Source organism: Zosterops lateralis (genome assembly GCF_965231275.1).
Source record: "Zosterops lateralis genome assembly, chromosome: 2".
Taxonomy (NCBI): Eukaryota; Metazoa; Chordata; class Aves; order Passeriformes; family Zosteropidae; genus Zosterops; species Zosterops lateralis.
In genome coordinates this window covers 99,876,848-100,021,026 of record NC_139763.1, presented here as the reverse complement: position 1 = coordinate 100,021,026, position 144,179 = coordinate 99,876,848, and the positions used below count along the sequence as shown (strand labels likewise).

The window sequence follows — 144,179 nt, the reverse complement described above, 5'->3', positions numbered from 1 at the left end:
GACCTTGTTTATCAATCACCAGAAAGAATAAATATTTGATCCAAAAAGCACTTGTTTGGCCTTAACCCTGTAGTTTGACATAATAAATCTTTGTAATGCATCCTGAGTAAACTACCCAGGATATCTGGGATACACACACAGGAACTCCCTGTAACCTTACTAAACGTTTTAAATCCTTATTTCTGATTGACTACATCTAAATGGCATTTTACCTAGCTGAAAGAACAAATTTAATTTTGCTACTGAAGACTTACATCCTTACACTTTTGAAGTTCTCCACTATACTATGGGCCATACAGATAAATCGTAGTGGAGAACCATAGTGTTGTTCTTTTTTTTTTTTTTTTTTCCTACAAAATGTGCAAACACAAACACCAGGCATGCCTTTGCCCCCTAACAAAAGACAAACAGGAATAAAAATCCTGTCTTCACCCCTGTGGAAGTGGAGGAGAGCTGCCTGTTATCCAGGGCTGGGGAGCTGTGTACCTACATGTCACCCCTTGCTCTGCCCCAGACCTCCTGGGTGGCCTGGGAGACACACTTTTCATTCAAGCTGACAAATCAGTGTAGGAGTGGATGCCCCTTACTAGACAATCAGCTTTTCATCAGTTCACAGAGTCTCTGTTTCAGCGGGTGTGAAATAAGAGCTCACAGCACTGCTGGGCTGACAAGCCCTGTGAGACCAAACTCCTGAAATAGCCTGAGGTACTGCCTGCAACACAGGCTGTAACCTAATGCACAAAAAGCCCCACTCGACCATGAACTGCCTTTTCAGGGCCACCACGCTGTGCTTGAGGAGCCCAGCTGCCACCTACCACTGCTTGAGCAGAGTGCTAAGCCTGGACTTTTTCCTGTGCCTGGACTTGCCTTCTGTTATGGAATACAGGAAAAGTTGCAATCTCGGGTGGACACCAAAAGGTTACGGAGTTGTCATTGCTCCAAGTCAACTCTTGCCCCATCTGCTTCCCTAGCATCTGTTCCCATAGCAGTTCCTGACTCCCCCCAGTGAAGGAAATTGATCTGATGCACACTGTTGGTACGGAAAGGATAGGAAAGGAGGAAGCAAAATTGGCACTGTATTAAGCTTGTAAGTATTTTGCAGGCCCTGTTGACAAATCTGTTCTGCACAGGGCACAAATCATTGGCAATGATGAAATTTTTACCTACCCCTGAGATCACTGTGCAAGTGCCAAGAATGATTTTCACTTTTCTGGTTCCTGGACAGGAGAGCAGATATAAGTGACTGCACTGGGAGAACACTCATCTAAAGTCATTTGTGAATACAGTCATATGTGACTTCCTAAAGAACTTGAGACATTTTGATTAGGTCTAACATCCTCACACCTTAACAGATGCCACGAGTATGTCACTAGGGAAAAAAAGCAGTAATGTAGGGATGTACATGAACAACAATGAAGGGCAGGGTGGAAAATGTAGGAAAGAAGCAACTAATTTATTTGGAATGGATATTAGGGTAATAGGGAATAATTTGAAATATAGAATTAGACAACTTGATTGCAGTCACGAGACAGATCATGTTTTACGAAGGTGAACTTACAAATGCCGACATGGATAATAGTGTCAAGACTGCGATGAAAATGACTAGAAAGAGCAAAAAAACCCCGAGGCCCCACACTTCAGTTTTGCTCACCAGAGTAAATATAATATCCTTGCACTTGCTAGAAAACTGTGGTGAGTGGGATCCTAGTGATGCCTTTGTAAAGCCGGGGGATCAGCTGGGATATTTGGAGCAGTAGGCGGCGGCAGCAGCAGAGTTCAAACATCTGAATAAATACTTCTTTCTTACAAGTCTGCTAAAGATCTATACCTGTAACTCCCCAAATTGTCATTAAATAATTCAGTCTTTCCTTTCAATACTGAACCAGGAGTACAGGCACAGCATTTTAATTAATGCCTCAATTATCATTTAAATGTTTGCCCATCAAGTTCAATAAAGATCAAGCAGCTGAATTTTGAGACAAGTGGCTGTGTCATCAATGATCTCCCAAGTGGTGACTTATTTGAAGGTTAGAAATTCATGCAGGTGGTTTTCAAAAAGCAGTTAATCAGTATAAATTCTTTGGCTGCAGACCCTGCCCCTGTGACAATTCATTTGACCTTAATGGACTAGGATGTATTTCACACATCACAAGAACAGATATCTCAAGCTGCAGTCACGAGCTTCAGAGAGGTCATATCTCTAAAAATATATTCTATCACACAATTGTACTGCAGAAAATTAGCAAGTGATTCACCAAAATAACTACATCAGCTACTGAAATAAAGATGTAGAAAGGTGTGCAGGTGCAACCAGCTACAAATTCAAATAAATGTTCTAGTGGCTAGAAATCTGCTTCTCAAAACAAACAGTCTTAGATTTGCCTGGTCTCCTTGCAATCATCAGTCATCAGCCTATTTCATGAAACGTTTATTTCTAATCTCTGGAAGGGAAGGAAAACAGCAATGAAAAATCCCCAAACTTATCACACCTTTTTGAACAAAGACACAATATTTTTGCTTCTATCTCTGGGATGCCTACAGTGTCTCCTACTTGCAGAAATGTGTGAGTTTTCCTCCAGTTTAGGAAGTCATAGGGACTTTGAAGATGAAGAGAGGCGGAGTTTAGGTCTTGAGTGTCACAAGCAAGATACATAAGGGATTCTTCCCAGAAAGCAGGCACATTATTTGTAAGTCAAGTTAGTACTGGAACACCAATGCCAAGATATTTCCAAAGGTTGCTTGGAACTGAAAACTAAAACTATCATCTGTTGTCTTCATCCCACAACAAATACCCCTATAACAGCGACAGTTCAGTGAGCAAACACAGTTAAACTTCCCAGAATAATTATCAGTGGGGAGAGAGAAAGAGAGAACCAAAATCTTTGGTCAGTCCCTAACATTGGATTGCTGGAGGTCAAAGGGCCAACAAGGACAAAAAGCTGAGCAGACCAAGCATACCCAGCTGATCCCAGCACACACCAAGGCAGGACACCTCTCACAGCCCTCCTGGTTTGATGCAATCCCTGAGGAGACATAAAGGATTCACAGCTGAAGGGAAGGGATCCTCTGCCAATTGAAGGCACACAAGTAAACAATCTTGATTAGTGCCTCTGTAACCTTGTATTTAATGTTTGCTTGCTACCCTGTCTCTTGCAAGTTATGTATTGCCTCAGATTTCAAATCATTGGCAAAATGGTAGAAATATCCAGCACAGCTAAATCAGGAAAAAATCATCACTATGAACTCACAAACGACCTCCCACTGACAGGCTGAGGTATACCAGTAAGCAAACCAGTCTGAATTTATCCATTTTTTGGTAACACCTTGTATGATCTAACTAGGGTATTTTTGTTTTGGAGTATTTATGCAAAGCCAAAAATTAGATGTCATATGGCATTTGTAGCCAAATGTCTCAGAGAAATGCAAGGGAACTGTATCAACTCAATTTCTTTTGTTCATCAGATATGTAATCCCACAAAACAATGAAACTAATTTTGCCAAGGCCATCAAATCATGATGCAGATTTACCATGATAGTTTTAGTCCAAGCTTTGTGGACAGAATTCTAAATTAACTATTTCATTAAACTGTTCAGCTGATGAACTAGCTAATCTACAGCTCCTATTCACTATTTTGCATTTATTTACTATCACAAGATTTACCTGTTTTAGGCAGAGATTTGTTTAGCTGTCTGCAAGCAATTAAATTTATTAGAAGCTTCTGTCATAGGCTTTTTCCCCTGAATTTTGCCAATTACAAAAGAGGCTTTAAGACAGCAATCAAAATCCAGATTAACATGGCTAAGAATATACTTTGTGCTAACAAAATTGAACTAAAACAGCTTGGCACCACCTGCAATAAGGATGTGAAATCAGGCTACACAAATAGTTGCTTTCTCAGATTGGTTGCTAACTTAACTTTTTTTTGCCCTAATTAGAAGAATTATACCTTTGTCTTTAAAAAAGTCCAATAAATTGAGAAAAGTAGGTGCTGAAACCAGCTGCCATGTTTCCATGCTGATGGTTTGAACCCACACAATGCAACTGAGATTCCACAAGCATTAGTCACCAAAGACAGGACAGGGAAGAGATTGATGCCTGATGCCCTTTCTCCCCTCTCCAGTCAGGTTTCAGAGGACTCAGTGGGGAAACACGGGTGGCATTTTGCAGCTGAGGACATGCATTGAGGTGTCCCCATCACGAGGGAACTGCAGCTGTCAGTCAATCCTCACACATGTTCACAGCACCCTGATTCATTGGCTCTGCCTCCTCCTTTCCCAAAGCTCTGAGCTGGGAGGGAACTCTTTTGCTACCCCAGTGCTCTGTTGCACTGTCTGATGTGATTTCTAGGACACTCAGTTAGGGATGAATAACCTCTGAACTAGATGGAGGACCATGAGGTGCCAGCTTGTGGCACATCTCCAGCTCAGGCAATCACCAGCTGGCGTAGGTGAGTACAGGAGAGGAGAGGAAGCTTTCCCAAGGTGAAAAGCAGCACATCAATGCTTTCAAGAACTCCTCGCAGAGAAGTCTGTACTTTTTTTTTTTTTTTTAGGGGGGGGGGTGGTGGTGGTGTTTTTTTTTTTTTGTGGTTTTTTTTTTTTTTTTTTTTTTTTTCAGTGATATGAGTTGTAAACCCATGAGTCAAATATTTCATGTCAAGGTTGTAATTGAATCAGAGCCATTGTGAGATGTCCTGTCTCACTTTTCATGCAGCATTTTTCTTTCCTACTGTTGTTTCTACTGTCGTCTGAGCACTGGGAGCCAGCCTTACAACAGGAAAAATGTAACTTCCCCACCTCTCACTGCATAGAAATAATTTTGCCTTCCCTCATCCCCATGCTTGGTGCTTATTCAAGATGTCCCATTTTTAGGCAGGGAGGACTGCAGAGGTGGTGGAAATGTACAGTGCTATAGTTAGGAGGGAAGGGGTATAGGCAGGACAAGCTAACCCCAATTAGACAAATATCTGGGCATCACAACCCCTAATGTCATCTTAGATGGCACTTGAAAATTAGATAACATAATCGTGGGAAGAAAACACAGTGAGACATTCTTTCTATCTTCCCTGTGCTACTTTTCACCCCTCAGCCTACCCCTCAAAAATGCTCTTGCTGGGACAGAAATGCCACAAAGAGGCTTCCTGAAACCCAAATCAATCTGCACTCCTAGGCAGGGCACCCTTTGGGTGCAGCCTGGCTGCTGTGGCTTATGAAAAGGTCTCTGCATGGCATCCTCTCACCACTTATATTTTGCCTCTGGGTCACTAAGCCTGTTACCTCCTTGTAATAATGCAGGAGTAGGTATGCAAACTATCCACCACCTCTTCAGCAAGAGAACAGCCTTATCTGCTGCATTTGCCCTAAGGACAGACAGCACAGTTTCAGTCCTGCCCAGGAGAAGATATTTCCATCCCATCCTGGTATCAACTGTGAGACATTTTTACCATCACAGTTCAGGGTTCAGGCCTTAAACGTTCTTTAAAGAAGGAAGATAAACAGTGCAGCATCCACATCTGCTGTGCTGTGTAATTCAGCTGCTGTATGAATAGCTGTGTTTGGGAATTGAACCCAGCACCAGGAAGACTGAGCTCCTATGGAACTTTTAGCACAGAGAACTGATATTTTGGGATAACAGGTACTGAGATCCCAAAAGAAAAGGCAAAGTGCAGACCTGCCAGCCCACCTGCTCATTAGGAACTGCTTTTTAACAGAAAGCTGATGCCATGAAAATCTCACCCTAAATCAGAAGGAAAATAACTAACTTGATTAGGCACTTACACATACTAAGGGTGAATACTGATCTTTGGCTTACTGCATCCTCCCTGTATTACTGAAATTTCTTTGGTCCTCTGCTTTTTATAGTTGAATGTTGCACTGATCCAAAGCTCTGCCACCAGCACTTTTCCTCCAGTAGAGCTCAAAATATTTGATCAAAAGGGTGTGTTTCCAGCATTCTTGTTTCAAGTGAAACAGGCAGAAGGAAGGGATTAAATCCCGATCTCTGCAGATCAGCAGCCAACTGGAAAGAGGTCTCTGGGTCACTCAACTCTGCCCCAACACTACAAGGAGGCCAACCCAGCACTGCTTCAGCCCCCTGGCTGGAAGAAGAGCCCTCTGTCCATCTGTCTCCCTGTCTGTCCTCAGGCCTCTGCTGGGCAGGGGCTGCCCCACGGGCTGCAGTGAAGTCCTTTCCAAGGCTCCCACCAACCTCAGCCATCAGCAGCAGCCCACAGTTGAAAAAGCCAAATACCAGTCCTCAGAAGCAATATCTTCTAAAGGGTAGAAAGAACAGATGTCTGTGTGCTACAGTTCTAAAATAAATATCAAGTCCATTGCTTCTGTTGCCTGGCACTCTGGTTGTGATTTCAGTTTCCCCACAAAGAGAGCGGCGAAGCAAAGCACAGATGGGGAAATATTAGTTAAACCATAAAAAAATAAAAAACCTACTGACTTTTTTTTTTTTTTTTTTTTTTTTTTTTTTTTTTTTTTTTTTTCTGCAAAAGAAAACAGCATTTCTAGGAAATGCAAATTTCAAATGGAGTGGCAGATCAGATTTGTAATTAAGATTTTAAAGGATGCAAAGTCATGGCAGCAATCCTTATGGCTTCTGCAAGAGTAATTATCTTTTTAAAAAATCAATATTTATCTTTACATTTATTAAATATAAGGTACATTCTACAATAAGGGTTAAAATCTTTTCTTCCTTTTCTAAAAGTATTTATTACATTGCAGAATCACTCTTATGAAATCTAAAAAAAGATTGATTTTTTAATTCTATTTTAAGTGATACAAGCTATTTTCCAAGAGTGCTTAAGAGTAAAAATAGGATTTTACCTGGCATTTTTTAAAAAATTATTTCCTTTTTAACCCGAGAGTAAGTTCCCCAAAATACACAGTCTTCAAGGGAGTCTATGCATTTTAATCTTCTGAACATATATACAGTCACATATAAAAGGTTTAAAGGCACACCCCACAGTGTTAGCAATAATAACAAAAATCTTCTTTGGTCTGGAGAAAAGGATTGGATGGTCTTATACAAAGCTCAAACCACAGAAGAAGCTGAGAGGCAAATTCTAAAGGAAAAATAAAACAGGGAAAGCAGCAATACACTGGCAAAAATCAGCATTAGTAAGTTTGACCAAGGCTGCTATTTTTTACATCCTACCAACCCCTTGCAGGACCCAGACCTCTAGTTCTGCTGCTTGTACATGGAAAGAGTATATTTTACAGTTTCTGTTACCCTTTACCTCACAGGACAAGAAATTCCCAGCAAAACAAAGGAATTTTAAAATAACATGACTGCAGCCTCAAAGAACAATAATAATCAATAAACCCAACAGTCAAATAAAAGGCTAGGAGTGGAAATAGAAAAAAGAAAAATTAGGACCTAAAAAGAAAATAAAATTAATGTCAGCAGATGTATCAGAACATGGAAGAAGTTTGTCATTATTTGTCAATAAGAGGCAGTGAGTGCAAACTGAAATACAGAGGATTATACCTGAACAGAAAAAATAAAATCACTTTACAGTGAGGGTAATCAAACACTGGAACATGATGCCCAGAGAAGCTGTGGCATCTCTATCCTTGGAGTCCCAGTCCTGGACAATCTGCTCTGGCTGACCCCCCTTGAGCAGGGGAGTGAACCTAAATGGTCTCTAGAGGAACCTTCCAACCTCATCCTTTTGCTGTGTGATTTCATCTAATAGGCAAAACCCTGTCCCAGAGGCAGCACTTTTTCCAGGCTGCCTGCCTTAGTCCAGCCTGGTCCAAACAAGAGACATCTCCTGCTTCCAAAGCTCATTTGATCCACACGACTCCACCCCACCCCTTGAGAAGGCAGCAAAGGAAAGTAATTTTTTTCTCTCAGGTTGTTTAGTGAGGTCCTAGGCTGACTGCCAAAACACTTTTTTTTTTTTTTCTGAGAGCAAACCAAACAGATTTGTAACACTAACCCTTCCCTGGTTATTGTCTGGGGCAATGAGCTTTAAAGTCATCAATGTGATGTTAAGTTTATGCATTAAGTCTTTGCTCCTATTCTGTGAGGTTGCTCAGGAGATGATTTACTACCATTAAATGTGTCTTTGTTAAAGGCTTTTCACATCACTCCTTAAAAACTTAGCTGGGGATAAAAACAGACCACAGAAGTCAAGAAGCAATTAGTCTTTTTCTGCTCAGTTGAGCTAGTTCTGGAACACTGTCTAACTTGTCATGTTTTCCTTCCACAAGAAATAAAATTAAAAAAATAAAAAAAATAAGTGAAATGAATCAATCTAAAGGTGAAGATAGATCCTGCACACCAAGTTTAACTGTTAAAGATCAGACAGTAGCAGAATATTTTGTATGCAGATTTGCTTCAAAAACTGCTCTCTATCTAAACATGTCCCTGATAACCTAGAGAAATCAACTGATAACATTGACTGTCTCAGTGGGAAAAAAATAATGAAAAGAAAACAAAATGTACCGCTTCTAATAATTAAATATCAAAGCCTACAAAGTCACGCAAGGTGTCTCTTGTCAGATGTCTGGGAAAGAAAATTTTGGTCCTTTAAATCTTGCTTCTTTTTCTGAAAAATAATTTAATGTGTATGATTTCAAAACACACATTAATGCTCTTACTGCAAATTTATTTCTACAAGTATGAATCAGCAGCAGAAAGGCAGCTCAAGAGACTTTAAGGGTAGGAGCTGAAGGCAATGACAGCCCAGCATGTACTTATGAATGGGAGCAGTAGAAATCAAAGCCTTTGCCTTCTGCTTCATGGCTTGATTGACTTGGCAATTACACAGGCCATTGCTCTGATCTGCTACAAACTTTCTCTCACAGCATCAAGTCTCATTTTTTAAGGGCTTATGTTCCTGATCAGATTTCTTTTTCAATAAGTATCCCTTTAAATCAAGCAATGCTTGACATATAGTAGAGTAAGGTAGAAGCAAAGAAAGAGAAATTATGCAGGAGCAAATTATAAGTGTCCAAGAACAAATCAGCAGTATTTGTTCACCTGGAAGAAAATCATATTAAACACTTGCTATATACCAGAACATCACAGAAGGACACATTGCTGTGTTTTATCAAGGTATTGCATCCTTTTAAAAATCAAAGCCATTGACTTTTTGTTGTTCACAAAGTCAACAGCCACACAAAGGCCACTGCTTTGGATTTAAAAGCCAGTGAATCACTTTGACTTGCTCTATACATAGTCTAGTCTTTGTCTTGCCATCTCTTGGATCACTATGGCTCCTTTCAAGCTACATATTCTGTACAGGACTTGGAGGTCACACATTCAAATGACTATGCTGCAAGTGAAAAAAGATATGCACAGGCTTTAGCAGCCCAGGTTTTAAAAAGAGTGTAGAAATAGATTTTTATTCCCCTTGTAGCAGTAAGGAAAAAAATTGTTTCTGAGATTCTCCAGTAAGAATTTGCTACAGAAATACTCCAACATTCTGTGATTGTCTACAAAGGAACACACATTTATTAATCAATCATACTCCTTCACAGAGAAAATGAGTGCCAAAGGCTGACGTGCCTATCGACAAATGAAACAACAGCAGCCCCAGGAATAGATAACTTTCATCTTCCCTTGTGGTCCATGTTGAAGCAATTAGACACTAATGCTTTCTAATGGTACCCACAATCTATATCCTGCTCTTGCATGCTTTGACAGCTTGGGATTGGCAGAGTTGAATTTTTTTCCTCATTGAGTGAATAAGAAAGGTTTTAACTTCTATGAATGAGATGCATACTCTTGTTTTAAAGAATAGAGTAGGATTTAAATTCTGCTCTCAAACAGAAGAAAAATTAGACACTACACTTTTCCAATTCCACCAAGAAACGAGGAAAGATACTTCTCCTTTCTAATGAAGTGAAAGAAATTACTTTGAGCAGCTCATGAGCTAGACCAGGGATCTGTGTCCTGATTAGCCATTGGCTGCATCAGTCTGGATATGATTTTTGAGGCCAGATCCATCGTGTTCTGCTCTGGTGCTGCTAGATCCAGGGTGACCTCTTCAGCCTCTGGTGGCCACAGCACTCACACAGCACTGGTGAGGACAGGGCAGGGCTGGACTACAAACAAGGCTTAGTTTGCAGTCCCTTATGTCCCTCTTCTCTGTATTCTGTCTGCTTTGTTAACCATTGTACAAAACAAGCAAGTTGGGCAAGAAGGAGGAGCAGCCTTGACCCTTGATTAGAACCAAACCAAAACATGCACATGTCCCAAGCCAGAAACAGCCCCTGCTGACTCAAAGCTTGAGACAGTCAGTTCTTTCCTGAGAAGGCTGGAGACTGGCAGAGACACAGGGATGAAGACACAAACCCTGGCCCTACATTTCCAGTCTCTCTGGCCCAGGAGCTCTCACAGCCAATTGTGCCCAGCCATGGCTGCTGCAGCAGCTGTGAGGCACAGCAGCATCAGCTTTTGTCACACATCTATCCCTGTACTTTTTTATCCATAACCATGTCCTGGAGTTGGCTTCTCAAAATCAGTGGTGTTTTAGGCAGCATCAGGGGAGAAGCAGAGGAAGAGCTAGCCTCAGAAAAAGAAAGAAGATGAGAAGATACAAGGCTACTGTGGGATAACAGATACCACTAAAAGTCTTACTGTCTTGTAATTCTTGTTTGATGGCTTTGGGAAGCCCACCCATTTCACTGTAGGATCATCACACCTTAGTGGAGATGACTTTTTCCAGCTGAGATGGGCAGTCTAGCCATGGAAACACATTTTCTGCTCTGCTGTCACACAAGCCACCACTGATATCACTCTGAGCACATGGTTTGTTCTGCTTCCAAAATATTCCCAACTGCCTGTCATTTCACACTCTCCTGCCTTCATCTTCCTCATCCTCCCTATTATTTCTTTTTCATCTGACAGCTTGTCTTCTCCTTCTTCTTTATAGAAGTACAACCAAATTGCATAAGCCTGTTGCATAAATCCCAACTGCACACTCCCCAAGATGCCTGTCATGATGCCTTGTTTCTGGTATTCTGTTCCTCACCACTCCCCATCCGCCCCCAACCCCTAATGTTCTCCAGCTCTCTAAGTCTTCAGGCAAGAGCTATCTTACTATCAATTTTTTTCCCCCTGGTATAATGTCAAAGGCCAACTACCTTGCCAGGTTATTAACAGCAATTATTGCAATTACTAATTCATGAGGAATTATTTTGCAACTAAATTAAATATCTAAAGTAAGGGCAAGTACATGTGATGAATACCCAAGAGCTGTCAAATCCTTGCAATTAGTACCCTGTTCAGAGCTAAAGGAAAAGCCTCTGAAGCATCACTGAATTACAGATTTTTTAAATTTCTTTTTTACTATATTTCATTGTGGAGTTGGAGGGAGGATAAATCACAAAAAAATGACAAACTGCAAGGCTTCTAGGTGCATTCATTTCCTGAAATCTTAAACTTCAAAAAACTTATTGCATATTTACTGACCACATTAGAAAACAGCAGTAAATTTTCATTTCCCTTTTGGTCAATTTGTGTAAAAAAATTCAAAGCAATAAAACCAGACAACTCTGCTGCAATCAATGCTACTTCATTTTTTCCATCTTCTGTTCCCTTCACCATGTTTAAAGCAAAAAAATAAAAAGGCTTTCAGCCAAAGCTTCAGTATTGTGCCTGACCATGAGGGACAAACTTCTTTTATCAGCAATGTATTGACAAGTAGTATTATTCTATTTCCCCTGCTGGAGAATGGAGTGAAAGCAGTGTATTCTGATGAACTGCATGGAGCCTCTAAACCAGCCAGGCAGTGGGATCAAAACAAGAAGTCATGACTCTCCATCTTATGGCATTTGCTCAAAACCACACTTTTTCTCTCCTCCACAGAGGACTTTGTAAGAACCTGTTTCAGAGGTTGGTCTTTGCTGAAGATGGAGCAAGACAAGTGAATTGTGCAACAAGGAAGCTCCATGGGCAAAGTCATTTGTGTGAAGCAACCTCCACTCCCCTGTTTGATGGCTATGGCTGTGGAGCTGCACCAGATGGGATGGAAATTTCCCCCCTGGGATCAGAGACATTTGTTCCTCAGGCGCCCGTGCCAGCACAGAGGAAGCTGTGCCAAGGGATGACACCGCAGGCATTTGATTCTAGCTGCAGCATTTGTGTCCAGTGCAGGCTGCATTTCTTTACTGTCCTGTAAGGACTGCTTCAGCACCACTGCAAGGGTTTGCAAATTAGGCAAATATTTCCTGTTAAAGGTTGTCTTGGTTTTCACCCCCATCTCTCTGAGCTTGCTTAGCAATCTTTCTACATGGAAGATGAAATCATAAAATATTTAGTTAGAAGAGACCCATAAGGATCACCGAGTGCATTTGATATCCCCAATTGATGGATTCAAATCAGTTGATACGTTCATTGGTATACAAAATGTTAAATGGGAAATTAAAAATACTTAAATGATTTTCAGCCTGCAGGGAACACCTCTGGCTAGGCAGTGTTGGCTGGATTTGGGAAACCCACACTAGAAATAAATTAAACAAGTGTATTCAGTTAAAAGCAATCCTAAAAGCAAAGCTTTTATAATTAAGATACTATAAAAGAGACCCAAATCCTTCAGAGATATCAGAAATGCTTAGAACTCCAGGGCTGTTTGTCTGCAGTCAATTCTCAGTAGAGAATTTCCCTTTGGGCATTGTCTGCTCATAAAAGGAATATCCATTCCATCAGAACTTTTTGCCATTTGCTGAGCTTTGACAGGCTGGAGAATGATGTCCCCCACAGAGTCAAACCATGTGTAAGAACAAAGCCCATATGGCTGTGTTGCATTGTTCTCCTCTCTCTCATCTCTCTCAACAGATAATTCCTAAGCACAAATTTGCAAAGACTTTTAAGCTATAACGCATCACTAACCAGAGAGAAATCCAGTAAAACTTGCCGCCTCCAGCCTTACTTAAAGTTCCTCAAAGAGCATATTGATACCTGGACTCAAAAGACATCTTTTAGGTCACAGCTTTTTAAGGAAAACTTGGCCTTCTGCAAAAATTACTATGTTCCATCTCATGCTTTGCACCTGGTTATTATTCAAGCTGTAGCTTGTTAGCATGAGGACTTCCCACAGGCTTTTGTGGCCTGATAAAGCTCCCACTATGCATTATGGCCTTCACATTAGAGCTGCATAATACTATTAATAACAGAACATGGAAGGGCAATTTACTGACGAATGACTGTAATTTAATACACACAATCCACTAACAACGCTTTAAGAGAAAAATACATTATATATAACAGAGAAATATCATATCATGCTTTAAGAAGGGACTGAAGGCAGCAAGGCAGAGATAACAATACCTATTAATTATAGCTATTCCAGACAGTCTCTTTGCTGGCTTGTTTCTAATATTCATTAATGTAGACTCCACAGCCATGCCACTGCATGGGACTTTTGCAGAGGCTTTGCTGACTTTATCATTAGCAAGCTTTACCAAAGTCCATCCTGAACCTCCTGTGCTGCAGATTATCCTGTCCATCAAGGAAAAAAAACCCTATATATTGCAATACCTTTTTAAGCATTTGAAGACTACTATTGTGTGCCCTGTCAGTCTATTATTTGGGATGGTTTTGAGTGCCCACGTGTTTTGCAGACCTTGCCCTCTCAGTTTCCTCCTCAAGGCTCCTTCTGACTGATCCTTCTCTTCCTGAAAGTGTGATGTTAAAATCTGGATATAGCAACTTTGTTGCAGAGTGAGAGGAGAGATGATCTGCCAGCCAAAAACTTCATGGATAATACTTCTTGTTCCCTGCATCGACTGTTGCACCTTCATTGCAGTTAGTAAAAGTGAAGACACAACAGGCCTGCATAACCTGAAATCAGATCTTGCACTATAAATTAAATTTAAAATCTCTTAGCCTCACACTTGAAAAGGACTTTCAATATTTTGGCAAGCTGATTCATTAATGCTATCTCGTTGTGTTGGAAAGAGATGACTTCCAACAGTGAAGACTTCCCAAATGTTTTTTCCACGGGTTGTCATGCTGTTAAGATGGAGTTCTAAGATGTATGTCTGATCTCTGTTCAGCAACTTTTTTCAAAGGAAATCCTTGTTTTCAAGGATATTTCTGATCAAACATATCCCCGAAGATCTGCAAGAATCATGACTATTGCTTATTTGGCATCTTTAACTCAAAAAATGAGGTGGGAAGGAGGAGCAGACGCAGAGGTGCTAAGCTAAGTGGATTCTCTTACAACACAAGAGTATAAGTGGAGGCACAGGAACTGGACTGCAGATAACCAAACTACCAGAAGAAATCAATCACAAAAAACGGACACAAAGCAAAACAGATACCTCACATGATCCAGCACCTCAGAAAAAGACCAGGAGGTAAAAATACCTCAGAGCTGCTTCCATAAAGAACAATGAAAGTGCTTCTGTTTATCTATTCCCACCCACCCCTAGTTACAGTTTCCTCGGGTTTCTTGGAGAATCTGCTGCTAAAATCAAACAGATGACATAGTTTCACGGTGATTACAGTGGCACAGTGTGCCAGTTTCCCCTCTGTCCCTGCACTGACGTGCCCAGTAACTGTCATCTCTTGGAATTTAGAGCCAAGGGTCATCCACAGAGTGGAACACACTTCATTTCATGGCTTTCAAAATATCATTAGGACATGATCACTCATCATTTCCAAATAAATCAATCATACCTCCAAGGCTGGAGACTTAATGCCATATTTTATGCTTAACCACCTCCCTCTAAAACAGACACTCTCCAACAAACTGTCTGCAGGAGGAATATATATCTATGTCAGACCAGATTCCAAGTAGTTCCGCTAAATTCATTAATTCCTATTAAATTTACTTTATTTTTTATAAGTGTTTCTCCATCATGTTAAACACCTTCCCTTTCCTCAAATTCCTTACACAGATCACCATGACCCAAAGCTCTAAGATATAACCCCCCAAATGATTATGAGAATATATATTGGCTTTTCTCTTCTGAGTAGTGGCATGGTTTTTGTTTTGTGGTTTCTTATGTTTCTTCCCATCATTCATCTCAGCTGGGTACAGAAGAATCATTTAATGTCTACCCTACAAATTCTAACAAATCTGTGAATTATTCATGCAGTGGAGGAGACCAAATTACCACCCACCTGCACCTGCGGATGCCAAGGGATTAATAACGATTTATAAACTCACTTTTCTCTTAAACTGCATTCCTGTGGCACCAAACAACACACTTGATCAGCAGCACTGTCAACCTGGGACAGAGAAACAGATGCATCACTGGAAGGCAAAAGTTCTTTTTTGGATTAAAGATAATTCATGAGGAGGAGACACTGTAGATCACCTCACCTCAGACTTTGAGGTCAACATCTCATTTCATAGGGGAAGAGCAGCATGCACTTACGCCACATCTTCAACCTGTATCAGGGGAAAAACAAACAGATAAAAACCACAACCCCTGTGTTGTGGAGCTCAGTGTACAGTAAAAGGAAATCAATATTTTCCTTTTTTTTTGTTACCAGTCAGTGAAACAGGTCTGTCTGACCCTCTTCCACACACACTGAACAAAGATTTTTGCTGTTCAGCTCAAAAACATACCAGCTCCTGCTGCTAGATCAGATCAATTCCCTTGTGCCTGCTTTGTAAGCAAAGAGGAAAATCTTGTATTCTAGGAGCCCTCCTGCTTCAAGAATGGAGCCTGAAGTGCTGTCTCTGTTGTGGTGGTGGAGCTCAGGTCTCTTCAGCAGGCAGGGTGCTGCACAATGCAGAGCTCTGTCACAGCACAAGGGTCTCTGCCAGGTTTTGTACCAACCACTGTCGATTGCCCCAGGAATGCCATGGAGTATTTGATCCAGAGCTGCTTCCTTTTGCACATTCAACACACCAGGTTGTCCCCATCCTTCCTGGGGACACTGGCATCTCCCATCCTGGGAGAAGTGATGCTCCTGAGGTCTCCCTGCCCTGCCCCAAGCTTAGGGAATGTCACTGCAGCCAAGAGGGGCTCTCAGCTCTGCGAGACACACCCAGCTGAGACCTTGGAGCTGCTGCACCAGTCCCTCGTCCTCCCTCTCCTCTGCCCTTGTGCTAAGGGCCTCTGGCTGCAGAGGATACCCTGGGACAGGCCCAGGGACACTGCCTGGAGCCCTCCTGCCCTCAGCCTGCCCCATGGCCTGAAGACAGGCCACCAAGGGTCACCACAAATGCTGCAAGGGCAGATCTTGGGCACGGGATGCCTGCCCACTGCCCCACTCAAGAGTGACCACTGACACCCCCAGCTGAGCCTCCCAGGCCAGCACAACTCATGGATCATCCCAGCTCCTCCTCCTCCCATGCCGTGGAAGATCCACATGAGATTTCTGCGCTATTTCCCTTGTTCATTTGTCTCCCCACTTGGCAGCGTGCTCCCAGCTGGCTGCTGTTCCTCCAGTGCTGCCACCCTTCAGGGAAAGCCTGGAGCTGGGAACACCACTGCACTGCTGCATGGCTCCTCTTGCTGGAAACGTGGACAAGTTTTTCCTGAAGCTTAACACAGAAAATGCAAATTAGGACAAATCGAATCATTTAGCAATTTTTGCCTTAAATTTGTTTCAAAAGAAACTTAAATTATTAAGCACACGGAAAAAAAGGTTTCTTCCTCCTTGTTACCATTAGTGGGAAAAAAAAAGTCTTAATTTCAGTTTAATTTTTTTTTAAATGCTAAGATTTTTAGAGAGATAATATGAAATATCTTTTTTTTAACTACTAGCAGCAAGAAAATATCCAAGCATGCAAGTTACAGTCCCAGATTTACATTTCCCACTTACCTCAAACTCATTGTCAGTAGTCTGCAGTTGCAGTCTGCAGTTGTTCACTTTTGCCATGTTTGGGGATTGGGAGTTGGTTTTTGCTTGGGGGGGGGGGTGAGTGTGTTTTGGAGTTTTTTGGCTTCTTATTTATAAGGTTTCTACCCTATGGATAAAACACTCCTCAAATTCACGATGAGATATTTGAGAATAAAAGGAATAATTAGCTTCCAAACATTTGCAGGCTAAACAAGCAACATTTCACCATCTATAGCTTTAAGTAACAACTGTCAGTTAGGTGTCTCAGTAAAAGTCAGTAAAGCTCTAAAGCATAAAAGAATCTTTTCCAAGAAGTCTAAGGCCTTCTGTTATATTCAAACACGTCAGGCTTTGATTGCTGATTAGGAATAGTTAAAATATGTAGCTATAAATTATTTGACATAATCTTTTATTAAGTAATTTCAGATACCAGCATCAGGTAAAGACACATAAGTATGACCTAAATCACTCTAAAACATGGCTACTGGAAGCTATTTACAAACAGTGCTTTTATGTGAAAGATGCCTGCTCTGGAGCTGGGATATTTCTCAAGGAGGTCAGAATCTGCATGGACAGTGCTGGATCGAATCTCCTTCACATCTTCTTACTGCCTTATTACAGTTTTGCACCTAATCAGTCAGCTGCCTTTGCCTAAATTTGTGTCTGGTTCTAGTTGACGTCAACTTCATGTCAACTCCCAATTCTATCACATGGCTGAAATTGCCCATCTGGAAAAAAACCCAAAAAATTTAGCAAGACTATCCTAGGAACATCCAGTGCTTCCCCTCCCTGCAAATGAAGCCAATCAACTGTGAGCTAAACTAAGAGCAGGAATTGGCATGAACAACCAAGCTATCTCAGCTGAACATTTTTTTCCCATCATCATGTCCCTGCTTTACCTAATGCAGGAAAATTCTTTCAGACAGCTGTGGGTTTTTTCTTTTTTTTTTTTTTTTTTTTTTTTTTGGCTTCTTTTATACATCACCAGGAACACTTCCCACTGGCTTTCGCAGGAGATTGCTAAAATAACATAAGTAATACAGCACAAGTATTCTATCATTAGTCATTGGGAAGAGGATCATTCTGGCTTTGTCTGCTTCTCTCTGTGATTTCTTTCACTGCATCAGTACAGTCCTTTGTTCTCTGTGAACACACTCATCATTCTTCAATCCTTGTAGTACCCATGTGACAAGTTATTACACTCCAAGTGTTATTATGGGCAAAAGGGGAAACGCCTCATTTGGGAAGCCAGGAATTCTATGTTAGACTAATTAAAATCTTAACAGCCTAACTAAAATACAATAAACTGTTATTACAGTGCAGTTGCAGCGACACTAAACTTGGGAATCCCAATTATTTAAACAACACAATGCACAGCTCAGTAGTGCAAAGATCTCTATACAGGAGTATTCCCTGATGTTCTGCTCAGCCCCCCCTTATCCTGCCCCTCTGGCTCTCAAGTGTGACATAAGTCATCCTCAAAGCTCAGCTCATGGGGAAGGACAGGGGAGCAGGGTTGAAACACTTTGTTAGCATTCCCAGTCCTTTGCTAGAAGGATGTTCATGATGGGGTTTCTTCCTCTCCTTTGCTGAGAATTATGCCATCAATGGCTTCTTGCTTCTCCCTCCAGGGCCCCCATTTGTGTAACTTAATACATTTTCTAGGACAGTTCTAAACTTAAATATTTCTTCACTATGTGCAACTTGCTATTATATCCAGATTTGCTATACGTGAGAAACTCTCTCCATAAATTGAACACCTCTTCCTTTTCTTTTTCTTACAACTAAAACTGGCTTTGCCAAGCTCTACAGTTTTTGTACTGAGCATGGTTGGGCTGTCAATAGCCTTAGGGCTTCCAGTGTCATCCTTTGCTCCCTCCATTGTCACTCCATGTCTCTACTCCTTTACACCACATCCTCTGATGCTTTGGTGGCCTCTACTGTCATACCACACCTACATTATCCCATGTTAATTTATGCTATGGTAATAAGTGTTAAATTCTAATAACTGCTTCTTATAATTGCCTATACAAAATTAAGCTAATTCCACATGCTTATACAAAATTGAGCAAGAGCAAAACAAATTAATTAATAGCTTCCTTGTCATTAAAAAATATTAAAGAAATGTCGCTGCTAAACAAAATAGATTTAAAGCACTAGGATGGCTAAGACAAAATCAGGAAGAGCCTAACAGGAATCAGTCCTGAGGCCTTACAAAGGAACAGGTTACAGGGCAATAATGACCAAGATACCCCACTCATCCCAAAGCATCCTGACTCAGGTCTCAGTGTCCTGGAGCTTTGTACACAGCTGCAGCTCCTGAAAGGTAGAGTGAACTTGCCTGTGTTGCTTCCAGTCCCATACAGCCAATTACATCCCTTCATAGGCAAAGAAAATGCTTGGGAGGTAACTAAAAAAAAGGATTTAGGGAGAGACACTCCAAAATCCAGTCATGCAGATTCAGCTGTAAACTGATGCAAATGCATCAGGTTCTTTAACTTGCAGCCTTTGCTCCACATGGTCATTGGGTTTGCTTTGGCTGCTATGAGTATGGATCAGGCTGACAGGGATGGAGATCATGACGTGAGCAGCTGGAAAGGTGGATATCCTGCATCTCCTCCACAGCATGTGGACTACAAACAGGTCAGTCATACATGTGCTCCTGCCTGTGCAACTATTACACCTGTTAGTCAGCCAGTTATGCTTTTTCTTTTCTGCTGGATACAAGATCTTTAATGTTTGTTGATGTGTTTGTAATTTGTACTCATTGTGATGAGGTTTGATCCACATAAGTTGTCATCTGGTTGTGGTCTCACTTTACACAAGTTTGGCACGAAGTTTTAGTCAATGTCATCAGTTCTGCTGAAATATGAGAAATGAGAAAATAAACTGCAGCCTTAAGAGGGCACAAAACAAGCCCATGTCACTTGTCACGCATCCCCTCAATGTCTATCTTCGAGTAGGTGGGAGGGGAAGCTGCTGGTCTACTTCCCCCTCCTGAATACCTGAGCAAGATCTAAAGTCTGGAAAGTACTTGCCAATTTTCTTCTCATTTGCCTACACTAAGCAGCTTTCACAGAAACTAATTATAGTGGATCTTAATCTATAAGGCTGTGAAAAAGTCAAGTCCGGACAGAATAAACCAAATGAAATAGATTTTTTAAAAGTATAATGTAGTTTAGAGAAGCAGATGTTACCACCTTCTGGCAGAGAAAAAAAAGCCACATTTTCAGGCAAAACAGCATCTTAATCCATATTAAGAGCCTGCACAGTGGAATACTTGTGGAAATCCAGAAAAGTCCAATTTGTGAAAGCAAGTAATTGCCTACAGCTCTCTTTTGAGATGTAGAAAAAAAGAAGAAAGCCACTGAAGAACACATCCTTCTATGCTCAGCAGTGTCTGCAATCTTACATCCTCATTATGCCAGGCACCACACAGAGAGCAGCTTGTAGAAGACTGAAGACTGTGAGGAGATCTTCTACTGTTACATATATTCACAAAACCAGAATGGTTGCTCTGCTTTGAGCTAAACCTATTCACCTTAATCCAATTTATACTTAAATAAAGCTGTCCTCATTCAAGCTTCCATGTCACACAGTCCAACTGTATTTTCATAGAATGTTAAGGTGGGAATGAGACTCTTGAGATCCTTTAATTCAACCCCTGCTCAGGCAGGGTCAGCTGGAGTGGGTTGCAGAGGACTGTGTCCAGTCAGGCTTTTAATATCTCCAATAACAGTGACTCCAAAACATCTCTGGACCACCCACACAGTAAAACAGTGGTTTCTGATGGAATTTTCTGTTTCATTTGTGCCCAATTCTTGTCCTGCCACCAAGTACCATTGAGGATAGTCTGCCTCTGTCTTCTTTATTCCCTATCAGATACTTATACACATTGATGAGATCTTCCCAGGTTTTCTCTTCTGGCTGGTAAGTCAAAGCTCTTTCACAGCCTTGTCTCATGTGAAAAAAGCTCTGACCCCTTAGTCATCTCTGTGGCCTTTATCTGAACTCTCTCCAGTATGTCCCTGTCTCTTCTATTGGCCCAGCTCTGGACACTCTCTCTCTCTCTCTCTAGGTGCAGCTTTGCCAGTGCTGGGCAGAGGAGGAGCACCCTGCTGTCCACCTGGATTCCCAGATCCTTGTCTGCAGGGCTGCCCTCCAGCATGGTCTGTGATTAGAGCCCACAAACTCACGTGTGTGCGGGAGACACAATCCTCATTTCTTGCAGAGTCCACTCATGTCCAGAAGATGGGCCAATGTCACACTGGGATTCATTCATTTTCCTTGAGATATTTGGTACAATTTACTTTCCTCCAAAGAATGGCAAGGAGCAGTTGGAAATCTGTTCGACTCAACTAAAAATGACTGATCCTCTCTTCAAACACTTCCCATAGTCTTCTGTATAAACTACCCTTTCCAGGGACTCAGAGAACACCTGGCTGTCCACATGCCTGCTTTACATGCACTAATGTGAGTTCTTGATCCAGATGCTGAGAAAATGCCTTGAAATTGCCAACAGCAATTGAAACCACCTACAGTCTCAGCCTGGGAACCCTCAAAGGGCTGCATTTAAGCAAGAAAACTTCCTTGGTTGGTATGGCATTGTGTCCACACTGTGTTTATTTCCTGTGCTTCAGACTCAGAAGCAGCACCAGGCTGAAAACATCCATTGCTGACAAAGGACAAAAAAGCAGGATTAGTCACATTTGGGCATCTGCTTCCATCCCTTCTTAAACCTTGAGAGCCTTTGAGTACTTGCTGAGCTGTTTTTCCTTTCATTTTTATACAAGTCATAGTGATTCACAGAGGTGGCAGAGGAAAATAATGAAGGAAACACACATGTTGCAATACTAAAAAAGACATATTAGTGTAAACAGCCCAGCTGGAAAATGCAAACAACAGAGACATTATGAAACAGTTTGATCTTAAGTTTCCAGTTGAGCTATGTGGATCCTCCCACACACTCACCCTCCAGGACTGTTTGGAACTAATTTGCAATCCACCACATGCCATGAGGGCCTGAGTCCATGTTGCATGACCCATGTGCACAAAACTCAACAGCAATCCTTTTTTTCATTTTATCCAAGAGAAAAATCTGTGCTTTCTCTGCTTACTGGTTGTGCTGAGCTGGAGACAAACAAGGTGGAACATTTTAGAGCAGCTTCCTGCTAATGAGCTAACATTTCCAAAGTGGGCTCAAACAGATGCAGCTATAAAAGTACTGTAATTCCAATTCATTGGCCTCTAGTAGAAATGAAGCAATGAATAAGACAGCTGCTTAAGAGTGATCCAAGAAAGAAAATTATGATTAACGTCTGTCTTATTGCCTTAATATCTTCCTTTTCTCATTATACGAGGCAACACGTGTGTTTAACGTAGCATTCAAAGAAAATATTTCATTACTCATATTTCTTCAATCTACAAAGCTAAATATCATCTACATCAAACAAACATGTTCCTAACCTACTCAACCACGTGGATATGCAATGAGCATTTTTCCTCTCCCTTCAGCATAGCTCTAGTGTTGCAATGATCACACTTTCCACACCCAAGCCCTTCAAACCTTCATATGACGTCCAAAGAAATTCCTGCATGATCTAAACTGAATTTGTAAAATTTGCCATCATTCCTCATCCCTCTTAAAAAAATCAGTTGTTTGATCAACATGCCAGGAAATAGCTACAATAAACCATCGACCCACTTGGCACGTAACTAGTGGGCTGAGCAAGGAAACCTCCCACTGCCTTAGTGCCGAGGGATGTGCTTCACTGCTGCTTACAGTAACAGGCAGCAATTTTTCAATACATCAGCCATGACCTGTGCTGGGGCCACAGGCTCTTCAGGGAATTAGCTCTGCCTTTCAGGAGCAGCAAGCTCCAAGCACCAGCCAGCTCATGGCACTCCATAACCTCTGGAGCTCTGCAGGCACACAAGTCAAGCTCCCGTGCAGCAGCCAGTGCACAGACACACTCCTTCTGGAGACAGGCTCACTTCTGCCTTCTCATTCATTTTGGGATCCTACCCAAATTCTTCAGCTCCTACAGCTGAGGGAAGAAAAGCACAGAAATGCCACTCTCCAGCAGTAGAAATAGAGGCTGGAATTCAGGCAACTCCCATTCTTTAAATGAAGCAGAGAGGGATGCAATCCTTTCTTCTTAAAGAATAGCTGCTGCTATTCTTCTTAAAGAATAGCCACTTATTTTGGCTTATTTTCTGAAGGCAGAGAGGCTTCTCTGAGCCCTCTGAGACAAGCTGCACACACCCTGGGCCCCTGCTAGATAGTCTGAGTTAACACATGCTCACAGCAAAGCTTTTTGTGCAGCCACATATTCATTTCCCTTACACCCATATAAGCAAAAATGTGAGGCCACTGTTTGGAAACATTTTTACTTTCCAAGACAGTTTCAGATATAAACTCTAAAAGAGAACATTATGGTATTTTACCAAGTGTTTTAATATTTTCTCTCCTGTACTGGCATCAAAGGCATCACTTGGATACACACAAGCCCTTCACTTAAATTACCAGCAGATAAAGCAAAGTGAAGAGATGCAGCACTTTTCCACATATAGATTCCCCTAATGTTTGGACAGGTTGGTAAATACTAGTTTTGTTATGGGAAGCTGTATGTCTGCACGTTCTAGCCTCTTACACCCGCAAACATGTCATTATCACCATTATTATCAGTTAGAGTCTTTCCAGGCTCTCCTTCTCCTCTATATTTAGCAGATGGACCAGCAGCTCACCTGCTTCTCTTCTTTTAACCAAGTTACATTTGTATTTTGTTTCTTCCAGGGTTCTTGCTTGATTTTTTGCAGATGCCATTCCTTTATTCTTCTATCCCTAGAGGCTTTTGGGTGGTGTGTGACAGATCCATCCACAGACTCCATCACCTCCCTGTGCCCCACGAGGGCTGACTGAGACATCTCTGTCCCTGGGCCACGTCCTCTGCTCCTATAGAGAGCTGCTGTCCACAAGCAGTTCCCCTTCTGAACACCTAAACACAGACAAGGCCAACGAGTCCTCCTACAACCTGCTCAGGGCTCTACACCATGATATTCCATGATATGTGCTCTGAGATTGAAAAGTCCCAGGAAGAGGCCTTCAATGCCCACTTCTACAAGTGGAAAAAGTGAAATAGAAAAGGGAAAGGGGAATCCAATAACAGATTTTGAGGACTCCAATCTGATCATCTGAAGCAAAAATTAAACTTCATGTGCAATAAGCACCTTGGGACCAATATTTGAGTTAGAATTTTCTGAGTTATTTGTCAGATCAATCCCTGTAAGAAACAACAGGTTTTTAGTGACATTTTTGTATTGCAAACAATTTTTTTTATATTCCCCCACGTATTCCAACAGCTGTGCTAGCAGTGCCCTTGGTAATAGACTTCAGACTCTCCAGTTTGTTTGTATCTGCTATATTTAGATTTGTTGTTCAAACCTCTTGATCTGAGTATTGGCATGACTCATCAATTGTTGGCAGCATATTATTATAACTAATCAGCATCTTACAATTAGAGACAATGGCTTCTGAATACAATTGTTGACTGAAATCCTTTTTGAGCCCATCAGCAGTGGCCATTAGAGAAAAAGCTTTACCATTTCTAATTTTGTGTTATTGATCCAAAAACGCTAGAGATAAAACACTGCTGGAAAACTTCCTGGAGATTATGTCAATACATACTGAGTATTAATACAATAACTTTTAAGAAGCCAGACACAATGATTCATCCCTTGTAACACATGCCTGGGCTTTGCAACTACCTTTTACGATTTTCTTATCCTTATTTACACTAACTGAAAATCTTACCTTTCTCCCAAAATATTAATTTTAAGTTTTTACAGGAAAATCTATTCCAGCCTGAGCAACAGTTTTCCAAGCAGTTTCTTTAAGTGTCCAGATCTAATAGACTTTACAACCATGCAGGCAACTACATGTATGAGTTCCATGACTGGCATCTTTGGCAAGTTCCCCTGTGCTGTGATTTTCTCTTGATCCAGCTTCACAACAGAGATCAATCCGTCCCTGGATTTTATTGCCTGTGGAATGTCTCCTCAGAATGGCCTCCGAGGAGATTGGAGTGACACTCTACACTGGTGAAAGCCGTGGTGTTTGGGGAGGGGCAGCAACCTCCAGCTTTGGGTCTGCTCTGGAGCCAGGTTAGCCAGGAAACCCTGCCTTCTTTTAGGGACAGCACACGGCTTGTTGGCTGCTGAGTGGCATCCAAGAGGCAATATTCCAGGTTCCAGCCCTGTTTAACCTATAATTTGGCAAGGCAAATCATTATCTGGCACACCAAAAAGGTTGCTGACTCCAGGTAAAAGCTATTTTAAAATGTTTTTATGCTAGAATACTTTTTTTCTCTTTTCCATTTCTGCCAGGGAATAATTTAATTCAAAGAAAAATATATCGCCCTACTATCTTTCCAGAAGAATTCAAATGGGGATTACACCAGTATTTTCACAAATAAATCTTTGTTTGCAAGCCCAGCATAACAGCAGTACCTTCAGAGTGCCAGTGAAGTTTAATTGATGGCATCACCCTCCCCAACAAGGCAGGAAATGTTCAAAAAACCCTGTAGAAATTCTGTGAAATCTAATTTTTCAACAGCTCATTTTCAACCGCATTGATTATTAATTATTTTAGCTCATACTCGAACAGAATTTGCTGTTTGCCAGCTCACATTGTATTAAGTTCCTCTACAAGCATTCCTGGCACCCTGTGACACCATGACAAGCCAGGGCTACCTGCACATTTCACAACAGTGTCTGTCTGCAGATCAGCCTCCCCAGGCCAGTGTCCTGAGCACACGAGTTTTAAATGCTGTCACTCATCAGTCATGCTCAAATGATAGCACAAAACCAGCAAGAACACAGAGCTTGGTGCCTTTTCTTCCCCCTCACCTCTTCAAATGATGTGATTTAAGCTCTGCTTTTACTCCAGTCCTTGGTGGTGGAACACAACTCAGCAGGAGGGTGATGAAAAAAGGTGCAGATCAAATCTGGACCTACCCTGCTGCAAAACACAGGAGCACAGATTATGACACATTACTCAGGAGATCATCTTCCCAAGGGCCTGACATTCCAGCACCACTCCTGTGAGAGTCTGAACATCTTATTTGAGACACTCAACAGCCTCTGGGACACATCTATACACTATGGAAAATTTGTTCCTCCTTCCCACATGTTGAGTTAGGGAAAGGAAACAGAATGGACATGCTTGATGTGCAGGGAAAATACACCACATTAGTCTGCACAAGTGGCAGATTCTAGAACCCACACTTGGGCTATTAAGATAGGGTTTAAAAGAGCTAATAAAAAACCACCCAAGATGACACTAAATGGATCTATTTCACATCCTAAAAAAACAGGAAAGTAAGCAGGGTCAGAGTTCAGTCCAAAAATTATTGGAACAGTCTCACAGTGACAGAATACTGGACAGCAGGATTCGCAACAGAAGCATCAATTTTATCCTGAAAGGCTTTCCTGTTACTCATTCACCAGAACTATCAGCCAGATCCCAAGCCATAATTTCAAGTGTGACATCAAATTGAGTTTTCATATGTTGGACTTTATCTTCTTGGCTTTTCCATGCAGCCCTCACAACCACATCATGAGGACAGTGACACACACATATTTATCAATTCCTCAGCCTTTTGCAGGATCCAACAATTGTACAGTTGTTATTTCAATTCTGAGCCCAAACCCATCACTTCTCCATACTCTATTTTTCTCTTCCTTTTCTCCTGAGTTCCAAAGGAGATGGGAGGAAGGAAGCCCTCCTCTTCCAAAACATCCTCTTTCCAAGGAAGGCTAAACTGGATGTGGGCAGCCTGAGCAGTTCCTCAGACTGAACAGTTTCCTTGATGCATACATGATAGCACAGGATTTCAAATGAGCAACTAAGTGCTGGAAGTGAATAAATAATTCAGTAGGAGACATGGCAAGTGTGCCATTCACTAAGATTAACTTTCTTATGAAAGTAAAGGTTTTCACTGGAGAAGATGTCTTGGAGGACAGATTTTCTACCAACCAGTGATTTGTGCAAGGATTGCATTCGTTAACTTGTATTTTAGAGCTGTTGACAAAAGTGGCTCTTTAATGTGTCTGGCTGCATGTTCACATTTCTAAAATGCTACACTGCTGCCATGAGCACCACTCAGGGGGTTCATCATTTCTTGTACAACATGAGCCACATACCAGGTTGCCTTGAGCTCAGAGATCATTCTGCTAAGAGTAAGGAGAGATAATAGCTGTTACAGATTCAAGCCTAAACAAATCAATTTAGGAGATTTGTTTCCTTGGTAAGGAAGGAGATTTTAAATCAAACTTTTACAGGTAGCAACCTTATGTTCAAACCTAACATCTGTGCATCAGAGAACATCACCTCATGATGTTACTGGCCTCTAAAGAACTGTTCTGTAATTTCCAGTAAGCTTTAATATTTTCATGGGGAATAAATTTCAGCCACTGACCCAGGCTGAACTTTTCTGCTACTGACCCCTGTGAGAAAATGCAATAGAACATCTGAAAGAGTTCAGAACTGCATATAGAAAATTTTTCTTCCTATTTTCACCTGTCTGTGCATTGTGCAGTCTCTTCTGACTGCACTTGATACAAGGCATTGCAGATCCTGGCCAGATTCTCACCTTGGGAACAGCAATATGAACCCAAATTTTGTATTAATGAAGTTGGTTTACTTTGAGAAACTGCTCCACTTTTAGCCCTCTAAAGAATTACCAAAGTATGGAGTATTTAAAATTTCTAGCTGAGATAGATTAAGTTCTGAAAGTCTACATAGATTAATGTGCTCAAGATCCTCCTCTATCTCTTTCTTTCAGTAATTACTGGTCACCCTGGAAGAAACATTTTGAGGGCCGGTAATTCCAATCAGGTTAATTAATTTGTGTCTGGTCTCTATCAAGAAGCAGCAATAAAGTCTCTGGATTTACACTACTGAAATGATTTTACACATTATATCTTTTCACTTTTAGGTGAATATAAGGTGTTAAATTTTAGTGCTTAGAGCTCTCAGACTGAACACGCCTAATCCATCCAAACAGGAGGCTACTGCCAAAGGGGTGGTCTGGCTACCCAAATGTGCCTCTTGCTGCCTCAATATTTGCACTGTTTCCCATTGACTGGATTGCAAACCTTTGATCTAGCCAGAAAAATAACATCTCCCTCAACCACCCATGATTAGATTGGAGTGAACTCAGCTGTCGGTTTCCTGACCAGCAGACAAGAAGAATATTGGATTTGATGTCCAGTGCAAGGAAGCAGCTGGGGGGCTGGTACAGCCTCTTTCAAAAATCAGTCACTACACAGCTGAGTTTAAACTACTGTTCCATGTTGTGGAGAGGCAGTGGAGGGAGTGGGTAGAAGCAGGAGGATGGACAAATCTTGGTGAGCTGCTTAGTACAGGGAGAGATGAACCTGCTTGGTGAAAATGTGTCTCACAGGTTGGTCTTTACTGGAGGTGCAGGAGGGCAAGTAAACTGAGCAACCAGAAAGCGTCGTGGCCAAAGCTGTTCTTGCTCAACTCCACAGTTCCTTTGCCCTAAGCAATTTAAATGAAATAAAAAGACTGGAGGATACACCTACACCTTGAGTATTAATTACCATGGAGTAGACCACAATTGCACTTTATATGTCAGAAAATTTAAATTAGAAGAAACTCCTGCATTATTTTTAAAATGAAAAAATAGCAACTTCTATATCACGCAGTCAAGTGAAATGGGGTATTTTCTCATAATTATGCAGATTTTTGAAACAAGACAGATATTCTAGTAGGTGAACATCCAGAACTGAGAAACCATCACTTGATCACTGAGACAAATATCCCAGTGTTTCATATTCCCACTCCACCTAAGTACCTTTATCTTCTGCACTGAAAAAGCTTTTTTTGCCCTTCATGAAAAGGGCTGAGGAGAGGTCGATTATAACTGAATTAAAGATGATACTTGACAATGAAAATTATGTCAAGAACCAAAAGAAATCACCTGTTAACAGGGAAAAGAAACCCCACTACAGCTGTACCTTAACATCTTAATGACTTTACCTGTTCCTCTAAAGAATTTCTTTCTGCTAATACAAAGTAACCCAGGACTCTCTTCAGCTTTTCTTGCCTGCTGGTACAAATGTACTCTGTGCAGACAACAGTCTTTGGAAAACATAAATAATAGGAGGCAAGATCTAAACATTCTTGAGGACTTCCAGTGCCTGAGGAACATTTTTATGAGCCTGCTGTCTGCTTGAACTTCTTTGAGGCAGGGCGTGACACAGGAGAGAAGAGGGTAGGTCTTCAGGAGATCACTGTGGTCTGCAGCAAGGCAGTGATGAACTCATTTCAGCCTCTGGAACTCAGTGTGATGCAAACCCTTCAGTCTTATCAGGCAAGACAACTGCAGTGACTGTTACCTGCCTTTGTTACTGCTTTATCACATGGCACTGTATGACTTTTGAATTCAGCCTTTCTATCGCTGTTCTCTATAAGGAGCTCACCTAGGGCATCTAATTCCCAGCTTTGAATCCAACAGTGCTGTTCTGGCAGCACAAAGGCTGTATTAGCCTCTAGGTAAGTGCTTTCCAACATGACCTTGGTTGGAACTCCTATTTATTTATTTCACAGTCAATAGAAACACTTTATTCTACCAAATCAGTTTAGTACAGGTCCAACTTTAGCTTCCTCCTTCCTCTAATCTATGCATATCCATTTCTATGCTAATTTGACTTTTCACTGTTCCTTAACCACAAGCAGCAGACTCTCATAAATTTCTTGTTCTCTTATTTACTCGGCTGCATTCAAATGTCGTCTTGTGACCAGAATACTCTCAAAGTGTTTCAATGATTACTAGTTTTTCCATTCGTTTACAAGAACTACCCTTCCCAGAGTTATTCCAGGAAGGGATACATTAATGTATGAGCTCATTGCTACAGAGGATAAGGAAGAGGAATCCTGTGCAAATGCACTTCCCTTCAGCCCTACCGCAATAACTGGGCAAAATGAGCAGACATGAGAAAGGCATCTACTGTTTTTTTTAATGTAAAAACATTTTTCTATAAGTAAGATGATCTCCAAGTAGGGAGGTCTGCTACAAATGCCTGTTCTCTTACCTTTCTTCACTACAAATGGACTAGTTTTCCAAGCAGTGGCATGACAGTTGTCCTGAGACAGCACCATTTACCTCACCAGCTTAAACCATTGGTTAATCCAGCCCAGTAACTTCACTGTAACAACACCCAGCTCCTCCTGCTGCAGAACAGAATGGGTTTGCCACCTGATGTCAGCCAGTCCTCATGCATTCCCTCCTGGGCTCACAGCTGCAGCCTTGCAGTGAATACACAGCAGCCCTGCCCTCCCGGCTGAACGTACTCCCCCCAAAATCAATAATCAAGGCACAGAGGTGTTAGTCAGGAGGACACCCTCCTCCCTGCATTCCAAGGTCACCCTTCTCCATGTGCCTATACCCAACACTCAACCCAGCTCCCCTCCTTGCCCAGCCAGGCAGCCCCTAATTGCAGCAGGGGGGCAGGAAACCCAGCCAAGCTCCCTCATTAGTGCACTGCTTTACTACTTAGAGCCACCAGAGAACTGGGACAGGCCAGCATTGTTTGCAATGGCACACGCAGCTGGAGCTCAGACAGACCTCATTAGGCATTGACAAATCCACCTTTAGAGCTGAAAGTGAGGCTCAAACACCAAAGTAGCTGCAGAAATGCATCTTCAGACACTGGGGAAATTCTCAATTTACCCAGCATTTTAAAGAGCCTTACAAGCATGCCATGGCACTGTGAAGGATTTTTTTGTGGACTTTTTGATTAGTTGAAACTTTCTTTATTATTCAGTAAAAGGTCCAGATGTTGGTTTTCCAGATTCTGCCACTGTAATTGCAGACTGGCATTGCTTACTGAGGTGCAGGAGTTGACATGCAAGGGATATAACCAGACCAGGACAAGTACAACATGTGCCACTTTAGATTTATATCCAGAAAGGACTCATCCCTGCATTCTTCCAAAAAAGCCTCAGTCTTTGCTTCAGAGGCATTTCTGAACATTAGGTAAAGAAATGCTCTCTGCCCTTTTCTGTGGTGGCTGAGGAGCCTGCATGTTCTGAGCTGCAGAGTACACCGAAAGGGCATCCCAGCTCCCATCTGACACACCAGCCCATTGCTGTTTGTGGCATCTTTCAGTTTCCTCTTCCCACAGCCATTGCAAAGGCAGGTTCCCTCCCATGCTTAACCTGCTTTCCTTACACAATTAAAAATTCCTTTTCAAATTGCAAGAAACTTGATATTTTACCTCTTGTACCATTTGTTTGACATTCTTAATGTGCCCTTGATATGAGACTGATCAATGTCTTCATGCTAGGAAGATTTAAAATAACACTTCCATTTAAACCTGTTACATTCTGCTCCTTAATAATGCTCTTCCGCAAGCAGTTTAGGACAGCAGAGACAAGGCTAAGGACTTTCCTAGACAAAACCAAAATGGGTAAGCAAGAAAAAAAGAGAGAGAGAACAGTTATGTAGAAATTTCATGGCAATCAGAAAGTTCCTTGCATCAGAGTATCATGTTTTTACCAATAATAAAATGTCAAAGAAAGGAAAAAAAGAGAAGTATCTTCAGTTTGTGTTCCAAATGTGCATAAAAGAACATTTTCTTCATTTTCCTAACCCCACATCTGTAGAAAAGAAGGCAGAAATCAGATGTATCTATTCACTCATAACTAGCTGAGCATCCACATTCTTGGTTACACATCCATCAGTGCCTAAATTTTCATATCATAGTTGATTAGCCAGCACTACATTATGTTGAAGGAAATACTGCTTCCCTGAAAATGGCTATTTGAATTTAATGGTAACTGTTTAATATCCCAGGGGTATTATCACTATTGCAGTCAGATTTTTGCAATTAATTAGTTCATCGTCTGCCCTTGATGATGAGGAGGTGCTTCTCCATGGCAACATCGATTTGTGAAGTTTAGTTTCAGAAAGAGAAGCCCACAAACCCTCAGATTTCAGCTACACCAGCAGCGAGAGCACTCAGGCTGCAAATCCTATGAGACAGGAGCTGCTTATCCAACTTGTGCTGTGCTTCAGTGCTTGGCAGCCTGAGCACTGCCCAGTGCCTCACTGTCCCTTTGCTAGGGGCTTGCAGCTCATTAGTGTTGACTCATTATTTCAGACATGTGAGAAAGCCAGCCAGCAGGAAGGGAAAGAACATATTGGGTTCCATCCTCATCTAAGCAGCTGAGCTGCTGGGGAAGGGCCATTTATTTCTTGCTCCTTTATAAGAGGACTTGTTTTAAAATGTTCCCATTGTTTGGCTTGACCACGCCCCTGCCATCTAATACTTTGCAGTAAGAATAAGAAATAGCACCAAGACTTTAGACTGTTTTCTATGTTGGAAGATCCTAAGACAGTCTGTTCTGTATTTAGTGAAACACACTCAAGACCTCTAATAACTTTTCCAGCACTTAAATCCTCTGAGTTGCAGAACAATAGAGGCTTAGCAGACATCAAAGCTGTCACAAAGCATTAAACTCACATAGCAAAATGAGACAGAATTACCATGACTTTACCTGGGTTGTAAGGGTTATTGATGTTGAAAAAGTCAAAAGTTGCAAATACTTTCTCATTACTTCAGTAAATTGGAGACCTACTGCTATTTTCCAAGAAGACACAAAACCTCATGAGAATTAATAAATAATATGAGAATACATACTATGAAGTCAAAAAAGCCAATCCCAAATTTTCATTTTCCATACAACTCCATTGTATGTGGTTGCTAAACTTCAGGACTCATAATGGCTGCTCTGTTCTAGCCTGGCTCTGAACATCCCCTAATGAAGATTTTCTGTTTTGAAAAATTAACTGGAGCAGAGACAAAAGCTTTGATTTCTGCCCACCAAGTAGCTTAATGAGGATGGTTAAATTCTCTTGCCTGTATAGCAAACACCCCATTATTTGTACAAAATAACAGATCCCCACCAGAAGAAACCTTCCCAAGAGTGCTCCTTGCAGCTTGTCTCCTGCCCCTGCCAGGGGGAGCCATAGGAACCTCACAGTTCCTGGAAGCCCTGGCTTACCCCTGGATCTTCACTGGATGTACCTCTACTGTGAAAAATGCTGGGGGTGGGGAGGGTAATTTAGACACCCTGTCCACTGTTAGCAGCAGGGCCTTCTGAGTTAAACAACACTGTTTCAGACCCTGCTGCTTGCTCTTGAAGAAGAGTCTCTTCCAAAGACACCATTGCTGTTAGAACCCCAGCTTCCCATCCCCACTGCAGGTGAACAAAGTATCTGTATAGAACTATATATAAATAAAGATCTATTCCAAACACAAAACCATGCAGGCTTTAAAAGCAGCACAAATCACTGAGTAAGCCCCTGGCAGCAGGTGCCTTGCAGGCCACAGAAGAATGTTGGGTGGGGGCAAACAGGCAATGCCAGTTCCAGCTATGCCTGGCTGAAAGTGCTGTAGTGAACCAGGAGATTACCAGGCAGAGACAGGAGGAAGTCCCAGAGAGCTCACAGCACTAATTGGCAGGATTTCAAGTGCACTACAACTCTGCTCTGCAGGACTTCCTGGCCACTCTGATGGAATTAATTTCATCCTAATGCCTCATTGTTCATATTATGTATCCTCCTCCTCCTCTAAATATAGCATTTCAAATAATTAAAGCCAGGTTAATTACTCTGTCAGCCACTGGGAACACTTACAATGCCACCACATGTGGCAAAGGAACCCCATGCAGTTAAAAAACCTCATACTGTTTTCTGTGTGTCTGGATGAGGGAAAAAATCCCCCACCTCCTTCTGCATTTTAATAAATACTACTAACTAAAGCATGGATGTGACATTTGATAAAGCTATGCATGAGATTTGATGGGGTATGAGATTTAAAAATCAAAGTTACAAATGCTAACAACAAAACAGGCCAGCCAAAGGCTCGGGAACTCTTTGTCTTTTAGGGGGTTACATGCAATAGTTTGGCATTGCCAGCTGAGAGATGAACTTCCTTAACCCCAGCCCCATGAAGGGCAAGGGAGAAATACAGCTGCTGGCTACAGAGACAGTAACACCAGGAAGGAAGAATTCAAGCTGAAGACAATTCGTTGTAAGAGAAAATAGTATGGATTTACCAAATACACCTGTAAGCTGGAAATCAGGATGTCCCAGCCAGCTGAGCCATCACATTTTTAAACAGCCTTCCACAAAACAACAGCTTTACACATGAAGTAATGCCAGACAGTGAGAGTGAATATATGAGCGACTGGAAGTGACAGTGGAGAAGCTTACTTTCACACCCTGAGATATCCTCCTAGTCTTAGTTTTAAGTTCATAAGTACTCCATATGTCCCAGCAGATTTACTGGGACATTTTTCACATACTCACCTCCCCCAGACACCAATGTCTCAGAGCTCAAGCATTTAGCAACAGGGAAGCAGTTCACTCTCTAGGCTTTTGATCTACCCATCATCTAAACCAGAGAGATGAAAGCATTTCTGCTCTCTGGGAAGCACAGCCACTACTGCCTTAGGATTTCTACAGATAAAATATCTGGAACCACACAAAAATTTCAAAGTCACAGTAAGCACTTGGAAGGCTAGAGAGGTACATAGTGCAACATCTGTTACACCCAAAGCAACAAGTAGCCTGCGTTCTCTCTGGTTTCTTTTATAGCTTGGGCAATTCAGCAGCCATGCTTTCATTTGCTGCTGTCAGTTCAAACAGCATTTGTTCCCAGGTTCATAAATGTTACCTAAGTGAGTTTCCAACAGAAGCCTGCTTGGATGTTTAACTAGCAATCTAAAACTAATCCTCGTCCCTCTTTCCCTGTTCATCACATCATTCAGAAGCTTGTTTGCACTGTCACTTTCAGGCAGCCTTAGTAAAGTCTGGGAACAGCCATCTTCCACTGCTAGCATTACAATTGGGATGAACCTGTCTCCTTAGACTGAGCCACTCACCCAAAGTAGCAAACTGCACCATTTACTCTTTCCTTGCTGGTCAAAACTGTTTTCAGAAACTGCAGAATGGATCAACAGTTAAGAAAAAAATAAAAAGCACAGTTTAAAATTCTACACTTTTGTAGTGGACCATTCCTCCCCCTTGACATAATTATTTATGAAGCCAAATAATAAACTGTTCCCTAACTCCATCATTCTGCTTTCATAGGTTGTTTCCTGGGACTTGGGGTGTGTATATACCATATTGCTATTTGTTTTTTAACTAGACTTTGCACACACAGAGAGGTACATCAGTCTTTCATCTGAGAAACAGTGAACCATGTCCTTTTCCACCCATAACTCTTGGACTTCCTTTTCCATAAACCCTGAATCTGGGTGTTGCAGCGATTTTGAGAGCAAAACCCAGTGGTGACTTAACCTAAACCAGATTATATCCAAGTTCTGCTAATAGGGAGGGATACGTACAGGACAGCAGAATTCACTGGATCAGGCTGCTTTGCCTTTCAAGTACCTCCGCCTTTCAGATCTGAGTACAATAATCAGGAAGATTCAGGGATAGTACTGTGAAAGCAGATTTGATTGTACAAGAAGTTTAATAAGCCCTGCAAGTTAGAGACAGCTTCCTGAACACTGGGAGAAGTTGGTTAAAATGTCTAAGTTACAAATTAATTACCCAATATGTGTGAGAAAGGTAAAAGACTAGATATACTCTTCAATGCATATATTTACTAGAAGTTATCCCTGTTATGAAGCCACATGTTGCAATAAGCCAAGCTATGTGATCACTTGCTAAAGTGATTCTGTCCTTACAACAGAATTATGAAGAAATAGGGGCAATAAATGACATCATTGCTCCTTTTTCTATCTAAAAATAATGATTTATTTTTATTGCTTTGAAAGACAATATTTTTTATTGTATTGAAATACAATACAAGTTTCCAGAGCAGGTCTCTGGAGATACTTGAATAATATTAAAACACCAAAGGAGACCAAGCTTGTAGTGCAGCTACACTTACCACAACTGCTGGGTTGCTGATAATCTTTGATTCATTACCATGGCAGCAAAGAGTGAACCATGCCCCTACAGTGTGACAAGTAAACCACAAACCCACAGTGTGACCAAACACACAGAGAAAACTTTCCCCTTGTAAGAGAGTCAACACTTTTATCAATGCTGAAGTTCAGTGACCACTTCCCATCAAAACTATTATGCACAGCACACATGTATCAAACCAGGCAGGATTCAGTTCCTCAGTTACAGAAGCTCAAGTTGATCCATACAATAAAAAATGCAGGAAGTGGGAAAGCACAGGGCAAGTGTTGGCTTCTCCAGGAAAACATCTGTGTGCACGGGTGAACTCCACCTTGCAGCAGCGTGCCCTGGTCAGCAGGCCAAAGGAAAAGGCCAGTCCCACTCTCTGTTTGTGAAGCCCCTTGAGGAGCACTTTGTCTGTCTCAGCCCTTCCAATACAAGACAGAAATTGGAAAGTCTTTTAGTGACTATGGGTGACAAAAAATCCCAGACTTCCAAAATGAAGCAAGCATACAGTTGAACTAAAGTAGGACACTTTTTTTTTCCGAAAACCTTCTCCTCATTTGTAAATTCACACCATCAGTTCAGTCTTGGGAGGCTATTCTGGCACCATATATGATTCTATCTGAGAAAAGCATCCCACTGGTTTCTCCTGTGTTGGCTAAGATTATACTTTAAGCAGTTCCTTAAGCAGTCAGGGCATCTTTAGTCATTTGGAACTGCAAGCAACTGCAAAAGCAGTAGTGCCTTAATTGCACTCACATTCCATATGGTTTAGCTTCAAAGGCACAGGAGCTGCCTGCCAGGACTGACAACTCATCCTGGTGTTCAGCAGCGACGTGTGGGGTGCACAGGGCACATTCAGTGTGGCTCCAACTGGTGACACACTAACTGAAATCACCTGCTAAGCCATCAGCCTCAGGCAGAGCCACTGTGCTGTCTCACAGCTTCTATACCTGTGACAGACCACACCAAGAAGCACATTTCTGGGCACAGAGTCCCTTACAGTACCATTTGCAGCTGCTGAAGGTGTCTCATTCTGATGTAAAAGGATTTTCTTTCCTCAGTTCACTCTTGCATCCCAAGGTGCACTCACACAAATAAGGAGAAGTAGCATTATCAACAAATATGTAATTAAAGAGAGATCTATTATCTGGCCAGACTGTAGCTTTCATTTACCAGAAAAACAAAAACAAAAAAACAACATGGAAAATTTCAGAAAAAAACCCCTTAAGTATCAGGAAATATTATAGTGGAATTATTTTCTGAGGCACAGTTATTAAGGGCTAAGACATGAGAGATGGAGGATAATGATGAAGCACAAACTTGATACAGCACAGAAATAAACCTAAAACTTACTTGTGTTGCAGGACATTTTTTTCCTGGTAATCTGATATGCAGAATTTGCAGAGGACTGCAAAATGCAACTTGGTTTTGCTTCACAATAAAACCATGCATCTTCAGATTTCACAAAGGCTGAACACAAGGGTAGGGTTTTTTTTTAAAAAAAATTCAATATGAGCTCAAAATAGAATTTCATCTATTTTTTTTTCCAAGGTTTGCAATTTGGCAAACGAAGAAGTGTTTCAGTTTCATCTAAGCGACTTCACTGTACATACAGTGCTCTCTAAAATAGGAAAAAGCAGGAAAACACTATGTTTCAAAAAAGAAAATTCACTTGAAGGGGCACAGCAGCATTGCATCATGAGGGTCACATCATTTTCTATTCCCCTGTATCTTCCAGCTGACTGCACAAACGTTAAGCTGCACAATAATTACTCCAGGCAATCACAGACCTAATGAGGGCAGGAGCACTGACCACCTACCTGGCAGTAACCACCAGCTTCCTTTGGTAACCAACTGTATAGGCCTAAGGGAAAGCACAATCACTTTGTCCTGACATTTATTGTTTTAATTGAAGACACATAAAACCTATTATAGGCAGCCCCATGTGTTCACTGAACATATTTTGTGAACAAGAAGCATTTCAATAACAGCAGAGCAATTCATAGAGGGAAACACACAAAACGGTACCTTTGATACTTTTTATCTAAACAAAAGACTTAAGTTTGGGCACTTGCCCAAGGCAGGGGAGATCCAAACAGCAGGACAAGCAGCTCACTTGTATTAATGTACCAATGGCTCAGAGTTAAGCACATTTTGCACCTAAGTTGAACTCCACCCTTACCCCTTCACCAGCCGGCTGCAAATGGTGACTTTCTGGAATTTCAGCTTTAGGAAGAGCTGGCCTTGCTAGCCTGAGTCTGTATAAATATCCAAAATGCTTCAGTCTTCTGCATTTACAAAACCAGTGTGTGCTTATCCTGATATTTGAGCCAAACATGCATGGGAAAAAAAAAAAAAAAAGTCAGAGACACAACATTATTCTTTTACTTCATTTATAGGAACATTCAGTTTTGAAGACAGTTATTTGACAGTTTTCAAAGTATTTAAGAACATTTCTAATGAAGAGAGCCTGATTATATTTTAGTTATTTCCTGTTGCTAATCAGGGTGAGATACAAGCTCTTAATACAAGGAAAGCTATCTTGAGATAGAGAGAGTGCTATCCAGATGCACAGTAGTCCTCAACAATCACTATTCCCTTCAGCCTTATTTGTTTAGTGCTCCAGTAGACAGGTGGGACTTCAGTGGCTGCTCTTAAAATGGTCTTTTGGCACTTGGGTGGTAGCATGCACCAGCATCCAGTTTGGTAATTTTTTTTATTTTTTTTTTTAATGAGGGTTTTCTTTTTCCACCCTTCTTTTCAGTTTCATCTTCAAAAATGTCAGGTGTTTAAGTCTAAATTAACTGCAATTCAAAACAAATACATGCGCTAAATGCACAGATGTACACAAAATAAAAAGCTCAGTAAAAAGACTTCAGATTCGAAGTCACAAAGAGAAGGGGACAGGTTAATCAAAAGCCTCAAATAGAGGGGTCTTGTTTAGAACTTATTAATTATGTCAGTCAAGCATGGGCAACAATGACCTTGTATTTCAAAATTAAATTTCTGTCTCCAAGTAAACAAAGCAATACTTAGTTAAATGCAGAGGAACAGCAAGCCTGTCTCAGTAAAAGGAAGTAGTAAATAGGCTCCAGAAGAAATATGAAAGATTTCCTAGAGAATTCCAAAATTCCAGTTATAAAAGCCTGCAAACATTTGCTGTTGGAATGTGCTATTATTGATACAATTAAACTTGTAAGAAATGCCAAGATGGACTTTGTGACAGAGAACAGACTGTTTCTTGAACTGCATCAATCAACATGGATCTCTTCATATACATATTGTGTGTAGGAAGCTTACGAGAATTTTCTTTTGCTTATTTCCCTGAATCTCAAAAAAAAAAAAAAAAAAAAAAAAAAAAAAGGAAAAAAGCTTTGGCATCTTTCATCTTTATAGCTTGGCACATAATGATAAGTGCTCAGCTTGTCTGACTTTCCTCTAAACTATCAGTGAGCTCCCATATAAACTGCTTAAGCATAGCCCTTAACGAGCTCATTTCAGATTCAACTTTACTTGCATATCACCTCAGTGGGTTTTTCCCCCCCCTCTTTACTGAATTCTGCTCAGGAACTAGAAGACATGAATTGTATGTGATCAAATTGAGATGCCATCTGTCTATGAACATTATGCTGTGAGCTGTAATCAAACATTGCCAGCAGAAAAAAAGCACTACCACCTCTATGACTCCGTGGGGTTTCCTAAGGAAGCTCTTCCTTTTAAGGCACGTCAGGACTGTTTCAGACAGTACTTGTCAAATGGTGCTGGAGAAGGTCCAAAGCGGCTCCAAACATTTCAGGGCATCTTTTAGCCTACTACCACATAATCATAACATGGTCTGCCGTAGTTTGTCTAAGTCACCATCTCAGAAGCTCACCAGCATCAGCTCCTTTAACTCTAGAACATTAGGAATTAAAAAACCAAAAATCCTTGAAATATTGCTAAAAGTGTCAGCAGAGGGGATGGGGCAAGGGGAGGCAGAAAGCAGTCCAGAGTTAAATCCAAGTGCTGGTGTCAAGAGAAGCTGAATTGCAGTAGAAGCCCTTCTGCCATAGTTGCCAGGCAGCCTCACAGAGGGACAGTGGGAGGGAAAGCCAAAGGTGCAGGGAGTATGTTCATCCGCAGCTTTGCCTTTAGACACAAAAGGCTGATGGCTTTTCCAAGCAAAGGCTTGCAGAGCTCTGAATCATCTTCTGTATTCTGGTACTCTTGCAAAAGGAAGACTTATCTGAAAGCTGAAGCTTCCATTACAAGAGAAGCCAATGCCACTACTTGCTGTGGTTATTGAGTCGTAGTTGAAGTTGTTTTCTACTTTCAGCTGACACTTTGTATTTTGGGGTGTTGGCAGCAGTTTATTCCACCCCCCCCCCCCCCAGCATTCTTTAAAAGAATGGATTTTCTTCAGTAAAAAGGCTAAGTTATTTCCCAATACAGTAACTCAAACTACTTACTGTATAATCAATGCTTTTAGATACAAGTATCCACTGAGCATTTTATTTCACATAGCTACCCATGGGGTCAATTACACTTGCTGCACAAATCATGCACTTGAGTGTGATCAGTGACACTAGAAATTCAATTATCTTTGGCTTTCTAGATGAATCTTTGGATGGACTAGGGCACAGCTATGTAGCTAATTAATCTGTAAAATCCCATACAAATCCCATGTTAAGCAGATGGTGAAACTTGGATGTGATTTCATAGTAACACATTTGAAAGTGACAATTCTAAATTTCTCACTTTGTCTCTGAACTGGCTTTGGGATAACCTACTATAACTTGCAACAATCAACTAAGTAGCATCAACATCCAAATTAACCAGATTCTTCCTGCTATTAGGACACATCCAAAACTGAGGAGCTTTTTAGACAGTGGTTACCTTTCATTCATTTAAAATTGTTTCAGAAAACAGAGTCACTGCTTTGACGGAGAATAATATTTTTCTGTTTGTGTGCTGATTCCTAGCCCTACTATTTACATTATTATTCTATATTATGCTTTATTATCACCAGCTATCCTGTCTCAAGAAGGCAACAGGCAAGTAGTCTAAATGTCACCTTTCTGTATATGCAGGAATTGTTTCCTCCAAGCTCCATGCTTTCCTTTTTTCTTGCTTATTCTACATCATGTATCACCTGAAAGGTGATTCAACCATCTGCAATGTCACATCATCTTCATTTGTCCAGCTATAACAAGAATACCTGATGTTAACAGGTTTCCCATTTTCCACTTTGAAAATTTCTTGGAGACACACCACATCCTTTAAGCTGTTACAGAACATGAAAGAGGAGAAAAAGAATTCAGTAACACTGAATCTCAACCATTTCCATATAGAGTTGAAAATTAATTAACACTGTCTCAAGAAGCCAGAGCAGAAAGGTAAGAGACAAATATGGAACAAAATAGAATCTACTCTCCATCTTGGAACTGCATTAGGCATTTTCTTGTTAATAAAGCCCTAACTAGGTGTATTAATGAGAAATAATTTAGTCAAGACTATAAAAAGAATGGAAGTCAAAGAGAAGAGACTGCTACTTCTTGTAGCTGGAAAAAAGAGAAATATGAGATGATTGAACAAAGAAAACCCTAAGGACATAGAAGGAGCAAAGGTGTAGGGAAAGGACAGGAGACAGACAACCTGCCAAATTAACAGAAAAGAGCAGGCTTTTTTAAGATGCCTGACAACTTTTCAGTGTGAAATCCTCAATGGAACTGAATGAAACACACTGTGAAAGAACTGAGGAAAGAAGAACTTGCAAGCTCTGGTTTATACCATTGAGTATACAAAGTCAGAGGACACCAGGGGTTTTGCTGACTGATCAAGTAACAATCCCACAGTGAGAGATTCTGAAAAACCATTTCTGTCCACACAAATCTTGGGAACGGCCACACCAATTCTAGAAAATTAGAGACCAGTGAATTTTGTTATATGCAGTAGATACATCTGTGCCATATGACTTAAGGTGTGAAGCCGATCCAGGAAGAATTCAGGGTAAGGGGAAGTATAAAGCAGATGGCTTGACTTTTTAGTTAAAACTAGTGGGACTTTTAAAGACCAATCTTTTAGTAGCCAGTTTTAAAACGTCTTGAAGAACCAACACAAAACGCATCCAAACAGGTGAGGTGTTTTACCTTGCCCAACATTTGGGTTTTTTGCCACTAATGCAGGGTCATTAGCAGTATTTATGGCCACAGGAAATTGATCCAGGTGATGAAAGTAAGCAACACACTGCGATGTCACAAGCCTTACTAACAAAGCACTGCACTCTGAAACAGTGTGCTCCTTCCTCTTAAGCCTTTTGTCCATTTGCTTAGCCTAGCTGGATAAACCAATCTATATTTGATGCTATTCATCAATCTGAATTTTAAAGCTAATACAGAGACATTTTATTAGCCCATAGCCATTTCTCTCACCTCAATTCACATCAAAGAAAAAACAAAAGAACTTTGTTAGTTGTGGGATTAAAGTCAGGCTCTTTCAGTTTTCATGCTTAATAGGAGCAATCACATCAGTGGGTTGAAGTTTGATATTAAAAGAGCTAGGCTAGTCAAATGTAAGATAGAAATCCAACTGTTCTACTTGACAACAAATTAAGCTTTTGCCACAAATAGTGCCTGAAAGCAATTATTCCCAAATTATGATGGCAGCTCAGAAAAGTTATGTATATCTCTAAATTCTTTTTCTTGTGAGTACAGAACAATATGGTGACAGTAGGGACCACACCTGGACAACTGTCTGCCTCTCCACTGACCAGCCAGGAGGCAACTGGCAGGGCTGAAGCCTCTTCTGGATATACAACTGCTGCACTGCACACAATCTCCTACTGCACACAGCCATACAGCAGCAGGAAATGGAAAACTCAGTTTTCTAGAGTTTGCTACAAACTAAACTGGGTAAACAACATTGGCTCAAAATATTTCACTGTCAAGGAATGGAGCTATTCAGGCACAGAATATCTGAAGTCATACAGAGGACTATAAGACTTCTTAATAGGACAGGCAAGATGAGGTTTCAGGGAAACTGAACCTGCAGGCACACCCTCCTAGGAATAGGATCTAATGTGGCAACACTATTAGAAGCAACAATATAGAGACCAAAGACAGTAATAAACAAATAAAATATAACATTTGGAAAAGGACAAAGAAAAAAAAAAAAAAAGACGGTGGAATCTTTTATAGCATATCTTAAACTTCTTCCTCTGACAATCAGTATTAGAGAAGTTATTTCCTGTAAATCTCTGTTAGATAATAAGTCTAATTTAACCTAGTACATTTCAGATTGGAATTTAATAAATCTGTGGCTAAACTCAGTCAAATTGGAATGATGTTTTAATATATTTAGCACACTCCATGCATTCTGTGTGTAGCCCTGCAGAGAAATGCAAATTTATCTCAGTTGATGAGGAAGCTGGAGTCTGCTTGATTTCCAACTTGGTCTCAAAATAGTGAGATAAATTCCAATTTACAGTCTTGATTACTAGTCCCACAAAGGGGTAGAAGAGTGACAGTTACACTTGTGACTTTTAAATACAATTTATTTTCTAGTGACAATTGAAGGATCTAGATTTAGATATAACAAAATCAAAACTAGGATCACAAAACAAGTATAGAAAAAATTTCACTGTGGGGCTGTCAGTGCAGATTACAATGCCTAAAACATCCTACTTGGGTTTCTCACACTGAATAATTAGTACTAAGTTTCACAATGTATTTTTTGTGTATTTTCAATATAATTCAGCTAAAGGTATTAAGTTATTCACCGTGGACCATGTCATACCTTTTAATAAATACAGAAATATCACATCTTTACCTTCTGTCAGAAAGTCAAATCTCCCAATACTCTGGACATGTACCACAGGTGGACAAAAAAACCCCAGGCCACCACCCACAGGGCAGTCAAGCAGCAAACTACAGACATTTCTTTTTTCACCTGGAGTTTTACCCATCCTCATCAGCAACCTCTGAAGTGGCCCAAGTTGTCAAAATAATTTAGTCTGCTCTGCAACCACTTGTTGGTACAGCACTCACATAGACTTCATACAATACATGGTTCATATAGAGTAGTTTCAGGTCTGTGGCATTAAAAAGTTACTGTAATAAATTTTAATCACCTATATAACAACATAGAACCTGAACTTGCATCCCTCAGAGGACAAAAGAGCAGTAACATTGCCAGAAAGAAGACAAAGTTAACAACGCAGAAGGTGAAAGGTTTCCCTTCGCTCCTCATGAATTATCACACATTTTTATTGTGCTTTCCTTGAGCTCAATACACAATACATTAGACCATTTGTGACTGAACAGTGGGAATCCTTTTATAATATCTTGTTAAATGTTTCCTTACTTTTGTAGTACAATTTCTTAGTTTTCATTTGTACTGTATCGACAATAATTTTGGACATACTCCAAACATTACATCTTACACATTTTATAATTAGACTACCTTGTAGAATTTAGAGATACTTGGGGAGAGGACAATTTACATTTACCAGTGCTAGAGATGTGAATTAGTAATCTTCCCCTACTTCCTTCACCAGTGATTCTGGGTGTTCACTTCACCTTTTGCTGGATTTTCACACAGTATTGTATGCTTTCTGTTATGTAAGACAAAAGTTAAAAGGATTTCAAGCATGCAACCACAATATCCCAAAATGGTACTGTTAGGAGAAACAATTGCTCTGCATATACAACCACAGAAGAAACATACCACCAAAAAAGTGGATGCCTTTTACCAGACTTCGCATTTTAAGCAATCTTAAATCTAAACAACAGAAGAAAATTTTATATTTTGAATATTTTTATTCCAATCAAATTACAAATACAAGCATTTGAAAATGTACAAAAATAAAAAAGGATATTTTCTACATTTAAAAAAGGCAGCTCAAACTTTCTTTCTATATATGTACAGTCCTTTAGATGAGAAAGCCTAATCAGCAGACATTTATTGTGCTCTCTTCTGAGCATTCTATGCCAAATCCCCTCCCCCAAATCCAGCCACACTTAAAACTAAAAGCAACAATTCAAAAACTTAGTACACTAAATGTCCCTGAACAGATTACAAAGAAACCATTTCTCACAGGTAATAAATCTGAAGGTGATAATGTATTTCCCTAATGACTTTAGGGTAAGCTACATCCTGATGGGTAGTTTGCAAATCAAGTGTTCTGTAGTTTGTTGATATGTAACTTGGACAACACAGTCGGATTAAATTTTTATTTTTAAGCTATTTTTACAGATTAAAAAAACAATTATAGCTTTGTTGATAGCATTCTTCCTTCCCCCAAAGTTTTAACTCTTCCAAAATAAAAAAAAGTATCTGCAAATAATTATAAAAAGCAGTAGAAGAGGTCTGAATCCAAAATAATTGTTTTTTGCAAAAGGGATTGAAATGATCACCTGCTCAATACCACATTGTACTAATGAATGCAGAGGAAGCACTGCTACCGTGAGAGTTTTGAACCATTCTATTATGTCTATTCAAATATTTTTGGTATCAAGTTTTGCTCAGTAATATTGATTAAAATATCTTAAGTGGTATAGTTCATCTCAATGTTCTGTCATTCATTTGGCCAAGACACTGTTTTCTGTTAATGTTCTGACAGCTGGTGCTTTTTGAAGCTGCAGTAGTGTTAAGGATAGGTGAGGCAATGCTCATGTAAAGACGTGGCTACCTAAACTAACATTACAGAAAAACATTTCTGAGGGACACAAGCCCTTCTTTAGGTCTCAAATACAGCAGGAAACTTTAAAATTCAAAACAGTTGCTCAATTTACATGAATGTGTCCAGTTCCTAAGAGAAAAGCCAGGTGACAATGCTTCAAAGCTAGCTCCCAAGAAGCAAGTTCTGTCCAGCCTTCCTTTTTGTCATTCCTTCAGTTGCCAACTTCAACCACATCATTTAACAGAAAGCTGCTTAGCAAGAGAACAGCTAATACCAACTTCTACAGAGGCCAGAATACAGGCACCCAAGCCATAATCTTCTAGCTGCTACCTGTAACAAGCTAGCAGCATTTAATTTACCTGGCCTATTGTGGACAGGGATCTCATTAAGTTGTGCTGTGATGGAGATGAATGCAGGTTGAATACAGGTTTAACAATGGCCCCCTGTCTGCAGCACACTCACCTATGCTAGCTTTCAATTCTACTACTTCTGCAGCTTCATTCTTGCCTCTAAAAAAAAATCCAAGCATCTGCAGAGAAACAAACTAATACCCCAGAAGTAATGTTCAGTTCTGTACAACAGGTAGTTCAGCATGACACAACCATTCTTTACATTTTGTCTTTCACATCATCTGACCAAAAATCATAATTCTGTACTTATATGCACATGTACTTAGAGAATACTCAAGACTTTTAAGTTTCTCTGGCAAATTTTAGACACACCCATTTTTTTTCTACTGTCTTAAAATATTTTAAGATTGTCCTATGATCTCATTTCAGTACTAACCCATTACATACATATTTTTTACTTGCTAAAGATTTACTTCTTAATTCACAGGAAAAGTTACTTTTCTAGAAAGATCTTGAGCACATTTTTTAAGCATTACCACAGACACACAAAGATTCATGTGGGATACTGTTAGCACTGATAACAATCAGGACATTCTCTAGTTAGTTCACACTACTGGTTAAGATTAAAGGACAGTGCTGACAAGCATTTGAAGTAGACTGAATCTCTTCTTTTCTTGCTAAGACATAAGAACACACCACAGGCAGTTTTGCTGCAAACTGAGAAAAAGCCAAGGAATGTATTTATTACCAAGGAAAAGAAACTCTGCAGCATCTAAAATAGAAGTCATACTTGGGAAAACAGCTAAATAGCAATTTAAGGGTAAGATGTAGCTTCACAAAAGACACTTACAGAAAGTTCTGTCTGCCTAGTCATCTATCTCCTTCAAATAAGTTTCATGTAGACCTAACTGTAAAACCAAAGCCAGCAGCAGGCAAAACCAAGAAACAATAAAAAGCTTTTGATGTAAGGCAATTGCTTCACTTTTAAAAAGGGGGGAAGAGAAACAGTGTAGTTTATGGACCAGCCAGTCAGTATTTGGGAGGTAGTCTAGTTGTTCATTTGAGAGAGGTAGAGCTGGTTGAGAAATCAATAGCTAAGGCCAGTCAAAATCATATCCCAAGTTTTCTAAGATGGAAAAAATGTCTCAGCCTGAGACTGCTAATGTCACAAGGGATTCAGTTGTCTGGCTCATATTCATTCACTTTTACATGGGTAAGGTTATTGTAAAATTTCCAGAGAGAATGGTCCCAGAGATAGCCAGTGAAAAAGCTTAACTACATTTTGGCATGTGTCAACCAATTAATACAGGTTATACATCTTATGACTGTGAAGGTTTATAAAGCTAAGTGGCTCTCCTCATTTGGCAGATTGGTATTACTACAAAAACACAGATATACCAAAGACTAGAGGCAAGTCTCAAATTCCATATGGTTTACCTATATAAAATTCTCCATACAATTTCTTCAAACATGGAAAAAACCCCAATTATTTTAGAGATGAAAGAAAACAAGACATGAGGGTCACCAGTAATAAAACCCTTGTTAAGGACATCTGAGTACAGAATCATACATAATGCTCCCTTGGATTGATGTAGACTCTTCCAGGTCCTGAGTTTTGTGGATATCTGTGGCTCCAATTTTTGTAGTAAGTTTGCTGATAAACAGGATACATAGGCTGAAGACCCTCTTGTTCCTGTGGCTCTTCAGCCTCACAAGTAAGTTGCCTTCCATTCACAGCTTTCTAAACACACACAAGAAGTAATAAGTTTCATAGTTCATGTATAGAACCTGCAATTCCTATTCTTCATAAAGCTTTAAGCAAAATCAAAGATATATGATCTCCAAGACAATCCTATGAATAAAGAAAGGACCTTAAACTTCCACTAACAGAGTTAAACTCAAATGTTCGTTTCAAATGAAGTTGGACTCTAAAGCTCAATAAATCTAACGAGGAAATCAACAACTACAAAAATGTCTGTCAACACTCCTCTGCTTTATGTTACTCACCAAGAAATGAAAGCTGGAGTGTTTAAGTATTTAAATTAGTCAGCAAACTACTATAGGATATTAAAAGGTACTGCCACTTTTCACTTAACCCACACAATCCAACAGTTATTGACCAAGATGAACAAATATTTCTTTGTGAACACTGACATTATAAGTTTATTTTATGGAATAAGATTAAATCAAAGCTTCGATCAGGAATTCAAGCCATCTTATATTTACCATGTGCTGCACGTTCTCAGCATCTCTCTCTCTGTACTGGCTCTGCAAAGCAAAATTTTCTTTCTGAAAGAAGAAAAGTTAGAAGGGAAAAAAAGTCAAGATTCAACACTGCAGAACATTTTGGCTCATACAAAAAACACCAGTCATTCCAAAATACACTCTGCCTTAGGACGTGCCTTAACCGATTGTCATTTAGAATCTTTCTTACAATCCAATGGCCAGTGGGAAAAAGATGAGAATCAGTCAGGGTAACCTGTTCCAGCCGCGTTCCCTCTCCCAATATCTTGTTTCCCTCCCAGTCTCCTGTGTACACCCCAAGCCCACCTGCTGGCAGGGCAGCACAAGAAGAAGAATACGTCCCCATGCTGTCCAGCAGTAAAAAAACATCCTTGAGTTATCAACACTATTTTCAGCACAAATCCCAAACACAGACCCATACCACCAGCTACTGCAAAGAAAATTAGCTCCATCCCAGGCAAACTGTCAACTGTAAAGAGATGAGGTTCAACATCATCTAAGGAATCTGGAGGTGAACAATTTCATGGGACCTGATGAGATACATTTGCAACTTCTGGAGGCACTTTCATAGGAAGTGACTAACCCACTGTCCACCCTATTAGAAGTAGTGCCAGGTCCATGGTTCCCACTGGATGGGAAAGTGGAAATAGAACTCCCATGTCTAAAAATGGAAGTAAAGACAACCTGAGGAACTACAGGTCAGTCACACTTCAGTGCCCAGCAAGATGAAGGAGCAGATTCTCCTGGAAACTATGCTAAGGTATATGGAAAATAAGGAGGTTGTTGGTGACTGTCAACATGGTTTCACTAAGGGCAGATTGAGCCTGACAAATTCAGTGGCTATCTATGACAGGATCATAGTGTTGGTGGAAAAAGGAAGAGCAACTGATGTCACCTACCTGGACTTGTGCAAAGCATTTGATGCTGTATCACATGACATCCTTGTCTCTAAACTGAGGAGACATGGATTTGATGAGTGGACCACTCAGTGGATAACAAACTGACCAGATGGTCACGCTCAGAGATGCCTCATCAGTGGCTCAAAGTCCAATCAAGGACAGTGACAAGCATCATTCCTCAGGGGTCCGTGTCAGGACCAGCACTGTTTAACATCTTTTTGGCAATGTGACAGTGGGATCAAAGCACCCTCAGTGAGTTGCCAATGACACCAAGCTGTGTGGTGTGGTGACATGCTGGAGGCCAAGGGATGCCCTCCAGAGGGACCATGGCAGACTTGAGAGGTGGCTCTGTGTGAACCTTGTGAAATTCAACAAGGCCAAGAGCAAAGTTCTGCACCTGGGCTGGGGCAAAGAAGTGATTGAGAGCAGCCATGAGGAGAAGGACTTGGCATGTTGGTGGATGAGAAGTTACTTCATGCAGAAGCATTGAAATCTCTCTTCTTTCAAATTTATTTTTTTTTCTTCACCGTTATGATAGAAAAACTTCATTTGAGAAATGGGCTGTTTCCAAACATCCAGTTAATCACCAACTGCCTGAGTTAATGGGCAATCTGAATGACACCAAGTAATGCCATCTAAGAATTATGATTTAGGGTACAGTTTTGTACTGTGGTTTCATCACTCCTAATTAACTTCTTCCTTTATGCCACACTTAGTATAGGACCATAATAGGCTAAAGCAACATCTTTGCACAATTGTTTGTATTTTTTGTTTTGCAGTTCTTCTTTTCCCAGCAGTTTCACAGTGGTAGCAACAACACAAAGAAGCTACATTGCTGATCTTTGTGCAGAACTCACTCTAAAACAAGTATTTATACAGGTAGGTAACATTTGCAGTGGTCATACATCCATAGACATGCATACTCTTACCTTTAAGAATTATTTTGAAGAGAACCCAGTCTCAGTAATATTTCATTCTTTCTTACTTTCGCCACCTTCCCCTTAACCTTTTACTTTTCCACATTTGTTTAGTTAAATTTTGAAGCAATTTTGAGTTAAGTTTTAATATGACCCCCAAATGCATTGTATAATTACTTTAAAAATCATCTAGTATTTCCTAACCTTTTCCACTCCTCCAACAGCTATTTTTCACCATCTTCACAGGCCTATTTTTCCAATGTTAGTTTGTAAAATTTTTTATCTTGTAATTCCATTTCCAAGTCTACCCTCCTGCCCTTAAAGTCACTGTGCTTTTGCTTCTTGAGTCCTAAAATGCAGTCTGCATTTCTGAGAATATGTGATTTACCACTTAGCAGGCAGCATTGCTCTTTCATACCTGAACTAAGAGCATGAGTTCATCATATAAGGAGGCAAAACATACATGGGGAACAAGAACAGTCCCATCTCCACCAAGAGCTAGTGTTCTTTAAACAAAAAACAACAATTAAAAAAAACATCTGCTTGCTTGAGAAATTCTACCAACAATTCTACCACTGCCACAGTGGATGTGGACATGATTTAGAGACATGCTGGAAACCAGAATAGCAAATTCCAGTTGGTTATTCAATTAAAACTGTAAGTCAAAGGAAATCATCTCACATGGCATGAAAAGGCAACACCTTTGCTAAATAATGAAACTATACATTTTACAGCCATGGAGCAAGTGACAGCCAAAATCATTGGATTCTGTCAAACAAAGCTGGTGCTGAGCTACATAGTCTGTGTCTTCCTGCACAGAAACAATCTGGGGTTCTAACAGAAGTTTGCACTGCTTTACTATTACATTTTGCAAAGTTTCATAAAACCTCAGTTTTACTCTAAGAATTGTCTTTCTCGAACAGTTCTTCAAAAGCCTAAAATCAATTATCTCACCAAAAACTTCATCTTACCTTTTCTGATCCTTTCCAATTTAGAAATTCCATTACAAAGGCACCCACTAACAAAAAAAAGCTTGTGCATCATTCTAATCCCTATCTGGTAATTTTTTTTTTCCTATTGCAAGATCCTTTATCAATACAGATGATTTTATTGATGCACATTTTGTGCTCCCTTCCATTCAATCTTGTTTGTCTAAACCGTTCTTTGGTTTAAGGTAAATGATAACAATAGTGCTTCCTTTTTCATCAAGGGAGATATTCCCACCTGTATGAAAAGCATTAGGAAAAGAACTAGAAGAGTACAATCCATAAATGAATCTAGTATTTTACTAAGTTTATGTAAAGGTAAATATTATATCTAGTATTATACTAGATTTAAGTGGCTGGTGTTTCCAAATTTGATTCATAAACATCATCATTTGGTAAATGGTATTTGATGCTTTTAATGGCACTAAGACAACCTCACCTTTTTCTTTCCTGTTTTGCTCAGTAATACAAATATTAGAGTTAAAGTGCTTTGCTTGGCTAAATAAGTGAGGCATTCTTCCAAGCTGCAAATCTAAAGTCAGTTTTCTCATGGCCAGACATACCTACTGGGCTGCATTTCCCTTATCTACTTACTCCTGTTGCTACAGAACACCCTTGTTCAATTCTGAATCCTTCAACCACTCTGAATGTTGCACTGCATGGTGCAAAACATGTTTTTTCTCTTTCCTTCAGAAGCACCTGCCAAGGCAATAATAACTTCAGTTCTTTCGCATTGTCAAAGTCTGCCCATCTCAAGCATGTTTAGAGGAAAGTAAAGAAATTTTTACTTCTTAGCAATGTATTGTTTGAAACAGTAAAGCTAACACTAATGATTCCAAAGACTGCCAGAATTAGTGCACCCTCTCACAGTCCTTTTTAAAATATTATGCAAGAGAAAAATTCCTCTTTAAGCCACTGGAATTCTTCCATTGCTCAACTTCTTCCTGATTCACCTCAAAAACCACATTGCCAAGCAGAGATTCCTCTCACCAAGGACGTAACCTTCAGGCTGCTCACCACTCCTTCACAGTACATAGAATATAAAAAAAAGCTATAATGTAACTTTTTTCCATATTCCCACATTTTGGACTTTTGCCTCACTCTTTTAGGGCCATAAGTGAACCAGTTTATTTCAGTTCTGCAGTGATTCACATGAATACATGAATTGGTATCTGCAAATACCAGTACAGAGAAATTATGAGTACTCAGTCACATAGTACTTGTACATGCTGGTAGCTCATTATTAACACTAGCACATAAATGATAATGTATATTTAAAATAAACTGAAAGTTTCCAAGTCTCAACAAGTATCCATGAAAGACGCTATCCAGGGTCTATCCAGTACTATCACAGGTCCAAAACATTTTCCTTCATTTTAATACCATCACCTGCTGATTCAGATATGCATAAAATTAGTTAAATACTGATTGCTGGGATACAAACAGAAGAATTTCAGCATCATCAGTGATCATCTTGAATACTTTACAAGATAAAAAAAAAGCTACTATCCACAATTTGAACAATAACAGCACAGATGATTGACAAACTTGCACATTATTTTTTAACAACTTACCAGAATCAGCCTAAATTGAATAAATCCACTTTCAATTCTGTTATTGTGAATATGCATTTAAATTCACTCTTCTATACTTTGCACCTTTGTGCAGCATATCATTTCCATTCAGACTGAGCTGATGATCTACTGTGGTTGACACAGCAGTGACATTTCCCCTACTTGTTGTTTTCAGGACTCCAGAAATTTACATCTGTACTACTCAGTGAGAGCCTCACCTGGCATCTCATTCTGGATAGGCAAGGCAGGAATTGGAACATCAGGTAGTACAGCGGTGGGTACAGACATTTAGTCACACAGGACAAGACATCCTGACAGGCTGCTAACTTGTTTCTTTTGCCTCTTTACAGCTATCCAAATGTTGGCTTGTTACACCAAAACAATGCAACCAGTCACTTCTTGGCTAAAGGCAGTATTTTGACATTTATTGCTGTTGGATAAAATTAAGCTCTTGCCTCAAGCATAACAGAGTACATACTGATTAGAGGCAGCATCAGCTAGGAAGACAGCCTCCAGCTCCAGGTCTTTTCAGTTCTACAGTTCCACAGAGAGAAAAAGACAGGTACACTAACAGTGTTAAGCTAATATTACATTTCTTAAATAAAGCCTAGTTAACACCTAATCTGAAGAGGAATCTTTCTCCTCTCAAAACAACTTAAAACTCTGTTTATACAACTTGAGGAAAACAAATATTCAATTCAGTCTCTTTACAGTTTTTTCTCTATTTACAAAATACATTTTTATTAAACGTTTAATTAAACGTTCCAACTACAGTCAGTTTCAGCCTAAGTTCTTTAATACCCATTAACAGAAGCCTTGGTAAGCACAACCTAGGAAAAATTCAAAGACAGCAAAGTTCTGAAGAGGAAAGCAATAAGGTACAAATTCTCTTATGTCTACCTCCTTTATAAGCTGCTCTGTAAAGGAGAAATAATTGCATTTCCTAATGTTGTCATTTTGCCATCTAGCAGCACCTACAGATGCATAAATACCACAATTGACCATATCTCTTGATTCTATAAGCAAAAGAATATTTTTCAAATACTTTAAGCAGGAATATTAGCAGAAGAATGATTCATCAAAAATTGCAGTTGTTGAGTACTGTAGTAACAGAAGAATCATCTATGATGCCCAACATGAGCACAGAAAAGCACTGGTTCTTTTGTGTCATCTTTGGTGCTATACCACCTTTAAGGTAAGAAGATAAAAACCCATTATTCTTTATGCCAACAAAGTGTTTTCTACCTTCACAATGTTATAATCAAGCTGCTCCTAAAGGCAGCAATGGATCTCAGAATAGTTTCCTACTTCACTCAGCAACAATATACACAAGTATTACCCATTGTAACATTTACGACATAAGGAAACCTTTTATCAGCAACTGATATTTGGTGAGCTTTAGTAACCATCCTTCACAAAGAAAATCTACAAGAATATTCTCAAGGTTATGAAAAACTCCCATCAAAATCCTTTGTAAAGGTATGTGAAGATTTTTTTCCCCCTCTATGAGAAAGGACTTTTATAGGTCCTTAAAGCTGCAAAGATAGACCTCAGTATTGGAAAAAATGTATTTCTTATAAACAAATGATTGTTTTAATTAGCTCAGTGTTATAATTCAGCACATCAGTGGTTAGAATCACATTATTTATGGTATGTACTGAGGATGGAGCAAAATTTTTATTAAAAAAGAATTACAATCTAATTCTTACAAATACTCATAGATGATGGAAGATTTCTTCAAGGTAAGCAGAAATCTAAAAGATCTGACTAATTAATTTAATATAAACACACACACACAACACTTTAGGGGCCAAGGCCAGGATATATAACTGACTGGTTTATTATATGAAGTGTAATAATCCATGATATTAGCTTAAGCCATCTTTCAAGAACAGATCTCCTCTATAATGCCTAGTGCAAGAGAAGCCTGAATTTACCTGGAGTTTTCCAAGCAGTCCAGTCCACCTCAAAACCATGCTGTAAGGAAGTGTGTAGCCCTACCCCTCCTTGCTCCCCACTTATTCAAACTGTTTCATTTGCTAGAATCAGCTTTCCAGTGTGACCTCTACGAGCCTGTTTGATCAGACTACAACCCACACAAACACTAAATGCTAGTAAAGAAGTTTTTTGCCTATTGCTGTCTTGCTTGGACAGCATTACTTTAGATGACAAGAAGCTATCCCTGAAAGCACACTAAAAATGCAACTGTTAGTCACAAAATTGGTATGGGTCTTTTGCTGCTGGTAAATGCAAGAAAAAAAGATAAAATTAGAAGTTACATAATTTAAAGTATTTAAAAGTGATTTAGTGATCTTCAATGAGAATCAAACTTTGGTAAATTAGCTGTGTCAAAGCCCAAATTCCAATCTATCCCCACCCCTCAAACATTAATAACTCAAATGAATGGCAGTTGTTACTAAGAAGGGAGCTGATGATAAGTTTAACTTTCTAAGTTTACCAAGCATAATTTTCCCCCTTATGAAGACTGCTTTATAAAGCTATGTATATTCTCTCACCACAGGATTTCAACTATAGGTTTTTCTAATTCAAAAAGAATCATGTCAGTCAAAGGCTGTTAGAAATACAAGATGATCTGTCTACCAGTTTCCTGACCTCTAAGGATGACTTTAACATTATAGATAAGAGATTAGAATATCACATATGTAGGGAAACAGCTTGGTTGTGAAACCATTGAAAGGCTCCAATATATTACCAGGAAAGCAAAATCAGACCAAATTAACATGATAAAGCAAAGCTAATACTTTTCTTAAGTCAATTTAAGATGCATATAAACACTTACTCACCTGAAGCATAGCTTCTTTCTGTGGTACTGTCAGTGTTCTCTCCTCAAATGAGGCTGGTTTGTGAGTGGGTGGAAGATCAATCCTGCAGTGAAGAGGGAATGAAATATGACACATCATGTTTGTGAAGTCCAATTGAGTGGTCAGATATTAAATACCAAATCACTTAGCACTTAGTACTCAGGGACAAACACCTTTCAGTCAGCAATGACTCAGATGTGATATACTGTAATGGACCGTGTCTACCACTGCCTATTATTCAGCCACACATTTTTTGCAGAAAAGCACCACCCAGAATCTGTTATTTATTGCATCCTGCTTTAAGCAGACTGAATGTCCCCCCACACACTCCAACCAAGGAGGATTAGACACTACTGGTATCTAACATAGTTTTTAAGTTATGAGACACAGCTTGAACAACATTTTTAACTATAGCTTTTCCTTAAAAACCTTTGCGAAAGCCTTCCTCTTCCTAGCAATTCTTACATGCAAGGCTTTTTCTATTTTAACTTTCTCAGTGAAAGCAAATGGTTATAAAAACTTAAAGGTGTACGATTCATATAAATATGCTTCAGATACAGAATTTAAGAGAAACGAAAAAGAAAGAGCATTTCAAACCGTGTTAGAAGTTGCTCAAAAGAAGACTTTTGACTCATCTAGCTCAATGCAAATGAGGAAACTTATTTTATGCTAAAGGCTCCAAGTTATTTTACTCTCTTTCTCAATAACTACATATACAAACATGAACAACATTCCTCATTCGTTTTAAGTGTTAACTGTATATGGGACGTAAAAAGACTCATATTTACAAATATTCTAAGCCCTTATCACTTTTTTATGCATGTTCCAAACAGGATCTAGACATCATCCACTTTAACTGACAACATATTTTCAGATGTTTTTGTTTCCTTCTTTTTTGTTTGATCACGTTGAATAAAGTAAACTGCGTGTCTGTGCCAAAGACTTGAAGAAACAACAAACATTCCAGAAAGCACAACAAGTCAGTAATTTCTAAGCACGTATCTGTGGGAGCTTGCTTAATTTTATACAAGCATTTCAGGATTAATTTTAGGTCTAACTTGCAAGTTAGACCCGCAGTTACAAACTAGCGGTCACTGGCATCAGCCAAGAGAGAACTCTTCTTTGCCCTCCAGTTAAACCCATGAGTAGTTTTCTTTCAAAAAACCTCAAACTTATCAAGAGATAAAGCATTATATTACTTCTGAAGTAACTCTTACCCCCTTCATTTCTTTTTCAGAAATGCAAGTGTGATTTCACATTTGTCTACTCTAAAAATTGAGCCCTGAAATTACAAAAGCTGAATAGCTGCTAAATTAAGTCAGACACTTAAATTCCCGTTTAGAACAAATGCTTCTGGCATATCACTTTCAATTGAATAAAAAAAAAGTCCAATGCATACTCACACTTTGTCAAGATAGGCTGGCCTTTTCTTCCTTGGGGTCAGCAGCACTGTCACAAAGATGGTAATGATAAAAAGAGCAAGGACTGCTCCAATCACAGCCCCTGCTACAGCAACAGAAGATGTCTGCTTAAAGGGCACATCTGCAATGTGACAGCATAGATTACAACTTTAAGGAGTTCATATACTTTCAATACTCAGATAAGCTACTTCAGTGTTGTTCTGAGAAATGCTTCTTCCTTCCACTGCCAAAGAAAAAATCCCTGTCCTGCACTAGTGCTTTTGCAGTATTGCCTTAACTTGCCCAACTGAAAAACGGGGGGAATTGAGAGTTCATGGAATCAAAACCTGATGCCAAAAATTCCAGGGACTACTTTTAATAAGTACTAACAGCATGATTTCATTCTCAATTTCAAGGTATGATGACATTACAAAACATATGGTTTGCACTTACATAAGCTAACAAGGTGTTAATTCAAAAACCTGTGCAACTATGGTTTATTGACAATCTTTCTTTAAAGACACTTAAGTCTGCAGAAAGCAAAAAAGAAAAGCATAAAAGCAGGGTATAAAACCTCCATATACTACTAGGAGCAATGAATACATGAACAAACACTATATACTTGGCTTACACTTATCAAAGCAAACCCTAAGACCACCTATCATCTTTACAACTTCACACTTCAAGCTACAAGAAAGTAATTTTCATAAATTCTAATAAGGGGAGAGAAAAAGCTATGTTTTTCTCCTTTTAAAGCATTTTTCTTTTGGCCTACGCATTGTCAAATCCAATGCTGAACAACTCTCATACTGCATTAACACACTTTTCAGTCTTTAAAGGCCACTCCTATCACTATGCTTAGATATCAATTTTTAAGTCTCAGAACTGAAAAATCTGCTAACATACTTTAAATCATCAGTGCCTCAAACTTGCACCAACAGGCTCATCAAAAAGTTTCACAATTGGAATAATTCATGTCAGCTGCACTAAACACTTACCTACAAAATTTAGGCAGCACATATTAAATAATGCTCTGATTTACACTAATTACTGAATCAGAAAATTTAACAGCCCAAAAATCAAAAATTAGCACAGTTCCATACCCGTAATGTATTTCTAAAGCAGTCTACTTCAGCTATTAGCCAAATGCAACACAACCATTCTCTATTTAATCTCTTACCAAAAGAAATTTTGAGAGCCTCTTCAGCTGTTTGTTCTATTCACAGATATAAACCCTGAAAGTGCAATGATTTATCAATTCCTCAGATTTCTAATGTTGTTCTGCCTTTATGCTAGAAAGCTGAGCAAAATCCCACAATTAAAAAAAACCCCAAAATACAACACTTGACCTGCACTCTAATAAAGCAATTCCTGTCCCCTCACTCATTATCAAAGATCTGACATGAATATTCCCCTGGGATCACATTCACAAAGTATATTTAAGTAAATTGAAGACTGAAATAAGCTCTTTTTTTGGTGTGATTTTCTTAATGTTAAAGAATAAAGTCCTAGAGTAACTTGCAGAAGTTACTTTGCTCCTTAAGATGAATGCAATACGCCATCTTTAGTTTATGTAACAGCTTTCCTGGCATAAGCTCCATGTGTCCATCAGATACTATAAATTATCCTAGCTTTGGCTGGGATAGAGTTAATTTCTTCTCAGGAGTTGGTAGAGTAGTTTGGATTCAGCGTGAGAATAATGCTGATAACCCACCCATGTTTTGGTTTTTGCTGAGTCATGTTTATCCTAAGTCAAGGACTTTTATTTTGTGTGTGTGTTTCATGCTCTGTCGGTAAGAAAATGCACAAAAGAAAACTGGGAGAGAATAGAGTTGGGACAAGTGACCTGAACGGCCAAAGGGATATTCCACACCACAGAACACCACGCCAAGTATATGAACTGAAATTACCCAGAAAGAAGTATTGTGCATCACTTCCTTGTTTTTCCCCTCCTTTCATTATCCATTACTATTATTATTATATTTTGCTTTGTTTTCTTAGACTGTTGAACTGTTCCTATCTTGACCTACAAGTTCTACTTTTGATTCTCCTCCCCATTCCACCATGGTGGGAGGAGAGAGGTGTGAGGGAAGTCAGCAGTTGTGTGGTGCTTAGCTGCAAGATGAGCTTAAACAATGACACAGGTATAATTCATATTTTTTTCCTGAAGAATGGGCACATGAATCAGTGGAAAGGTCACCTAACCACTGCATTTTAACTAGCTTAACCTCAGTTTACACTGGGTATCCTCTTATTTAAGAGAGAAAGTCTCAACTAAGAGACATTCTTAGGTCCAGAATTCTTGGAGATGCTTTGGTCTTGTGATTACATCAGAAGAGTTTCTTGACTGTTTCATCCTAACTTCATGGTGCCTTTTCTTCTAGTAAATGATGCTATAATGTTAAAACATCATAAAGTATTATACTTTTAATCAAAGTCCACCCACTCAGTCTCATTTTGGCTGAGATGACAAACACACATTTGCTTTTGAACACCAGGAAAAATAATAATATCCCAGCACAGTGACACGCACGAATTTAAGTGCAATTACCACAGGGCACACTTAATTTGATTTTTTTTAATTGCTTTGGCAAAACATCAGTCTAACCAGCCAAATTATCTTAAGCCCAGACCACCATGCCAAGCTGAACAAACCAGAGAGCATCTAAGACGTACGGTGGCACCTACAAAGCATTTTAACCACCAGATGGTCATAAATAGGTGGGAATTATTTAACTCCAAGAGATACGGTTAAGGCAAACAAAGACAATAGAATGAAAAAACAAGTCTATTTTTAAGTCTGCAATTCCTAATTAGTTTATCAGCTGTGCTTGAAATGAAATGTTTTGGATAGCAACCACTCCATTTATCATTCTCCTTATCTTCTTAAAAGAGTTTCTGAACACTTGTTTTATAAGCTTAGGATCTCCAAGGGGAAATACTAAACAGCCCATCTCAAGCAGCTTAAATACTTTTGTTCATTCTACCCAGTCTCTGGGTTTATTGTGCTTTTCCATCTCCAATTTTTATGAACATACCTGTGAAACATTTTTGAACACTACCTATGTTCCAGAATGTAAGAAAAAGTTTATTCACACAACAGCCATTTGTACGTACAATCAAATCTTTTTACAGTAGACATAATGTACAAAACATTGCAATGCGCGTAAGCCCTATCCCTATCAATAACTTCAACTCCAGAACATTTCAACTTCTCAACTCATAGGAATTAAATATATATATATATATTTTAAAAATCAAAGCAAAAAATCCACAGAGACAAAAGCAAGATATCCCATGTGGAAAACTGGTTTATGGTTATGTTTATCTCCAAGTAACACCATCTTTTAAAGATGATATATCAAGTTTTTATTTGAAGAGAGGTATAATCTCTTTATTCCAGAGATAATTTGGATCAGAACCCTCTGCTAGAAATTTCACTCCTCGTCTTGTGTTTTCATTCAAACTACAGATAACCACAAGATCACTTGCTCTTGTTTTTGAGACTTTGGTCAATCATGTATCAGTACTCCATTAATCCAAACCCAAACTTAAGTTGTTTAGGGATGTTTTTCCATTTGAATTTCAAATAAAGCTGTTGTCTTAATCTTTTTTAAAGACATGCAGTCATATGCAATCACAGTGTATTGTCTACAACGCTCAATACAACTATTTTTGTGAAGCTCTAAATGCTGTAAGCTACCAAACATCATGAGGATAGGAAAGAACTTCCAGCATCCATGCTCATGAAGCTGCTGTAATTATGCAGCCTATTTCACGTCAATGGTAGCAGAGACTTTTCCCTTTTCAGGTTTCAAATACTAATAAGCCTTATCAGCTTCAATTTCCTCAAGCTAAACACTTAAAAATGGCACTTCAAAAGATTTACTATTCTACTTACGAATTTATGGTTTTTCTGCAATTCATCTAAAATTATTTCATTCCTCCTCACATAAGCAGCAGATTTAATTTGGTGAATCTGCTCGAGACAAAGTAGAACTATTTCACGTCAGACAATATTTCCTATGTATAATGGATATGATGTCATTTTAAAGAACGTGAAAAATCCGTATGGATTATTTGCAGGGAAAACAAATCCACTGCGGTACAGAGACTGCACAAATCATCTGAATTCCTGTTTCATAACTCTTTAGTTGCACTATCGAAGAGTGCATTTTTCAATACGTGAAGTAGCAGCGCAAGTGTCCACTTCCCTACTAATAATCTGAAACTCTGGTTACCCTCTTCAAAGCAGGCATTGTAACTTAGTTGGAAGCAGCGTAAAACCGCTGTTTTAATTTCTGGTCATAGAAACTCTAATGCTTTTTGGCACCTGGGAAAATAAGCACATTCACATTAGCCTCCAGCTTCGGAACATATATGGGTGTTTTCTCCTTAGTTGTGTCCAATTAACCAGCTTTTAAATTCAATGGTAAGATTCCCACAAAGCCTCCAGAACAGGTCTCAAAAATCGCACCCTGTGTACCTGCAAAGAGCATCTTGTATGCATAAATGAGTTTTGACATCCTGCCAATTACAGGCCTAACAAAACACCTTACTGTATGTATATATACAGACACTAGAATAAGCTTTAGAAATCAATGACTATAAAAAAATAACTTTTCATCTTATTCAAATACAAGCCTCTGACCTGTTTACAATTACTCCTCAAAATGTTGTTCATAAGTTAGTTTCAGTGCAATGACTTAACTTCTAAGTATATAGTTACAAGAAGGCTCATTAAAATGCTAAGAGGTATTCATTTTTATGCAGAAAAAACCCTAGAAAATAAAGCTTTAATTCTGCTGTAACTCATTTTAATTGGTAAGGTATTTGCTATATAGAAGCATTAAGTTTACCATGGATGGTACGCAGATTGGAGTAACTCAAACCCCCCAAAGATTATATTTGATCATTGCCTCGGGTAAACTTATTTTTAAATCAGAGAGCCAAAATAGCCACTTTTTATTCTTAAACGATATTGAATGGCAACTTCAATTTAGCCTTTTCTTTTTTTTTTTAACTCTGACATAGACCAATATAAGCACTCTGCATTAAAACTCAAACCTTAAACAGTAGTACAGCATTGGGAAAAAAAAAAAAAAAAAAGCAGCTCAAATACATTTTCCCCAGATTCAGTATTTCCATTGTGTCAAGTCACAATATAAAAACTTTCAAAAAAAAAAGTTTCAAAAAGTTTATTCCTCCTCTTGTGTAAGTATAAACAATCTGAAAGTGACCAGCCAATGAAGTGAACTGCAGGTACAAGTTTAGTTTTCAGTGGTTTCTACACATACCACTCCCTCCGCGATATTACCGCACCATCTAAGTGAGAAACAAAGTCATCATCCTCATAAAATTCATCATGCATAAAACCCATTCCAAATGTTCCACCTTCATGGTAATCCATTGGTCTTTCATAACGGTCCTGGTACCTGTTAGTATTGTCTACATTGTTCAACTCAGGTTTTCCAGAGTCTTCTAAATAATCTTTAGATATTAAGTTCATTGGGTGCTTTGTTTCTTTTTTTATACTGCCAGGGTAAGAACCCAGCTCATCTGACTGAAGAACATCTATTTGGGACTCTTTTTGCATATCTGACGGTGGAATGTAGCTCTTAGCAAAGTAGTCACCACGGAACGTCTTCCTTCTCTTATAGACGACAACTCCGACCAGAGAACCAAGAAGTAACAGTAAGAAAACCCCACCCACCACACAACCGACGACGATACCCCAAGCGTCGTCCTGCTTTGTTGGCAAGGTTGATGTTGGGAAATTTATTATTTTAGGCTCTGTTGCTAAACCTGTGGTGCCATCAGTCGAAGGATGCCAGGGAACCGTGGGCAGTCGAGTGGTAGTAGTAGGAGGATCTAATGGAAAGAGCAGAGAAGTAGACAAGACACAGAAAAGGCACAGAATGTCAATGCGAGCTAAATCAGTTAGGGTTTATAAGAAAGCAAAGTTGATGGGTATGTTCTACAAGAATAGTTTTTCATTCTCAAGTTCATGGCACTATAAAAGTCTTAAATTACACATGGTTCTGAGTTAAGCTGCAGCAGGACACGGTATGGGGAGCAAACAAAATAAAAATAACCTTCAGGTAGACAATTTGCCCTCCTCAAAGTAAGGAGATGGAGTTTTCCCACTCAGATGGAAGAATTATTCATCATTATTTTCCTCCTGTTTACCTGTTCATCATTATTTACCTCCTCCAAGGAGGGAAAACCCAAGCGGTCCTCTAACTTTCCATCCAGCCAGAAGGAGTTCTGGATCAAATTAATTGATTATGCCACAGTCAATTATTCCACATTAAATGCCCCCTTCAGAAATAATTCAGAGCACTGAATATAAGAATGAAAAACTATGAGTTGTGTGCTCAGTCATGTGAACTACTGATTTTTAAGCTATTCTCTCCAAAAACATTTGTTTCATTAATAAAACTTACTCAGCCTCACCTTGGGATTAGTGAAAGAAGCATAGTTAAAAATGGCATGTATTAATCTCAAAGTAACATTTATGTTGAGCAAGGAGCCTTCAGGTTTTTAAAATAATAAAAAAATGAAACATTTGAACCAAAAATTGTTTCTATGCATTTCTTCTATAAGCCATTTGATCCTTCATGCACAAAGAAATTTCCATATTCATTCCTCAATATAAAATATAAACTGATTTCATGTCAGGTTATGAATGCAAACAAGAGACTGCCAGATACCAAGCTTCTCCAGCATGCAGCTTTTTCCTTTGTTCTTTAGGTCTACTGGAGATGTATGCATCTGTATTGCAGACAAGGTTCCAAGTGATGGGCTGATGACACAGATTATACCAGTCAATCTCAATATTACATACAACTCCACTTCTTATTTCTATGCCACGCTGAAAAGAAATTACTTTTTGCCTTGCCCAATGCAAGCTAATTATTTTAAATATCAAAAAAGCAATTCTAAACATGTTATTACAGCTTGAACCTTTCAGAGAGAATATTACATGGACAGCCAAGTAGCTCATTATATCATGTTATTTAGTTAAATGCCCATAAGCAAGATCCATGAAAGCAGTACTACCACCGCATCAGAGGCACCCTAAATTTACCACCACAAAGAGTAAACCAGATAGAACTAGAGCTGTGAAGCTTTGACAAATCACAATTAAATAGCCATAAATATGATTTTTAGTCTCACTACTCAGAGACAGACATACAATTTTCTCATACTAGACAGAATTATCACATTTGTCATGATTACTACACACCTTGCTGCTAAATGCAACATTTTAAGCATGACATAAGTAAATTTCTGAAGGGCATAATTATATTCTTTAACTATGTAAAAAGCGATGGTTTGTTAGGGAACTATACATAAATGGAATTAATTTGACAGAAAAAAGGAAACTGAACAAGAAAGATGCACTACTAAAATGAATAGGAGGAATTCAGATTATGATTTTAGTAAAAATTGATTTAAAGCAGGTTTGATAATTCAACAAAGAAGTAGAGATTAAAGAATCCAAGTTTACCAGGGTTCTATGTCCCACACATCCTACGTCATGAAGTTCAAATCCCTCTTCCTTGAAAAGGTATTTGCTTTAGACAAAAGATTTGCAATCTTAAAACAATTTCAATCAGTACCAGCAAAATCCTTCCAGACTATATATACTTGTTTGGTTTTAATTACCTAGCTTTGTAAGTTTTTTGCCTCTGATACTGAGGTCCTAAGACCTATCCCTCCATATCCACAAGTATGCAGTATTTGCATCCTGGCACATTTAACCATTGCATATGTGAAATGAGCACAGTGGCAATTACAATCTAATTAATATATCAGAAAAATCAATGTTTTACAAAGAGTTTTTCCTTCAAAACTTCCCATTCATCCACCAGTTGTCAGATTGTTCAGCTGCATTACCAACAAGCCCTAATTAACATACTAAATCAATTGCAAACACAGGAACAATTAAGCCATTTTTAATATGTATTCCTGCAATATATAACCATGATACCTCTAAGGTTTGTTTATTTTGGTACCTTGTTTAAGAATGACAAAATTAAAGTGGTCTCTTCTTGTTTATGAGGCCAATTACAACTAAGATTATATGAGCTCACTTCTGATGTCACCCAGAGCTTTCTAAATTTAAAACTTTTTTTTTTTTTTACTTCCTGTACCAAGCAAGTTTCCCAAATAAAGAATAACTTTAATATGAGGAATAGCAAAGTTTTATGTCTACCTCATATTTTGCTTGCAAATCACATCTCAAATGCCATCACCAAATCAAGAAAATGCTATTCTTATGTGTGGCTAGAAAAGACAATGTTACTTAATTTCAGCAAGTTCTTTAACTATAATATTTCACATAATCACTGATACATATTTGAGCTGTTAATGCTTTCCACAAAACATTGAGAGTATCATTTAGATTTTGTTTCCTGTGGCACTACTCAAAAGCAACAATTTTCTACTGATGACTTCCTTTAACATTTTACTTCAGACCCCATGTTTAACAGCTCTTGTCTCTTTCACTGATGTAGGCTTCTGTTGTCACACAAAGCATAACATATTAAAATATTCATGTGGGTCAGGGAGCTGAAAGTAGTAGAAATTCTGGAAAATATTTGGGTTTAGTTTAAACACATTCTGATCTCAGTTTTTGTCTCTTATTATGTTCTGGGCCCTGTTCAAATCCTTATTACACGCACCTTGTAATAATGATGAGGACAAGCAAAGATCCCAACAAAATTTCTTCTACTTTTACATAGCTACCACCCCCATTAAAGTAAGAGATATAATTGAAGAAAGCAAGCCCCAATTTTCTGGTATGAACACAGCAAGTCAATTGGCTCCTTCAATACACAAAGAAGGCAAGTTTTCCTAGTTGGTTTCAAAGCCTTTGACACAGTCTTCTGCCAATAAAAGCAAGACTTGCTCTTGACTTCAAATGAAGCTCTGATACCACCTCAAATTAAAGGACCATGGTCCCTGTGCACTGAGTAGTTCACACTCAGTTATTTTCGAGATGTTTCCCATCAAAGTCAGAACCAACTTTCAACAATGTCAGCTTAATAGTTTTATTTTTCCCTTGAATGACTGTTCTTGATGTAGGTTTCTCAGCTCTTGCAATACCAACAACTTATCTTGGGCAGGAGAGTTTCTACCTTTAAGTTTAGTACAGGCATCCAACTAACATGACATTCCAAACACTACATCTCCCTGCTTCCTCAATCCTCCTGCAGTAGCACATCCCTCAAATGTCTGGGACTCACCTCTGCTTCTGCTGCCAATTCAAGGCCAACAATAAGCCAAGTGTCAGAGAGATGAAAGTAGAAACAGATGGATGAATCATCCCTAAAAAACCAGACCACTATCTTCACAGTCTTAGGTTTAAGTCCTGCCTAGGTATTATCAGCTTATCATTGTAAAAAAATCAACTAGAGAACACAATATTCTGAAACCATAAACCATTTTGGATATAGCCCACTGTGAAGTATTTGAGAGGTAAAGTGACCACCTCTACAACAGGTAAGATAATTCAATACTGGTACAATTTCCTTAGGTTAAAATTTGTTATTTAAGCATTACAGAAACAAAGTTCTGGAATGAAAGGTTCCTTGGAGAGTTTTTGTGTGTTAATATGGACAGTCAAAGTCTGTCTGGTTCCAAAAGCCACAACAGAGTGGCCAAAAATAATTCTCCTATTGGAAAAAAAATGATCCCGCACTATTCAAGATGCAAATGTCCCCTTTTCTTGCCTCCTACAAGACAAGGACCTGCTATCAATTCCTTCTAATCCAAAAGTGAGTTGGCTTCACACAAATTACAAGATCTCTCTCTGCACATGCCATTTTATTGAATGGCAAGTACCTGCCTGTGTATGTATTACTTGTATTTTTGTACAGATATAGACTTATTATTGTGTGTTAACTTGCTGTTCTTGCTAGATTATCCTTAGATGTTAAGTACTTAAAAATTAAATAATTCTGTGCTGTGGGGTCTTAAAAATTGGCTCTTTCTTTCAACTGCTGAAAGCTTATGTAGCAACTCGTTTATGACAGCAGGGAAAGTCAGCTTTCCATGGAAGACTCAATGTATGAGAGAAACCAATTTGGAAATTTATCATTCTTTTTTTCTCCAGCCATTGCTACTCTAATATCAAGTTATAGGTGAGGACACTGCATAAGCCTCTCCCCACAATGTCTTGCCTACAAAGGTTCCACACTGGAGTGCAACATTTTTCTAGGATTATTTTCAGTGTGTGTTCCCCCACCTCTATTTTGGCAGCATAATACTAGATGGTACCAACAATTTCTCTCATCAATCATCCACTTTCAAAGTTCAGTGTTTTTCTGTGGTTTCTAGCTGGGAATTTCATGCACCAAATAAAAGATTTTGGGGTTTTTTTTGGGACACAAGAAAAACTTATTATTAACATAACTTGCAGCATGGAAGAATATTCAGCAAGACCACTGAAAATTCAAAGCCTGCTAGACCAGGGAGCAAAAGCAACTGCCCTGCTAAAGAGCAGTTTGTCAACATCCCTTGCAATACGTAATTTGGAAAATAAAAGAGTGCCTGTATTCACAAGGCGCTCTCAGAACAGAGGTTTATATATGAGGCAGCAAAACCTAAAACAAACGACCAGCCTTTGCTATGTTAATCCACACAATGTCCACTCTACAAGGTGACCCTGTACTTACAAAATACACCTTCCTGGGACTGCTGCCTAACAAAGGCTGGCTTTACTTTTAACAAAAGTAATCTTTTTCCAAAGGGTGTCATGACAGAGGAAGTATGTTCCTACCTTAATGCAAGTCTCACAGGTCACCTCTCCCTTGCAAGGGGAGAAAGGGAAAGCCTCAGTAAACACATGAAGGTGAAGGAACACAGAGCCAAGAAAACAAAGTTCAATTCCTTGTGTAAGAAAACTGAGTAAATCAATATTGTACGAGGAAGTGCTTTATGTATCAAGCTGACAGCTTGTTTTGGAAAACTGTTACTTCAGTACTTGAACTCCATGAGGATTGTGACTTGCTTTTGCTGGACAGCTATGGAAGAAATTTAATTTTACATCATCAAATTAATAAAAATAACAAAGATAGCTGTGCCTTTAGAATAAATAGAATAAAAAAATCTAAATAAAAAGAAGTAGCAGGCTTCAAACACCATTTGAGTATTTTTCTATTCCTATAAACATGTAGAATCTCCTGAAACTGAAAGCTGAATTTACCATTTAGTTCCTGTCAACTACTCCTCTTTCATTTCTGCATTTCACTTCAAGAATATTAATAAAGTTTAGGAGCACTTATTAAAAATATAGCTTTGACTTTTTAAACAATGAATATCAGGACCAAAACAATTTTTTTGCTCAGATTACATTTCAAACCTACAACACATTTCAACTTAATAGGTACTTGTTTCTAACAGTTAAAAATCTCAACAACTATGAGCATGGTGACTGTTCAGAAACATTAACTTCTTAAGTCCTTTTTGACAGCTCCATAATTAAAATCTGAAAGATGGTGTGATCATACAGTTTCATCCATTAACTTCCAAGTTTCACTTCACATTTTATGCCAAGTTTTATACAGTGGCTAAGAGCAAAGATAGACAAATAAGCTAATTGACTATTTCAGCTTATTTCTCTACAGTACATCACTGCCATGTTTACCATTAATAGATAACCTGGTGAGTTATGCCAAATATTAAAGGTGCTAAGTGGATTGATTATTAGTCACTTGCCCATCCTGCATCATTTAAGGGCATTTCAGTCATTTAAGAATAACTTTTCAGAGTGATCGGTTCCTTAAGAATTACAATGAAATGTGCTTAGTATTTGTTTCTGAAAACAATACAGGTGTTACACTAATAATTGCTTTACCTCTCCCATTTTTATCAAGTCTCCTAAATACAAAAAGTTTATACACAGTGCTTTTAATCATTTTGTCAGTGTGATCAACATAACACTTTAAAAGACTGAAATTTACTGTCAGCTAAAACCTTTATTGTTACTGGTGTGCCTAACTGGCAGAACATGACCCTGTACGATTCTGCACTAAGTGAGGCTCAGTTTTGTCCCCTCCCTGAAAATAGCTAAGGTTTGCTAATTGCAGTTAAATTGCCACAGTCCAACAAAGTTGCTGAGCACAGCTGAAAAGCAGCACACATGTAAACAGTGCCCATCAGTTCACAGCAAAGGCCAACTGCTGCAGCTTAACTCTCTCTGCACTGAGCTGGTTTAAACTCTAACACTTGCTTTAGGCTAGAATGTAAACCATCACCACTGCCCAACTAGCCTGTATGCCCACCCTGCTCTTCAAAAACTTGATTCATTTTAGGAAATATTACCTATGATTTCCTAGTCAGCCTGTTTTAGTCTGTTAGTTGAAAACACAATTTGAATGACAGCCTTTAATTTTCATGCATGACAGCCATGGTAAAAAGCATGAGGTCTATTTACAGCACATGATATTCACAGAACCAGCAACTTTAACAGTGAACTTGAAAAAAACTCCCCACTTCTTAGAGTTATAACAGGGCTGAGAACAGAGCTATAAACTGCATTGCTATTTTTTGAGCAAGTATATTTGTAAGTTATATTCTAGTCATACATTTCACCCTATTTAATGATAATGTTCCAATTTTTTGAATTGATATTTCTTACAATGTGTCAGTTTTTGTAATTGTTTTGAGACTGCTATGCAGCCATGAAATCTTCTCCATAGAAGCAGCATTAGAACCAAAACATCTAAAAGTAACTCTCACAGAAATAAATTTCATAACAATTGGCAGCACTTGAAATCTTTTAAATTATATAAAATTCTAGCTATTAAGTAGTTTACAAGTAATACAACTGTTTCAAACTATTTATAATTTTCTAGTTAACTAGCTCATTGATTAGACAGTTAATTAGAACTTACTAGCTTTCCACAGTGGCCTAGAGTGTAGTTATATCATTGACTGCAACATTATCATTCATTATAAAGATGCAGACAACTGTCAAAAGTGAACTCTGACTGATGTGGTTTCAAATATCTTGTACTTAAAGCTTTAGTCTTAAATTCTCATTCTCATTTTAACTCTTAAGTGTTCATACGGAGTTTTAACAAAGAAATCATCTATGTTTGTATCCATCATCTCTGTATCCTCTAACAGGCCAACACGTGCTCTGACACTTAATTTACTTACCGAAATAACTAATGTCAAGAACTTACTGAAAAGTAGCAATACAATACAACAGAATTAAGTTTTATTTTTCATATTGATTATCTTCCTTAAAAAACCCTATAATACTAGCATTTATTGATCAAGCTAGAAATTAAACTAATTTACTTAATCCCTTATGGAAATCTTAACAGCTTTTCCACACTTGTGCAGAAGTATTCCCACTTACTGTAAGTCATGCTGCTCTTTCACAAAAAAGGTGTCACAGTAAAACATTAATTACATTGTGTTAATGATACAACAGCAGTAGTGCTACACAGACACAAAATTTGCTACATGATACTAAGCAGACCAGCAAGAGTTCTGCATGAGGTATTTAATTTGATGATTACTGGGTATCTGCACCCCGAGAAAATGAAACAAGTAACTGGTGTAAAATACACACATCCAGAATATAACCCTAACATCCTTAAAATAGAACATCTTCAGCTTTTCTAAATGTAGTTGCTCCCATTCCACCAACATCTGTTTTCTCAACTTATTACAGACAAGGTACTTTATTGCAGTCAACATGTCTTGTCAAACACAGGTTAACACTTCAAAAAACCTCATTATTTTAACTACCAAGAGAAAATAACTATCTCAGAAGCACCTTAACCTTAACAATTTCCACTATATGTTGCTATTCAAGAGTCAGTTAATCCCAAACTGTGCTGTAGCTTGTAAATCCACACTTTAAACATCTTTTCACACAAAAAGCATATATATTTCATGCAGCAACTGGCTCTTCAGTTTGCTAATTCAATCACTGACAAAGAAGAAGTTCCAAGTTAACATACTGTCTTTGCTAAGAAGTAAGACTTACCTAATATGTAGATAGTCTTCTGATCACTTCTCACACCAAGGGCATTAGTCACCTTACAGACATAAGTCCCAGTGTAGTTATAAGTCAAAGGACTGCTGAACTGCAGAGTGTTGTTAACAGCCAACAATCCTTCAGGCCACTGTCCATCTAACCTAAAGGAATAGTTATATTTCAAATATATATATTTACATATATATACAAGTTGAAACAGAAGTAGGTTAAAATAATATTGCCAATAATCTATAAAATTAATTTTTCACTGTGCTCTGACACTTCCAGTGGGCTTTCCTTTGATATTCTCAGCGTACACCTGAAGGCTGACGTAGTATTTAATTTCTGGGCCAAATCCTATAAATGTCAGATCTGCTGGAACTAGCAAGCTCTCTTTAGTCAACACTACTACAGCTTAGAAAACAGCATCTCAAAAGAACTTGACAATCAAAGCTCTGAAAACTAACAATCTAACTAAGAAGCACTTCTGCTGTCAGGATTAGCTGCCTGCTCATTTGCATCCAGTAAATATTTCTGTTCATACATGCTTAATTTTGACTAGAACTTCTGAGCAAGAATTCAAGCAGTTTCTCCTCTCCTGAGCTGCTGTTTCTCATCTCCTATCACTTTTCTGTCTAAATTACAGCACCAAAATGGAATGTGGTATTTGGTGATACACTTGGGTAAACAACAGGTTAAAAAAAATACTTTTTATCAACTGGCTTTTCTAAGTCTATCATTTCCCTGTACAATTCTGCCTGAGATTGCAGTAACAACTGTGTAAACACAAGAGGAAAAGGGAAAAGGGCAAAGGCCCTGGAACTATTCTAAGAGAGCTCCCAACTGCCCATTAAACACCTGTGACATTTCATGCCATTGAAATCCATTTTGATTTATCTAAGTACCTATTAACAGCTCAGCAGGCCTAAATCAATTAAAAAATTCAAACTATATCACTAGGTGACAGTATCTTGAAAGCATTTAGCAAGCATGATTTTTTAAGTAGTACTGAACAAAAAGGCACCTATCACTTTAAAACAGGAACTCAAAGGAAAAGAACCAAACATTTCACAGTTAACACTAAATGTAATCTTCAAAAAATGTGCTTCAAGACAACATTCCTACTCCTTTGCTGTGATTATTACCAAGAATTGCTTCAGTCACAAAGTCAGCAGGCATATAATTCATAATTCATAGTACCAAATGTATTTATTTAAAAGAAACATTATAAAACAGATAATTGATTTGAAAGCTTAATTCTGATAAAATTCTCATACATGCAACACTTAAAAATATTACTAACCAGGAAAACATCACTATCTCAGTAAATACAATGTCCTCTTGGAATCCAAGGGATACAGTTGGTTGGTAAGGTAATTCTACAACTTACTGTAATCTGACACCAGCCAAACAGCACAGTTCAACACAATACTTCTCATTTCTCCAAGCTCAAGCTACCCTTTCTTTTACACAGATTCCCCTCCCCTACTCATGAAGTCTCTCATTCACTATGCAGCTTTTTGCATGGGTTTTGCTGTTGCTGAGAAAGGGACACCAGGTCTAGTTCAAAAAATTTAGATTTCCTGTAAAAGTTTGTTCCATTTTAAGTTTAGGAAATCTAACAGATCTCTGAAGCTTGGATGACTTTAAATGCATTTAAATAGGTTTATTACTTCTAAAATTGTAACAGTGATAGTATTCATTAGTTCTTACATATGTTTCAAATTCAAGTGAGAACTGAGAACCCAGTGCATCGGAAGAAACAAATGGTACTGCTGTTATTGGCTTTTTTAAAATAGGAATATTTTTGTGCTGGAATTTCTCATCACAGTGATTTTGAGCTAAGCCTGGGATGGAACAGCAGTCCACAGATTCAAGAAATGTGGATGCTATGCAAGCTTTTAAATTTTTCATTAGAAGCATATGCAAATAACAGTTGGATCCTAACTAGATTTATTAGTCTTTGCTGCATTTATTGGTACGTGCTGCAACAGACAGAGCTTAGTCTACCTTGAGTAATAAAAGAGACTTTACCCTGAGAGTAAAGAGAAACTGTTTAGGCACATACATTTACAAGATATCCACTCACCTGTATTCAAACAAACACACATCTTGTATTCTCCTTTTAAAAAGCTGGATAAAATCATTACAACCAATGCAATTCATATAATCTTTGTTTTCAAAACATGCATTTACTGTAAGCAAAGTGATCATACCACTTGAATCATGTGGCAAGTCCCTTTTCACAAATATTTACCTGGTCCACATAAATTCCATAGGCAATGGATTTGCATCAGCATTACATTTGAGCTGAACATTTCCTCTTCCAATGAACCAGTTTCCATCATAGCCAGTTACTGAAACTTCTGGGGCATCTGACAAAAAGAGATTTCATCTATGAACAATCACAATTTTTTACATTAAAAACAAATTGTAAGATCAATAGAACAGAAGGGTACTTTCTATTCTGTCTCCTTTTTTTAGGGGAACGTGTGCTTTAGTTGTTGGTTCCTTTTTTGTCTTTAATTCAAAGACCACCACCAAGATATACAGAGAACATGATACAGTTCCAACAACATTAATATGCAGCAGTGAAAAGATTGTTTTAATTGGTGTGACTTTCCTGGTGTGTTTTCAGCAACCACACAGCACCTTGAGGAAGTGAGGACTTCAGAAAAAAAGAATCAGTTTCCTGTTTTTGGGAAGTGAGGAATGGTAACTCAGAACTATTTCTCACTAAAAAGATACAGCAAGGGATCAGAAACAACCTTGGGAGTAACCAGGTAATCAGGAAATCACCAAAACGTTCACATATGCCAGCTGTAAAGATTAAATTATCCATTGGCATCAAGATGTAGAATTATGTTATGGCTCTAAAAAGCCAGGAGGTGATTTTAAAGAGGCCTCAGAAAAATATTCAAAAGCCAAGGAACAGACAAACCACTGTGATCTGGGATAAGCTCTGGAACTGAGATGGAGAAGTAGCTGCAAAAGCTAGTAAGTGTCAGGGAAAACTGAGGAGCACACACTGCTTCTCACTTGCTGCTGTGTAACTCACTATACAACTTTGTTAGAAATTCTGAAACATGCATTAACACTAATCTCAGATGAAAACATTAAGACCAACTTCGTATCTTCACTTCATTTTCCATGAAAGAAACAATTCTTTTATTCACTGTTTGAGACAATACAAATCCTCTTTAGTTTTATTTCTGTATCAATGGCCCTCTAATCTAGAACTTCATTTCAAGATCAATAAAATAAAGCAGTGCTAATTCCTATTTTGTACCAAAATAAGTGATTCTTCACCAAACAGAACAAAACCAAGCCAAAATCAAATTCTAGTCAAATCAAAACAGCCAAGTCAACTTTTTCCAGCCACTATATTTGTTCCACAGACTTCTGTGATTTAGGGACTTTAAAGCAGCACACAGTCAAGGCAGGACACCAAAGGAACAGCATGAAGATAGTTGGTTTTGTTCACATATGCACTGTCTAACAAAAAGAGACCACATGACTAAAGCTTATTTGTTTTAACTAGTTTTAACTAAGCAGCATTGTAAGCCACCTTGCTTTGCATTCATGTCCTTTAAAAGCCATACATTTTTTAAAGAAGCCCAGTACAGATGAGCAATCTGAAGCTGAATGACAAACACTAGGCATGCATGTACTATGTTCTTGATTTTTTACACTAGTTAGAGTAGACAAAGCTTGGTGAGTAATCTGAAAATAACTTATTGACCACCACAAGACCTATTTTCAACTTAGCATATCAAACATGAATATGCATTAGCACTTTTTTAATACTACTGAAATGGTAAGACAGCTTATGGATCCACCTTCATGTTTACCCATGACTCAATATCCAGAACAGTAGAAATGTAACAGTATTCTAGCTTTGTGACTGTATTTACAATACAGAGATCCGAGGCTTTTGCCCCTGCCTGACCTGCGTCTTACCACAGTTTTTCTATAGTTTCCATTTCCTTTATTTTCCTGAAGCAGAAAGTGCCCATTTCCTTCCTGTGGAAGGTATATACTGATTAAGGGGGAGGTTGCAAGATATATACCAGGAGTAATTACCTCAGAGAATACTTACACTGTATGTCCAACACGTAAGGGTATCGTATCTCCTTGTCAAAGGCAGGGTGCCTCACAATGCAGGTTATGTGTCTTCCTCTTGCAAATCGTGTAGGGACAATCACATAGTGGCTTACAACTGTCACTGTTTCATTTGGAAACAGAGTAGAGGTGGATTCCATTTCACCGAGGCCGCCTTCCCAGTCAATCTGTGCAGCAGGTTTTCCAGTGGCTGCTGTACAAGTGGCTGCTACTGTCCTATTTGCACCGTCTATTAGAGGGTTTGGTCCTTTTGTTAAGCTCACAACAGGTTCAACTAAGGAGGGGGGAAAAAAAGGAGATTTAAACAAGAACTCCACATCTTTGAAAGTGTCACTACTTAAAAGTTAGACAAGATTTAATCCATTTGCAAATGCTCATGTTAATCAGACATTGTAGATATAAGACAACACGTATCTCAAGAGATGATAGCTCTATAAGACTTTGACCTGCTGACACTATCCCTCTTTGTCCACTCATTCAAGTTCAGTGTTGTTCATTCACTACATTTAATGCACTGACAAGGAATTCCAGAATGGTTAAGGCCCAAAATGCCAATTGCAGTGCTCCAGTTGCAGTGTCTGACAACTGAGCTTAAGGTCTGAGGTTGAAACTACACTGCATTTTTTTTTTTCAAAAAGCTTAGATTCCACTGCATTTTCAAGCATTCAAGAATTAATCTAAATTGTCAGCTTATGTCATTTGAAAGTGACTTCAGTGTTCTAACACCCAACTTTAAGAGTTTAAGATTTTCTTGATCACTATGACACAAATTACTTCCATGCTGCCTCTTTATTACATATACATAGCACACATTGAATAAAGGATCTAATAGGAATATGTAATTGTATACAAAATTTATCTAAGTTTCTGACACACAAAATAATCTATATATAGAAATGAAATTTCAATAACAAAATAAAATAATAAAATAAAAATAAAATTCATTGTTTTATACATAAATAGAATTTTGTCTATATATTACACACACATTCTTGTGTATGAATCCCTATAGAAGTTAAAAAGTGGAACTCAATACTAAGTCTAAGACTAAAGAAATCTACATGTGGAAGGATGTGACCTCTTTGTAAAGCCACTGCTCACCCCAAAGCTTTAAAAACTTGGGGAACACACTTCTTTCTAAGAGGAAGTTGAGTTCCTCTTGTACAAGTCTACTGCTGGGGGCCATGGACTAAAAACCTTTTAAAAAATTTCCTTCTGGTTTAGCAAATCTGTTTGGGCCCTGTAGAAGCCACCCAACAGCTGCAGCCCAAGTCAGAAGAACTACCTGGTGCTCCAGATACAAACCGTGGCTGGGCTGTTTCACTGTCTCCAGTTCTGTCAGGGACAGGTTTGCAGGAGTGTACCAGCCTATTCCACAATCCTGGTCTCTGGCTCTAATCTGGCTACTGGAGTCCTCTGAAGAAGGTCATTGCTACTCACCACAACGTTCAGAATCCACCTCAGTGGATCAGCCCTCACTAATCACAAAGCAGGGACAAGTCTTGCAATTTCTGTGCCTTTCAGTATCAGAAGGAGAAAAGTTAGTTCATGGAATTGCTTTCCAGTAAATTGAAGCTGACCCAGACACATCTTGTAACAGAACAGAGCAAAGTTCACTGTACCTGACAAGCTCTCCAACTACCTATACCTTCCCAAAGATAACTGGGCAACAAGTATTTTTAGCTTCAGCCCATTCAGGGCCAGGATCAGTTTTTGACTGTTTTCTGCTCAGTCTAACTGTTCAACTGAGAAAGCTGGTTTATTATTTGCTCAATTACACTAAAGGAAAAGGCAACCATTAAATGGATAACCTCATAAAAATGTGTGTTTTCTGTTCTGTACTTAGAAATGCTTGAAGAATATAAATTGTTATGAAACTGAAGATTGTTTGGGCAGATACTCAGAGCAAATTATTTTCTGCTTAGTTTCTCTGAATGCCTACCCTTTGAGATTTGTAACCTACCAAAAAAAAAAAAAAAAAAAAGCCAATAGCAGGTTTTTTCTGCCAAGATGCACACTCACTCTTCTAGATCTGAAAAATTTCTAATACAGTTTCTTTCAAAAACTGATTCTCTCTCTCCAACACCAGGAACAGCTAGAGCTTTCTGCAGTAAGCTTGGATATCTGAACTGATGTACATATGAAGCATTGTCTCATCTGCAAAAAAAGCCTTTAACACCTAGTATGGAGAACTTGACATTTCACAGCTTTGTTATTTGACAATTTGGTTTTCCTGATTTAAATGAACATTACTGCCTTGTCCTACCCAAATCACTGCAGAGACTACTTCAGTAGCTTCTGTAGTATTACTAAAATGCAGATGTAAACACACAAATTTATACTTAGAATTTTACATGCATGCAAATTCAAATTTTTGCTGTATTCCTCACTCCCCAAGATCTCCATAATAGCAAAATCAATTAAATTAGCAGCCATCATTAGCATTTCATGCCAAAACTGTAGACTCCAATAGTTTCAACTGGAAATAAAAGCTTGATATCTTCTATTCCTTTAATTTTCCTTTAAAAAAAAGGTATACAACTGCATAATTTTTCCTCCACCTCTTTGTGAAGGGATACATAAAGTAAACAAGAACTCTTAATTAAGTTGAAGAGATGTCCAGACCCAAAGCAGACTACTCAGTACTCTACTTTTAGAAAAAGAAGTCTTCAAGTAGCCAGAAAGCACAATGGACTAATTTAAGAAACCTACTTTCTCAAGTGATACTGGAGATTTTTAGTTTGAGTTCATTGTGTAATACTTGGTTTTACACTTGTCAACTAGACACAAAGGTGAACTTATTCAGAACTACTCAGCACCATAAAATATAGTTTTTCCCAGTCCTATGTGTTTCCATGCTTTACTTTTTTTTTACACATCACAAATGTTTAGGCTTCTACTGTCACATCTTCCCATAAATTGTGATTCTTCTACTACACTCCAAGAAAACTAAATAGCCACATACTGAAAAATGGAAAGCAACTGCTGTTAGGATTCTTATTTCTATATTTCATAATTGAGGACTACTTTGTTCCAGCAACTGAAACAAAATCAGCAGAAGCCCAGCCACTTATTTATGGCCTTTCTAGATGCTTTAAGAAAGATTAAGAAGTATCTGGTGAATGAATCCATAATTACAAGGGGCTATTGGCATCTCATCTCTCACAGTGCAAAACAGTGTTACCATTTTCAGTTTGGAAAAGAGATTACCCAAAATACAGGCTTTGGAATTTTTTTTCCTGTGGTAAATTTTTGTTTTCTGAAAGTGTAATTCCTATATGCAGTCCTCTTATCCCAGGACCATTCAGTACACCACATGCATGTGATTTTCACTGACTTTCTCTGCTCACTGTGGTGGTGAAGGACACAAAAGGCATGGGGGACAGCACTAGAGAAGCTGCTACATCCACTCAGGAGAAACGTTTTGCTCTATTTAGGCCAAATGAAATAGATGGTGAGGATAATGCTTTGTGTGGAAAAGGAAGCCACCAGTCCCCCAAGATTCAAAAGCAGGACCTACTTCCACAGTGTAAGAGTTCCATCTAAAGCAACATCATGGCACGAATTATACTTGAATATTAGAGACAGGATGGCTGAAGAATGGAAGCTGGATGAGCAGTTGATGAAAAGGTCTCAACTAACTTGCACAATCTGTGCTTGCCCTTTTACTGACTGATGACCACCACCTAATTTAACCCATCTTATTCCACCTTCACCTTACATTCAATACGGACATATCAGAAATCTCTCACTGCTCAAGTCCTTATACGTCTTTATTGAAAACGAACATAATACAGCATCCAGACAAGAGCCTTAAATCCTACTGCATTAAGTTTCAAGGCCAAAAAGTTGCTTCTTGGTTTTCATGTATTTCATAAGCCTTTTTCAATTCTTTCTCTTAGTTTTATAACTATTTTTTTCTGCACACACTGGACACAGGAGGTCTGGATGAAGTTGGCATGATTACAACACAAACAGGATTATTTCCTCCTGGCATTAAATTCACTAATTCCTTGGCAATAGTATGACACTGGGAATTGTCATCCCCTTCATCACAACTGACATGTACTTGATTAATTCCTTTCCAAAACAGTATTTCAAGCTTTAATTTTCTTTCACCTCAAAACCAGAAGCTTTATCTTTCTGTGTACTTTATCCTGTTCGCTAATTAATACTTAATTATTAACTTATTAGGATTTTCTTGTTTTAGTAGTTTGTGGGGGGTGGGTTGCTTGTTTGTTTTAAGGCCAGTCAGTTCATTAATTTGCCATCTAGTTGATACTTTTTTTTTGGCTCAGAGTATTCTGTAGTACTTAAGAAGAACACATCTCATCAACCAGCACTTCTCAACCATTATTTCATGAGAATTGCTGAGAGGATCCAGTGTCTATATTCCCTGACATACATCATCTTTTAATTTCTAATGGGAAGACTTTCTGCATTAGAAAGTCTGGGATCTAATTAATGGTCACAGAACTACACCTTTGACACTCATCTGTACAACTCATTCCTCATCTGTAGCACTGGTAAGAGTGAGGCTGCAGCGGAACAAGACCTACTTTATCAATACCCATAATGAGAAATTCAACTCAGCAAGACAGAGTCAAACCAAAGCAAGTATTTAAAATAGTCAAGGACAACACTCAAGTTAGTAACACAAAAACTACATCAGCTTTGCAAGGTACCCTGAGACAAGCCACTTCTTCTGCCCTGAGACACCAGTTTGCCTTGTTTGGTCTTGGGATCTTGGGGAAACCAACAGCTTGACACAAAAAATATTTGCCATTTTTTGTACAAGTTTAACAAGGTAAGTTTGACAAACCAAAGTTTTAGAAAATTTCAATATATCAGTTTGATCCTAAAAGCATTTTCACATTGCCACTATCTCAACCTCTTCTTTTACAGTACATTTCCTTAAGATAACATGAAACACAAAAGAAAGCAAACTGGGAGTGGGCAAAGTCATCAAACACAGCTAGTCTGTCAAACTTTGGGTGCATAAGAGTTTTTAAATACTGTCTTAAGTGATCAGTGCACTGTGGCAAAACACAGGGCATTTTATCTTGTAGTTATTTATTTCCATTTGTCTTCAGTGTCTCCACTTTACAGTGTACAAGCATCTAGTACATGACTAAGCATGTCCACCACACATGGGGAGGAAACTAATTCTCTGCTAAATAAGAACAGACAGGGACTAGGAAAACAGGCAATCCTGCTTCAACTGGAAACAGCCTCAGCCTTAGGACAGGAACTTTTTTCCTTACTCAAGGGAGAGTTTTTTAGACCAGTGGGAGAACACAGTCAACGCATCACTGAAGATAATTTTAAGTTACATCAAGATTTAAATTACAGCTATTGCACGTCTTAAGATTCTGATGAGCTTGGAATTGCTCAGTTCAGGCCAAAGTTAACAAGTTATTAATTTACAAGCATATCCTGAAAATCATTACTTCCCCAGTATTTTGACTGTTTAAGCCTACATGTCAGTGTAGCAAAAAGTTTCTAGAAGGACAGAAAATACACTGCTAAGGCCAAAGAACTCGGGTCCAACAGAGGTTGGCTACCTAGTGGTAACATGTGAGTGAAGCTGCTGGTAACTAGGATGGAAAATCACCTTTGCAAATAACAGCTTGGTTTTGCCATTTAGCGGTTACCAGGTCCTGAGAGACCCCCAGCAATTGGCAACCATCTACATCAATGATGAAAAAAGCTATGATCAGAAGAACTGCATGCCTGACTAATACTTCTTTGCCTATTTCAAGTGCAATTTTTCGTAACGTATATCTAATGAAACAAGTTGTGGTCCTTCTACTCTATCAAATGTAGAATAACAAGCACAGGGGACATACATGTGCTTTCCAAGTTCCTCCAGAAATCTGATATTAAATCTTAGAAAGAGGAATTGATTAGAAAAGGTGAGTGGAGGTAGTAAGAACTTCCCACTGCTTATTGGCAAAGCACAATAGCTGAAGCCTGAAGTCAATAGACTGATACAATAACCACAGACACAACCACTTGCAGTACAGGTGAAAAAGAGGGCCACGAGACCACAGTGCTTTGTGCATCTCACAGAATTTTGGTTAAATTACTGGTTTCAAAATGGATTAAGCCAGTTGCTTTGATGCATTTATTTTGCCCCCCCTTGTGGTGAAAACCAATTTATATCCTGTGCTACAGCCATCTGATTTATCCCATTGAGTATTCTACTATGAAAAGCTGGTATCAAAGACCAAGAGATGATCCCTAAAAAGCACATCTGCTCACAGAAATAGTCATTGACAACCACCTCAGCTACAGAAAATACCATTTGACTCCTGGCAGGAGATACAGAAGTACCTTACACTAGTACAAGAGGAATACTACGGTAAGGGGAAGGCAAGTTAATGACAGACTTCCAGGTTTCAGGGAAACCATTTTACCTTACCCTGCAGTAACACCTGACTCACTTGCACTTCAGCACTAATTCCTTATGACAGCAATACTCAGCCCTCAACAAGAGGGACAAAATTAGTGTAAACAACTCCCAGGTCTATAAAAGTTTCACATTATGACTGTCCACAAACAGTCAAGAGCTTAAGTTGCCTCTTTCTTCCCACAACTATCAGCAGTCATCTAGATAGTTTTGCTTTACATTTATATTGTGCAAAGAACAGTTTGTATCACCAGATCCAAGCAGTTATATTAAATTTTCATGTTAGCAGCACATTTATAAAATCATAGAATTCTGTTGGAAGGGACTTTTTGAAGGTCATCCAGTCCAATCCCCTGGCAATAAGCAGGGACATCTTCAACCAGACCAGGCTGCTCAGAGTCCCATCTGAATGTTTCCAGGTGTGGGGCATCAACCCTCAAGGGGAACTCTCTAAACTCATTACAGATGATGGACTATTTCACTGAGACAACCAGTTTTCAACAGGGTTTAGAAATACCTGCTTTTTCTGAAGACCAGTGACTACTCAGTACTAACTGAGGGAATTTAGCCAAGGCAGCAGCTAAAGCCAAGTTCAGCAGCTTCCCAGCACATACACACAAGTCCCTGGTATCAGCACTGTCTGTCAAGGCTCTAAAACTCTTTACAAACTAATACAAGCTGAATGTTTACTTTAGCACAATACCTAAATAGGAACTGGTTATTTATTTTTAACTATACAGTCAAATAACAAGTTCTAAAGAAGCAAGACCCAAAAGAAGTCACCTCTATGGCATCAGTAAAAATAACACACCTGTAATGAAAGACCAGCAAACACATATTTTGCATTTTCTTTGGGTTAAATGGTAAAATACAACTTTTTAGGATTTTCCTTTCAAAAAGAAGCTGACTTACCTAATACTGTTACAGTTGTTGATGACTGTGTATTTCCAAGTGGGAATGTAACTGCCTTGCAAACATATTCTCCTGCATCAGAAAAGCTTACATTTTTCAAGATGATTGTTGCATCAGTGAGTGAGTAGTTTTTAAATGCCACTCTTCCTTGGAATTCTCCTTGAACAGATATTCCATATTCAGGGTGATGAACAGCTATAGTCTTTGAACTTTTACCGTCTATCTTCTCCCAAGAAACTTGTGTTATTGTTTCGTTCACATCAATGATGCATTTCAGTGCAACCTTCTTCCCCCAAACTGCTGTCACATGTGGATCAACAACTGGTCCAGCTAAGGCACCTAAAAACAAAGCAATTGTTAGTTACTACACAAGAAAGTTACATCACTTGGTTTTCACAGTAAGCCTTCTTCTATAATTAGTTACTTTTTCAGAAGAAAATTCCTTTTTTTTTCTGAATAATTGATTCACAACAGTGTGGAAATACTATAGAAACCTATTTCAAGCAAAAACATCAAAGCTGCCACAGAGCAATAATTTTTCAGAGAATACTACCACTGATACACAACTTCATATAAAAGTGACCTGACAATTGTGCAACTGGTGTAATAGTCGTTTAGTGAATTCAGATTTACAAAAAAATCCCTAAGACATGGTACTTTTTAGCAGTCTGGTTACTGATATAGAAAATCAAGCAAAAGCTTAAGTTAAATTACTGCACTTATGTGTTTCTTCTTAAACAATCTTTCATTAAAAGGTAAGTTGTATCTTTTATATGTAGAATTAAGTGAAACTTCTAGCACTTACAATACCAATAAATACTTAAAAAAGCAAAGCAACAATTAAAATGCAAAATCCCACAAAACACTCCATGTTTAGTGTGACAGTCACTCAGACCTCAACTTTAACTCTCCTACCCAACTTCCTAATGAAGACATTTACCACCATACATTTGCAATCTTTCTGCTTCAGTGTAGTGGGGTGTCTTCACACAAGATCTTCTCTTGGACAGTAAATATGCCAGAGTAGGCCGAGCCAAGTGCTTGCTTAGGATTCAACATATTTCTGTTTAATACCTAAAATGCCTTCCACAGTAGCAACTACACTCTGAGCTCAGCATTTTACACTATCCTCCTTTCAGAAAAGGAAATCCCCCAGGATAAAGCAGTTTGATGTACCACAGGTTCAGAATCTCTTTTGCCAAACAGATGCTCCAGCAGCTTCACTCATTAGTTCTCTCAGAGCAAATTAACCTGATGAAAAAGAGCCAAACTCTTAGTCCACAATGTATTTCTTTTTCCTGTGCTCAAATTTTAACAGAGCTATTTCAAATGCTCTGATTCTCTCTTCAGATACCACATTAGTACTCAAGCTATTACTGAGGAAGCTCACCAATGAAGCAGAAGTAAAATATAAATTTTATTAGCCTCATTCTCATAAGCATGAAGAAGTCATTCAACCTGAGTGAGACATGAGCTGCCTTTCACTCACCAAGTTGATACAAAAGGCAAGGCATGTGTTCAGGGAAGAAGTCTTTATACGCCTTTATCTACAAGTCCATTGTTAAAAGCTTTCCATTTCCCATCAATTGATTTCTCATTGTTCAAACCATTTCTGAATCAATGAAGTCACTCAAAAAAGTGATTTGGTTATATATGTCTTCAGTAAAAAACTGCTAACATCAGTACCATGAACACCTTCAGTTACACAAAGGAGTCAAACTATGCCAGAAATTTAGACCAATATTGTTGATACATCAGTCACTACGTGGGGCTGGTGAGGGGACAAAAAATAGCAAGAAAAGTAAAAAAACCTCCATAACATGTTTCATATAGAGAATATCTGCCATGACAAGTAGGGCAAGAACACTCTATTCTCCTCATGCCTCTTATCTAACACAGTATTGTGACAGACACTGGAAAGAGGACAGCTACTTGCAAACCAGCATGCACAGAGTTCTGCCCAAACTTCATCTCCACTTGCCATTGCTACATTTAAAGGTAAGGTGGAACGTTCCTTAAAAAATATTTGACTATTGCTTTCTACCTTAGAAGTAAAGCTTGCAAGTTACATTTGCAAAATGTGTTTCAGAATGTACAGAATACATGTATTCTGTAATGTAATTTAAGCAAAGAAAACCACAATATCATTCAGGAATCAGCTTTTTGCAACAGTTAAATATACTGAATCTTAACCTATATTAAGCATTAATAAAGTGATTAGCGGTATAAAACCCCAAACAACTTAGGACAGAAAAGTCCTACAAGTGAACTTAAAACAACTGCTCTGACTTCTGGGGAAGGCAACAAGCTGAACTGAAAAAACATCCCAGTTAACTGAATGACACATGAATTCTTTTGCTTCCTTTTACTTTCTTTTTGGTAACTCTGCTCCTAGTCATTGGAGGCTTTAGCTACATAAAGATGACCATGGTACATTTAAAAAGTCAATACTCAACAATTTTCCCACAAGGCATACTTCTAACAGCTCATTTGTCCATGAGAATATTGTGATCTCACACGAATTACATTAATATTTTCAAAAGTCAAACTTTTTAATTGCTACTATTTTTAATATTTACAGACTGGACTGAGCAGGACCCATATATATTTACAGACAAACATACTTGCAGCTATAGAATGTTGATCAGTTAGATCTTTTTCCTTCACCTCCTCCAGCAAGGGAGGTAGAGCTAACACTTCACTACTCCAAATTTTACATTTTTACATTTATCTCATCTTCTGACATATGCTCGGACTCCAACAAAAAACCAAACCAAAACAAAAAACCCAACAAAAACCACAAAAAAACCCAACCAACCAAAAAAATCAACTTAGCTGCACAAATCATTTAAACTTGAACTGACATACAGCTCGTACAACAGTATATAGACTCCAAAGTGTTTAAAATGCCAGAAATAGTTTGAATCTGAAGTGCCAATGCCACATATTTAATTGTAACAGTATCTCTTGCTTAATCTCCATGCAGTTATTATTTAACTAGCAGCAGTTGCAGAGCAATCAAGTCAATAGTTCAAACGAGCAAGCTAATTACCATGCAGACATTCAGGGCTCTCCAAGGCTCAGGATGCTTAAGGTAAGTATTCCCTTTGACACAAAGACTTCCACTCCAGAGTCAGTATTCTGCTCACAGATTGCAGTTCAATAATGAGCTACATGTCTCCTCCAAAACACACATTTAGTGGCTTACAATGCACGAGGTTCTGAAGAACAAGACACTTCAAGACCACACTATTCAGGTCCTTAACTGATCCAAAGTACTGGCACATAGGACATACATTTATTGTTTTAATGAGGTCTAGCCCTTCTCCTCTTGAAATCTGACCTTCTCTGCTTCACATTCACAATATTGAAGTCTGTCATTCTCAACAAACCTTAAGGGCACACTTTGTATTTATTCAGTAAACAAGATGTTTTGTAACTTCAAGGTAAACACAGCATCATGAGGTTTTCTTACTTTTTTCTTGATATTTCTCCAAGTTTTTACAGATCTGCCTCCCCTTTCCCTTTTTGCTCCCTTGGAATACATAAGATTGTCATGTACTATTTCATATGCAGCCTGACGAGATTGCCATCTCAAGGACTTTAACATGATTCAATTTCAGCTAAATCCCTATGCATAAACTGATTTTTGATCACAGTAATCTAATGCCTTGGCAATAAAGTCAAGAATCTTTCCTGAAACACAAGGCACTGACTCTACTCATGTAACTTGACAGAAAGTTTAAAGAGTAAACAAAAAAAAGAGATCCCTAAGGCTCACTTGCCACACTAAAAGCCACAGAATGAGGTGCTACCAAATACTGACCATGGTAACAATCTGTTCAATGTCAATTCTGAATTGAACTTCTACCACTAACTGAAAAAAAGATACTGACAACCTTCTTAACACAAAAAAGTCTCCATGCTATGGAATGACAGAATACTTTTTTCCCCTCTAAATTTACACATTTACAGGCTTGTTATTTGTTGCAATAAATAGCAGATTTTGATTTTCTATATGAAGCAGCCATGCACAAGTCTAATTATGCAATGCATTTTATTGCCCACTCAACAGCACACTTCCAGCAAGACAGGGTGACCATACTGACATTTTCTAGCCACTGATTTCCCACAACCTGCCAACTATTTCCACAAGACAAAGCCAAACTACAGAAGAGCATAAAACTGAATTTTTCCCCCTCTATCAGCAAGTTATTCAGGTCATGGGTCTATGTGGCCCTAGCACAGCACCAGTGGCAGGGAACTCATAAGAGTTCCAATCAAGAATGGAGCAAAACAACAGGAACATCCCATTTTGCTGACAGCAAGTTGCTGTGTCAGCAGAACTTCCCATGGAACACTCTTAAGGTCAGGCTAGGCATAATCGTTTGGTCAGTTTAATTTCAGCTGACATCAGAAAGGGTGTTCTTATCCTTCTGTGTCAGGACTCATCAGGTACCTAAAAGACCCCTACCTATTAAAACTCACTTGTTCTCCTCTTGATTTAACCTTCTGAATTAGCTCAGTCAATCACAAGTGGCAATGCAACACAGGCAATCAGCACAGCCCCACAAATGTAGTGGTATTTTCAGATTTGTTTAGCTGGAAAAACAAATGACTTTTAGACACTGCAGAAAACAAGCTGAAACCTCAACTTGAGGCTTTATAAAAATATATGCTTAAATGCCTGGGAAGAAGTCAGCGTGTCTTTTGTGTACCAGGGCACGATCAAATTACTGTGTCAGAAAAAGATCAGAACCAAGGAATGGAAGAGATTCAAGATTAAGTAATACAAAATGCCTCGACACCAGCTTCCAGTTAGAAGTGCTAAGCAAGTACTCAGGAAAAAACTGCACTTACATCAAAGAGAGTATTATAACCTAGTGTTACTCTCACCTAAGGATCTGCTTTGTCACAATCCTTGCTTGAAATGGAGTGTCAAGCAGTTTTTTGGGGGCAAGTGAGCTGGGATCAGGAACAGCACAAGATGAGCTTCTATAAGTATTGCATTTACAGGATTCAGCTCAAATTCCCTTTTTTTTTTTTGGTGTGTGTGTTGTTTTTTTTTTTTTTTTACAGTACTTGCCTTATTTTTTTAAAGAATAAAACCAGGGATGTATTACTTCTCAGAGAGCAAAACTTAAAACCTTGTTCAGTGTTTAGCACACAATATAATAGGCATAACAAAAGCCTACCAGAATGTAAAAAGTTTTGGTGAAATAAGGTATAGCAATTCCATAGTCTGAAGCCAAGACTACCGAAATTCTCAGGCTCTCTCAGGTTGCTTTTTCATTTTACTGACATTCAGAGGATTCTATCTTTTAAATCAGAGGTCAACTTAACCTCATACCAAGGAAACTAAAAGCACTATGATGTAGCTCATGCAAATCCACCACTTGGAAATGGTTCTATTAACTTCTGAATGTGAACTTTCTACGCCTGCAAATGGCCCAAAATGGGGTTTCAGTCTTGACTCGATTTATCGCAGGAGCAGCTCTCCTCTAGGTGACTACAGCCTGACTTCTTACAAAAAACATAGAAAAAAGTAGAGCATCATTTCTCATTGAAAATTACGAAATAAAGTTGCACAAAGTTGTATGCTTTCCAAACAACCTAAAAATCAAAGGGACTAGCAACGAGAACTGCATGAAGAGGTCAGACTCAATTTCAGTGCTGCCTCAAAAGTTAGCTGTTGCTGAAGGGTTTCACTGACATCGAGCTCCAGACAGATGGATTCTCAGTTAAGTGCTATCACAGGATGTTCTGCAGAATTCTGAAACACTCTGAGCCTCCATCTGGTTGCTCCTAAACGTACAGCTGCCAAGATATCACACCATTCAGCCAGGAGGCTTGTCTTATTCTGCTCCTTCATTACCCTCAGCTGATGGAAGAGGCTGTCAGTTATCTCCCTCTAGATGCTGAATCAACACGTGTTTATACATAGAGGGTGCAAGGAATAGAAATTATTGTTGGGAAGGCTTGAGCTACCATTCATAAGACAGCATCCAGAGCCCAGAGAGAGGACCCACACTGCCTGTTAAAAGGCCAGCTAATGCAGTACTGGACAAAGAACTGTCATCCCAGCACAAAGGAGTCAAAGATGACAAAGCATGCAAACCTCTTCAGCTCCACAATAAATGATTACGTACAAGACTGACATTTGCAACACAGAAAGCAAAGAAACAGATTTCAAAGGGACACTTTACTCCAATGCAACACAAAATCAAAGAAAAAGTAGTTGCAACCTAGAGTTTAACATTAGCTTATAGTAGTTACAACCCATTAGTTTAACATTAACTCAGAGTTGGGAGTTGGAGCTTCAGAAAAGCTCTGCCCTTGAAGGGAGGCATGGCTGTTACCCACCATTCTTATTTCAGAATGCCATTTTCTCATGTGAACTGGTGCTTCTGTTCTAGTTTAACTCCACATAAGACAGCACCTGTGTAACCCTGTATACTCTGCTTCCCACCATGCTGCACAGACCTTTAGTATCAAGCAGCAGGACAATCTAAGACATTAGAGGAAGTTAAAAAAATGTTAGGCTCATGGTTCAAACATATTTGGGAAGGACACCCTTAGAAACCCGATTTTATAAGGTTTAAATTTTAAACTACTCACTAAGAATATTTACAAAGTCCCATGAACTTTAAAACTTCATGTGGAATTTTGACTTAGACCATATTAACATCCATGTCCATTTTGCATGTTCGTACATTATAATCTTTTATACATATTAACACACAGCAAATTAAGACATACATGTTTATCCTGACATTAAACTTTCAGATGTTTATAAAACATGTTGAACTAACAAGTAAGGCATGTTATAAGGCAGTTGGAAGTTCTTCTGTAATGAGGATTTCCAACTCTGTTTCACCAAATCTTCCAATTCCACCTCCTTTAAAAGGAAATAAGCAGGACAACGAGGTACTCTTTTTCCAATAAATGGGCCAGGCTCAAAAGCAGGATTGGAAGAGAACATCTCATCTCAAGTCCCACTTCCTCAAAAAACTAGTACTAAGTGTAAGCAAGTAGTTCAAAAGTTATCCATATACACACCACTACTGCCTAGACACCACAAAACGCTTTGCACTCCCATTTAAGTAAATTCAGATCCTTAAGTATCAGAGCAATAGGCATACACAGGCAGAAGAGATTGAAACAAGCAGTCCTTAATGTAACTCAAACGTCTTACTGGAAAGTTTGTTAAAGAGTTCCAGAAAAGCTCAGAAATCTTTTAAAACACAAAAGATGAGTCAATAGTTCTGACAAACTGACCAGGAAAGGCTGAACTCCTCCTGTGTGGCATCCAGTTTAAATACAAACAAAATATTTAACAGAAAACTGGAGGTCAAAAGGTGAGTTGTACATCTAAATCTAGATGGGGCTAGTGACTACTGCATTATACACAGAGAAACAAGTGAAGTTACATTTAACAAACCTTTCCCATTCAGGCAGAAAAATACCTTCAAGCTGCAGTGGGTCCAAATTAGACTAGCAGCCAGCAGGAACAGGTCTAAGTAACACATCGAGGATGTTAAATAACTGGTTAGAGAGCAAAGAGTGTTCTGAAAGCTACAGCAAGTGTATGGTAATTACATTTCAAGAATTGAAAGTGACACTATAGAATATGCTAATATAAAAGTGTATGCTCTAGCCAACATCAGTGAGGCTCCATCTGGAGTTGTTCAGCTTGAACAGCACACATCATATATTAGCCATCTAGAGAGTCTGAAAGCTAAGTGTGCTCAGAGGCCTAGAAAACATGACCTACAAGAGAGGACTGGAAGAAGTCATTATTATTCTCATAAAAGGTAACCCAATAAAGGTCTGAAAGTCTTTACACTGCAAAAAGAGAATGCCTGAGAAGATTAGGAAGGAGATAAACCAGTAAAGCAGTAAAAACACCCCAACAAAAACAGAAGCACAAAAAACAAGCAATCAAGCCCACTGAAATAAAGAAAATCTTTGAAGCTACAGAACATGAATTCCTCAAATGAACACCATGGCCAAAGTAACAAACCTCCACACCCTTTAAGAAAAGTTTGATATATAGTAATTAAAGAAATCAAACTCCCAAATGAACCTAGGCTGATTCTGCAGATGATCAAGGATTTTATTGGCTTCATTATTGTAAGATTAACAGACACTTCCAGTAAAGCAATAATCCAGTCTTCCTTCAAATTCTTGTTAGCCAATATGACACACATGCTGAAGGACTTTATGACAAGTTCTCATTTCAGGAACTTATTTGCAACATTCCATCCCATACACTCACACCACTTGCTCTAGCACGACCATATGTCTCACCCAGATCTCTCTACTGTGAGAAGAGTTCAGAATACACTGATTTTACAAGTCTCATTCCCAGTCTTCTTTGTAGAAACCTAGTGCTTCTTCAGATGTGTTTATCCTCCACTTGCTTTGCAAATCAAGAAACCAACCCAGTTATACATGAAGGAAATAAGGAAAACAGAATTTAACACTGATGGTATCTAGAATGGCAAATCCATTTCATTTTTAATGTTCAGTAACTTGAAATACATTATGAAACAGCACCAGTGCTTTCAGCTAACACATACTTACTTAGAGCCCTTTCAGATACTTTTTTCACCCTCAGGTCAGCTGGCATTTAGTTTAACTTGAATATTGCAACTTGTTAAAATAAATAGCTACTTTCTAATCGAATGTGTTTCTCATTTCCTTCTATTTGTATCCTTTAGTTACTTTTTTTCAGTTAACCTTCTCATCTTCATCTGGGGGACAGCCAGATCACAGCAGGTGACCAGTCCCCTCTATGACTTACTTTTTTTTGTTCTGATCCACAAGCAGATATTCACCTTTTGTCATGTGTTTTGTAAAAAGCTTTTAACTCTTCAAAGCTGTGTCTATAACTCCCCATGCAATCTCTGCTAGCCTCAGTTTGTCCTCAGCTGAGTCACTGCAGCAGCCTCAAATCACTCACTACAAACAAGTCTTATTCTCAGCAACAAGTAAGATTTGGGAGAAATGACAGCCTTCAGCTTGGAGAAAAGTAACTCATTCTGTGCATGTTCAACAATAAGTTGAGTTATAACCTTATGCTTAGACATAACTATAATGTTGCTTGCTTAAAATTTATTTTAAAAGCTCAGTCTCTTCATTCATTTGCAGGGCTGTGAGTTCAAGGTAAAGAAAGAAATTCCATTCAGGAGATATACAGGAACACCTGATCATATAGTTTTAGTCAGTCAGTGCTTCAGCTTTTCTGACTTCTATATATAAACTGCCTCTCATGATACAGACATCACACAGAAATTGACATTTCCTGGACATCAGTTTATTCTTAAAAGTTTTCAATGCTAATATTGAATTCAGAGCTAAGAAATTTCAAAGCTGGCTTTCCTGCACTTCAAGTTCAAAGAGGATGCCAATACAACACTGTGAAAGAGGACATGCTTCCCAACAGTTCACTGCCTAGTTCAGACCTGGTACAGGCAGCCCCTTCAAACCAGGCCTCTGGAGAGCTCACAGAACTGACCATCACATACTCAAGGCCTTCTTTGCAACTATACAAATATTATATATTTATAATGATTCATACACAAAGTTTAATGCTCTCCTCCACAAAGGATGTGTCATGGGCATCACTGAACAACCATCTACACTTCAGCTTGCTTAACTATTCGATCCCTCAGCTTCTTAAGGTACTTCAAAACTCTGTAACTCATCTTTATTCCAATTTGCTATCAGGAACTATATATAACATATAGTAGTTATTTATAATTAGGGCACCTCATACTCCAGGAAATGCAATAGACAGGATCCTATTATCCTCCTGCACCACCTACAACTGCAGCTTCCACCACATGAATTCCTCCAGAAAAACTTCTGAGACCATGGTGACTGCTAAATGGCCTGGTCAGAAAAGTATCCTGCCACTTCCTTCCAGACCTCTCCACTCCTTATTTAGAAAAGCAATTTAATGCTATTACAATAAATATCCACACACCCCCCCCCCCTTTTTTTTTTTTTTTTTTTTTTTTTTTGTTAAGGGGAGAAGAAATTGGGGGTGAGGGATTGAGCATTAAATATCACAACAGTCTGAGGAGTTACTGCCCATCACTTCTGCCTCATTTCAAAACGTGGAAGTCACCAGTGACAAAGCAGAATATTCTGTTCCACCCAGCCACAAACTTGCAAAAATGTGGGCTAGTGTTCCTGACGCCAACCCAGCCCAAAACCAGCTTTCCTTCCAAGTTAAATGGCTGTTGTTTCAACACTACCATATAATAAACTTGCCATTTCACAGAGTAACAAAAAAAAACCCCCAAAATGAGGCAACTGAATCAGAACCCAAAAATACAATACAAAGTGTTCAGTATAGGATTCTTGTCACTGCTGTTTACTCCCTTTCATTATAAAGTAGCAAGTCACTTTTCTGCTACATAGTGGTATTTACATAAACTGCCATCCTAACCATGAGGATAACTATAATGTGCATCTATCTTCCTAGATTACCCAAAAAACTCATGTTGATCCTAGAGTCTAAATTATGAGCATTAAGATATTCTTGACTTAATCACTCTAACTTCATTTGTCAGACTGAAGCATTCAGACTCAAGTCACAGGAATCACTATTCATCAGTACCGTCCTGTAGAGGGGAGGGAAAAAACCCAACCAACCAAACTTCCACAAAAATCCTGTGATATCTTCAAAGTTTTCAACAGGTCATGTCAAACACAGATGTAAGCTGTACTGATCATTTCCAACCAGGTCACTCAGCAATTACCACAAACACAAGTGAACTCCTAGGCACGGGTTTCTTCATAATGCATTTGTCATTGGCAAAGTCAAATAAGCTCTAATATTGATGCAGAGAATGATGACTTCGTGTAGGTAGAGGCAAGGGACCTCAGGAAGCCACTCAGTCCTGCTCAGAGTAGGTCCAGTTATATCAGACGGCTTGAAGATCCACCCAGTCAGGTTTGGAATATCAACAGAACATTGATTCCTCAAATATTTTGGGCACTTTCTCCCACACAGAGGAGTTTTACTTCCATACATTGGCTCTGGATTTCCCACACTCCAGCTTGTTCCTATTCCCTTGTGTGGGGCATCTCTAAAGAAAGCATTGATCTCCATCCTTGATACATTCCCATCGGGCAGCAAATAAGAGCTTCTTCCCTGCTGCTTTCCCTTCTCCAGGCTGACCAGGCCCAGCTTTTGCAGCCTCTGCTCCAGTCAACACGGTGACTCACTTCTGGGCTCGCTCTGGTAGCTCAGTGTCCCCCTGGTACCACGAGCCACAGACTGGACACAGTACTCCAGTGACAAAGAGAGGTAAAGGATTCCTTCCCTCAATCTGCTCAGCAGAGCCCAGGGTGAGGTCTCCTTTCCTTGCTGTGAGGACAAACTGCTGATACTGCTCAATTTGCTGTTCACCAGGGCTACAAACCCGTGCCTGCCAAGCTGCCTTCCCGCCCCTCAAACCACAGCCTATGGTGTTCAATGGAGTTATCTCGGTCCAGATGTTGAACTTAAAAATCACAGAACTGTTTGGGCTGGAAAAGATCTTTAAGAGCACCAAGTCTACCTGTGGGCCTGTGGGATTTCTAGGCTGCTAGCAGCTGTTACCTTTTCCCAAGAAAAAGCTTCTCAAGAAAGCTTTTTCTCAAAACAATCTTGGTAAACAACTATGTTTCTCAAAACAATCTTTGTCCAGCTGGTGTTTTCGGTTTCTCTAGTTTAACTAACTGCATTAGAGAGGTGTCATTCCTATTCACCAATTGTGTTAAGTCTGTATCAGAAAAAGGGAGCAAGAATTTAGAAAGTAAAGCCGCCTTTTTCTATACTCTTTGCCTTCTGAATTATTTGGAGTCTTTTGTGTCCTACAGTGACATCTACACATTAAGCTAAGACTGCCAAGTCAATGACCAAACTAAGTGCCACATCTACACATGCTAAGGGATAGCACTCAGTATATGATCTGCTCCATAACCTTCCCTGGCACTGAGGTCACACTAACAGGCTTGTCAGTCCCCTCGATCCTCCTTCTAGCCCAATATCACATTTGCTAACTTCCAGTGAAATAGAACTAGGACTGCTGGTAAATGATTCAAAGTGGCTTGATGAGCACTTCTGACAAGTTTTTCAGTAGCCTTGGGTGGATGCCATCTGGCTCCATAGTTTGTGTGTGTCTAGGTGGCACAGCAGGTCACTGACCATTTATATTTGGATTATGGGGGCTTCATCCTGCCTCCCATCCCTGTCTTCCAAGATCAGAGGCCTGGGTACCCAGAGAACTAGTCTTGACATTAAATACTGAGGTAAAAAAATCATTATGTACCTCATCCTTTGTCACTGTCTCACCCCACATTCAATAAAGGATGGAGGTTTTCCTTAGCCCTACTTTTGTTGCTCATGTATTTGTAAAAATAATTTTTTTATTTTCTTTTACAGCAGTAGCCAGATTAAATTCCAGCTGGACTTTGGCTCTTTTAATTTTCCACCTGCAAACATCACACCCTTGCAGTCCTCCTGAGTTGTCTGCCCCTTCTTCCAAAGCTCATGAACTCTCCTTTTCCTGAATTCCAGCTCTCTGTTTATCCATGCCAGTCTAGCTCCAAGCATTCTAGACACTCTTCCTCACCTTGCCAGCCTGCCTTTCCTGAAAGGCACAAATCCAGCCATGCAAGCTATTCCACAACATTGCTGGAATCCCAATGAGATCCTAAGTCTGCAATTGTGCTCATTTGTGCTGCCTTCAATACGCAAGGGATAAAAACTATTTTTATCATATCCCCCTGGATACTTTTTGATTGTTCCTTGCATCTTTTCTTCTCTTCAGATTAGTAAAAAAAAAAAAAAAAAAAAAATCAGAGGCCATCTCAACATGCATAGTTTAAAACCCTCCTCACAAACTAGCAATGCTTTGGAAAAGAACCCTCCACCTTACTTCATCAGACAGACCCTGCCTCTGGTTCAGTAGTCCCTGTTCCTCAGGGAAAATTCAGTGACTAGAGAAGTCAAATTAATTAATACCTGATCTTTCATGCATTTCACAGTATTTACACCAGGCAGCACAGGAGAGCTGCAATGGTCAGCCAAAATCTACACATTAATTACAAGACTGCACAGCACACATGCTGAAATGACAGTCAACCCAGCTGGCCAGGAGAAGCAATGAAGATATAAATTAAGAGTTAGCATATTTCTGTGCCTGTATTTACAGACTTGTGCAGTGCTATATCAGTACTTCACTGTTTTGTTATTCAGTAACTTAATTTTCCACAGGTACATACTTTCTGTTCTTCTGATACTACACTGCACTTCTCAGATTCCATCTCTCCATTCATTGTCAAGGCAAACTTAAGGTGACTCAGAGAGACAAGTAACTGTCAATTTCTGAATTTCACAATTACTGTTCAACTTTATGTTCAGACATAAGGTCTAACAAAAACGTGATCCCATTCAAGCTACATGTCCTAGAACTACACAACATTTTACCTACTCAAAGGTAGGAATGGAAGGGAGAATTTCTGAACTGTTCAGTTCAGATGAATGAAGCCAATGAAGCCACGAGTACACAGGTTGCTTTCCTTTATCTTGGTTTATCCAGTATAAACACAGTGCAGTTTAAAAAATCAACAAAAAAACCCACCCCAATTAACTGTGACAGATACCACCAGAAATGCTGGCTGGTTTTGACAAGTCAAAACTATCGACATTTAAAGGTGTACCACACTGAAAAGCAAGGTCTATGAAACTCCTAACTTAACCAAGAAGTTTTAAGCACAAACCTCCTGACTTGGGATAACTTAAAACAAACAAAAACATCACTACAAAGCCAACTATCTAGAGCATTTCAGCCATTTGGGGGAGAACAAGGCAAATGACAAAATAGTGTTGTATTAACATCTTTGTCTGTAGTAGAACATTACTTTTACATAGGAACAATAAAGCAAAAGTTCAAGTCTCAGAACTGAACATCACTTCAACTTTAAATGGAGAAAGGGACACAGCAGAATCAGAGACTGCCCACTGCATTAAGTGGTATGAGTGTACATGGTTCACATAACTACCAAAAACTTATGTACAAGCAGAGTTTCTGAATGGCTTTAAATAAACACTCTTTTGGCTTCTGGGCAGTTTCTCTTTTGGCTTTTCTATGAAACTAATCAATAGTACCTGAAATTCTAAGCATTCAGTAACAGTTATAAACATGCAGCATTTCCTGTCCCCTGTATTTCCTACACTGAAACCAGAAAGCCATTAAAACCTGGCCAGGAACACTGACCCGTGTGTGACATGCTTCTAGAGGAAGGAACAAGAGCTTCAATCCCTAGGAAAGCCCCGACTGCCTTAGGCAGACCACTCCTTCACTTTTTGTATGTTGTCTTTTCACACACCACCTACTCTGGGGAGAACTGAGGTCTGCAGGAAGAGAAGGGAGGTTGTACTTTGCACTATCTAAAAAGGGAGGCTGTACTTTGCACTACACAACATTGCAAAGTCTCAAACAACTTCGCAAGGACAGCTAAACATTAACTTTACATTTTCAATTAAAGTTTCCATGTAAAGTTTTAGTGTTATCTGCCAATATTGAACAACTATGGTCATACAACGAAATATGAAACAAACTTATTTTGTCAGGAGCAGCAAATCTCAGCTGTCTATAAAAAAATCTGATGAGTTACCAGTTACATTACAAAGTTATGGGATGCCTGCTGCCCCCTGCATTGCTGACACTGCTGGCTTTTTTTTAGCTCTTGAGGCCAGCTCGCTGCAGGTCATTCCAGAAAGTTAACCCTTTTTAGTCCAGCAACTGCATCACCATAGTAAGCCTAGGGAAGGCTGTTTAATAGCTGCTTAATTTATTGCTGAGCTACATTTTCAGCGTGTCTCACACTGCCACCCAGCTCCGTGCTGCACAGGATTGCTCTTACTGGCTACTCATTGAAGGAACTGAAGAGATGCAGCCAAATCTTTATTTAACAAATCCTCTAACAGATATAACTTACATTAGGAAGTAACAATGGGATCCAATTTTGAAGTAAGTTTTTAGCAATCAAATTGATTTATAAGAAAAAATTGTTTCAGACTTTACTTTGACATTTTAATCTAAACAGAAGACTTCCAACTACTTCTACTTTTCTTCCAGGGTTAGCAACTACAGTGTACTAGCTCCTGCCTGCCCATGCACACCATGAAGCTCATTTAGACTGAAAGGGACTTCTGGAGGTTATCCAATCCCATCCCCAGCTGAAAGCAGGGCCAACTTTGAAGTCAGATCAAATTGCTCAGGGGTCATACCATAGTCAGGTTCTGAATACTTTCAGAGACAGAGATTCCACAACATGTTTCAGCGCTTCATTCTTTGTGTGGGAAAACATACTGCTAACACACCACAGTGATTTCCCTGTTGTAGCTTGTGTCTGCTGCCTCTTAGCCTTCCCCTGTGCACAGCTAAGGAGAATCTGTTCTTCATTTTTCCTCTCACTGCCTATTAAACACTGTCAGCAGAAATTAGGATGCCCCACATCAGACATTTCTCAAAGCTGAACAAACTCACTTCTCCAGCCCTCTTCATACATCATGTGGTGACTCCCTACCTCAGTGGCCTTTCACAGGCACCTCAGCACCAGCTTCAGATTTGGGAGCACAAAACTGTGCACAGTACTTTTGATGCAGTATTGCAAGTTCCAAATAGTAGAGGCCCAAATTGCTTTTTTCAACTGGCTGACCACATCCAGTGTGCTCTTCCTCTTTTGCCACAAAGACACACACTGTCCCACAAGGACCCTCATGTTCCTTCCTGTAAAGGTCCTTGTCACCAGCCTGCACCACACCTCTGCTGCTGCATGGGGTCATCCCCTGCCAAGAGAGCCTTGGCTGGGTGCTTGCTTTTGAATTCCCAAGGTTTCTGACCTGTGGACATCCCGCTCATTAGCTCCAGTCTCCAGCATATGAATTGACCCTCAGTGTCATCCACAGTATCCACAGACTTGCTTCCAGCGCCTTACAACCTGGAAGAGAGGTCAGAATGCAGACAAACCGTCCCTGCACTGGTGCCACCAGTGACAAGCCTCCAGGTGGACTCCATACAGCTGATCAGAACCTTTTGAGTTCAGCAGGACACAGAAATATTCACTGATCTAATAATCCACTTCCCAAAACATATCTCACCAGTTTGTCTACAAGGAAATATTAGGAAATTCTATTAAAAGCCCCTTAAGGTTAATAACATTCAATGTTTTTCCTCAGTCCAGTGTCTTGTCTCATGTATTTACAGCAATCAATTCACAACCTCTTTTCACAGCAGCCTCAGATTGTGGAGACACCACCACAACTGCTCTTCCTCACTTCAGTTTTCACCTATTTGATGCCACATCAATTTATTGTACCTAAGACATGTCCCTTGAGACTCAGAATACACAGCTGTAGAGTAGTTCTGGAAATTCATCACAAAAAGAACTTTCACTAACAGATCTGTAGAGTCACACAGTCCTCACCCCTTTCTGTAAGGTAGAACACTGCTCAATCATTTAAACATTTTCCATGAACCTTACACAAATCTTTTTCGCTGCAAAAGATTACATTCTGATTTAGCAGGAAGTAGTATAAGTTATTAAATATTCAGGTGGCAACTGATACATCAATTGTGATAATCTGGTTATAGTAAAAAAACTTACTATTTTACAGTTGTGTTATGCATATAGAAACATAGAATGGTTTGGGTTGGAGGGGACCTTAAAGATTGGAACTGGACCATATAAGGAACATGAAGAACTGAACTACCTTTGATACCTCAAACAGCCACACAGAAGTTAGTATTCTTCTTCCTATAGACTTTATCCTGGATAAATGGCTATATTACACTTGCAAGTTACCAGAGGTAGATTATTTTATGCTACCTCAGCTACCAATAACACACTGAAACTTTCCACAGGATGCATTTAAATTTCCCAAAAAGTGATTAATAGTATGGGCACAACCATCAATTTCTCATAGTTGGTTACTTTAGAACTACAGTGTCTTTTTAAATGAAGTCATAATAACATTACTTCTGTTTCAAGGGAGTTTCTGTTGAAATCAACAGTGCATTGAAATGTTTAAAACACAGGAACAGTAGCACTGGTGAAGGGCTCAGAAGTGGGTTTTTATAATGCAATTATCAATCTTTACAAATACATTCAAAACTTATATTAAGCTTAACAGCTCTTGACTTCCCTTCTCCAACTGTTAGCAATCAACCTTAGAAGAGTTAGCTGTTCATTTGGCAAGGGCCAACAGATGATGATGGAGAAATTAAAGGCATTTGGGAAAAGGAATTATCCCCAAGTTATATGGTCAGAAGTCTTGCTCCTTAAGTTAATCTGTTGCTATGAAGAAGTTACTTGGTATTTGATGTAATTTAACTTATACTTGGCTAAAGTTACTATTTTTCTACCAAATTATATACACTGAAAAGAAATTAAGCTACTCATCTTGAACACGATGTCAACTTATTGATATTCTTTCTCCAGAATCCCTTCACACAATAGGCTGCTTTTGGTTATGCTGGTTCCAGCATTAATTAGTTTTCAGCTTATACCAATACACCACATGCAGCATGGGTGGTATTTGAAGTTAAAAAAGCAACAGAAGTGGGCAACGAATGCCCACACAACACAGGAGTAGGAAAAGGTTAAATCCAACACTAATCTGTTATCTTCTAACTGAGAAGCTAATAAAAATAACAAATCCAAAAGTAACAATAAATTCATCAAGCTAGCTCAGTTGGCTTTTTCACTCATCTATACACATATCACATATCTATGGAGACCTGCTTGAGTAGCCTTTATTCACCTTTAGCAGGAGATTGCCATTTGAATGACTCCAAATTTGCACATGCCACTGCATTACACTGATAGCACCAGCACCTGCCAAGCATTCAAAACAACAGCCACTTTTGGAAAACATCCTGCTCTGTACAAACTAATCTCAGGACTAGTTTAAGAGCTATAATGTAATACAAACCTTGACTAATGGAAAAGGAGAAAACAATGAATCCCTGTAGACATATAATGTTATCTTTAATGCCAGATAATGAAAATCTGATGTGGGAAGGGGGTCAGGGAAGGGAAATGAGCAAGAGCTGTCTACTGCTGCAGATAATCTTAGTATCCCTGTCAACTCAGGAGTTACACATGAGTAGCCTTCACACAGACTAAGATGGGTGCTATTTTACACTATCAAAAAAACTAAAATTGTTTTTACTCCTGTACACTACTAGAAAAACAGCTGAAAAGAAGCAAAAATACTGAATGAAAGAATCCATCTATGATAAAAGAAGATTGTCGGGAAGTTTCTTACTGCTTTTCATTACATGAACTAAAAGTGGCCTTCTTGATAACACACTAAACTTTACCTCCTTTACTTGGAAAAACCAAGGTAAAAGGATAGAGGACATCAACAGAAGCTTTAACACCTTCAATTGTTTTCATTCCTGCTGCTAATTTTCTTCTATTGCTAACTTATGGACAGAAAGACCAATTTTTAGGTTCACATCTGAAACAGTCCAAAATCTGAAAGTTAATTACCTGAAAAGCAACTCCTGAAGCATTATCCATGTTATCCATATATTGGATAACACAAAAAAAAGTTGGTTTGGTGTTTTCACTGTGACTTGGAAATTGTACTACACCTTGAAGCTCTTCATCACCAGCTTATGTACTTAACTGTGTAATGGGCCAGCTTTTCTAGAATCAATGAAAATATAGTCCATGAGCCCCCTCAGGAGCCTCCCTCACACACACCTGCACCTCCTTTTCACACACTGTTTTACACCTTCACCATCCAAGACATCCAGTGGAGTAAGACAAGCTTTCACCCAACGGCTTTATCATCTCTCCCAATGACAGAGACAGAAATACAATAATTATTTCCCCTGACATAGCCTTTACTGCACTTCTCACTCTTTATATGCTTCTCATATATTTCCTTGCATTTTTCCACATTCATTTTTTACATTCCCACCTTTTCTTTTTTAGCTTTTCTTGAGATTTCTTCCCATACTCAGATGATACTCTTTTCTAGGCAATCCTTCTGCTTTCTAACCAGGAATAAATAATACTAATGAGCCTTTTGGCAAGAAAGCTTGAGCAACCTATTTCATGGCTAACCAAAAAGTCATCATCTCCATCCTCTCAATAAAAATACATTACTGCATTTCAGACACCTATGAACTCTGAGGCACTGAATACAACCACCCTTCAAATAAATACTACCCCAAAAAATCTTGTTTTAGACAGGCTAACACTACCAAAAACCATAGAAACACAGAAGAGTTTTGGTTAAAGGTACCTTTAAAGACTATACATACCTCCACCTCTAATGACCACAAAACCCAAGAACACGTGGCATAACAAAGTAATAATAATTAAGTAATTGCACCTATGCCTATTTTTCACTTCACAAATCTGGCCACTCACTTACACAACTATCAGTTGCCTTAGAAAATTCCTGACAGAAACTTCTGCATAACAATCCACATACCAATCAAAACAGAAGCCATCAGGGTAAAAAAAAAAACATTCAACCAAAGTCCCAATAATCCTCATTCAATACAACACATTCATTCAAAGCTGGAAACAAGAAGTACAAACACAAACAGTGCTAGAGCAAAGCAATCTGTCATCAGAGAAGTAGAGTTTGGGGCCTCCAGAGCAAGCAGACAGCACACACAATCTCAGCACTCTCACTTCTTTGCACACATATCCGAGCAGTCTGCAGCTGTGCCTTCTGATAAAGAGCTGTTTGGACAAAGCTGAGTTCAGCCACACAGCAGCAGGGCAGGGCACCTCCACAGCAGCAGGCTGGTGTAACACCAGATGCAAAGATCATTGCTCTTCAGCAGATAACCAAATCAACACTAAAAAGGACAATATTTACCAACAGCACTGCAGGTAGCTGGCACAAGATTATCTTCTGTGTATCAGGTTTTATTTTTCTCTTACCTTAACTTCATTCACTCCAGATTTTGTTTCTACAAACTAAAATGCAAACTTTTGATTCTAGAGTTTCCAACTTATTTTTCCCTTGAGCTCTACAAATGCTCCACTCACTAGCCCTACACATTTATTTCTGAAGAACACACCCCCAGCTCCTCCCCCTTTCTCACATCAGATGCAATTTGCATCAGATTGTGCCTGCCCTAAAGCTCTACTACCATCACCTGAAGGGTAATTAACAGGTACAGGTACTCTATAAAGGTTACATATTTTTTCCTTCTCCTGCTACAGAACAGTCCTTTGTTTCTCAATATCACCCTGTCAGCAATACTACATAAAAGAAAGAAAACAACCTAGATTTGACCGTATTTCTAAACAAGATACTTGCCACTCTAATCTCATAAATAGGAATCCTGCTAGAGCTACCGTTTATTCACTATGAAATAGTATTCATATTCCATGACATAAAATTAAGTTGTTTGAGAAGGCGAGAGAGAAACACTGTTTAAATCAAGTAAGTGTTCAACTTTTATGTGGCACAAGTGGCTAAACAACCATCACAATTCTTTTATGATACTCCAAGCGTTCAGATCCTAACTCAAATAACACTGTACTTCATTTCCATATATATGGGAGTTCCTGCACACCAGAAGCATCACAATGTAATAGTAACATTGAAAATGACAGACTTACCACAATGAAACAGATAAGAATTATTTCAAAAGATCACTCCACATTTTCCAATGGGTATCCTCAAGTACAGCCTGGACAAACTTCAGCCAACTTTTCAATTTTTTTTTTTTGTTGTTGTTCTTAATTATCAAACAATCCAGATTTAAACTCTCCTATCTGTTATTCTTACCAATGCAGCTGCTATGTTTCTTCACAGCCCAACCTACTATATGGTTCACCACTATTTCATTCCAACTTTTCAAATACCTGCTGTAGCATTCCTATTCCTTCTCACTGCTGTCATATTGCTTCACCAAACACCTGTTCATATGGGCATCTATTTCCATAGCACTTTCAAAAAATAAATGCATATTCAGACATGGATTTCTAAACTATTAACATAGCATTTAACATACAATGAGGAAAAAAACCATTCTGTTGTCTTTCTGATCACTCTACTACCATTTCCAAGTTAGTAACCTGCTTTATTTAGCATTCTAATATGCCATGACTTAACCTGAAAAAATAGTAAAAACGTTTCTAGTGAGACCGTTCTTGTCAATAATTACTTGGGAATTTTCTTATTTAAAAAATATTTTTGTATATGGTACACAGCACACTTATATTATCTACACCTTTATAACCCAATCCTTCCAGCCCTACTGCTAGTCTGGAGTTCTGTCTTCCAGGCTCCTTTAAGAAAACATTTCATTGGGATCTTAGAAGACATATGTATGCTTCTTTGTCTAGCCTCACTGGGAAGCTTAACCAGCAATTTAAATTGAAAAAAATTTTTTTTTTTTCAAGAAAACACCTGAAAAATTAATCTTGTATCTTTCCTTTCTATTCACCTCACTTTACAGTTCTGTTTATTTTTAATTCATGCTCACATTCAAAAAAATTTTGCAAAAAACTTTTCACTGTGTGCGAACTAACGAGGCACTGAAATGATGAGGAATTCATTATTTAATAGCACACAGGTCCTCATTTACAGCATAGCTGAAAAATGTTTGCTGCAACGCAAAATAAGTTACCTTATGGATTAAAGGTTATGATGATGCTTCTCATGGATGCCAAACACGTCCCCTGGCTCAGGGTTACACTGGTTTGATCATGTAAGTTTAGTAAACACTTTGTTGTACTGTGCACTGTTTGACTGGGAACTGCAAGAAGTACTTGCACATATAACCTGAAGCCAGTAGTCTTGCTCTTGTAAAAGAAGCAGCATATATTAAAGCAGGTCTATTTTAACTTAAAAGTAGAAAAGTTGCTGTTATTTCAGATGTGTGATACATTTTCTCTTTCCCCCTTCAGTTTTTTGGAGAGAGTGTTGAGAGTTTTTTGGCAATATTTCTCTGAGGAATTACAGCTCAAATAAATCATTGTTTCTAACAGTCAATTGGAACGACTGGATAAAAATTGATTTGGTTTTGTAGTGACTTTATTCTATTAGAGTTGACATTTTTTGCAGTACCATTTTCAAATCTTCCTTTTGCTAGCATTATCAGAACTGGCTGAGTAGCAGGACAAAAGGCAACCAAAAGCAAAAAGCAGTTTTGGGCTCCATCAACATGAAAATGTGGTCAAAATATATTTAAGACCCCTCTTAAGATCCACAGTAATAACGTTTTCCTTCAGAGTCACATGTTACAGAAACAATGAGAACAACTGTGGGAAATTTCAAGGTGAAAAGAAAATTAAAATTTAAGATATTGACCAAAAAAACCCTCTTCCCCTGCTGGTTATCTTCAAGTCCAAAAGTCTGTAGCAGTAAAGTTCTCCCTTTTATCCGGAGATTGTACTTCAAAACTTTGCGCTTGAAGAACAACATCATTTCAACACAACATTGCCGCTTCTGGCGGATGTTCTGAAGTGTTTTCAGTCAAGTTCACTTAGGCAAAAAAAAGAATCTGGGAAGACTGACATCCGAATGACACTCATCAAAACTAAAACGGTTGTGTCTCTGTACGACACCAGGCACAGATGCTCTTTGCTTCATTGTTACTATTAACTTCACATTTGGATGTAAAAATAGCTTGTCAAGGTTATGTCAAGTCTGCACCTTCACTTTTTTAATTGCAAAAGAGCAGAAATAACCCTGAACAAAGAAGGGAGAGAAGTGCTAGTGCAAAAAGTTTGCCAACCACACGAGAACTAAGTCTTCAAGCCTTAAAGCTTGAAATGCGATGCCTTCTCAATATTTACAAACTTAGTAACAATCATCTTTTTTGAAAGCTACATCATTGCCAGAGGGGGGAGACTATTACATGCACGAGCACAATCCTAGAGCGCCTCAACTCCCTCCCTGAGAAAGCATTTCTCAGATACTACACGAGTGTTTTACGGCGGCACGGCTTGCCCGTTCCTGGGTATTTTTATCACACGAACCTCCAGAGACTACCTCCTCTAACTTGTTCCTCCTTCATTAAAGAGGGAAGGGACACAGCGTCTCCTATAATAAAACATCCTTGCCAACTACTCATTACTGCATTGGGAATACAACGGCAGGATGTGAAGCCTTTCGATTTGCTCTTGTCCAAAGTCTACTTTTATCCCCCCTCTCATCTTCCACTGCTGAAAAAAAAAAAAAAAAAAAAAAAAAAAACCCCAAAAAACAAAAAACACCAAACCACTACGCGCACCCATCGCCTGCAGTACAACACAGGTAAATAAATAAATAAATAAATAAATAGATAAATTCCTGCTCCGTTTCCAACTGCTACGCCGCTTGTTTGTTCCCCGCAGGAGGACGAAGGGGAAGGGAGGTGGGTGATGGCATTTTCCTGCGGGCGGTCAGGTCACGCCAACGATGCGGGCACAGGAGGGAGAGCCAGCCCTCCATCCCTCCTCACCCCACACCGAAACCAGCGCGGGTTTCGCCCTCACCCAGAGGGAACAATGACACCAGCCCGCACCGCCGGAGGCAAAGCGCCTGCTATTCCTGCCCGCCTAACACCAACATCCTTCTGTCCTTCCGACAGGATGGGGAAGGAGAACAGGGGGAAGCGCCCGTGAATTCCCGCAAACGCCGCCGCTCCGGACGGGAATTACAGCGGATAACCTGCCTCCCGCCGGGGGAAGCCCCGGCCACGGAGAATAAATAAATAAACTTCCCCCGCTGCCCCACCCGGGCCGCGGCCGCCCCGGCCCCACCGCCGGGGACACTCGGCCTCCCGGGACAGCCGCAGCGGATGTTCCCGGGGGAAAGACGCCGTAGGTCTCCTGGCTGCGGGCTGCGGTTGGGACCCCGCCTCACATCCCTCCCTCTCTCCCTCCCTCCTCCGCCATCCCGGCCACGTCCCGCCCGGCTCCCCCGCCAGCCCTCCCCGCGCCGGGCGCCTCACAAAGTTTCCCTCAACTCGGCCGCGTCCCCCGGCAGCGCCGGGGCTCGGGTTTCTCTCCTCCTCTTCCTCCACCCGCCCCCTCGCCCGTCCGCCGAGGGGAAAAGTTCCACTTACTGCAGCAGAAACGAGAGAAAACCAGCCCCAGCAGCCCCAGCCCCGGCCCGGGAGGCACCGCTGATCGCGGCAGCCGCCGCCGCCGCTGCCACCACCGGGGGGAGGCACCGCCGCCAGCCGCTAGGAAAAGTTCCCGGCGGGCGGGAGGAGGCGGCGAACGAGGGAAAACAGCAGCAGCAGCCTCCGCGGCGGCTTCAGCCCCTGCCATGCTCCGGGCTCGGCTCGCAGTCGCCGCCGCTACGACGCCCGGTCAGTCCCGCCCGGTCCCGCTGCCCGCGCCGCCGGCGCCTCCCCACACGGTGCCTGTGTCACTGAGCGGGGCGGGGCGCGCCGCTCCCGCCCTCTCAGAGCGGGCCGCACCACCCGCCGCAGGGAGGGGGGTCGAGGGAAGGCGGGACGCGTGTGCCGGGCGCCTCCACCGCGACCCCCACCAACTTCCCCCCCGCCTCGGGGCGAGTCGCCTCGCCCCGGCCTCTCCCGTCCCGCTCTGTGGGACTCGGAGACGCGCCCCCGGCACAGGGGGGTTCCCGTTGGTGTCGAGGGCGCCGCGGGAGGCTGGAGGGAGGGGGCGTCACGGCGTCCTCCCCCGGAGGGCTGTTGGTATGTTCTGCCCCGCCCCTCGCGGCACCGCCCGAGCGCGGTCCGGGGCTGCCCGGCCGGGCTGGGCTCCCCCCGCCGCCCCTCAGGCTCCCGCCGCCGCCGGGCCGGCCTGGGCGGACACTGCCTCACGGGCTGGGGACCAGCCAGCAGCGCTCGTCCCGGGCGGGGAGCGGCGGGGGACCGGCCGCAGCCCTCTCCGCCGGGCGCCGGGCATTCCCGAAAGCCAGGAGGTCCGGCCAGGGCCGTCATGTCCGGCCGCGGGGAGCCGGGCCGGTTCCTCCTCAGCGGGGGCGGCTGTCGCTGGGCCAGGACCCCGCGCTGGGGCCGCTGTCTGCGGGCGGGCAGCCCGTGCCTCGTGCTTTGGCCAACAATAAAGTTTACCGGCGTTGTCCTCGGCAGAGCCCCGTGCGGGGCGCGCAGCGTGTGGCGGGCACAGGGGCCGGGCACAGGGGCCGGGCACAGGGGTCGGGCACAGGGGTCGGGCAGAGGGGGCACCGCCACCACGGCTCGTCCCGGCGGGGCTGGTGCCGGCGGCTCTCGGGGAGCCTGGGGCGCACGGCTCCGGGGCGGTGCCGAGCCCGCCAGAGATGGCACGATCCGATGGTCTTGAAACCATCTGGGAGCCCTGTGCAGAGCTCACCGAGGAATACCAAATACGGCCCTGTGCAGCCCTGGCAGAGGGGCTGGCAGGGGCCCGGGGGCAGCAGGCAGCGTTTCTGTCACGCCGGTGCCTGCAGGGATTCTTGGCGGTGGCACAGCACATAGCTTTGCCCTGGGAAACGCTGGCCCCGACCAGGGCAGAGCTGCCCCGCAGGGAGCGATGTGCCCCAGCCGATGCTCCCAGTGTTGTCACCGCTCCAGGTGAAGAGGGAATTCGTGCCTCTGCCCGAGGTCCCAGGAGTCCAGCGAAGGGCTGTCTCAGAATTAGAGCAGTCTGTAACCAGGTCACCAAACTAAAGGTGACTTTTCTAAGAAATGCATTTTCCCTGCTGCATCTCGGGGCTGATCGCGAGTTTTGTGGGTACAGTGTCGATGTATCCACAGATGAAATTTTCCAGCAGCAAAATACAGAACCTTAAAAGAAGCGGCTTGAGAGTCTTGCCTCTTTACAGCCTAGGTGTGCTTTTTGATTTCGGGTGCACTATCCTGGCAAAACCTCGAGGAAAGTACTGAATAGCTATAAATACCATACTTTCTGCTGGAACATCTGTAGTGAGCGGGTTTCACATAAGCACCACATATTCCCCAGACTAGTGTAATACTTGCTGATTTCTTTAGACAGTGGGCACGAAGAGCAGTTTCTCTCAAAGATACGTATGGCTAAGTTTATCAAATGCTCACAGTAGTGTGTTCATTCAGTCTTCAGGCACAGTTTGCCAATTAACTGGCCTCATTAATTTGTAACTGTGAAACAAAACAATTCAGACAAAGAGTTACTACATGCAAAGTGCTGGCTGTGATGGATGCTGGACATTCCTCAACATTTTGCTGTGAAAACCAACATAACTGAAAGGACTCAAAGTTTTATGAAATCAATGTGATTTTGCCAGTCTAGCCCTCAGCTAGTGCAAAACTGTTCTCATTCCAGTTGGCAGTAGGGAGGTGGGGTCGCTCGGGTGGGGCACAGGATGCTGTCCAAAGGTCCCTAGACATGATCATATGGCAAAGCTTTTTGTTTAAAAGGGGGTTTCTCACTCTGCTGATACTTTTGCTGCCTGGTGCTTTACTCTGCTGTTAGACTCTGCCTTTTGATTCCATGGTAACCAATGTATTCCCCCATGCCAATAAACCTGGATAAATATAATACTGAATTAATCATTAGAGACCAATTTTTATTTATGATAAGAGCCTTTTTACCCGGGAAAACTAATGAGCATAATTGTAGCAGAATAATTTATACTGCTATGGCTTTGCTGATGTAACATCCCAGGTAGATGTTTTAATTGGGTGTAATTATTCCATTTCCCTGTATAGACGAGTCCTATATAGATAAATCCCATTTTATAGTTAGCAGTCGAAACAAATTACATTTTGTAATTACATTTACACTGAGTTTAAGGCATTTTAAGGACGGGTAGGAAGTATAACGGGGCCATAGTGTAATTGAGAGTGCAACCTTAAAATCCTGTTTGTGACAAGTATATTCAAATTACCATCTGCTATATTTTTATTCCTTTTCATTCCAAAACAACAAAAAGCATTTAGTCTGTTTAAAATAAAATGTTTTGAAGGTCTAGCACCAAATTATTTACATCGATTCATGCACTCTGAGGAAGCAAATGCAATTTGTCATATTTAAGCGGAACTGTGCCCAGTCTGTAGGTAACATCTTCCAGTGCCAGATTCAGCACTGTTGTAATCAGGCATCCCGGGGACTTTGTGGTGCAAAAGGAAATTTGACTTCATGATATCAAGTCTAAATTTGGCTCCCTGATGCTTAGAACACTCCTGAAGGCACGATGCTCCAAACAATTAATCTTGCATAATATGGAATAAATGCGTATAGGACACACTGGCTCAGTTCTTGTAAATCCGTTGTCACTGGCATATTTTTTCCATAAAAAGATGGTTTTCCACAGTTGGCAGCAGTCCTATTCAAAAGCATCTTTGAGCTGTAGAAATACAAAAGACTGTACTTTATTTCCAGTTCTCTTTCTGGCCATTGTCCACCCACCTGCCCTTCCCCCCCGTGCAAAAAAAAAAAAAAAAAAAAAAAAAAAAATCCCTTATCCTTAGTTTAGACCAGGGAGTTTGGCAAGTATTTCCTTCTCAGCTCTTAACCCTTTTGGTAGTTTGAAAACAAAGTCCTGAAGCAGTGTGAAATTAACTTATATGCATAACATTTGAAGTGACGGCACAAATTCCCGCTGGAATGAGGGGCTATTCACTTCAGTGGGAATGGGCAAATAGATCTGTGGCAGAACAATGTGCTTTTCTCAACACTCTCGCCTCCATTCCAATGGATGGGATGGGGCCTCCCTGGCGATGCTTGCACACCACCACCCGTTATGACCCTTTAAAATAAAACTACACCAAACCAACCCCAAACAAAACCTGCCTCTTTTTTTTCTTCATGTGCTCCCAGCTGGGTGAGATATTTAGCCTGTTATTGCATGGAGTTTCTGCAATTTGCTAACAGGTGGCTGTGCTTCTGCATCATCTCTACAGCTGAAGTCAGAGTAAGTGTGTCTGGGTGTGCCTCAGCTAAACTGCTGCCTGAGGGACTGTTTTCTGTGCTGTATGGAGAAAGGTGCCTTTCCAATTCCTTCTCTAGAAAGCAGTGGAAAAGCATCTCTGTAGGCTGTGCAGCAGGCATGACTGACAGCAGTGCCAGCAAGACCAAAGGACATGGGCTGCATATTTATATGTGTGTATTTCCTGAGCCAGTGGTGGACTCCTTGCTCTGATCATCCATGGATGTGTTTGGGAAGGGCTCAGACAACACCCCACAACACACAGTTTGGATTACCACTGGTAGAGTGTGTTTTTAATACTATTGGATACACTGAGGAATTTTGAGGGGAAGGGTGTTCTATAATCATGACTGCTATGCAGAAATGATTAAAATTGGGAATATATTATAAAGCTGGATTATTCTCATGTTTCCCACTCTTTGCATACAGTATAATGAAAAACAATCTGTGTTGTCACCTCATAAAATATCTATCATAATATTTTGATTTAAGTCATAAACAAGCTTAGCCAAGAATAACATACATACACTTGCATGGTATATGATGTTTTTTAAATCTATTTTCCAATCGTATTAAAGATGACATACTTAAATCTTGTTTCAATCAAAGACTATCCCTTTAAAGAGAAATATGAGTATCTGACTCCTGCCTTGCAAAGTACAACTAAAAAATTGGTTCTCTTGCTCACAGAGTGGTCAGACTCTCAATGTGTCTCAGAAAAGTTCCAGACCTCAGGCTTTTTGACACAAAAGAGTAATGCAGTTACTGACAATAATCACTCTCCAGCATTGTGTTTCATACCCATGATCAGGAGTACATATCATCCAATCTGCAGTGCAACTGTGATTCCTGTTGTCTCAGCCAAGAGATTTAAAACTCACAGCCAACTAAGTAAATTCCTTGTACATTTCTGGCAGACAGAAAAAAAAAATAGGTGAGGAAATGGTAGACTTTCCAGTTAGATCTGTCTCCGCTTACCTCACTGACAAAGAGAACAGAAAACTTCAGGATTCTTCTCAGAAGCATATTAGCAAGACAATGCTTCCCTGTTTTTCTTTCTGCTCTGCTTCCCATCATTGTTGTCTCACTCTCCCTCTGTAGGCTTGTTTTCTTGCCTTTCTTTCCTCCTTTAACTATTTATTTGTATTTTTATTGAAGTGTGGTATTTTATACTAATAAAGACAAAACATCCTTGATTCATACATGTCTGTTTGGACAGACACACAATTTGCATACGTTTTTCTAAAAAAACTACAACCTTTTTAGGCACAAGCATTATGTACCTAAGATGAGCAGAAAGGGCACAGGAAGGGAAGAAAGAGAAAAGAGAAGGGAATGGGTGGAGAAGAGAGGAAAAAGAGAGAACGAGCAGATGAGGGCTTGTTATGGTAGTACTACATTGTAAAAGCAGGTGTATGGTTAAAAGTTGGAAAGGGAGGAAGAAACCCAAAGCACCATGCCCTGGTCTGTAGCTGGGGTGTAGCTGGTGCAGCAGAGGGAGGATGCTCAGTGGTGTCACTCACCCTGGCTAAAACTATTAGTCAGAAGCTGAAGATGTTGCCAGTCTGCTTGCTGCCAGCTGGACATCCCTGTACTGCAGTTCCCTGCCCTTGGCACTGGTCTCTCCAGTGGCCAAACACGCCTCCAGGCACACCTCCACAGCCTGGCTGACTGCCTTGCACCACGGAGAGATGCTGCCCTTCTGCTTCATCCATCCCTCTGGTACAGTGGTGGAGGAGGGGTGATTATCCAAGATGGTCCTGGTCCAGCTCTGTGGGAGGATTATTGCTGTCCTCACAGAGGTTTCTCTCACAACTAGAGATAACCAAAATCAGTCTTCTTTTCTACAATGCCAAAAAGAAAAAAGATGACTTCCATAAAAGAAATATATGTCTCAATGAGGTCACATTTTTATAGTGCATACCTACATTTTGCAATGATATTTTCATTATGCCAATTCACTGACATGATCTCAGCCCCAGCAGGAGGTTAGTTCCTGATTCAAGGAAAAGGAAAAGAGAGTTTTAACATTCATTTTAATGCGAACATTTATTCATTTTTAGTATCTGCACTGTTACACTAGCTTCACTTAATTATGGGAGTAGAAGCAGGTTTAGAATTCCCTGGAGGAGCTTGCTCTTTTCTTTTTAGACTAACTCTCTTCATCTTTGCAACTGCTCCTCCCTTAGTCTTTTCATTTTCCTTGAGAGTGCTTATTCTTACCCTTAGAAATGAGCACATCTTGGCAAGAATTTAACTACTAAAAATGGTGTAAACTTTGTTTTTCTTCTTTTCCCCTCGTCTTTTCCTCTGTGGATTGATAGTTAAATGCAGCAGGTTTTCTACAGTGTGATGAGTGGAGTGCATGAACCCAAAGGTTATGCCTGCCTGTGCCCTGGGGATACAGCTTAGAGAGGTAGTGTATGAAAGATGCATCAAGGTAAAGTCACAAGGTAACTGCAGTAACATGCTGTATTCCTGCTGCTTGCATCCCTGTTTGCTACTTGAAACCATCTCAACTTCTGTGAATTCAAAAGCCAGCATAAGATTGAAACATAGCATGGTTCACTAACAAAAGGTCACATTGTTATACCTGTAGGTTTCTACTGTGTGAAGCCTGTGTACCCTGCATTTTCTGTTCTGCCTTTTTTGAGTATCTACAAAAATTGATATTGCCCTGACAGTAAGTGAAGGTTTCAGTCTCTGAATGATTCTTGAGCACATTTTATCTCACAGATCAAGTATTTTAATACTTTCAGTGGCAAAGAGGAGTGCATATTAATTTTAGACAGCTTTTACACTTTATTTTTACACTTTTACATATGTAATTGAATTCTGAATTTCCCCTTTCTAGTTTCAGCCTGAAAAGGGTAACCCAGAATGCACCTACACACTTTTGATCCTTTGAGGAAAAAAACCCCAAAAACCTGAAGGACCCCTATTAAACTTTAAAAAACAAGTCTCTGTGCACACAGAATGCTTCATTTCTACATATCTTTTTAATAGACACTGATACAGGCAGACCAAAATCCTCAAAAACTCTGCTTTAACCTGAGGTCTGTCCCATGGTGTGTCTACACCAAGGGAAGCAGCACTGCTACACATGAAGGCAACACTGAGGCTGGAGTCTTCTTTTATGTAAATATCTTGCACCTCTTTAATTATTCCCATATACAAGAGAAAGCTGTGTTTATGAAGAAGCAAAAAGCGTTATACCTGTAAGGGAAAAAAAAAAAAAAAAAAAAGTAAGCCTTTATTGATAATAACTACACCTGAATTGCAATTATGTAACTGTTTTATGTAGAAATCACCACCTGATCAAAATCATTATGTAACAAGCACAAAATCTGAGTAGATTAAGTGCACATAATAGTGGATTTTTTTATTTGGTCATCCAGGGAAAAATGTAATTTGAGTTGTGCCAAGAAAAAAAATTGCTCAATTTTTTGGCTTTTATACACATTTCTGACCCCTTCAAATTAGGTCAGTTTTTAAACAAAAGCATTATTTAAATGTGAAGTATCAGTGTTTCATTTCAGAAATATTTACTGTTTCCTTGTTGCAGTCCTCCAGAATGAGACATTCTGCAAGCTTCTGGATGCTGTCCCAAATTCACAAATGTTTTCAGATTCTGCAAAAATGTGGTTTGGATTTGTGATATTTTAGCTGGTGGGGGTGGAGGGTGGAGTAAGGGTACACCTACACCTTATTTAAGGGTTCATAAGGCCTGAGGTTTTTCTCCCTTAATTTATAGCAATCCACTCTGAAAGGATTAAGTGATCCAAATCAGCCCGTCCTGTAACAGAAATACAAAAGTCCTCTTTTCAACTTACATGAAATTTATAATTTAAAGGAATATTCTACATGGGGTGTACAGTAAGTGAAACACCTGACATTCTTCTGGTGTCATCCTTTATCAGACACGATCCAGGAGGAATAGAGGCTTGACTGTTAGGACACACTCCTCTGTGCCTTGAGGAATGAGAGGAACCCACTTAAAAGAAAACTGACTCTAAGTGACATGTAGATGTAAATACCTTGAGAAACAGGCTGTAAAACATATTTCTCCTGCCCACAAACTCACACCTGCTAATGCCTCATAAAATTAGTTGCATCCTCAATATTATCCTTCAATTGCAAGTTTTAAGGTCCAATTATATATTTAATTATTTATGTTTTGTCAGTTCCTTTACATCCAAGCACATTCAACAACATGTCAAATGGGATCAATTCTTCAGCAGTGATTTTATTATAGTTTCTATATAATGTCGCTTTGGTATATCCACCCTGTTCCCACCCCTGAGCATATGGTGTCTCTTTTTTAAATAAATCGGCATTAGAGAAAAGTATCAACATTAAATGTGAATCTCTGGGTTTTTGATGCTTGCCAGTCATAGAGTTGTTTGCAAATGTTTTCAATATCAATTTCACTTCTGTACCACAAGTGTTTTGTTAACATCTGTCCTGCAGCAGATGATCAGTCTTATTTAGTGATTTATTTATGTATCTAAATCTTGGTGTGAAAACATAATAGGCACTCTTGGGCTTTAATCTGGGGAAGGGATGGAGCAGAATGGAATGCAGTCAGTCACGCTTTGCACTTGAAAGGAGCAATGCCATGATTTCTTTGTTTTCTGCTGTAATCCCAGGTATAATGGGCAGAATGGCAAAAAATAAATTGGGGTCTTTGTTGGAATTCTCCCTCTCTCAGCCAGAGCAATGCTTTCTCTCATGTATGTGTATGTTGTCTATCAAATGTTTAAGGATCTTTTTGCACCAACTGCTCTGCTGTTTCACTTTTTGCTTCAGCTAAGCTCTCTAAAGAGTTTGATGAGCATGAAAGATGATGCCAACCTGACAAATCCTGTTCTTCAGATTTTTCTCTGGAAGTTACGCTATCATGAAACACCACAATGGTGGTCATATTCACTTTTGGGGCAATGTGAGCTGTCAGCTCTCTTATCATCGAATCATGGAATCATAGAAAGGTTTGGGTTGTAAAAAATCTTAAAAACCATCTAGTTCCAATTTCCTGCCATGGACAGAGGTACCTGGAATGACAAATCTGAGAAAAGCCATTGCCTCATGGCTTTGCAGGGCATGGAATTAATGTTTTTTTTCTCATAGTTTCTTTATTTCTTATCTGTTTATGATAATATGATCACAAAAACTTGTTAATATTTGCAGTTCTGTTGTGTAAATGATTTCATGTGGTTCAGAAAGGGCAGCATCCAGTTCATGAACTGCATTTCCAGAGATGATAACATGTTCCACTATAGACTACTGCCACTAGCCTTGAGTGGGCTGGATATTTAACTTACCCCTTTCAAACAGCAATTATTATTTTATGTTATATTTCTAGTGATTCTTTATTTTTAATCAGTTATATTCTTCTCTGCTGGCAATCAATTGAATGAAACTCACAGTAAGTAAAATAGGAACTGCAGAGAAGTAGCAGATAGTCCTGGTCATCCTGAACCCCTGACACCCCAACTCTGACTCTTTTGAACATATCACATATGGATGGTTTGTCATGAGCTGTAGAATGGTGCAATGCTTTTATTAGCATGGGGTTTAAATAAACTGCATAAATAGTTGTGGTTATATCAGTAACAGAATGATTCTAACAGATCTCGTTGGGGAGAGGAGGTGTTCAAGCATAAATGCCAACAGCCCCCAAAAACATGTAGATATTCAATGAGAAACCGAGCACATTTTTGCCAGGACAGAAAAGTTTCACATTTTGATAACACAAAATATATAGGCAAATTGTCATCAAATTTCCAAGAATTCTTGGCTGACTCTGATCTAAAATACTCAGTCTAAACCCTGACAGTCATTTTTAGCTGTGTTGTTTGTTGGTTGTATCACTTCAATTTCCCACGAGGCACCTCCATCAAGGTCGTAAGTTCTCAGAAAGGCAAATGAATAAAAAAAGCTTCTCCAAAGTCAGACTGACTGGTATTATGATTGATAATATTTTTATTAATAATCTCAGAATCATAGAATTTTGGCTTGGAAGGGACATCAAGGATCACATGGTCCAATCTTTTCTGGCAAAAGCATGGTGTGGAAAAGATGGCCCAGCTGAATCTTAAAAGTGCCCAGTGTTGGGGAGTCCCTGGCAGGATTCCAGTGGCTGATTATTCTCTTTGTGAAAATTTTTTGTCTTGTGTCTAATCAGAATGTCCACAGGAGTAATTTGTACCCATAAGGAACCCATGAGGGAAGAAAACAATTTAAGTGAGGCACTCATAAATAACGTCACTTGTAAGGATGTGAACCCTTAAGAAGCATAAGAACTGGGGTGTTAGAACTCTGGCCGAAAAGGTCATTTTGATGCTCTGTTCAGTCCATAAACAAAATACATTTTACCCTCCACTGTATGTGTGGGAAATAGGGTAAATTATATACTGCATAACTTCTTTCCAGGAGGAAAAATGCTATAGTCCTTAATTTTGGTGTATTATGAGCAGAGCTCTATGCCACTAAATATTTATATGTCCCTGACCAGTAATACATAAGTATGTCTTTTAAAAGTTAAGGTCACAAAGGTAGAAGACAGACAGTAATTTATTGTTTTCTAGTCATATGTTACCAGAGGAACATTCCTTGTGTTCTACACAGAACAGAATTATAGCTGCAACCCAGTCATCATTTTCCTATGTTGCATCTTTCTACCTGTGAATGAATATATTTATCTAAATAGGTGTGTTAGATGCAACTTTTCTTATGAGTAACCTGATCCTGCACAGACTTATGCATATGCTTTATTTTATATGCCTGATATGGCCAAAACAATGTCTCTGGCACATGTAGAACTCAGCCTATGTGTTAATCTTAACAGTATAGAAGTATTGATCTGACTTGATTGCAGTGAGTTGCGAAATTGTACCAAAATCTCTTGTTATAATCAGAAAATGTAGGTGAATTCAAATCAGTTTTTCTCACAAGGGAGTATATACCATTTTCAAAAGGGCTGGAATTTCTGGTGAGAGAGAGAGTCTCCAAGACTAAAAGTTGTCTGAAACATGTGAACCTCTATTTAGCAAATCATGTTTATTACAATAAACACCTTCAGTAGACAGACAGCATGGGCCCTGATAAAGAAAGAAGTCACTAAAGATCTGATGCAGGGATATGTATTTAAGACTCAAATGTAGACTCTAACTCAGGCAAGAGAGGAACTTCAGCCTGGGAGATGAAAAAATGTTTCATGTGAGGTGCTAGAAAACTTTTAGATATAGCTGTGGACCACTCACAACTGTTAAATGCAGACAGGTTGGAAAATGCCTACTGGATTACTTTCATGAAACAGAAATATTGTTTCTTATTCAGCTGTTATGACTGTGTCTATTGTCCCTGCTCCATTTTGCAGAGAGTATTTTTGCATCCTTTATTGTTATAACAGCAGGGAGAGGAATTTTTTATTTCAATTACTGTGAAAGTCACTGAAAGTACAGTTTTAAAGTGACCAAAATTGTTCACACCAATGAATGTAATTTGGCAAATAATTACAGCTGAAAAAATATGGAAGCAGTGTAAAAAGATCTGAAATGTTTCATTTTAAAATCACCAACTGCTTATTTTGACATATTTTAATGAATCATTTTGAGTTTCTTCTTTCAAACAACATTTTTTATTGGCAAGTGGTCTATATTTTAAAAAGACAAAATAATTAGAGAGAACAAAATGCAGCATTACAATGAAAAATACACAGAATAAGTTCATTCCTATTTCAATGTAGAAGATTTTTTCCATATTTTTATTGCAATTATTGAACTAAATAGAATCATAATTTGCTCTGCTGTATTAGTAATAATTTCAGGTGTCAATAACGCACTGTATGGATATCAATTTAGACCCTGTTACATTTTGGAAGAAAAAAAACACCTCATAAATGTGTGACAATGCAATTAAGTCGTTTTTTCAATGTTCACAGCTAACACAATTGACTAAAGGTGTCTAGACCATGCGTGAATGCATGACCAACCTAACTGGGTCCTCAGAACTGATGTATGTTAGAGCAAGGAATGAGGTCAGGACTGCAAATAGGCCTGGCTTAATTCAAACTGTCCTTTGAAAGATGTACAGGGTATGACCAGGCAGCTTTGCAGAAAAAACCTTCCATGGTAAGAAGCTCATCAAGAGCCCACAGAATTCCTGGTAAAACTGGCTTAAGGCCATCCTGCATAGACAGATATAAAGGGAGACGTGAGCTTGCTTTATTTCCTGTATTCATGGAGTTGTGCTGAAGAAGCAGAATGGGACAGCTACAGGAGCAGAAAGCTCATGGCACTCAGAAGTGAAGATCTAGAAGATGTGTCTGGAACACACCAGACCCCAGCTTCAGAGCTTTGGCATGGAAGTGGAACACGCAGGGCTCATAAAATGGGCAGGGAAGAGTTAGGATGTGTGGCACAATTCCAGGGTGTACAAGTGTTAACTATTAAAAAAGCTGTGCTGATGCAAAAGACAAAAAGGATTTGGACCATGTTCTTTCACTCATTTTTTTTTTCTGAACTGATGTAAAGCTGATCCAGTAAAACCCCACCAAGCATCTGTCAGCTCCTGGTTGCAGCACAGAAATGCTCAGTACAAAATTCTCCTCATGAAATGACCAGGTTCAGGCCTTTGTACAGAAGACCTCTGATCCACCAGTTGGTTAAGATCCACCACACTACAAAGTTTAAACCTTTTCTCCTATGTTACAGCAACACTGCAATGATTTTGTAGCTGCTTATGCAAGTATCTCTGTAAGTTAAACTGGCTTTATTTCCCCTTAGCTTATGACTATTGAATTAAAGTTTGCACGTGCCAACTTTTTCACATTTGTGCGAAAGAACAACAGAGGGGAAAACTGAAGGGATTAGTCCTAATACCTTAGAGCTAAATAAATATTTACCGAGTTTGATTTTGCCATCGTTTCATGGCTAATGTTAAGTACAAGGTGACTGCAGGACTGCTGAAAATGTACAAACAATATTAATCTGCTGGTTTTCCCCTTATTTTGAAATGTATCATAGAATCCAATTTCATGGCACATTCTGATTTTATATATACCCCTTCTGAGGTGAAATAGCCATTTTTTGTCACCTATGACACTTTCATTTCTCGTATATGTTTCTAAAATGCAAGGCTCTGTTCCCCTGTTTACATATGCCTTTATGCTAAACTATTAGCAGAGATTTTCTGCTGCAGCAGCTACTTTTTGACTCTATCAGGCAGCCAGCTATTTTCTACAAAATCCTCCCTGTTACAGGATTCCAGACTACCCATAGATCACTCCAAACAGGAATGTGAACATTCAAAACCAGCTCTCCTGCTAACAAAAAGAACTTTGTTGCTCTCTATGTAAAATTCAGCCGGAAGTTAATCAGATTCATTCAGAGTAGACAACTAATGATATTAAAATACACATGTAGGTGCAAAATTGTAACTTTTTGATATTTTGTATGAGTAAAAACTCATGGGACTAATTGAAAAAAAATAGAACAATGTTTCCTACATTGTTTGCCTCCATGCAGAGTAACTATAATTCACAGAGTTTTTGGGTGTAGGTGAAAATGACAAATTCATGTGTTGCAAAGTGTAGCACCTTCTGCTGACTAGCTTCAGACGTTTGCAAAAGAGAGGTTCATGCCGCTCTTCTTTTGGCTCCAGACCATTTCCAAAGTCAGCTGAAGGCCTTAAACTTAATCCTCAGGCTAATTAATAGATGGAGCCCCAGCAACACAACAGATCCAATTTCAGCCTCTGAATGGTTGAGACAGATTCTTCTTCCTGGAGGGAAGCACAGCACAGAGCAGGGGAAACTGCACTTGTCCACCCCTGGATTGCATCTCTATAGTACACCTAGCTGCCACTAGGAAACCTTGTAAAGGTGCTTGGCAATGCAGCCACAATTTATGGCTAATTGCCTGTTCAGATAGGTATGGCAATGTTCTTTGAAGGTATATTTCATGGCTTTGTGGCAGTCATGTAACAGTTGATAGCTTCTTTAAAAAGTTTAGTAATTTAATGAGGAGTGTTGCCCTTCTCCTGTCATAACCATCCAGAATAAAAATTTCACAGCAGGATAGGAAAAAACTCAGCTAAGGTCATTAAACTGTCACATGGATTGTACATAAAGACTGAGGCTCAGGGTGAACCTATGGACACCTAGAGGAAGTGTCTTTTACAAGGTGTTCTTTGATTTGAAAAACATAGAGATTAATCTGATGAAAAATATATTTATTATTTCCATTCTGGATTTTCTTCAAAGACAGTGTAAAGGGAAAGGCATCTTTGTGGTGCAGTGCATATCATCCTAAGTGGACAATCAAAATAAAGTGGACAAACATACCTTTGAAAATGCTTGCTTCTAACTTTGAGCAATCAGAAAAGCTGAACTAACTAGCTCAGGTGCAGGCACTGGCATTATAGGCATGTAAATTAGGGAAAAGGAAGTCTTATGAATATGTTTTGGGGTGAGATTCATCACAACTTTTGCAAGTCATTTATGTATGAAGTTTGCACCTGAGCAGACTTTATGTGGCTGGAGACAACCTGAGTGTCCTCTGCACAGGCATGAAAAGGAAATTGAGAAGTATGTGGGCATCCTTTAAGTGAAAACGGGCTATAGTTTACAAGGCAAAGGGGAGAGATGCTGCACCTTTTCTCACTACCCCTGTTACAGCCCTCTCTGGTCACTGCTGGCTATGTTCATTGTCCACTGTGCTGTAATGCCAGTTGTTGGCACCATGCTGTAACCAGCCCAGACTCAGGACAGCTGCAGAACGGAAGGTGCAGGATTTCTTTCCATCTGTGTCCCAGTGCTGAATCTTTGAGCAGCTCCATAGGGGAGTACCAACTCCACTAATTGCCAGAAGTGACTTCTGTTTTCTCACATGCACAAGTAGCTCTACCTTTTGGAAGTTCTGAATTTCCTTACTTATTTCTGCTTATCTGAAGTTGTTATATTCCTGTCAGGGTTTTTTAAATTTTTTTTTTTTACTGTCCCATAGGAAAATAAACACTATTAGCATAGAGGGAAGCTATTGAGAATAACAATTTCATGGAATACACAAGAAGTAAAGAACAGCCTCTGTTAAAAGCTTGGAGGCTCTAATACCATCAGTCTTGTTTCCATACTGAGCTTTTGTCTGAAATGAATCCCAAGCATAAATATGCATACGCAGCTCTTGTATATGCATCTTTTAATGGGACACATGTACAGGGGTGTCAGGCTCCAAAGGACACAGATGCTTGTTTGAATGTTGGTTTAATGTTGTGTGTTGTTACTCTTCTCTCCATGTATTCATGAGTACATATGTGTGTGAGTTCATGTCTAAAAGCACTCTGTTCTGAGATTTACCCTTGACTAATTACAAAAAAATGGTGCTGAAAACCCATTTTCCACTCTAAGACTTCTCCCTTCAGAGGCATCCTTCTCAAATGTGAAATCTGGACGGTGTTTTCTCTGTTTTCTGGCACTCCACAAGGGAAGTAATTTGCAGAACATACCCTTACATTTTTAATCCATGTGACAAAGCCTTTAGTTCCACTGAAGGATATAGTTTGGGAGAGCTTAACATTTTGGAGACCTATGCACGCTGACATACAATCAAAGCAATTTTTTACTGATCTCCTACTGATTTCTTTCCCACTTAGTGCCATACACTAAAACTTCTGTCATGACCCTGAGTTTTAGCTTCTGAACCTGAGCCATGTAACACTTGTCAGGTTATTATGAAAATTTCTTACCCATATCAAACAATAGATTCAGTATCAACCGACTCCACTGGCTGTTGTAACATCTCTACTTTCCACAGGGAACATTTTCATCATTTTACCACAAATAAGATTAATATTGAGACAGTCAGTGCTATGTCTTGGTATTTTGATAGAGTGCAGACACTTTCTGTTGAAGAAAAAAAACTACCTTCCAAAAACAATAACAGGAAGCAAAATCTTACCAAATGACAATCAAGCATGGTGATGTTTCACAGGTGCTCACAAGACTTCCTCAAAGTTATGCCATCAACTTAACCGAGTGAAGGCAAGGGTGTTTGGAAGGGATGCCATGGTTGAGATATTTTAAAGGAGTGAAAATTAAAATCCCAGTGGAAAATTTGATAGGACTTAATGGAAACATATATTTCTAAAGTATGGTTTGACCAGAATATTGAAATTTATGAGTGTAACTAGTTCATTAGGCACTTTTATGATTATTAACAACCAGAAGCTTGAGTCCTTTAGGCAAGCTTGTCTGGAAAACATGGCAAGTTAAGCAGAGATGATCTCCTGTTGCCATGATAGAATTAGTTAAATACTGTCTCAGAATGATGTTTTGGTTGAACATCTTATCATTACCTAAATATGCTCTAACATATTTTATCCTGATACTATTTATGGTCACTGCTTACTCAGAAACCTAAAAAATAGGCCAGTAAAAAAACCAAATAGACAATACTGGTACATAAATGATAATTTGCAATATATATTATATAATATATATTATATAATATATCTATAATAGATCTATAATAGATATATAATAGATGCCATAATCCCTCCAGAATTCAAGCTAAATCAATATCTTGACAAGGTGCATTAAAATGTTATGTTCATCATCCCAGATGCTTATTTCCATTATTTCTATTTGGGTCATTACTTCTCATATGCAGCAGGTAAAAATCTTTATTGTCAAAGTGATATTCACTTTAAATAAAAACATTTTTTAAAATGTTTCTTACTGTTCAGGGTAATGATGGTACAGAACTGTAATCTTCCACACAGGGATGCTAAGTGGAAATATGAAAGTGCTCTGGTCATAAATATTATGGTGAATGCCTCTGTAAAAACTATGAATCCAATTTGTGTTTCTCATTATGAAGAAATGTGTGGCAAAATTATAAAACGGCCAGTTTGAAAAATGAAATTCAGTGTCTAGTCCTGCTTAATGCTTATATGTATTAGAGAAAGAAGTGTACTTCAAGAATACAATTTATGTTTCTCTTTGCAATTCTTGTGCAAAAAAGCCATTGCAGTCACTAGACTTTCCATGTTAGAGTTACTCTTGATATTTATCACACCTCTAAAGCCATATTGATATAACTCTGAAGCCACTTGAGTACTAAACATGATCTCTACCTTGGATATATTAAATTCTATCCAGACTGTAATTTACATTGCCATCACTATCAATTATACCACAGGTGTGTCCAGGACTTCAGAATAAATGTAGGAAATATAAGTGCACACTCAAGTACTCTATATAAAAACATTCTATTATCTTGCCATTCACTGAGACCCCAGAGATGTACAATGCAGCTTTATACAGTGTGCAACAGTGATAATATCAACAATATTTCCTGCATCATGGAAGCATGGACCATCCTTTGAAATTCTCCTGGGAGGCATAAATTTGGTAGCCAATTAAAGCATCAAAATCTACGATGTGAGCCCTGTAACAGACCATGTTTTTGAAGCAGTCCTACAGCTTTATATAGTCATAGAAATGACAGTGCCCACCACCCTTTCTGATTATCATTTGAATGATGTTTGTTGCAGAACTGGTATCTGAAAAAAGTAAACCTCTTAGGTAACTTATCTGCTAGATGCAAGTCACTTATGTTCACCATTCAGCGTTTTGTGACTGGATTTTCGTGATGGAATCTCCTTTACCGCCTTTCTGTGGGATTGAAGGGAATACAAAGTGGCCCAACATAAGAATAAGTAAAAGAGTATAAGAAAAAAATTCTCTCTAAGTTTTTCTGTACTAGATGTCAGGGGGAGGGGGTCTGCATGTGGTGTACATACTCACATTTATTTATGCAAATAATGATGTAACTTGAGATTTCTCTTTCACCCAGTAATATTTGTATGTAATTCCCACATTTTCAGTATCCACACCATTGTAATTCCATGTCAATTTGTACCTCCTCTCTGAGACACTTTATTACATCTTACTGAAAAACACGACTGCCCCATGTTTGCATTCCCATGACTGAAATAGCATTGGGATCTGCATGCAGGCTTCTCATTGTCTTTGCTTGCTTTTGTCTTCTCAGACTCTTAGTAAAGGAGATTTTTGTAAACTGCTCATGGTTTCTTCTGTGCCTGTTCAACACTGTGCCAGTATCACTCGAAAATTACAGGCAACTTCAGTGTGTGCATACATTCAGACTGTGAGGAATTTATGGTCTTTGTCTTCTGCTGCAACGTGAGCCTGTACAAGTTTGTCTGACATGTGAACTGTGCAAAATCTTTTCTGAGCTTTTTTTAAGCTCTGGTTTTATCCATGGGAATGCACGGCATTTTATTACTTCAAATCTGAAGCTCTTTGTTGTAATGAGGACAGAAAAGCAGAAACCAAAAGCTTAATGAAAGAATTTTAGTAAAAACAACTAGCTAGCTAGGACTTTGATCACCTTGACTTATAGCAATTGTGAATGTGAAACATATAATAAGAAAATACTTTTGTTCATAGAATGCAAACACTAAAACAATAAAATCATATTTTCAGGTACACGTTAAAGTTGTCTATGTTTTCCTGATATCATATTTGTTAATTCCAGCAAACTAATCTGGTTATTTGAGGTGATTTAAAAGTGATGAATATAATTTCTTTACAGCTGGACAAATGCAGACACGTAGAAAGTAAAATATTGACAATTCAAGTGATTTCTTTGTGACTATGTTGTTGATGGTTAGGTTGAGATAAGAATCACTTCCAACAGGTTTGTATTTTAAGTGAATGAATCCCATCATATGGTGCTGGCAATTAGTAGAAACAAGATGCCAATGTCAGGCTCTGTGAAATCACACATAAAATTGTACACAGACTAATGTACTATTCAGGAGGTGATTGCTGCAGGAGGGAGGAATGGAGTTATTCCCCAAGAACTGTATCAAGAATATTTTTATCCAATTTCCATGACAATTATTCTTGCTTTTTTTGCCTTCAACAATTTATTTTCATTGGGTAACCCCAGAGTAAAATATCACTAATCTTCCAGGGAAGCTATTGGACATTCTAATATAAATTTACATACATGTAGAAAGACAGAGCTGTCTGAATACCTATGGTTAATACTTGGTTGTTTTGATCCAAATCAATCAAACAATTTTGAATAGGGAGTGTTGTTTGGCTGCATGTGATTTACGTGAGCTGCTTTAAGATTAAAACAAGATATCTGATTCTTTGAGCTGCAGATCATTTCCACTGAGGAGCTGAGTATTGTACATTCATGTGTCAATCAGTTAATATTGAGAATGTTCGAGTATTTGCAGAATGTGGATCTAAGGAGAGAGGTTCATATTATTTTCCCTTTCACTACATCTTTCCTCTCATTTCAGAAGATGACTGTCCTAAAGAACATTTACTGGAATATCTACTGATGAATTATATCATTGCTGATAGCTCTCAGTGAACATTGCTGTTGTAAGTAAAAATCCTGTAAAGCTAGGATAAAAGCTTTGAAGATAAGAAAGATTACCATGGGAATGTCATTATTTGGAGAGAAAGAAGTAAATGCACTCGCATAAAAACCTCTAATGATTGTTTTACATAAATGCATATCAAAAGGGAAAGTGCCAGGATCAGTAGGTGCTCAGGTTTTGGGTTTCTTTTTCTTCTTTGGGTTTTTTTTTCTAATTACCAATTTAGTCACCTCAATTTAGATTCTCATTTAGTATAAAGCATGGCAGTTTTACAAGAATAAATGATACTATATTGAAATATGTAGAAAATGCCTTCTCCTTTTCCTTTCTCTTATCCGCCATCCCTTCTCCCTCCATCCCTAGTTCCTCTTCCCTTCCTTAACCTTTTCCTTTCTATTCCTTTTCCCTTCCCTTCCTTTCCTTGCCCTCCCTTTTCCTCTCCCTCTCATCTCCTCAGACCGTTTTCTGGATGACTTTTGAGAAATGCATTCATCATGAAATATGAGTATCAAGGGTAATAGATTTTATAGGATATTGTAATTCTCAAATATGAAGAAGCTAACTTCAAACTAATAAATTATATCTCTGGTAGAAGAATGAAGACTGAATCTGAGTTTTCTTTCAGCCTGGCTTAGAGTTGAAAAATTCAGTATATTTTAATTAAAACAGCCTAATCAAAGTCCAGATCATGCTCTCAATCTTTTATTTTCTCAGAGCAGAGGAAATAACAAGTGTGATAGAACTGCTGTCTTCCATTCAAACTACAGAAATCAGACCTTCCATTTCAGCTCAAAGTTCAGCTCCCCACATCTACCCTGAAGGAGGGCAGGCAGATATTTATCTGAGTGATCATCCTTTGCTTTGGCAGATAAAATTCTTTGCAGGTGAGACATTCTAATACAGACAATTGTTTATCATCAGGAGCAGGAAAACTCTTCCACATCTTTTCCCTCCCATCCAGGACAACTAGGTGTGACAAGAGCTATGGGACTTAATTTGTGAGTTGTAAATAGGGAAAGCAAGCTTGTTCTTTACTTAGAATTGTGGTGCAGCTTGGTAACAGGGCACCTCTGTGCACACAAAATCATAAATTTTTTGAGGGATTCAGGAGCATTCCAACTGTCTCCTCATGGATGTGATAATGGACAAGCTTGAGACAATGGACCAAACTGAAACTAAGTGATTAACTGGACTTTCATAATGCAGGAGTTGACTGTTGCCAGAGCCCATCCAGTGGGAACTGTGGACTGATCTAGAAATTGCTCCTGATGAAACTAATTTTCAATGCCTAAATGTGTATATTGCCATCCTGGCTGGAATGTACCAACACATTCCTGTTGCTGAAGTGGTTGGATTGTACATAGATAAAACATTTGTAAATAGACAATAGAAACCATTCCTCCAGAAATGGCCATTGTGGAACATCTTATGTCTGTAGCTGTGATATTTAAGAAATGTTTTCTATGTAGGATGTCAGAGTACAATGACTTATGCATATGCTGTGCTGGTCATGTAGAACCCTGGCCTGCTGGATTGTAAGAAGTGAGCAAAACTGTGGGTTTAGGGGTCTGTCCTGATCCAGGGGAAGATGGCACTGCAAGGACCCTTGCAACAGGCACCCCCATTGCTGCTGGCCAGTGCTGATTGTCCTGCTTGGTAGATTTGATTGCCCATGCAAACCCAACCTTATGCCAAAATGCCAGTAAATAATTTTTCTTTTTAGCAAGCAAAGCTCTGCTTGTGCATTAGCCAGGAACTGACTAAAGAAGAAAAAAGCTGATTTCCTGAAGTCCTCTGGCCGGTGAAGAATAATGAACCTGAAATAAGAATGGCTTCCAGCCACATGGAACAAAGTGAGCAATCTTAGGTCAGAGTTCCTCTGCTGCTTCCCTGCTGACTCAGCTGGCTCCTTTCTCCCTTCCCTCTCACTGCTGCTTGCTTTTTCCAGAAGCTTCTGGGTTTCAATAAAACCATCCTGCAGATCCTCCAACTTGCCCACTGGTGTGACTTTGGAACCAACTGTAAGAGACCTGACTTGATTATGTAGGATCCTTTGGCTTGCAAATCTTAAACTTTGACCACTAAACAACTTCCCAACTTAATATTTTTGCAGCCACTTTGATGTCCATAGTCTTGGGAAACCTTTACTTGATAAGATAGGTTGTCCAAAAATGTATGTCTATCTGTAATGAGATCCATTTTCAGTCCTCAAACTGAAAACACAAACATGGTATTTAATGCAGCACAAGGAAGATTTTAGTTTTTTATTTAAATGAAAAGAAAAAGGAAAAGTAAGGGAAGCCAAAGTGGTGATTGCAGAAGTGGTCAGAGGGCAAAGGCCCTGTTAAACAACTTTGATCTTTCAGCAGTCAACACACACAAGCTGAAAGTCCAGATCCTCTCCCAGGAACTTTACTACTGCCAGGTATTCCTAAAGGAGCAGTGTGTGATTTTTCACAGCTGAGGGCAGAATAGACCCCCCCTCCTATAGATGATGATTACAGGTTATATATAACTGCATTTGTCAAGTACTTGAGGCTGTGGTGAACTGCTATAAAATTCTATTTCAGGGTTGTACATTCTTTTCAGAGCAATCTCTAAAATCACAAAAATACCAAATAGTCAAAATCAATAACAGGAATTGTTCTTTCCAGAAACTGCTGCTTCACAGAAAATATCTGTTTGATGTCTCTTTTTTTATTTGTTGCTTAGATCATAAAACTGTGGTATACTACAGTGCTGTAAAGACAATTGAAATTGAAAAGATGAATATGCTAAGCAAGCTGAATCCTGAGAAATGCCAATTATGTAAATATGTCAACTACTGCCTCTACAACAGCAAATATCTGTAACCTGTGTGAGTGTGCCAGACTCCAGCACACTGGGTCACTATTGAGGAGATGAGCAGAGGGAAAGTTAGGAGGTTTGCTTTCTGCTCTGCTGGAAATTAGGGGCATGCTAATGTTGGAAGACTTGGGAGTTCTGGCACTTATTTTAGGAAGAAGTAGAGCAGCCATGAAGAACTCTGTACCTAAGTCACAGGAGGGATTCAAAGGGGAGCCAAAAAGAGGTGAAGTCAAAGCAGTAGAGTTGCCTCTCCACCAGCTTTAGACACTGACACCATCTGTACTGGGAGCATAATAAAGCAGTTGCCATGATCTTCCAGAAATTATTTAAATTAAATAAAAAATCTATGAATAAAATAGAAACAGAGTTTAAAAAAATAATCTGGAGGAAGAGTCCTAGAGGGCCTGATTTCCGCTTGTGCAAATTCCATGTCTTTGCAGTGTAAAAGGTCCTCAGTGTGCACTGGTTCAGTGTGCACAGTGCAGACATCACGGATCACGTGTGTTGTTTGAGAGCTGATCTTACAGTCTTCTCTGGCCAAATTAATAAACAGTGAAGTGCAGAATGCTTGGCATAAAAAGTAGCACCATCTGTTCTCAAAGCATGGATCCTTGTCTCAGGGAAGGGAGCTGCTGTTGTTTTTCATGAGAAGCTATGTAGTTGCCTCACTGGAGGTGAGGCTGACCTGGAGTTCCAAGACTATTATTTACAGGAACAATTTTATCATTCTTCACACTGTTCCTTTTCTGATAAGCCCCAGAAGTTATTTACAGTTCAAATCATTCCAAGGTTGTTGGCTATTATAGTAAGAGAAGAGATTGTGAGGCAGTGCAGTTTGCGTAGTGCAGCAGCAAGACATTTCTCCAGGTTACTGCCTTGTGGGGCTGCATTCATTAAAGCAAAGGCTGGACCAAAACTCCTGCAGGGCAGTGGGTCATGAGCTGATTTCAATGGTGGTGTAAATAAAGTAGTTGACATTCTTTTGGGGCATTTGCTCTTGTTTCACCTGAAAAAGAAAAATCCTTTCCTGCCACTGGAACTAGGCTGGCCAATTCCAATAATCTTGAATAGAGATACAGGCTTAAAAGGGAGTTAAATTCCCAACAAATGTAATGAAAATAAGAGGTCACAGGGTTAAGAAGACCCTTTTTTTTGCACTTTTTATGGCAAATGCTACCATTTAAGATCCAATCTTAATATGGACATGAAAATGCACACATAAAATGTGTAATAAATGTCTATCCATGGCAGAAATTTCACTTTGGTCTCAGAATGAAAAAGCCAAAGACAGTCAACCATGAGACAACACTTCACAGAAAATGAAGCCTCATGGGTCCAGCTTGTGGCACCTCCTGTGCAATGGACTTTTCACTGGGGACCTTTTTTTACCACTATGAGTTTCATCTGATTTACAAATCCTGTGGGTAAATAACCATGAATAAATGAAAAGATTGTGAGACAGCCAACTGTTATAACAACAGAATAATAACTAATGCTAGAATTTATGAGTTCTCAAGTGTTGTTTTTTTAGAAACTAGTAGCAAAGTTAACAAGCCTAAGTGCTGCAGTCAGTATTTATATAGCATAAGTAAGTGGGACTTGTTTTGCCACCTAGGGTATCAGAGGGGTTGCACATGCTATTTTTTAAAGTGCTCATAAATGTAGGAATAGCTATGGTATCAATTGCACTAGAAGATTACCAAGAGCCTTCTATCCTGAAGTGTTTAGCAACTTAATTAAAAGATCTGAAACCTCATGAGTCCAAAAATTCTTTATTGTTTAAAACCATAATCTTCTTGTTATAAATAAGGGCTCCAGTCACACAAAATAATCCAAAGCCTTTTGCAATGCATAATCCAGTGAAAAGACTGGTTTTGGTTCAAAGTTGTCTAAGCTATTTGTAGCAGGTAGGGACAATAGCAGGATTTGAAAGTGGTCAGCTGTTTGAAAGAACTCTGATAGAAATCTGTGAGGGAGAGCAGCAGTTCACTGTCTAGGGAGAACTTTGTGAAAAGAAAGCTGTTCACATTCGTGCATTTAAAAAGAAGCATCTCTGGAATGAGGTTGTTACAGGCCTTGTGTCAGAAACCGCAACTCCAATTTGCACCTCTATTTACATATATTTAAATACAAATAAAATTGCAAATAATTTTAGCAACAGCTGAGGATGAAGCACAGATAAACCAAGGAAAGGTGGACAACTGTCGTTAATATTAATTTATCTATGTTAGCAAATCACCACTTTTAAAATAAGGATGGGAAGTCAAACAGAGATGTTTAATTGGGTAAATAACTTCTATCTGCTTCCTCGTGCTGCTGAAAGGAAATTCAAAGGATTTCCAGACATTAATCTTTTCATTAATCCAAAGGAAATCCTTGGATGACGAGAAACAGTTACAAAGTGGACCTCAGGGACTGCGTTATGTAAACTGTGGGACTAATCCAGGGATTCAAACATGGATATCATGACCTGTCTATTCAACTGGTGCTTAAATTCATCTTGCAGCTAATTACACTGAAGGATACTCAGTGTGGCTTTTAATGCACTTGTGTGGATAATGTCTCTATCAAAAACTTCTATCAGCTACTTACAGGACAGTTATAGCTGGACTTCAGTCCTCTTCTCTTCTCTTCTCTTCTCTTCTCTTCTCTTCTCTTCTCTTCTCTTCTCTTCTCTTCTCTTCTCTTCTCTTCATTTTCTCCAGTCCCTTTCACAAAGAGATGTTCAAATGCTGATATAAATGTAAAAGGAACACATCAACCTGGACCTTTAAAAGATGGCAGAAGATGTGCCCAGATGCAGAACCACCAGTGTAATCTGCAGTGTGAATGCTGCCAGCTTTTCATTGATCAAATGTATCATGTTCAACAAGGCACTCCTTGCAGCCTCATAACTTCCCTGAGCTCCTTTATGGCATTGCCAGGAGCCTTTAAGTCACATATCTTCTCCTAATTTGACAAAAATATAACTGTGTGTTCAATGCCCCTTGTCTAGCACAGACTAATATTTTTTTTTGATCCTTCAATTTACCTATCGTTGACTTTAGGTAGCTGAGAATTCCTTGGTGATTTTCAGATAGATCAATATTAAAAAGTGTTGAGCTGGACATTGCTTTCAGAAAAACCTTAGAAATTCCTTTAAAAAAAACTTAATTTTTTTTAAAACTGAGGGCTCTTTCTAACGATGGGAAAACTCATGAGTCAGCAAGGAGTGATAATCTAATCTTTCTCACAAATAGCTGTATCCTAAGTTTTTAACAACCCAAAATTTAATGAGGTAGAATAAATCAATTATAGTTGTTTCAGGCAAACTAAATGATGCTACTTCTATCTTGTTTGGTGGGGGGGGGGGGTTGGTTTAATATTTTCACTTAATTTGTTAATCATTCCATATTGTAAAAGACTTTTGCCTTTTGATTAGAGGAGAAGCATACAGGAACTTTCATTCTCCACAGAACTGTGTAAATGAAATTCAGGTGAAAAAATAACCATTTAATTTCTTTCCTGAGCTGTCTGTTCCTTGCCTGTGTACACAAAGAAACACAAGAATATTTAAGGGAATACATTAGGAAGAAAAGCGAGAGTTGCATTCTAGGATTTGCCCTATATTGTGTTCCCAGGAGGCAGGCCATGGTAGTAACTAATTTCTCTTGCCATAGATGCATCCTGGGATTTTAACAAGCCAAAGTTTTAAGGTGATTTAGTGGGGGTGAGAGAAAATCCACCTGTTTGAAGGGACAGCATCCACATACTGATGAAGTAATGCAACATAAAATAATCATCAAAATCAGCCCGGATAGTTTAACAAGAAACAAAAGTTGTTCTGTGTGTGGTGTTTTTCTCCAAAGCTTTTCTCTGGGCTGTTAAGGCTCTCACAGAGAGCCCAGCAGTGTATTTTGTGGCCAGACTTTTTGTCTTGGCTGACTATGGCCAGGCTCCTAAATCCATATTTTGGCACTTAGCTGGGAACTGACAGAGCACCAATAAGCCCCACTGAAGTCATGGCTTTTGAAAGCCAGGCTTCCTTCCTTTCTGTCCTTTCTGAAAATGGACTTAAAAGCCTTCATTTAACCACCTAAAATTGAAAATATTGTCTAAATATATTACATTGACCATAAATTAACCAGAACTATCAGCCAGCAATAAAATAAAGCAGTCATTCCCAAAGTCAACCAAAGTGGCTTTTTCTCTTAAGATCTGATTAAAAAAGATCTGATGCCTTGTTTGGCATGTACCCCCTGAGCAGTTCTTGCGTCTTCAGAGCCCAGGCTTGTTCTCTTCCTGCCCCTTTCACAGCCACATTGAAGCTGTGCCATCAAGGAATCAGCCAGAGCTTATACACTCAGTGGCAAAGACAGGCAAACAAGATACAGCAATTTTCTTTTTAATCTTCCTGCGTCGTCATCAGTGTAGCAGCTTTTTCAGATCTTCAGTTATCTCATTCCTATGAAAGGCATACCACAGTCACAAACCCCTTCCCTTCCCTTCCCTTCCCTTCCCTTCCCTTCCCTTCCCTTCCCTTCCCTTCCCTTCCCTTCCCTTCCCTTCCCTTCCCTTCCCTTCCCTTCCCTTCCCTTCCCTTCCCTTCCCTTCCCTTCCCTTCCCTTCCCTTCCCTTCCCTTCCCTTCCCTTCCCTTCCCTTCCCTTCCCTTCCCTTCCCTTCCCTTCCCTTCCCTTCCCTTCCCTTCCCTTCCCTTCCCTTCCCTTCCCTTCCCTTCCCTTCCCTCCCCTCCCCTTCCCCTTCCCCTTCCCCTTCCCCTTCCCCTTCCCCTTCCCCTTCCCCTTCCCTTCCCTTCCCTTCCCTTCCCTCCCCTCCCCTCCCCTTCCCCTTTCCCATGAAAAAGCTTCATCCTAGCTGTTAACTTCTCTCTCCTCAAACCATATTAACTTTAATATGCATTGCTGCCTCCTCAAATCTTTGTTTCACTTATCATCTCCTTTATGTTATACCCCAGAAATGAGTTTCTAATCTACATCTTGCTGTAATTCTACTACATTTTCTTCTTAACACATGTGATCCTAAATCATTGCCCTTATTTTTGGAACTTTCAAACTTTCCCATGCAACTCATTTAGCAGTCATTCATCATTTTCTGACTCAATTTTATTTCCCTCTTTATGTCTTCCTTTCTCTAATAAGAGAAAACCACGAGTAAAGAAAAAAAAAGAAAAAAAAAAACCCAAACATTTTCATCAAAAAAGCCAGTATTTTATTTTGTAGTAGGTCTTAATGTGATGTGGTTAGCAGAAAAATATCTGGTTTAAATACAACATTTGTGAAAGTGAAGTGGCATGTTTGTCTTGCAGTTGTCTAATTTTAACCTTTTCTTCAGTCTGGAAGAACAAATCAAAAGCTGCATGTCAAAATGAGTCAAAAAGCACCTTTTCCTTTACAGCCTTGTGCTGGAATGAATGATAAATGCTAGTTCCTGCCTCCTGAAAGCAAACCTGTAGCAGGCAGACAGCCAATTCAGAGAGCTGCATGCTTTGTAGCAGCAGCAGTAAAACAGGAAAAGTTCTGTGCAGATCAAAACAAAATACCAAAACCTCTACCTGTACAGGTTTATGTAAGTGATGTTGTTGAGAACAGTCTGCAGCACCTTTAGCTTGCAGGGTAATGTGCCTTTTCCACTCACTGCAGGAAACAATATAAAGAATGAGGCAGCAATACCTGAGTGCAAACAGAAACACCCTGCAAAGCATGGGGAAGTGACTGACTGGAATGTTCAGAAGTTCTCAAGGACTCTTTCAGCACAGAAAAAATTGAACATGGTGACACATGAAGCCACTAAAAAGATGAAGCCAGTGCCTGTCTTCTCTTCTTTCTCTTGGGGCCTGAGGAGAGCGAACACCACTAGAACAAGCAGAAATACCTTAATAATAAAGTAGAAATTCTTATCCTAAGGGCTGCAGTAAATTTGGCCTCCAGTGCAGTGACTGCTACAGGACATCTGCACGGCAAGGAATGGCTGCAAAGTGTCCTGCCTGTGGGCGTTTCCCTTACTGTTAATGAGGAATTATCCCTGTCCCCCATCACTGTCCCTGCCTGCTGTCCCAGCCCCTGTGATGCCCTGACAGGGGGTTGGTGCAGCAGGAGCTACAGAGCCAGTTTGGCACAGGAGCTCCAACATCAGGGAGCCAGGGAAGGAGCAGCCTGGGAATGGTCTCCCAAGTGAGCAGTGGGATGAAGCTGAACTAAGCTTTTCCTCTTGCATTTCTTTTTCCAGTCTTGTGGATTCATCAGCTTCAAGCTGGAAAGCCCATTGGTGCTCACTGGAGGTGGTACTGTGCTGATGTGCCTGCATGCCAAATATGCTGAGATTTCCTGCTGTGGAAAAAATGAACGAATGAGGGGACAAAAGAGCGCACATGTGTATTCCTAATAAAAATATAAACACCAGAAGTGTATGGCCTGACACATTTGGATCACACTGATTTGACAAGTTCCTGCCAGCAGTAAGAATGAAGGAGAAGTCAGCAAAGTGGCATGTGCATATACTTACAAATCATTTTTAAGTAGTCAGATGTCCTCTAATAAGGATGATTATTATTTTTAGTTCAAAATGTGCCCAAAATGTTTGGCAGGGGGGGTCAGCTTAGCTTCAATAACTTGCAACTTAACAACTGGCAACATGTTCAGCAATTTCAGGCACGGATAGGAGATCTTCAGTCTTCTTGCTTGTTGGGTCACTTTGATACCTTAAGTTTTTGCTCTCATAGTATCCAGATTCTGTATTGCATTAGTATATAATTCTGAACTTCATATAAAGTGTTAGCAAATTTTCCTCATGGTTTAGTTAGACAAAATAATAATTTTCCAGCCCAAAAACCAAAGACGCCATTGCAGCTTCAGGCCCAAAAAGTATAAACAACAGTGAATTGAGGAGAGCAATCTGGGAGGATGGGACTTCATAACCTGAAGCTGTAATTGGACAATTAACCCTAATATGCAAATGATCCAAAACTTATAAAAGTGTGAAAACGTGTGACCCGTTGTCTGTCTTGGCTGTAGCCTGGGCCAGGCTCTTGTACTGCCCAAGGTGTATTCTTTGAAGGCCTTTTTAATAAATACCTACTTTATTCCTTTAACACTGTCTAGCCTCTGTTCTAGGTAGCCTCTCAAGGCATCAACTTGGCCTGTGAAGACTTACAGGTCCTGCCCTGTCACAAGGCTGTTAAGGGTCTAATTCATGTGTTTTCACTCATACCTGTTTTTCTCTGCTGAACTGAGACTTGTTAACAAAAAAATCTTTTTGTCTAGGTGCAAAGCTCAGCTTTTAAATCATTACCAAACCATTTACCTGATTCATGCAAATATGATTATTTTACTTTACAGCTTCTCGAGACTAAATTTGGGAAAATTCTGTAATGCCATGATCAGTTTAAATGAGCCCTTTGGCTGATAGAAGCAATGCCATTTATTCCCATCCCTGGTGGTATTTCTGCACACAGAGTCAGCATTTATACATGTGATGTTCTGGGGAAGGGATACCAACTCTGAAGCCTCTACAGGAAATAGTTTTGGGTTCAACCATGCTGTTGTCAACTTTTTGACTTCACAGAATTTCAGATACAAAAGCAGATGTGGGGAAGGGCAAGATGAAACTTTCAGATTTGGATTCAGTTCAAAATCTACTTCAGATTGCAACTGATACAGAAATTTATTTATAACTCCAGACTTGGATTTCTATACATCTAAGGTGCATGGAAATATTTCTTTATGTATTGATCTCCATTTACCATTTTGAAAGATTTGTTTGCATTTGCCACTGATGTAATTCATGATCAAAATCCTTTGTGATGACATATGTCATCACTGACACACCCAAACATAATTCCCATACTTGGCTTCAAAGCTCAAGTATAAACCCCCTCTTCACCTTCAGAAGTGAGACATATCTTACATATGGGAGTATGGGTTTTCTACATAATGTGTAGAAATTCCTGCCATGAATGGTTTTGTTAATTTTTATCTCAGCATCTCAAGGAAGCCATCAGCTGTAAGCATGTAGGTACTTTGCACTCCTAAGGAAAGAAAAGTGAGGAGTGCTATCTTTCTGATGTCTTTACAGAAGTCTCACCAGTAGATCCACAGGAAACTGCATCCATACCACTGGTTTAAGAAACACTGATCATTTTGCATGTGTTTGACCTTTGTTAGGCTGGATTTTAGGTCTCTTTTGAGCCTGATGAAAGAACTAGCAAGCTCAGCAACTTACACAGCAAGTGTTCAACACCTAAGTGTTATTTGCTTGGGTAAGCAAGCTTAGTATATGGAAGTCTTTAGTACTCCATACAGACTGGTGGAACAGGATGTGCTCTTGGATACCAACAGCAAGTCTCTGGAAATGATAAATAGGCATTAATTACTGTTAGCATACTGAGCACATCTACTACCTTTTACAACATAAACATCAGAAAAATGAGAAATTAAGTAACACTGGAGGAATTAACTGACAATGCATTGCATTTATACAACTTTTTTTCCTGAAATACCTATTGCATTAGAGATTTGTAAGTGAAATACAGGCTGCTTTACAATCTTCTACTCCTGACTCCCCTGTGTGGTGTGTCTTTCCCCTTAGAACTTCTCCCTCCGCTGTGGAATTCCCAGGTTATCGAGAGCTACCAACCTCCTTTTAGGTTGTTTTTCTGTTGCCAGCCCAGTGAACACATTATAGAATAGCAGGATATCCCCATTTTGGGTAGATTCACTCTGCTCAGCTATGAGCGGTTCATGTTAGCATCTCTGATGCATGAGGGTTGAGATCAACCTCTGATGGGCCAGGTCACAAGGTTGGTTCAAACTCACTTCAGGCCAGCTGAGACTATTCTCGTCTCCCTGCTGTTCTGCACTTTGTAACTGCTTTGGAGGAGTTCTCAGCTCAGTATTTCAACCATTTTAGTAAGCACAGATCATTTTTACTGTTGGCAATATTACTATACATCACATTAGAGGATACTGATTATTAAGATATGTAGTAACCGAAATAAAATGTAATTAAAAAATAAAACATGCATATGTAGGGAACGTGCAAATATTTGGAAAGCACAGTTCATAAATGGTTCTGGACTAGCACTACAGATACTCCTACTCCAGAGAGCTGGAAACAGCTGCCCTGAAAAAAGGACCTTATCTGATGGTGGTTGCTAGCCGGTGAGTCAGTTAGTGGCTGCTCTTACATCAAAGTGGATTAAGGAGGAACAAATCCAAGGTTGCTGATAGAATTGAGATGAGAAACAGTAATAAAAATGGACTAGATCAGAAAAGAATGGATATCAACCTCTGAACTGCTGAGTAACAGGCTGGGTGTGCACACTGTCTAAGAAGAATTAGCCAGGAGGCGTAGAAACCCTGTTTTTCACACAGAGATTAAGATAAGATAAAGCAGTTAAGATAAGGCCTCGTAATATTTGATGTTTCTCTAAGAGAGAACAAATATATGATGTTTCTTTGCAGCTAATAAGGGTTCTGAGCCCTACTGGTATCCCTGTTATTACAGCACCACAGAAAATGTACCCCACCCATCCAGCTGGGTGTCTGGCATTGCTTTCCTATTGAGTGAAGAACACCTCCAAAGGCACACTGCAAAGTGAGGTCTTAATTCTGTATGGACTCAAGGAAACATGACACTTGATGAAGGATCTAGTAAATATTAAAGTGTATAATGTGGATTCTTGAAGACCTCCCATCCAAGCTCACATCATGCCCTAGGCTGCCAGACTTTGACATCATAGCCCATCTCATCATGGGGCACAGAAAAAGCTGCTGCAAAGCTTTAGTATTGCTGCACACAGTGAATGAATCACAGATTTTGGTCATTTGAGTGGGCTGAGTAAGGTTTGTTAGATCAAGATACAGACTTCTGAACAAAGAAAAACATTTAATGAAAAACGGATGTTTTCTTAATACAAATGTGTAAGCACAGCATTTTGCTCTTATATAACTCTTTTCATGCCTTCCAGAGCACGGAGCTTCTTAACAGTGAAAGGTGATTTTTTTTCTCTGCTTACATTTTAAAGGAAAAACTGAAGCACTTGGAAATGACTTGCACAGAGTTGAGTCATAACTCTGGTCAGCCTCTTGCTGTCATTGTCATGTGTTGCTGCATCCTCTTCACTACCAATTTAATAGTTTATTGTTCCGTTTTCTTTGCTGTTTGCATACAGAGGATAAGTTTACAGCACTTGCGGAATGATTTGCTATTTCATTATATAGATTTGTTCTGCAAGCTTTGGAATGCAAAAACGCTTTCTGTACTATCCATTGTAATTTACAAATAATTAGGGCCAGCTTTATTAGAACTAGTAAAGGATGAACAAAGAACTTGGTAGCACATATTTTTGCTTTGGCATCAGCACTGGCTTACATAGCTCTCACTTTGTTCGCTTGCATAACTTTTTCGTGGTGCTCCATTTTTAAATCTGATTCACTACACAAACAGTTGTTGATTCACAACAGAGAGAGTGGTACGTAAGGAGGGAGTGGCGATGGTCAGTGAGAACTGCCCTCTCCAGCTTTGCTAGTCATAAAAAATACATGAATATTTCAGTGAATTATCTCTGTCCTGGACATGCTGAATACAAAGCAAGTATGTATTTTAAATGTGTAATCCAGATACTGCAAAGGTTCAATGAAAAGCATGCAAAGTCTTTATCTTCAGGTCACTAGTTCAAATCACAAGTAAAAGATCTGAGGTCCATTTCTTCGCAGAGGAGTGCTAATAGCACTGATTTTTGCTCTTAGTTCTCTTATTAAAGAGGAAAGAGCAGAGGGAATGCATTACCCACTCTGCCCTAGAGGCAGGTCAAGGCTGAGCACATTGGCAGGTCTGCTGCTTGCTTTGTCCCTGTTGAATAATGAGAAAATTAATCCCTTGGGTAGTGAATGTGACACCCTCTGACACCACAAATTCAGGCAGATGGAGGGAAGGGATGCAGTGTCTATGGATTCGTGCTGCATAAATCAAATGCCACTCAGAAGTAATTTGTATTGGACAAGCATAAAAGTGATGCAAGACAGAGTCACACCAGCTCCTAGCTGATCAATAAGAATATTCAGTAAAGCCATTGCAAATGTCCGGCTTTTAATTGGCACATAAAATTTTATGAAACAGAATCACCACATAAACAGTGACAGCATGTAAAAACTGCATCAAATACACCAACAAGAGCTTAATGGTAATTCTGATTGGATGTATTTCATAAGAACCTGTTTACCTATGATATCCTTCATGAACTTATATTGAACTAAAGGCTATTAAATTGCAGTCAACCCATGAAATCATTACTACAAACATTCATTATTTTATGAAGCAGCCTATTGACGTTCCTTAGCCTGCATAAAGAATTATGAACTCTTGTTACACTAGCACACCATGGCTTGGCTTTAGATTACAAATTCATCACTGTGTTCATAAGCTCTCGACAGTGTTTCTTTGCTTATGTGTAAAATGTGTACACATTTACCAGCCCTTCTAGAATCACAGCTAGATAGAAATGATTATTTTAAAATGCCAGCGCCTGGCACTCGTTCATGTGCAAAAATGAAGCTGTAGTTCTACTGAAGATGAATTACAGGACTGCATACAAACAAGGCATGTTTTTTTCACTGTGTTAACAAATGAAGTTAAAATCTGTGCATGTATAAATGTACTGTGCTGGCAAGTCAATCTAGAGTCCTGTGAGTTTTAATCATGGGTTTGAAGTTTCAACCTGTGCCTACCTGAAGGGCTCTCAGGCTGGTGATGCTTAGTTTTCCAAAGTTCTAATAGTCATCAGTCAAAAAAATAACTCTAAATAGTCAAAACTGGGAAGACAGAAAAAGTCTGAAAGATCACGAAGGTTCACTCTGGCTCTAAGGAGACCTGAGGAAGAAAGCAAAGAATAATGGAGGTTCTGCCAGCCATTAACATTTTCTTTCCATGTTCTCCCAGAACAAAACTGTCTTCCTAGACCTTGTGAGTAATCCCACAAGCAGTTCTTATTTTATCCCTTTTAGTGAAAAGTATCGTGCTCTGTCATACACTTCATCACTGAGTGGCAGATGATGGTGCTGACCACTGAATTAATAATTTTCCTGATCTACCAGTTGCTTGGTTATGGTTTACACTAAACAACATCTCAAATGAAATCTGCTTAGAAGAGCTGGGGGCTTTGAGTAGCAGTCTCTCTGCTGCAGCCATGCTGGCAACAGATGGATTGCTGGTGATGTACACTAGCAAAATACTTTTCTCATCTTGTGTTTGTGAGATACCATATGTGCTCATGCAGATGATATAAGACAACACATTATTCCAGGATCCTGGAGACTTCTCTGATGTGAACTGATAAATCAGTCCTGATAAGAGGAAACAGCTCAAGTCCAAATGAAGATATTAAATTATATGAGATTTTCACTTGTCAGTGCATTCTGACAGACCCATTTACTATGTCAAAATCTTTTTGAAATAGGCCTGAACATTACTGACAGCATAAATTACATTAAAACTTCTTTTGTGATTTGAGTTATTTGTTTGGTCTATGTAAGTCTTGTGCATTTGGGGAGCCCAACTCCCCTTACTTGGGGTAGGACATTTGTATAACATTTGTTTTTCACATTGTTAATCCAGGACATTAAAACAATATGACTGGGTTCAGTAGTGAAATATGGGCTTTCCACATCTCATTGCATGGGAAAACAAACTTACATGTGCTTTGCATGAGCTCTGGGCAAGGTCCTTCCTACAAACAAAATATAACACTGCTATGCTTCTATTATTATAAAGGGAGCCAGAAAACTTGCTTAAAAAAGAATGGATTCAACCCTTCATTCTCTAAGAGTGTTATAGTTTTTGTTTGAATGAGGTATTCCCCCATTCTGAATTATTTTGTGATGAAAGAGTCTTCATTCAATTTCTTCATTTTTTTCTTTAGTCATGTCAGTGACTATAGTTCGCACTGGTTGAGAGTATTTCTCTCCTAGGAAAGGATGGGCTGTCTATTATATTTGTGCTCAGATGACATTCTCCTCCAGTTGCACGTGTTTAACTCCATCAAAATTACAGGGACAGAACCTTCAACAAGTAAAACAGTCACTTATGGACAGATATTTTACATACTGGCTTTTGAGAGGTAACTGAATATGACCCTTTCTTCCACACTTGAAAATCACTGGTATAGGGCTACTGGCTTACTACGTGAAAAACAGAATCTAGGGTTAGTTTGTTACACAATTTTCCCACTTAAAAAAAAAAAAAAAAAAAAAAGAAAAAAAAAAAAAAAAAGAAGATATATATACAGATGCTGTGGATATAACTGTGGATAAAGAAGTTCTGTTTTCTCCTAGGAATCTCTTTGAGGCATTTGTATGAAAAAATAAACCAAGCAAAACCAAATTACATCACTAAAATGCTGGCTTATAAAAATTTTAAATAAATTTCTATTTTCTTTATTAAAAATGCCTTTATAATTTATTTCTGTTAATAAGTAAGTCAGCATTTATAAGCAAAGAAAAAATTTAGGCTAACAGACTAGCGAGGTACTTTCTCATATCATTGACACCCCTAGAGCTTGGGACTGTGCTGGTAGCTAACACAAATAAGTGACACATCTGAGGTGGCTGATGGAGATAGCATGAAATCACTGTTTTCCCTAGAAAACCAGATCAGCTAAAATGTAAATAACTGTGAGAGAATGCAGTGATGCTATATTTGAAAAATTATTTCAAATTGCTGCATTAATCAGGAATGCAACCCAGTTTTCTGACAGTAGTTATACAGTCATGTAATACAAACTGGAGGTGAATTAGTTGGCTCCATAGTCTGGGTTCCCAGATGTAAACATTTCAACATTTTGTGATGAGAATCTATGCTCTCAGCCTGAGTTTGTTTTGAAGGTATGCTCTAGTTTGGGAAATACATCCTTCAAAAAGACAGAATTGTTACCAGAATCAGAAACACGTGTTGATTTTAGTCCCAACTTAAGCATGTGTTTGGGCATGTGTGTGTGTATATTCAGACTGTCACGAAGACATTACAATTAATTTCCTTCTAATATGCTTAAAATATTTTCTTGTGCACTGTAAATTTTAATATAAGAACAACAAAGCTTCTAGTGAGATAGCTGCTTGCTCAAACATAGAAGTTTATTTAAAAAAAAAAAAGAAAAAATACTTTGTTCTGAAAATATTGCCTAATTCTCATCAGAAGTCAGCTGACATTAGAGTTAAAAAGTTTATCCCAGCATGCCTTCTGAAAACTGTGCCTGTATCACTGATAATCAGACACAAGAGCAACTCTTTTTCAGTGAGAACAGGTACAAATATCATGTTTATATATAGCAGGGAGAAAAACACTGATGACTTCTTGTTCTTTTCCTTAAAAATAATCAATTTCTTCATTTCCCATTGCTAGAATTTTCAAAGCCTCAGTGTTAAAATTAAAGCTCCAGTGCACAGATTTGTGATGGGATTACTTCATTTCTGGGAGGGTTCGCAGGGTGACTGGCCTTGAAAAGATGGCAGTTTCTTTTCCTCTCCTGCCAAATGTTTTTCTTTCATTTTCTTTTTTTCTGGGGTGATGTGAAAGCCAAAGATTATCTAACCGACATTGTAATGCAAAGAATGAAGTGAAATATTTCTATTAGAAAAAGAAGAAATATTTTTCTGTTGATTTTTACTGCTGTGTAGAAACAAATGCTAATAAAATATATATCCATGGAGTAGTTATTTTGGGGTGAGGAATTAGGTGCCTAATGTGAGTCTCATGTGTAAACCTATCTGGTGCTCCTTGGAACTCAGCTGTGATAACAGGAAGAACATTGCTCCAGTCCTTTCAGCTCCCTAAAACCTTCATATTTTGAGTGTATGGGGTTTCTTTGTCTTTGACAGGGAATTATTTTTTGCCATTTAATTGATGGTAGTTTTAAAAGTGTTGACATAATACCTCAAACTTCAAGACTCTTCATGAATGACTGGAAATAAATATTTCAACATTGTTGCAAATATTTAATAATAAATCAATCAATAAATAAATATTGTTCTTGATAAAATGCTACTTCTATTTGAAAGTTGACTATCTTATTTGATGTAATGGCTGACTTTTAACTGAAAATTTTAATTACAGATTTTTGCTAGAAACTCTCTCAAGTTTCAAGTGCCTCCTATAAGTAAAATGTACTAGAGATTTATGATAGCATATAAATATTCAATAAGAGATGCTGCTGCTTGGTTATTGATCAGAAGCGTGGGCAATGAGCAGACTTCTTCAAATGACCAGGTTAAAAAATTCTAGAGAAAGGAAGTTCTTAGTCATAGATTCTCTTCTATGTTTCTTTCTAACACCAATTCTTTAGAATTCCCTAATCTGTTCCACAGTGCTCCACATATTACAGGCATGACTTTTACAAACTCAGGTATTTTTCAGTCATTGGTTATCTTGGTGACTGTGGAATAACATAGTTCTCTTCTTAAAGAGTGCTTTTGTCTGAAGCCTGAGAATTGAACAGTTTTGAGCTCTTGCTAATGTGTGATACAAGACCTGATAATGAGTAAGCTCCAAAAACAACAAAATCAAGAAATACATCAGTTAGGCAGGACATGGCAATTTGTACTGCTCACCTGGGAGGCTGTTGAAGCCATGGATATCTGTGTTAGTGGATGCATCCTGTTGATTCCTCCAACATGGATAACAGACAGTAGCAGCATTGCAGGTAAACTGACAACAACTGATAAAAAAAAAAAACACCTGCAGAGAGGACTTAGCTACAGCCTGCCAAACTCTCTCTGGAGCAAGGGTAACCAGATGCTTTCCAGATGCTTTATTCTAAAGCAAGATGTCCCAAGGACAAAACAACAATTTATGTCTATTTAAAAATGACAAGGAGCCCTGATAAATTTGTTTGAATGCATGAAGAGAGGCTGATTGTTGGTGGCTGGAAGAAACATCT

The 144,179-nt window shown here is 39.3% G+C and overlaps 1 protein-coding gene across 3 annotated transcripts; it reads right to left on the bottom strand.

Annotated features, from left to right (window-relative positions):
• Positions 1 to 43,273: 43,273 nt before the first annotated feature.
• NECTIN3 (nectin cell adhesion molecule 3) lies at positions 43,274 to 106,418 on the bottom strand. Of its 3 annotated transcripts, XM_083854532.1 has the most exons (9): positions 106,187 to 106,418; positions 82,083 to 82,421; positions 74,736 to 75,032; positions 72,894 to 73,011; positions 70,646 to 70,797; positions 56,635 to 56,773; positions 55,214 to 55,295; positions 48,016 to 48,078; positions 43,274 to 47,530 (listed from the first exon to the last, which is right to left on the bottom strand). In XM_083854532.1, exons 1-9 carry the CDS (start codon positions 106,392 to 106,394, stop codon positions 47,354 to 47,356), a joined length of 1,575 nt encoding a protein of 524 aa, XP_083710658.1. In that variant the 5' UTR covers positions 106,395 to 106,418; the 3' UTR covers positions 43,274 to 47,353. The 3 variants fall into 3 exon arrangements, with proteins under 3 accessions (XP_083710658.1, XP_083710657.1, XP_083710659.1); XM_083854531.1 differs by lacking the exons at positions 43,274 to 47,530; positions 48,016 to 48,078; positions 55,214 to 55,295; positions 56,635 to 56,773 and adding an exon at positions 61,614 to 62,502 and having other exon boundaries at positions 106,187 to 106,413; XM_083854533.1 differs by lacking the exons at positions 43,274 to 47,530; positions 48,016 to 48,078; positions 55,214 to 55,295; positions 56,635 to 56,773; positions 106,187 to 106,418 and adding exons at positions 61,614 to 62,502; positions 96,362 to 96,389.
• Between the last annotated feature and the right edge of the window lie 37,761 nt (positions 106,419 to 144,179).

Bases quoted from the DNA above. Each gene is read 5' to 3' on its own strand.
- NECTIN3 (XM_083854531.1), bottom strand. From the start codon at position 106,394: ATGGCAGGGGCTGAAGCCGCCGCGGAGGCTGCTGCTGCTGTTTTCCCT. The intron at 75,033-82,082 runs GTAAGTCAGCTT...CCCCCTCCTTAG, and splicing joins AACAACTGTAACAGTATTAG to TTGAACCTGTTGTGAGCTTA. The intron at 62,503-70,645 runs GTAAGTCTTACT...TCTTTCCATTAG, and splicing joins GAAGACTATCTACATATTAG to ATCCTCCTACTACTACCACT.